This window comes from Oncorhynchus tshawytscha, linkage group LG19 (genome assembly GCF_018296145.1).
Source record: "Oncorhynchus tshawytscha isolate Ot180627B linkage group LG19, Otsh_v2.0, whole genome shotgun sequence".
Lineage (NCBI taxonomy): Eukaryota > Metazoa > Chordata > Actinopteri > Salmoniformes > Salmonidae > Oncorhynchus > Oncorhynchus tshawytscha.
The window spans coordinates 38,937,992-39,082,170 of record NC_056447.1 but is presented as its reverse complement, the minus strand read 5'-3'; the positions used below and the strand labels follow the sequence as shown (position 1 = coordinate 39,082,170).

At 43.6% G+C, this 144,179-nt stretch overlaps 1 protein-coding gene across 1 annotated transcript; it reads right to left on the bottom strand.

Annotated features, from left to right (window-relative positions):
- Positions 1-41,745: 41,745 nt before the first annotated feature.
- LOC112219000 (neural-cadherin-like) lies at positions 41,746-142,480 on the bottom strand. The gene is made up of 33 exons (XM_042301174.1): positions 142,306-142,480; positions 130,465-130,662; positions 128,989-129,214; positions 128,285-128,489; positions 126,838-126,949; positions 123,372-123,621; positions 118,031-118,173; positions 115,788-115,960; positions 114,525-114,693; positions 113,311-113,481; positions 112,837-113,009; positions 112,373-112,540; positions 111,785-112,034; positions 106,912-107,039; positions 106,399-106,585; positions 94,877-95,020; positions 87,943-88,226; positions 85,955-87,563; positions 85,062-85,155; positions 83,821-84,005; positions 82,231-82,457; positions 81,171-81,448; positions 73,074-73,288; positions 72,242-72,369; positions 71,981-72,108; positions 69,883-70,006; positions 69,151-69,331; positions 66,599-66,765; positions 55,065-55,329; positions 53,642-53,831; positions 52,301-52,551; positions 46,810-46,964; positions 41,746-43,067 (listed from the first exon to the last, which is right to left on the bottom strand). The coding sequence occupies exons 1-33, from the start codon at positions 142,478-142,480 to the stop codon at positions 42,435-42,437; spliced, it is 7,986 nt and encodes a 2,661-aa protein (XP_042157108.1). The 3' UTR covers positions 41,746-42,434.
- Between the last annotated feature and the right edge of the window lie 1,699 nt (positions 142,481-144,179).

The window sequence follows — 144,179 nt, the reverse complement described above, 5'->3', positions numbered from 1 at the left end:
CTATCATATCCCATCCTATCATATCCCATCCTATCCTATCCCATCCTATCATATTCCCCTACTTTACTATCCCATCCTATCATATCCCATCCTATCCTATCCCATCCTATCACATTCCCATCCTATCCTATCCTATCCCATTCCCATCCTATCATACCCCATCCTATCATACCCCATCCTATCATATTCCCATCCTATCCTATCCCATCCTATCCCATCCTATCACATTCCCATCCTATCATATCCCATCCTATCATATCCCATCCTATCATATCCCATCCTATCACATTCCCATCCTATCCTATCCTATCCTATCCCATTCCCATCCTATCATACCCCATCCTATCATACCCCATCCTATCATATTCCCATCCTATCCTATCCCATCCTATCCCATCCTATCACATTCCCATCCTATCATATCCTATCATATCCCATCCTATCCTATCCCACCCTATCCCATCCTATCCCATCCTATCATATCCCATCCTATCCCATCCTATCATATCCCATCCTATCATATCCTATCATATCCCATCCTATCATACCACATCCTATCATATCCCATCCTATCATATTCCCATCCTATCCTATCCCATCCTATCATCCCATCCTATCATATTCCATCCTATCATATTCCCATCCTATCATATCCCATCCTATCCTATCCCATCCTATCATATCCCATCCCATCCTATCCTATCCCATCCTATCCCATCCTATCCCATCCTATCATATCCCATCCTATCCCATCATATCCCATCCTATCATATCCTATCATATCCCATCCTATCATACCACATCCTATCCTATCCCATCCTATCATATTCCCATCCTATCCTATCCCATCCTATCCCACACTATCACATTCCCATCCTATCATATCCCATCCTATCCCATCCTATCATATCCCATCCTATCCCATCCTATCCCATCCCATCCTATCCTATCCCATCCTATCCCATCCTATCCCATCCTATCATATCCCATCCTATCCCATCATATCCCATCCTATCATATCCTATCATATCCCATCCTATCATACCACATCCTATCCTATCCCATCCTATCATATTCCCATCCTATCCTATCCCATCCTATCCCACACTATCACATTCCCATCCTATCATATCCCATCCTATCCTATCCCATCCTATCATATCCCATCCTATCCTATCCCAACCTATCATATTCACATCCTATCATATCCCATCCTATCATATTCCCATCCTATCATATCCCATCCTATCATATTCCCATCCTATCATATTCCATCCTATCATATTCCCATACTTTACTATCCCATATTCATTTATTTTTCAACTGTTTTTGGTCATTTTTCCAGTAGCTACAGTATTCATCAAATGATTCTTCCCTGTCCCGTTTCTTCCCTGTTTTGTTTTTCATAAGGTTGTATAGTTCAGAGACTTCTGCTAATGTCTTCATTAGGAACATTAACATTCACATACTGTGCTGAGTGTGACAGTTAAAAGGTCTCCCTAATATTTCTCAGTGCAGAAAAATCCTCCCTAGACAACAACAGCTAACTGTCTCAATCAATGTCTCTATCAATTCCCAGACAGATTATTAGAGGCATTTGTAATAGGAGAGTAGCTTTTAGATTTAGCCTCAAGTGCGTTGCTACTAGCCTTTGGACTGCTCACATGTTTGGCATGACAATTTCATAAGGAGTTGACAAGAGAGCAGAAACAGACTGGTGCCCAGGCTATCATGCTACTACTGTAATGTTAAATCTACTGAACTGAGTCTCATCATTACTACATGGTGTTAACATGTGGTAGAATAGATGATACCACAGTTCTAATTAGCACGTTTCTGATTGTGGAGGTGGAACTCAGACGATTGATCAAAGTTTTTTCTCTCTCTCGTCGCCAAAGATCCCATTAAATATTCAGGCAGATTATGAATGGTTACATGCCTATCTATTTATATCTCTTATATTGACATAATTACATTTATATGGAGAGTCAAGGTGAAGGATTTAATTTAGGTTCAGGGCACTATTGCTCAGATCCTTTGGGAGGAGACTGATTAAAGGACTAGGATCTATATTAATAGCATTTCAGAAAAATTGTGTGGTGTTGTTTAATGACAACACACTATATAAAACAGGCATCAGTTCAGATATCAGTCTACTGTTAGCCATTGCTGTCAGTTTGGACATTGTGAGACGTCAGGTTTCTCTCTTCTTCTTCCTGTCTGAGACAGGTGGGGAACATAAAAGAGAACATGTTTATGATGGACAGGCAGATTTTAAAATAAAAGAATCATAGTGTCGGGTGGGAGAGAGGGAGTGGAGTCAGGACATCTGTGATGTGACGAGACAGGAACATTCTTTTTCCACGTGTCGAGATGTCGGGTTGAGGCCGGGGAATCAGAGCTGAGACAACAGACAGCATCATCACTCCTCCAGAGAGAGGGTGATGGATCCAGAAGACAGGGAAGCAGAGAACGAGAGAGGGTGACAGAGGGGTAGGGAGGCCATTACAGTTACCATTTCAATCAATGACTGATTTCTATGACTTCTGTCTTTTAAAAGCTGTGATGTTTGAAGGTGTAAAAAGTGTACTTTCTTCCCACTCACAATCACATATGGTATGGATATGGTTAAAGTTTGCATGATAAAATACATCAGCTGTTATTTGACATTGAATAGGTCTACATGGCATCCACAGCATACTGAGTAGGCTACATCTACATCATTATTTAACTAGGCAAGTCAGTTAAGAACAAATTCTTATTTTTATCAATGACGGCCTACCCCGGCCAAATCCTCCCATAATCCGTACGACGCTGGGCCAATTGTGGGCCACCCTATGGGACTCCCGATCACGGCCAGTTGTGATACAGCCCGGGATCGAACCAGGATCTGTAGTGATACCTCTAGCACTGAGATGCAGTGCCTTAGACCGCTGCGCCAATCAGGAACTCCTTGACAAGTACAGTACCTTGACAAGTTGAGTTTTTCAGAGTTTTAGGCAAAAGCATGCTGGTTGAACAATCTTGGAAATAATCTCATAAATTCACACCCTCCAAAAAGTATTTAATACCCCTTCGTATTTCTTATCATATTCACCAATTACCCTTTGATCTTCCTGGGCTTAGAAAGGTGTGAAGATAGAAAGGAAAGATAGTTTAAGAGAGGGATTTGTTGTCAAAAATATCTCATCAGCCAGAAATCTGAGGGCAAAGCTGCCTGTTAATACATACAGATCATGGAGGCCAATTGTACCAACCTCATCTTTCATACTGACTCCATTTTCTGGGATTGGAAAGTTTTCCCCTTGACTTTGCCATGTGTCATAAACCACTCTGTATGTGGCCCGTATCGTATATCACCTGTCATTATCAGTAGGGCTGGAAATTGCCAGGGACCTCACGATACAATATTGTCACGATACTTAGGTACTGTTACGATGTGTATTGCAATTATCACGTATGTACTGCGATTCAATACTGTCATTTTATTGCGATTCGATGTTCCAAACATATTTCTCACCATACTGTATGTCTGCTTCAGAGGGTCAAGAGAGAGCCATGATAAAACGAGTTTTGATCAGTCATGGAAATAAAAGTGCTGAAAAGCAACTGGCTCCCTATTTAAAAAGAAGATGGGAAACAATCTTTGAGGGAGAAATACTGGAGTTTAGTACAAAAATAATACTGCGATATTGTCAAAATGATGCAATATATCGTTGAAAATAATATCCCGATACGTAACTGTATCGATTTTTTTTCTCCCATCACTTATTATCAGTGAGTGAACATAATTCAGATTTCCATCTTAACACGCTGATGACATGCAGTCACTCCATATGCCAAGTGGTCTCCTTGGACTTCAGTGCCACACAGGCTGGAAACACTGGCTGAGGTCCTCTTCATCTAGTCAGACAGAAACAGAGAAGGCTGTGTTTATGTTACATTGCCCAAAGGCTATAGTAATACTGAAATAAAACCTGATGCTCACATGATGTTTTTCACTGGATATTTTTGCAGTGCACATAGAGGACTGCATTCTATTAGTCCCCGGATTCAATTGTATTGGATTCTTTGTTCATATCATGAGATTAATGACACTGTCACCCACTTTTGAGGCGTCCTTAACTAAGATTCAGTGGTGTAATGTCCATTCCATCTTGGTTCCATTTTCCTCTTCAGAGACATACCAATCAGCATTAGGCCATTTTGAATCACTCTTCTCTTCTTGTACCTGAGGAGCATGCAGCATTTCTACCAAACAGATGGGAAAGCATCACAGCATCACAGATCTTAATTTGAGCCCGTTTGCTACAGCAGGAAAACTATGCAGCAACAGGAAATGTGAATTATTATATGGATTATAATTAATGGACATTTATGTGAGGGTTGACATATTTTTCTTAAGGTAAGATCATGTCTGAAATTTCAAAGGGGAAATTACAAACTTCAGAAGCCTTTTAAACCTCTAATAACAACTAAGTTATCCTGCAACAGGGTGATCAAATTAAGATCCTATATCTGTACACACAGCAGACATACTTTCCTCTTTCTGAATTCAGGGCCTGAATCTTTGTCTGACACCTTACTCATTGTGAATTCATGTGCAGTAGTTAGTTTCCCTTTCAAAACAGATGCCACCAGAACATCTTGCTAAGTAACATACCATGTTTTTGAGCTCTTTGATCTGTCCTATTTTGTCTCTCTCTGTACTGTAACTCTAGATACATTTCCACCTAGTCCGACGTCATTCAGAATGAAGTGATATCTCATCTCATTGAGGTGTTTTGACTCTGACCTCATCTCAGCCCCCAATAACTTAAATCACCATTTAAATTATTCACACAATAACGACCTGGCCGGGAGCCCTACATTATGAAGCGTTAGTGCTGAGAAATGGGTTTGGGTGAGTTGAGGGATGACTCTTATCTTTCCCTGTCAGCAGAGACATTATTCATGGTGAATGTTCCTTCTGATCTGTGTTCAGGGGCTTCCATTGACGCTTTACATAGCAGATCAATCATAGATCACAGTGGGATGGAGCTGGCTGGGCTGGTTCAGCTACACACGACTCTCTAGGGGTGGTAGAGGTGTGCGATGTCACTCTGTGACACTGAGGTCCTGCTATAGTACATTCAGATGGCGACACTTGATCTGACTTGAGCTCTCTGTCATGCATGCATATGGTCTAGTAGACACACAAACATACTGTATACAGTGCCTTGCGAAAGTATTCGGCCCCCTTGAACTTTGCGACCTTTTGCCACATTTCAGGCTTCAAACATAAAGATATAAAACTGTATTTTTTTGAAGAATCAACAACAAGTGGGACACAATCATGAAGTGGAAGGACATTTATTGGATATTTCAAACTTTTTAACAAATCAAAAACTGAAAAATTGGGCGTGCAAAATTATTCAGCCCCTTTACTTTCAGTGCAGCAAACTCTCTCCAGAAGTTCAGTGAGGATCTCTGAATGATCCAATGTTGACCTAAATGACTAATGATGATAAATACAATCCACCTGTGTGTAATCAAGTCTCCGTATAAATGCACCTGCACTGTGATAGTCTCAGAGGTCCGTTAAAAGCGCAGAGAGCATCATGAAGAACAAGGAACACACCAGGCAGGTCCGAGATACTGTTGTGAAGAAGTTTAAAGCCGGGTTTGGATACAAAAAGATTTCCCAAGCTTTAAACATCCCAAGGAGCACTGTGCAAGCGATAATATTGAAATGGAAGGAGTATCAGACCACTGCAAATCTACCAAGACCTGGCCGTCCCTCTAAACTTTCAGCTCATGCAAGGAGAAGACTGATCAGTGATGCAGCCAAGAGGCCCATGATCACTCTGGATGAACTGCAGAGATCTACAGCTGAGGTGGGAGACTCTGTTCATAGGACAACAATCAGTCGTATATTGCACAAATCTGGCCTTTATGGAAGAGTGGCAAGAAGAAAGCCATTTCTTAAAGATATCCATAAAAAGTGTTGTTTAAAGTTTGCCACAAGCCACCTGGGAGACACACCAAACATGTGGAAGAAGGTGCTCTGGTCAGATGAAACCAAAATTGAACTTTTTGGCAACAATGCAAAACGTTATGTTTGGTGTAAACGCATCACAGCTCATCACCCTGAACACACCATCCCCACTGTCAAACATGGTGGTGGCAGCATCATGGTTTGGGCCTGCTTTTCTTCAGCAGGGACAGGGAAGATGGTTAAAATTGATGGGAAGATGGATGGAGCCAAATACAGGACCATTCTGGAAGAAAACCTGATGGAGTCTGCAAAAGACCTGAGACTGGGACGGAGATTTGTCTTCCAACAAGACAATGATCCAAAAGATAAAGCAAAATCTACAATGGAGTGGTTCAAAAATAAACATATCCAGGTGTTAGAATGGCCAAGTCAAAGTCCAGACCTGAATCCAATCGAGAATCTGTGGAAAGAACTGAAAACTGCTGTTCACAAATGCTCTCCATCCAACCTCACTGAGCTCGAGCTGTTTTGCAAGGAGGAATGGGAAAAAATGTCAGTCTCTCGATGTGCAAAACTGATAGAGACATACCCCAAGCGACTTACAGCTGTAATCGCAGCAAAAGGTGGTGCTACAAAGTATTAACTTAAGGGGGCTGAATAATTTTGCACGTCCAATTTTTCAGTTTTTGATTTGTTAAAAAAGTTTGAAATATCCAATAAATGTCGTTCCACTTCATGATTGTGTCCCACTTGTTGTTGATTCTTCACAAAAAAATACAGTTTTATATCTTTATGTTTGAAGCCTGAAATGTGGCAAAAGGTCGCAAAGTTCAAGGGGGCCGAATACTTTCGCAAGGCACTGTATGTACACGCACCATATACACATGCATATACACCAGAGAGGGCTGGTGGGAGGAACTATAGGAGGAAGGGCTCATTGAAAATGCCTGGAATGGAATTGATGGTACGGAGTCAAACGTGGTTTCCATATGTTTGTTGTGTTTAATACCGTTCCATTAATTACATTACAATGAGCACATCCTTCTATAGGTCCTCCCACCAGCCTCTTCTGATGTACACATGGACGCGCATGCACGCGCTCACACACACACGCTGACACACACACATTTACATCTCAATCTCATTTCTTGGCTCAGACAAGAACAAAACAAAGTAGATTACTGGATCAGGGGGGAAAAAAAACGTTTTTAGCTGAGGCAAAAGCGAAGAAGGACATCAATTGTTTCCTCTGTCATTTCTTTTTTCTCTCTCCAAAAGCCAAACTCAATTTATGTCAACCAAGGTTAAAATGGAATGGAATTAAAGTCGTAAACTGACTGCTGTCAGAGCTAAAGCCCTGCTAACAATTTAGTGCCAAACTGGTGTTGTTCAATATCATTTCATATTATTTCATGTCACGGCGCGGTGACAGCTACACATCAGCCCAGTCACAGCTGGTTTGCCCCGAAGAACTCCTAGTTGTCTGGTGCAATCGAAGCTGACTTCAGTTTGCTCTGATCTCAAATGGGAAATCTATCTGAACTACTCTGCAGGGAGCCCTGGCCTGGCTTTTTGTGTAACGAATGCACTCCCTCGGTCCCTCCAGGTCGATCAGGTAATGAGAAGAGATATTTGGGGGATGGAGGGACTAAAGCTGTAATGGGGCTGCCATGTCTTCACTGGCTCCATTGTAACTACTGGAGACAGCCTTAATGGACTAGTGACCTAAACAGGGACTGCAATAACGCCAAGCACTGTAATATAACTGTCTCAGAATGGAACTTAAAGCTTAGTCAAATGAAACGTCTAAGTCATGGTTTTTGACTATCATCTAAAATGTAGTCATATATGATTTGTATACTGTGTATGTGTTGACATAGCATTTCCCCAGAATCACTATCTCTGCTATCAGAATGTTGACTCAACTGGGCGGCTACAGAAAACCCTCACATTCAAATATCTCCTTTTCCTCTGCCTCAGTCCCCCCCCCCAGCTTCGCTAGGTGAAGAGGAGGAGTAGAAATTCATGTTAGTGGGTGTAGCCTACAGTTATATGTATTTGATGGTGCTTGGCGACACCACTTAGCACACAACAAGGGTGAGGAACATGACAACAACATCACTGTGTGATGAGTGTAGGTATAAAGGCTGTCCTCACACAGCTGAGTGGCAATTTGAATCATCCTCACCATACACACATGCAGATTTCACTTCACATTTTCCATCCTAATGTCACTTTAAAGCAACAGAGGAGGTTCAACGAGACAGAGAGATCTGTGTGTAAAGATGGGCTCATTTTGTCAGTCAGTATAATTAGGATACAACATCAAGATGGTCTCTGTTGTTTTTACTTTAGTGAGTGTAGTCAGTGAGTTGCAATGGTTGAGAAACACACACTTCAGACTTTAACTGAGAAGCAGCGATCACAATAGAGTGACACATAGTAGAGGCAAGATGGCTTCATCGCTGGCACCCAGCCACTCTAACAGGAAGATAACACAGAAAGCATTACTTTGTAGAGAACTCTCTCTCCTTTTAACTCCCTCTCTCTCTTTCTCCCCCACTCTCTTCTCTCTCTTTATCGCAGCAAATATAACTGGTTGACAACTCATTTGTCTCTGGCCATTCCACAGCACTATGCTTTCATTATTTGGCTTCTCATTAGGGTAATGTGATTTTACACAGTGAAAGTGGAGGTGCTCACACTCTGGGGCAGTGGGGATCCGTGAACTCTGGGTCGGCCTGACCAGCTCAGACAGCAGCAGAGTCTGCCAGCCTGAGAGGCCTGATTGCTGGCTTAAACGGCTACAAGTGAATGGTGAATACTGGCATCATTCTGCAAATCACTGCAAACAACAATAAAATACAACCGATCCCCCATACATGTATGCATCACGTCCTATGTTTAATGGCCCACTACAAAAGTTGTATACTGTAGCTCTAAACAAACATGCCTGGTATGAGTGGCCTAGCCTGGTTCCACATCTGTTAATACTGTCTTGCCAACATGAATGACACTAGGAGTTAGCAAGACACCACAAACAGATCTGGGCCCAGACTATGACTGTGGCTGAACTTTCCCCAACAACATCCAGTCAAAAGTATTGTGCTTTCAGTGTGGTCTGATACACTGATGCAAACCATCAGTGGTCCAATCCTCTGCATCGCCATCATTTCGTATTGCCTGGCTAAGAAATGGCTTGTGTCAGGAACAGTGTCAGTCTTTTCCTTCCCCATTCGAGTTTGTCTTGGGATACAGGGAGGGATTTGCATTCACAGTGGCTCTGCTAGGTTGACTTTCAAGATTTTTCTCCTTAGTGCTCTTTGTCAAAATATCAAACCCCAGACCTTACAGACCTTGTCACCTCCTAGACACACACACATGGCTCTCCTTATAGAAGTCGGCTCCTCTCCTTGTTCGACGTCACCGGCTTTCTAGCCATCGCCGCTCCATTTTCTCATTGTTCCATTTCTTTTGTCTTGTTCCCTGCACACCTGGTTTACATTTCCTAATCACACTGTATGTATTTATTCCTCTGTCCCCCCCCATGTCTTTGTGTGAAATTGTTTTATTACGTGTTTAGTGTGATGCGCCAAACTGGTGTTTCCCCCCGGGTATCATTTTTTGACCCGTTGTATGTATTTTGTCATACATTTGTATATTTGTGAGTGTTTTCGCGCTGATTGGCTTTTACCTGTGGCTGGAGGATTTTTGACGCAGTTGTGTCTGTCTTTTGTGCTTTTCCCAAATAAAAGTGCGCCTGATCACAACTCACTGCTCTCCTGCACCTGACTTCGTACCAGTAGCGCACAAGCCTGACAGAATTTCACACCACCCATGGAGTCTGCAGGAGCAGGTACCCCGGTTAGAGGAGTAGAGGAGGGCATCCGGGAAGATTCGGCAATGCTGCAACATCTCGGTTACACGATGGATCACATAGTCCAGACCGTTGGGAGAGACGGGAAGTCTCTCCAGCGCCTCAACCAGCGCAACCGGGGTTACCTCTACCCATCCCTCCTGGATCCAGTCCCAGTGGTATGCGCCTCTCCCTTCCCAGGGAGTATGATGGGACGGCAGCATGGTGCCAGGGGTTCCTATTACAACTGGACCTATACCTGGCCACCGTTCACCCAGCTCCCTCGGGAAGGGAGAGAGTGTGTCCGCCCTCGTCTCATGCCTCTCGGGGAGAGCTCTGGAGTGGGCAAACGCCATGTGGGGAGAAGAAGATGCGGCGTTGAACCACTTCGAGGAGTTCACCCTCCACTTCCGGGCCGTCTTCGACCATCCGCCCGAGGCAAGAGCGGCTCTTCCACTTGAGGCAGGGGACGAGGTTAGACCTTTCCTGATACACGCTCTGGATAGTCGACCATTAGGGTCCGGGCTAATAAGGGAAGTCACCATCTCCCTGGTCATGGTGACGCAGGGGGGTCATGAGGAGAGAATTAGTCTCTTCCTCATTGACTCTCCTGCGTTTCTCGTGACTCTCCTTCCCTGCTTAGCTCATCATGACCCCACCATTTCATGGCAACAGAGGGCTCTCACAGGGTGGTCGCGAGAGTGCTCGGAGAGGTGTGTAGGGGTTTCCGTTGGTGCTACCACTGTGGAAAGTCCAGACCAGGTCTCCACTGTACGCATCCCCCCAGAATATGCCGATTTCGCTCTCGCCTTCTGTAAGAAGAATGATAAATTATTATCAATTATCACCCGATCGACAGGGGGATTGTGTGATAAATCTCCTGGTAGACGCTACACTTTCCAGGAGTCACGTGTATCCCCTGTCGCAAGCGGAGACGGCGGCTATGGAGACATATGTCTCTGAATCCCTGCATCAGGGGTACATTCGGTCCTCCACTTCACCCGCCTCCTCAAGTTTATTTTTTGTGAAGAAGAAGGATGGAGTTCTGCGCCCGTGCATTGACTCTCGAGGTCTGAACCAGATCACGGTGAGGTACAGTTACCCGCTACCTCTTATCGCCATGGTGATTGAGTCAATGCACGGGGCGCGCTTCTTCACTGAATTGGATCTCAGGAGCGCGTACAACCTGGTGCGTATCCGGGAGGGAGACGAGTGGAAGACTGCGTTTAGTACCACCTCAGGGCATTATGAATACCTCGTCATGCCGTTCGGGTTGATGAATTCACCATCAGTCTCCCAATCCTTTGTAGACGAGATTTTCAGGGACCTGCACGAGCAGGGTGTAGTGGTGTATATCGATGACATTCTGATATACTCCGCTACACGCGCCGAGCATGTGTCATTGGTGCGCAGGGTACTTGGACGACTGTTGGAGCATGACCTGTACGTCAAGGCTGAGTAATGCCTGTTCTTTCAGCAGGCCGTCTCCTTCCTAGAGTATCGCATTTCCATATCAGGGGTGGAGATGGTCAGTGACTGCATTTCAGCCGTACGTAATTGGCCGACTCCCACCACGGTAAAGGAGGTGAAGCGGTTTTTAGGGTTTGCCAATTACTACCTGAGATTTATCCGGGGTTTTGGCCAGGTGGCTGCTCCCATTACCTCACTGCTGAAGGGGGGGTCCTGTACGTCTGCAGTGGTTGGTTGAGGCGAACTGTGCTTTTGGGCACCTAAGAGTTCTGTTTACCTCGGCTCCCGTGTTGGCCCATCCGGATCCCTCTTTGGCGTTCATAGTGGAACTATGACGTGGGGGACCGGGAGCTGTTGGCTGTGGTTAAAGCTTTGAAGGCGTGGAGACATTGGCTTGAGCGGGCTAAACACACTTTCCTCATCTGGACTGACCACCGCAACCTGGAGTACATCCGGGCAGCGAGGAGAATGAATCCTCGCCAGGCAAGGTGGGCCATGTTCTTTACCCGTTTTGTGTTTACCCTGTCCTACAGACCAGGTTCCCAGAATGTGAAGGCAGACGCACTGTCCCGGCTGTATGACACAGAGGAGCGGCCCATGAATCAGACTCCCATACTCCCGGCCTCCTGCCTGGTAGCACTGGTCGTGTGGAAGCTGGACGCGGACATTGAGAAGGCTTTGCATACGGAGCCTGCTCCCCTCCAGTGTCCCGTCGGGCGTCTGTACGTTCCGTCTGCTGTCCGTGACCAGTTGATCTATTGGGCCCACACGTCATCCTCCTCTGGTCATCCGGGGATCGGTCGGACGGGGCGCTGTCTGACTGGGAAGTACTGGTGGCCCACTTTGGCTAAGGGAGTTAGGTTTTATGTTTCCTCCTGCTCAGTGTGCGTCCAGTGCAAGGCTCCTAGGCACCTGCCCAGAGGTAAGTTACAACCCTTACCTGTTCCATAACGGCCGTGGTCGCATCTGTCGGTAGATTTCCTGACCGATCCTCCTCCCTCACAGGGGAACACCGTGATCCTGGTCGTTGTGGATCGTTTTTCTAAGTCCTGTCGTCTCCTCTCTTTGCCCGGTCTCCCTACGGCCATAAAGACTGCGGAGGCCTTGTTTACACACGTCTTCTGGCACTACGGGGTGCCTGAGGATATAGTGTCTGATCGGGGTCCCCAATTCACGTCGAGGGTCTGGAAGTCATTCATGGGACGTCTGGGGGTCTCGGTCAGCCTTACCTCAGGTTTTCACCCCGAGAGTAACGGGTAGGTGGAGAGAGGAAACCAGGACGTGGGTAGGTTTCTGAGGTCCTATTGCCAGGTCCGGCCGGGGGAGTGGGCAGCATTCGTGCCCTGAGCAGAGATGGCCCAGAACTCGCTCCGCCACTCCTCCACTAACCTCACCCCCTTCCAGTGTGTATTGGGGGTATCAGCCGGTTCTGGCTCCTTGGCATCAGAGTCGACCGAGGCTCCTGCGGTGGATGACTGGTTCCGGCACGCGGAGGGACCATGGGACGCCGCCCATGTCCACCTCCAGCGCGCTGTGCTGCGCTAGAAAGTGGGTGCAGACCGGCACCGCAGTGAGGCCCTGGTGTTCGCACCGGGGAACCGGGTCTGGCTCTTGACCCAAAACCTGCCCCTCCGCCTGCCCTGCCGGAAGCTGGGCCCGCAGTTTGTGGGGCCATTCAAAGTCCTGAGGAGAGTGAACAAGGTGTGTTACAGGTTACAGCTTCCCCCTGATTACCGTATTAACCCCTCGTTCCATGTGTCTCTCCTCAGGCCGGTGGTGGTTGGTCCGCTCCAGGAATCTGAGGTACGGGAGGTTCCTCTGCCCCCTCAGGACATCGAGGGGGCCCCGGCGTACTCTGTTCATTCCATCCTGGATTCGAGGCGTCGGGCTGGGGGCCTTCAGTACATCGTGGAGTGGGAGGGGTATGGTCCGGAGGAGAGGTGCTGGGTGCTGGTGGCAGATGTGTTGGACCCTGAACTGAGGAGGGCATCCGGGAAGATTCGGCAATGCTGCAACATCTCGGCCGGATCGCCCTGCGCCTCGCCCTCCGGGTCGTCCCCGAGGCCGGTGTCGGCACGCTGCTGGGGCCGCGCGTCAAGGGGGGGGTATTGTCACGACTTCCGCCGAAGTCAGCTCATCTCCTTGTTCGGACGGTGTTCGGCAGTCGACGTCACCGGCTTTCTAGCCATCGCCACTCCATTTTCTCATTATTACATTTGTTTTGTCTTGTTCCCTGCACACCTGGTTTACATTTCCTAATCACACTGCATTTATTTATTCCTCTGTTCCTTCCCATGTCTTTGTGTGAAATTGTTTTGTTACATGTTTAGTGTGATGCGCCAGACTGGTTTTTCCCCCTGGATATCGTATTTTGACCCGTTGTATGAATTTTGTATATTTCTGAGTGTTTTCATTCTGATTGACTTTTGGCTGGAGCATTTGGCTGGAGTATTTTTGACGCAGTTGCGTCTGTCTTTTGTGCTTTACCCTAATAAAAGTGCGCCTGATCACAGCTCACTGCTTTCCTGCACCTGACTTCGTACCAGTAGCGCACAAGCCTGACAAGAACAAATATTACATGATGACTGGCTCCCGTTGAATCCACATTGTGAATCATCGGCCAAGCAGCTAAATTGCACCAGGTCTGCCAAAATACTTCCCAGGACTACGCAGGAGATGTGGAAAATTAAATGTAATTTTGACACAGTGGAAAACTTTCACCTCTCATCGAAGCAGAATAATTTGATGCTACATTCATTCCTGTCGTGATGTATGATGGCTTCAGGCTATACTTAACCTACTTAGTAATGTCATCTACACGAGAATGTGTTTACTTTTGAAAAATAGCAAGAAAACATCAACTCTATCAGAGCCTGACATCAACACATTCTTCCTACCCGAATAAAGTGGCTTTTTATGTTGATTCAGGGAATCAATTTCCCCCCTCATCAGACTTGTTTGCAGTGTATCATGCGGCAACGCTTGAAGTGTGAAAAAAGGATGTAGGCCAGAGGAGAAGAAAGATGCTATTTGGAAATACTGAGGGATGTCTGTTTGACTTTATACTGCTTCGGGTTGAAGATGGAAATGGAATAGCGATTGTTTCAGATGGCATCATGGCAAATTCTCATCCACCAACTTTAGTAAAGCATTATTATGGACCAGTAAAATACCCAGTAAATAAGGTGACAAATCAAAGTGAGAATAAGGGAAAGACAATGGGGGGAGAAAAGCAAGAGAAAGAAAGGGATGAGGTTTAGAGACAAAGAGAAGAGGGTAGCAAAACTGGCTGAGCAATAACTGGCTACTTTAGCAATTAAAATGTGGGGCAAAGACACAGCAGCTTGGTTTGACCGAGAGACTGCACCATTCATCATAGCAGCTGCCATAAAGCAGCACTAGATGGAATCTTTGATTTCAGCTTCACAGGAACATAAATCAAAAATCCAAACCATGGCTTGTCAGGGGCATCGCCAGAATTACCCATTTGAGAGAGAGAGAGAAAAAGGGAAGGGGGAGAGGTGAGGTTGGAGAGGTAGTACATTCTCTCATTGTTTCACACTCTCTTACCCCCCCCCCCCCCCCCAAAACACACAACACACAACCGAATCCTGGGATCATTGATCAAGAGGCTGGCTTCTGTCACTGGCCGGTGGTGTACCTGACCTGCACAGCCCTGCCACGTCCCCCCTCCCTCACACCCTCACTTACAAGGAAGTGAGGTTACGCCACGTGTACAGCCATCAATCTAAATGGGATGACAACGACAGCTAATAAATCATTCATTCATTGTTTAATCTATTGTCTGGATGGGCTAAAGTCAGGGCATGATATGAAGACAGATTTACCCCATGCAGGTGAGGCACAGCGAAGGAGAGGTTTTAATGTTTCTACTCTGCTCGGGTTTCATTATTAATTAGTTATGTCTTCATTATACCTGGGTGCAATTAAAGCCTTTAATGATTGAAATAACACAGGGAGTCCTCGATCAAGAAGTGCCATGCCTTGCCAATTGGTTGAACATTTGATTTTAGTTTGAAACACACAAGGAAAGTAATCTGTAGCCTTGTAGTTTTAGTCCGACCACCACAGAGCAGTTACAGACCGTGTTTTTCCATTCACAACTGCCGGTCCTACTAATTTAGCAGTCATTTATGCATCTGGAATGAAAAGACTCCATGTCATGCACTAGAGAGGTCATGTTGCAGAAAAGTTTTGGTTTTTCAAACGAAACCATGAATATTCAGCTTCTGAGCTTCAACCTTAATGAACGTTACATAGGCTAGCAGGCCTGATTTCCATTAATTACAGCAGGTCTAGCTCTAAAGGTGAAGCATAATGGAAGAGGTAACAACCCTGACATAACCCTATTACAGGGACAGTATTCTTCCCCCGTGTCAAATCAATGAAAAGCTAGTGACCTGAAACAGCTCAGGACAGGTTAATGGGGTCACAGTGGGATGTGCATATCATTACCACAGCTAGCTTACCACAGCCAGCCAGAGGGGAGGTCAGGAAAGGGAAGTTCTGATGTTCATGGAACAACAACCACAGCCTTGAACAGAGGCCAAAATGAACCAAATTAATATCAAATGAATGAAAAAGGAAATCAGTTGGAAATCTCATGTAATATTCAGCGTTGAAAAGAGGCCAAGATTAACCAAATAATATCTAATAAAAGAGTGAGGAAGTTGTCTGTTCAACTCTTGTAATGTTCAACCTTGAAAAGGAGAAGAAAATCACCTTCACAAATCATTTTGGGCACCATTGTTTTTTTAAAGAAAATGGTCTGTGTACTCCATATTTAGGCTATAGAACATGTGGTAGAAAAACACTATGGAGGTTCGTACACAACAACATCATCTATATTGTAGAGATCAGAAATCTCAGCTATGTTACGACTGATCTTTAAGAGTTTTCATCTCTGAGGTCAATAGAATGAGTTTGGGCTCCAACAAGACCGGTTACAGGGCAACCCAACCTGTTGTTTGTGTGGTAAGGCAGTGTGTGGCACTCCTGTCTGTGCCCACGTGCAGAGTGTGGCATTAGTCAGTGGGTGTAAGGCCCTGACAGCGAGACGGGGTGAAGGAGATGAATGGGAGGCAGGTTCACTTTATTACTGTCACTCTGCTCGCTCTCTCTCTCTCTCTCTCTCTCTCTCTCTCTCTCTCTCTCTCTCAATTCCAGGCTGTATCATAACAGGCCGTGATTGGGAGTCCCATAAGGCGGCGCACAACTGGCCCAGTGTTGGCCGGGGTAGGCCGTAATTGTAAATAAGAATTTGTTCTTAAATTACTTGCCTAGTTAAATAAAGGTTAAATAAAAAACTAAATAAAACATTTTTCAAGACCGGTCCAAAGTAATCCCATCCTCTTGTACAGATTCAGCTGGCAGTTAGACTGGACCAGACCCGAGAGCCTTCTCTAACAGCATAACAGCTATCCGGCTCTCTCTCCCCCTCTCCATGTCCCAATAGTGATCAACTACTCCGAAGCTCCCCTCTCCCATGGGTCCGGGTCAGACAGTTGTGCTGTGTTGATGTTTTTGTCATATGTTATATATAGAGCTAGCTAGCTCTCTGGGGTACTTGGGTACCACTACCTGGATACCAAAGGATACCAGGCGGGCTCCCAGGGCCCTGAAGCAGGCTGAGCCCATCTCCCATAGGCTGGCCGTGCTGCCGCTCCCCGGATCCTTGCGCCTAATGGGTCGGCTGGGATTTGGGGAGGGGGAGAGGGCAGACAGAGACAGATGGCTGCTGACAAACAGCCACTGACAGCCAGTGAGTACAGGGCAGCCTAGCAGAAAGGTCAGAGCAGGGAAGGATAAAGGACCGCTTGACTTTCAAAGTTTCATCCTTTATGGGGGGAGAAATGCTTGCACAGGATAGACTGGTTACTCTTGTGGTATAGTGAACATACAAATATCTTGTTAGAATTGTGTTTTTTATCCACCTAAAATGCCTCTGTTAGAAACATAAGCATAATATAAAAGATGTTGGAAAAAAAATTCAACAACATAACACATTTTTATGGATTGCGTTAACAGTTTCGATCATCAAAACATTTTACAAATCACAAAGATGGAATTGATGAAATGGGACAGGAAATCTAGATGATTACTTATTACATTCTTTACCTTCACAAAGACAAACAGTTCCCACCAAATGAATGTGCCCACCCCTTGGTGGCCAGTTTCACAGTGTAGGTGCTGTGCTTATTGACTCCAGTGGATAAGAGGAGGGCAGCAGTCTGAAGCAGCGCTGATCTAGTCAGATGTCACCAGCCCACAGCAAAGCCACACTAATGGAACCTCAGGGACATTGTCTTTGGCCTCTCACTAGGAGGAGGATCTCCATGAGCATACTGCTGCTCCATGTGGAAGTTAGGGGAGATGCATGTCACAGGTGTGAACTATTTGAATGCAATCTATATTAATAACTCCTATTGGTTAAGTGATAGTTCATATGATTTGAACTGCATGTATTTAAACCCCGTATTTATTTTTTTCCAGGCGGCTGCCCACCGGAAGTGATGCAATCCGGAGGCATGGTGGAGCCTTGTGTCAGAGAGCTTATAGCTGAAGTGTTTGGTGAGGGAGCACCTGGATAATGGAGTTTTTTCTGTAGTGACTAAGTCTGAGATAATGGATGCCTGCATGCTGGACCGCATCGGTTCCTGTGCCCTTTTTTTGCCAACATGGTCTTTAGTGTAAAAAGAAAGATAAATGACATTGATGGTCAACTATATTTTCATAGTAACTTTCCCTGGTTTTATGTAAGATGGCACAGTGTGTGTGTGTGACAAGGTGGAAAGTGACAGGTTCTATGTCTGAGTTGAGCAGGCAGACTGGAGCAGAGGTAGACAAAGGGACAGTTTTCAACATTTATTTTCTATTATTGGTTTTCTATTATTCCGTTTAAACACACGACAGATTTTAATTTCCGTTCAATTGCTTGGTTTCCAAGTTACCAATTGGTTCACATTGGAAGAAGTTAAGCTACACTAAAGTTACCCTTAAGAAAGACATAGTTCACCTAAATAAAGTTACTTTGAAAAAGTAGTTCGCTTCATCCATACTACTTTGTGAAAAATTATCATATGTAAATCTGAAATGTCATGAACTCACTTTGGGGTCATAATGTTAACAGAATGACTAGTGGAGCTACATGTACTGTACTTCACTACTCCCCAACACTGCATAAAATACAAAGCTGCATCTTCACTCACTCCACCATCATACCACTTTGCATTCTGTCTGTCTATTCATATTCATTTCTGATCAGTGATGGTGGCTTATTTCACTATAGTGGAATGGTAGCTTCAAGCAACTGTGTTTGTTTCAGACAATTTCTTAGGCCAAAAAGCTATGCAGCTTTTACAGGCAATGTTCCCGCGGAGACTGCATTCACGGTAAATGCTGCATATGTTGTCTCAATTTGAAATTACCTTTAAATGTCAAGCACGCTACAGTGCCAATCTTCCACGGTCCGGATTGAATCTAGGCCTTAGTTCTTTTTAAAAAACACTCTTGTTTGATATACTTAGTAGGAAAATTACATACACCTTAGCCAAATACATTTAAACTCAGTTTTTCCACAATTCCTGACATTTAATCCTAGTAAAAATTCCCTGTCTTAGGTCAGTTAGGATCACCACTTTATTTTAAGAATGTGAAATGTCAGAATAATAGTAGAGAGAAGGATTTATTTCAGCTTTTATTTATTTCATCACATTCCCAGTGGGTCAGAAGTTTACATACACTCAATTAGTATTTGGTAGCATTGCCTTTAAATTGTTTAACTTTGGTGAAATGTTTCGGATAGCCTTTCACAAGCTTCCAACAATACATTGGGCGAATTTTGGCACATTCCTCCTGACAGAGCTGGTGTAACTGAGTCAGTTTAGTAGGCTTCCTTGCTTGCACACGCTTTTTCAGTTCTGCCCACAAATGTTCTATGGGATTGAGGTCAGGGCTTTGTGATGGCCACTCCAATAACTTGACTTTGTTGTCCTTAAGACATTTTGCCACAACTTTGGGAGTATGCTTGGGTTCATTGTCCATTTGGAAGACCCATTTGGTTTGGAAGACTCATTTATGACTAAGCTTTAATTTCCTGACTGATGTCTTGAAATGTTACTTCAATATATCCACATCATTTTCCGTCCTCATGATGCAATCTATTTTGTCAAGTGCACCAGCCCTCCTGCAGCAAAACACCCCCACAATATGATGCTGCCACTCTCGGCCCTTCACGGTTGGGATGGTGTTCTTCGGCTTGCTAGCCTCCCCCTTTTCCCTCCAAACATAATGATGGTCATTATGGCCAAACAGTTATATTTTTGTTTCATCAGACCAGAGGACATTTCTCCAAAAAGTACGATCTTTGTGCGTTGTGAAGTTGCAAACCGTAGTTTGGCTTTTTTATGGAGGTTTTGGAGCAGTGGCTTCTTCCTTGCTGAGCTGCCTTTCAGGTTATGTCGATAGAAGACTCGTTTTACTGTGGATATAGATACTTTTGTACCTGTTTCCTCCAGCATCTTCACAAGGACCTTTGCTGTTGTTCTGGGATTGATTTGCACTTGTTGCAGCAAAGTACGTTCTCAAGGAAATCTCAAGGAAACTGAACACGTCTCCTTCCTGAGCAGTATGAAGGCTGCACGGTCCAATGGTGTTTATACTTGCGTACTATTGTTTGTACAGATGAACGTGGTACCTTCAGGCGTTTGGAATTGCTCCCAAGGATGAACCAGACTTGTGGAGGTCTACAATGTTTTTTCTGAGGTCTTGGCTGATTTCATTTGATTTTCCCATGATGTCAAGCAAAGAGGTACTGAGTTTGAAGGTAGGCCCTGAAATATATCCACAGGTACACCTCCAATTGACTCAAATTATGTCAATTAGCCTATCAGAAGCTTATTTTTTACACACTGTTTAAAGGCACAGTCAATTTAGTGTATGTAAACTTCTGACCCACTGGAATTGTGATACAGTGAAATAATCTGTCTGTAAACAGTTGTTGAAAAAATTACTTGTGTCATGCACAAAGTAGATGTCCTAACCGACTTGCCAAAACCATAGTTTGTTAACAAGACATTTGTGGAGTGGTTGAAAAACGAGTTTTAATGACTCCAACCTAAGTGTATGTAAACTTCCGACTGTAGCTCTACATTAATATGGTACTGGTACTCCCTGTATATAGCTCTACATTGATCTGGTACTGGTACTCCCTGTATATAGCTCCACATTGATCTGGTAATGGTACTCCCTGTATATAGCTCCACATTGATCTGGTACTGGTACTCCCTGTATATAGCTCCACATTGATCTGGTACTTGTACTCCCTGTATATAGCTCCACATTGATCTGGTACTGGTACTCCCTGTATATAGCTCCACATTGATCTGGTACTGGTACTCCCTGTATATAGCTCCACATTGATCTGGTACTGGTACTCCCTGTATATAGCTCCACATTGATCTGGTTCTGGTACACCCTGTATATAGCTCCACATTGATCTGGTACTGGTACTCCCTGTATATAGCTCCACATTAATCTGGTACTGGTACTCTCTGTATATAGCTCCACATTGATCTGGTACTTGTAGTCCCTGTATATAGCTCCACATTTATCTGGTACTGGTACTCCCTGTATATATCTCCACATTGATCTGGTACTTGTAGTCCCTGTATATAGCTCCACATTGATCTGGTACTCCCTGTATATAGCTCCAGATTGATCTGGTACTGGTATTCCCTGTATATAGCGCTACATTGATCTGGTACTGCTACTCCCTGTATATAGCTCCACATTGATCTGGTACTGGTACTCCCTGTATATAGCTCCACATTGATCTGGTACTGGTACTCCCTGTATATAGCTCCACATTGATCTGGTACTGGTACTCCCTGTATATAGCTCCACATTGATCTGGTACTGGTACTCCCTGTATATAGCTCCACATTGATCTGGTACTGGTACTCCCTGTATATAGCTCCACATTGATCTGGTACTGGTACTCCCTGTATATAGCGCTACATTGATCTGGTACTGGTACTCCCTGTATATAGCTCCACATTGATCTGGTACTTGTACTCCCTTATTATAGCGCTGCATTGATCTGGTACTGGTACTCCCTGTATATAGCTCTACATTGATCTGGTACTGGTACTCTCTGTATACAGTCGTGGCCAAAAGTTTTGAGAATGACACAAATATTAATTTCAACAAAGTTTGCTGCTTCAGTGTCTTTAGATATTGTTGTCAGATGTTACTATGGAATACTGAAGTATAATTACAAACATTTCATAAGTGTCAAAGGCTTTTATTAACAATTGCATGAAGTTGATGCAAAGGGTCAATATTTGCAGTGTTGACCCTTCTTTTTCAAGACCTCTGGAATCCGCCCTGGCATGCTGTCAATTAACTTCCACATCCTGACTGATGGTATCCCATTCTTGCATAATCAATGCTTGGAGTTTGTCAGAATTTGTGTGTTTTTGTTTGTCCACCCGCCTCTTGAGGATTGACCACAAGTTCTCAATGGGATTAAGGTCTGGGAAGTTTCCTTGCCATTTCCTTGCCATGGACCCAAAATATTGATGTTTTGTTCCCCGAGCCACTTAGTTATCACTTTTGCCTTGCTCCATCATGCTGGAAAAGGCATTGTTGGTTACCAAACTGTTCCTTGATGGTTGGGAGAAGTTGCTTTCACATGATGTGTTGGTACCATTCTTTATTCAATTGCTGTGTTCTTAGGCAAAATTGTGAGTGAGCCCACTCCCTTGGCTGAGAAGCAACCCCACACATGAATGGTCTCAGGATGCTTTACTGTTGGCATGACACAGGACTGATGGTAGCACTCACCTTGTCTTCTCCGGACAAGCTTTTTTCCGAATGCCCCAAACAATCGTAAAGGGGATTCATCAGAAAAAATGACTTTACCCCAGTCCTCAGCAGTCCAATCCCTGTACCTTTTGCAGAATATCAGTCTGTCCCTGATGTTTTTCCTGGAGAGAAGTGGCTTCTTTGCTGCCCTTCTTGACACCAGTTGTATTCGGCGCATGATACAAATATAAATGTATTTGTTTTGATTTCCTTAAACATCCTGTGTTTCTGTGATTTTTTTTTCCAGGTACTGCAGGAATGTCTACCAATGGCATGCTCATCTTTTGTGATACATTTCACACGTTTCTCAAAACATTTATAAAGCATTTATAAAGTATAAATTGCGCTCACAAATGGTTTATAAATGTGGGAGTATCAATCAAATTTCAATACAACGATTTATAAAGCCCTTTTACATCAGCAGAGACCCAGCCTAAAACCACAAACAGCAAGCAATACAGATGTACTGTAGAAGCATAGTGGCTAGGAAAAACTCCCTAGAAAGGCATAGAACCTAAGGAAGAAACCTAAAGAGGAAGCAGGGTGCCGGGTGGAGATTATAAGAGTGCATGGCCATTAAGGCCAGATTGTTCTTCAAGATGTTCAAACGTTCATAGATGACCAGAGTAATAATGAATAAACAGACTAAACACACAATTTATAAATGGCTTATAAATGGTTTATTACAGGTCCTTCAAATAAAGAGCTACCGATAGTAACCAATCCTACTACTACTCCAGTAACCAATCAATCACACCAAGGAGAGTAGGAATCTGAACCAGGCAGATGGCATATATTGGCACACTAAAACTATTGCAGATCTATGCTTCTACAGTACAGCCTAAATCATTGAATCATTAAATATTCAATCCCCTATCTCCCATTAGACAATATCTCACTTCCCACCTGGGTCTAAGACTACAAGTCCAGAATAAAACCAGGTGATTATTTTGCGGTGATAAGCGGCTAGGCAGCAGCCAGTAGCACCTCCCCCTGGAGGTGTAATTTGCCTGCAATAGGTTCTGAGTGCAGCCGTGGCTCATTAGTGCCAGTGGGGGAATAATCACACAGTGACTGATGGCCACATGCCACAGCCTCACACTGCTGATGACTTTACAGTCTAATCCTGATGGGTTTCTTCATCTGGGTCTCAGAGTAGGATAGTTGACCTAGGATCAGTTTAGCTTTTAGATCATAATTAATACGATTATATATATATATATATATATATATATATATATATATATATATATATATATATATAGAGAGAGAGAGAGAGAGAGAGAGAGAGAGAGAGAGAGAGAGAGAGAGAGAGAGAGAGAGAGAGAGAGAGGCGTTTGAGTTTATGATGGATCAAGACTACAGCTTTGGATGCAGAGAAGTCCTTGTGCACAAGAATACATTTCGGGCACTAACTTTAATTTTATTTAAGAGTATTATGGATAGGCTAGCCCGGCTGTAGATAAGATGGCTGCTACTGACAAAGGCTGCTGAGCCTGAGGGGGAACATGAAACGTTTTATCATATTGATCAACTAAGAGCTGAGAATATTCCAGTGTGTGAAGGGATTATTGGGTAATAATTGTATAACACTGCCTCTCATTGGCTTAGACAGGGGTTCTGGGTAGATTGTAGGTGGTGACTGATGATCAGATTGAGACCCAGACAGTCTGAAACTCAGACTCAGACATTTAAAAGGTACATGCCACCTGCACTAGAAGTCATTGAAAATGTCTTCTTGGGTCAGTTAAAGTGAGAAATTAAATAATTTTGTCTGCTACTGAAGGGGGATAACTTTCTCCAAGATTACTAAAAATAAATTGAATAGCTAAGAGCATTAAAAGCAGGCTCCTGCTATACCCAGCTGCCAATAGTGAATAAATGATTGGGTCGCTGCATCCAGACAGCAAAATCAATGCAGCGTACCAGAGGACTTCTTGTGTTAGTTGTGCTGCTGTGTTCGTGTCGACATGGGAAGTGGTTTCGCTCAGAGCATCATTAGACTATACCTCTTACCACTATAGGCCTAGCTGTGGACCAATCCTCCACCTCCTGCTTCTTTGGGATTTGGTGGAAAGTAAGAGAATAGGTATACTAGATAATACCTATAATACTAGATAGTATAAGAATAATTGAGCCAGTTATAAGCCTCTCGTCAAATACACTACTTTGTCATGTGAACTTGCTTCACTGAACAGCTCCTCATACTTCTGCCTTGTCCCCTGTCCCCTTATCCCTCTCACTTGTCCCCTCTCTGCTATCCTGTCCCTGAGACTCTGGGGTACAAGAGAGGTAGGATAGAGAAGTGGAAGGAGAGAGCTCTGCTCAGCCGGAGTGACCGGGTGAAAAGGCAGTGCAGATGTAATTTGTCCTCAATGGCTGTTTGGGAAGAGTAATTGTGGTGACATTGGCTGGTCGATAGTATGGATGTTTTGTTTGGAGTGCCCTGTGTGTGTGGTGCTAGGGGAGGCCAGGAAATATAAGACGGCTGCTCAAACACAATAAAAATGGATTGTGGGTGTGGTGGTTGTTTGCTGGGCTGGTATCTGTCGTTTGGCTGTGTGTGGATGTTATACTGTAGTCGGGTTGTTTCACAATCACAAATACATACAGTCCTGTGACAGTTGGGGGTGAGTAGCCCTGGGGTAGACCACTGGAAGAAGCCTGCTATGGTGTCCCAGTCAGCCCTGACTAGATGAGGCAAAGGTGTGAGTGCTGTGTTCTGCTGTGTGCTGTATGCTCACCCACCATGAGGGAAGTAATGAGGGAGAAGGAAAGGGTTATAACACAGTGGACAGACATAGCCTACACTCCCTGTTACACATACAGATGTTACACATACAGATGTTACACATACACGCCCACACACATGCACACACCCATACAAACACACACACAAACGCACGTTCACACACATTGACTTACACACAGATGCGCACACACATGGATGCACTCACGTACAAACACACACACACACACACACACACACACACACACACACACACACACACACACACACACACACACACACACACACACACACACACACACACACACACACACACACACACACACACAGATTAACATACTCATACAAATATTGTATCTTTGGTCAATAAAAGTCTCAGTGTCTGGTCTCAGTGGCACAGTGCTACTTCATGTACGGATGGGATATGGGCATAAGGGCAATCCCCCTGTCTTCTCTCTCTCTATCTCTCCCCCACTCCCTCTCTTTCTCTCTCCCTCCTTCCCTCCCTCTTTCTCAGTCCAGTGTGTGGAGTAAAGCCTCTAAACCGAGTTGACTGGCCCTGCCTCCACACTGTCCTCCCTGCAGTCTGGGGGTGTCACCACACAGCCTCTTCTCAGCTTTCATCTTGGCAGCTGTTCACCACCGCCTGGATAATGAACAATGTGTGGCCCGTCTTCTTGGGACACCTCCCACTGCGCCCAGGCAACCTCACCCTCTTTGCCTCGACCTGCGCCAGAACGCCCAGTCAGTGTCACCGCTGTGGCACAGCTGTCATCTCTCGTCAGGTCCCATTTCACTCTAAAGCAGCCACTCGATGAGAACAAACAGGAACGCTGGGGAACGTTCATTGAGTCAAAAGAGGCTGAGGAGGCCCCGTTGTGACACGGCGTCCGCTACCCTGACTTAAGGGAGCGCGACACCTGACAGGGAAAAAGGTCACATGGCTCATCAGCGAGCGGAGAGGAGGTTGGACAGCGAGTGGCGCTTCAAACGGGATGGCAGGGTCACAAACGAGATGCATCCTGAGAGCGCTGATGGACACATGGCTGGAGCATGGCCTTCTGGGAGCGGTGGGTAGGACAGGAGTCCTGCTGGGAAGTGTCCCTTCTGGTTTCAGAGCCAGGGTGATGAACCGACCTCCGAACTGGACTGAGACAATGAGGATCACGCTAAGTATGATCATCACAATAGAGTGTACTAAGAAGACTTCTGAAATCAAGACAGTTAGTTGAAGATGCACGTCCCCTTTGAAGTTATACAGTTGAAGTCAGAAGTTTACATACACTTAGGTTGAAGTCATTCCACAAATGTCTTGTTAACAAACCACTCCACAAATGTCTTGTAAACAAACTATGGTTTTGGCAACTTTTTCTACTTTGTGCATGACACAAGTCATTTTTCCAACAACTGTTTATAGACAGATTATTTCATTTATAATTCACTGTATCACAATTCCAGTGGGTCAGAAGTTTACATACACTAAATTGACTGTGCCTTTAGTGTGTAAAAAATAAGCTTCTGATAGGCTAATTGTCATCATTTGAGTCAATTGGAGGTGTACCTGTGGATATATTTCAGGGCCTACCTTCAAACTCAGTACCTCTTTGCTTGACATCATGAGAAAATCAAATGAAATCAGCCAAGATTGTTGACCTCCACAAGTCTGGTTCATCCTTGGGAGCAATTTCCAAACGCCTGAAGGTACCACGTTCATCTGTACAAACAATAGTACACAAGTATAAACACCATGGGACCACGCAGCCATCATACCGCTCAGAAAGGAGACGAGTTCTGTCTCCTATAGATGAACGTACTTTGGTACGAAAAGTGCAAATCAATCCCAGAACAACCTTGTGAAGATGCTGGAGGAAACAGGTACAAAAGTATCTATACCCACAGTACAACGAGTCCTATATCGACATAACCTGAAAGGCCACTCAGCAAGGAAGAAGCCACAGCTCCAAAACCGCCATAAAAAAGCCAGACTACGGTTTGCAACTGCACATGGGGACAAAGATCGTACTTTTTGGAGAAATGTCCACAGGTCTGATGAAACAAAAATAGAACTGTTTGGCCTTAAGGACCATCGTTATGTTTGGAGGAAAAAGGGGGAGGCTTGCAAGCCGAAGAACACCATCCCAACCGTGAAGCACGGGGGTGGCAGCATCATGTTGTGGGGGTGCTTTGCTGCAGGAGGGACTGGTGCACTTCACAAAATAGATGGCATCATGAGACAGGAAAATGATGTGTATATATGTCTCAAGACATCAGTCAGGAAGTTAAAGCTTGGTCGCAAATGGGTCTTCCAAATGGACAATGACCCCAAGCATACTTCCAAAGTTGTGGCAAAATGGTTAAGTACAACAAAGTCAAGGTATTGGAGTGGCCATCACAAAGCCATGACCTCAATCCCATAGAAAACTTGTGGGCAGAACTGAAAAAGCGTGTGCAAGCAAGGAGGCCTACTAACCTGACTCATTGGCTTAGACAGGGGTTCTGGGTAGATTGTAGGTGGTGACTGATGATCCTGATGATCCTGACTACTAACCTGACTCAATGGGCCAAAATTCACCCAACTTATTGTGGGAAGCTTGTGGAAGGCTACCCGAAATGTTTGACCCAAGTTAAACAATTAAAGGCAATGCTACCAAGTACTAATTGAGTGTATGTAAACTTCTGACCCACTGGGAATGTGATGAAAAAAAGAAATGCTGAAATAAATCACTCTCTACTATTATTCTGACATTTCAAATTCTTAAAATAAAGTGGTGATCCTAACTGACCTAAGACAGGGAATTTTTACTATGATTAAATGTCAGGAATTGTGAAAAACTGAGTTTAAATGTATTTGATCTATGTGGAGCTATATACAGGGAGTACCAGTACCAGATCAATGTGGAGCTATATACAGGGAGTACCAGTACCAGGTCAATGTGGAGCTATATACAGGGAGTACCAGTACCAGATCAATGTGGAGCTATATACAGGGAGTACCAGTACCAGATCAATGTGGAGCTATATACAGGGAATACCAGTACCAGATCAATGTGGAGCTATATACAGGGAGTACCAGTACCAGATCAATGTGGAGCTATATACAGGGAGTACCAGTACCAGATCAATGTGGAGCTATATACAGGGAGTACCAGTACCAGGTCAATGTGGAGCTATATACAGGGAGTACCAGTACCAGGTCAATGTGGAGCTATATACAGGGAGTACCAGTACCAGGTCAATGTGGAGCTATATACAGGAGTACCAGTACCAGGTCAATGTGGAGCTATATGCAGAGAGTACCAGTACCAGGTCAATGTGGAGCTATATACAGGGAGTACCAGTACCAGGTCAATGTGGAGCTATATACAGGGAGTACCAGTACCATATCAATGTGGAGCTATATACAGGGAGTACCAGTACCAGATCAATGTAGAACTATATACAGGGAGTACCAGTACCAGATCAATGTGGAGCTATATACAGGGAGTACCAGTACCAGATCAATGTAGAACTATATACAGGGAGTACCAGTACCAGATCAACATAGAACTATATACAGGGAGTACCAGTACCAGGTCAATATTGAGCTATATACAGGGAGTACCAGTACCAGGTCAATGTGGAGCTATATACAGGGAGTACCAGTACCAGGTCAATGTAGAGCTATATACAGGGAGTACCAGTACCAGATCAATGTGCAGTGGTACAAGTTATTTGAGGTAGATATGTACATGAAGGCAGGGTTAAGTGACTAGGCATCAGGATAGTAAAATAGAAAATTATGAGTGTAAAAGTGTGCGTGTGTGTGTAATGTGTATGTATGTGTGTTTGTGTCGTGTTTCTACTGTATGTGTGTGTGTGTGTGTGTGTGTGTGTGCGCGTATGTAGTGTATGTGAATGTGTGGGGGTTTTGTGTGGGAGTGTCAATGTATTGTGTGTGAGTAAGTGTGTATATGGTGTGTATGCACTGAGTATACCAAACATTAGGAACACCTTCCTAATATTGAGTTGGTGATGAGCTTGGAGGGGACTATGGCGTTGAATAACATCCTTCTAACATAATGTAGTTATTTCCCCATTTGTCTAGGTGGAAGAGGGCAGTGTGAATTGCAATTGAGAGCGTCATCTGTGGATCTGTTGGGGCGGTATGCGAATTGGAGTCTGTCTAGGGTGTCTGGGATTATGGTGTTGATGTGTGTCATAACCAGCCTTTCAAAGCACTTCATAATTACAGATGTAAGTGCTACAGGGCGATAGTCATTTATGCAGGCTACCTTGGAACCCTTGAGAACAGAGACAATGGTGCTCAGCTTGAAACATGTTGGAATTAAAGACTGGGACAAGGACAGATGTCTGTGAAGACACTTGCAGCTGGTTTGCGCATGCTTTGAGAACGTGCCCTGGTATTCCGTCTGGCCCGACAGCCTTCGTGATTGTTAATGTGTTTAAGCGTTTTACTCACATCGGCCATGGAGAGCGAGATCACACAGTCATCCAGAAAAACAGGGGCTTTCACGCAAGGCACAGTGTTATATTCCTGAAAGTGAGCATAAAAGCATTTAGCTCATTTGGGAGTTCTGCATCACTGGGCCACTAAGGCTGGGTTTCCCTTTGTAATCTGTTATCGTCTGCAAGCCCTGCCACATACGACGAGCGTCGGAGCCAGTGTAATAGGATTCCACCTTCCTCCTATATTTTCCTTTTGCATGTTTGATGTCTCTTCGGAGGTCGTAGTGGTCTTTCTTGTACTGTGTGTCCCTTTCCTTGTAAGCGGTAGCTCTTCTTATAGTCACTGTGGGGATGACATCGTCAATGTACTTATTGATAAAGCCTGTAACTTTATGAATGAATCCCAGAACAATCCCAGTCTGTACTAGCAAAACAGTCTTGTAGCCTCGTCTGCTTCATCCGACCACTTCCATACTGAGCGCATCACTGGTGCTTCCTGCCTGAGCTTTTTTTGTAAATAGGAAGCATGAGAATGGAGTCATGGTCAGGTGTGCCGAAGGGAGGACAAGGGAGGCCTTTTATGCCTTTATGTGGATAGAATAAAAGTGGTCTAGAGTTTTTGCGCCCCTAGTGGTGCAGTGGACGTGTTGGTAGAAGTGAGGTAGAATGGCAAAGTATAAAAAATTAAATAAATAAATAAACTTTTTATAAGGCATTTATAAGGCAATTAGAAACCGTTTGCTCACCATTTATGAATTATTACTTATACATATATTATATATATATAAGTAATAATTCATAAATGGTGAGCAAACGGTTTCTAATTGCCTTATAAATGCCTTATAAAAAGTTTATTATGAACCCTTAAAATAACGTGTTAGCAAACTCTCTACATCCAATGCTTGGGTTATAGCAGACAACTATGTCAGCACTTTCCATAATGACACAGAAACCCAGAGAGGGAAGTACAGGGGAGAATTAGATCCTTTGATTTAGTGTGTGTGTGTGTGTGTGCGTACGTTTGTGCCCTCATGCATGCGTGTGTGTATGTATGTGTGCGTGTCTGCGTCATGCACACTAATCACCTTAATTATAACCTCTAATTACCTGTAAACAACTAATGAATTCTTCAGGAATCCCATCATGTTGTGTGCAGTGTGCACTCACAGCATCATTTGTTTTGCATCCCTGACGTTAATTTGCTCATAAACAAATACAATTAGCATAAAATGTTTGATTACAGGCTCGTATATCTGGGTGATATTCTAATGATGTTACAGCACTGATGAACTTCCCACAGGGGGGAAAATAGAAAACATTTACCCAACATTTGTCTCAAATGTTTTGACAAATGTAGGTGTGTGTGTGTGTGTGTGTGTGTGTGTGTGTGTGTGTGTGTGTGTGTGTGTGTGTGTGTGTGTGTGTGTGGTTATTTTCTAAATGTAATCCGTTAAAGTTACTAGTTATCTGTCCAACATTTTAATTGGTAACATAACTTTTGGATTACTTTTCCTTTAAGAGACATTAGAAGAAGACAAAAAGGATCCATCAAACACATTTTTTTGTGTCATCATAGTGGTCTCTGACTTGTGGTCTCTGAATTGTGGTCTCTGACTTGTGGTCTCTGACTTGTGGTCTCTGACTTGTGATCTCTGACTTGTGGTCTCTGACTTGTGGTCTCTGAATTGTGGTCTCTGACTTGTGGTCTCTGACTTGTGGTCTCTGACTTGTGGTCTCTGAATTGTGGTCTCTGAATTGGAGTCAGATTTGCTCCTGTGGAACAAATTTAAACTTGCGCCTTTTTTTCAATTACGAATGTAATATCATTGAGACAACAGAAAGTACAACATAATGTATTTTTTTGCACACATTCTTTCTAAATAATCATATAGTTTTTCAAAAGTATCTGTAATCTGATTAGAATATTTTTTGCTGGTAACGTAACTGATTACAGTTCAAGTTTTTTTGCAATCAGATGACATGTAATCAGTTACTCCCAACCCTCTGTGTGTGTGTCCATGTTTATATAATTGTTAACTTTGTAAAAGCTACACCCAAGGTCATGCTGTAAAGCAGGACAACAGACTTGTTCTTGAGTGGATTTATGATGAATGTGTACTTTCCACAACAACAAAAGCATAATGACCTCATTCCATAATGAATATATTCATCATTAAAAATCTGTGCCCTGCAGCAAAGTATTTTTTTGGTTTTGCATATTCTGTTGTCATGGTCCATCTCTCTGGTACCTCACAAACCTCTCTAGTTAGAGCTGAGCAGACAACAGGCCTCCACAACACCGGCATACATCACTGGGCTTTAACACAGACATTAGCTTACAGGCTGGTGTTCAATCAGTCTTGCGACAGCTGTGTTTATGGAGTGCCTATGTTTACTCTATCATACTGCCTGGTCTGCACTGTAACGTATGTGTCTATTTGTGAAAGTACAGTATCTTCTTCTTTTTATAATGCTACCCTCTTTGGAAATAAAGGTACTACCTAGAAATATGAAGGAGGGATCTTCGGTTACAGATATCTAGATGGTGCAGACAGAGATGGTCGCCTCGCTTCAAGTCCTTAGGAAACTATGCAGTAATTCGTTTTTTATGTATTATTTCTTACATTGTTAGCCCAGAAAATCTTAAGTGTTACGTCGTCTTACCAACATTACGACCAGGAATACGTCTTTCTCGAAGCAGATCCTTTGTTCGGACCTCCACCCTGGACATGGGATCTAATCCCAGAGGCCGCCCCAAAACAACGTGGTCACCGCAGGAGAGGCCGACCCAAAGCAATGTCGTCGCGTGGTAGAGGCGGACAGGACTCCTGACTTAGAATGCTTGCACACCATCCACCGCTTCTGAGCATATTACTCGCCAATGTCCAGTCTCTAGACCACAAGGTGGATGAAAGTAGGGCACGAGTTGCCTTCCAGAGACACATCAGAGATTGTAACATTCTCTGTTTCACGGAAACATGGCTCACTCGGGACATGTTGTCAGAGTCGGTACAGCCACCGGGTTTCTTTATGCTTTGCGCCCACAGAAACAAACATCTCTCTGGTACGAAGAAGGGCGGGGGTGTATGCCTCATGATTAAGGACTCATGTTGTAATCAAAGCAACATACAGGAACTCAAGTCCTTTTGTTCACCCCCCCCCCTGCCCCCAAGCAGATACCTCGACGGCCCTGAAAGAACTTCACTGGACTATGTAAACTGGAAACCATATATCCTGAGGCTGCATTTATTGTAGCTGGGGATTTTAACAAAGCTAATTTGAGAACAAGGCCACCTAAATTCTACCAGGACATTGATTGTAGTACCCGCTCGAGCAAAACACTGGACCACTGCTACTCTTACTTCCGCAATGCATACAAGGCCCTCCCCCGCCCTCCATTTGGCAAATCTGACCATGGCTCTATCTTTTTGCACCCTCCTATAGGCATAAACGTAAACATTAAGCGACCATGCTTAGGTCTATCCAATGCTGATCTGACCAATCAGATATCGGATTCCACGTTTCAAGATTGCTTCGATCACATGGACTGGGATATGCTCCGGGTAGCCTCAGACAATAACATTGACGTATATCCTGACTCATGAGTGTGTTTATTAGGAAGTGCATTGGAGATGTTGTACCCACAGTGACAGCATTTGCGTGGATAACCAGAATCTGTGGATTGATGACAGCATTTGCGCTGAACTTGAAGCGCGAACAATAGCATTTAATCATGGCAAGGCGACTGGAAACATGACTGAATACAAGCAGTGTAGTTATTCCCTCCGGAAGGCAATCAAACAAGCAAAGCATCAGTATAGAGACAAAGTAGAGTCGCAATTCAATGGCTCAAACACAAGACGTATGTGGCAGGGTCTACAGACAATCACAGATTACAATAAGAAAACCAGCCCCGTTGCGGACTTTGACGTCTTGCTCCCAGACAAATTAAACAACTTCTTTGCTCACTTTGAGGACAATACAGTGGCACCGACACGGCCCGCTACCAAAGATTGTGGGCTCTCCTTCTCTGTGGCCGACTTGGGTAAAACATTTAAACGTGTTAACCCTTGCAAGGCTGTCCTCAGAGCATGCTCAGACCAGCTGGCTGGTGTGTTCACGGACATATTCAATCAATCCCTATCCCAGTCTGCTGTCCCCACATGCTTCAAGATGGCCACCCTTGTTCCTGTTCCCAAGAAAGCTAAGGTAACTGAACTAAATGACTACCGCCCAGTAGCACTAACTTCTATTTTTATTTTTTTTATTTTACCTTTACCTTTATCTCCGCCTGCAGGGAGGAGGTGAGGGCCCTTAGAGTGTGGTGTCAGGAAAATAACCTCTCACTCAACGTCAACAAAACAAAGGAGATGATTGTGGACTTCGGGAAACAGCAGAGGCAGCACCCCCCCCTATCCACCTCGATGGGACAGTAGTGGAGAAGATGGAAAGTTTTAAGTTCCTCGGTGTACAAATCACACCCACACAGACAATGTGTTGAAGAAGGCGCAACAGCCGCAGGAGGCTGAAGAAATTTGACATGTCACTTAAAACCCCCGCAACATTTTACATATGCACAATCGAGAGCATCCTGTCGGGCTGTGACACCGCCTGGTACGGCAACTGCACCACCCTCAACCGCAAGACTCTCCAGAGGGTAGTGCGGTCTGCACAACGTATCACCAGGGTCAAACTACCTGCCCTCCAGGACACTTACAGCACCCGATGTCACAGGAAGGCCAAAAAGATCATCAAGGACAACAACCACCCGATCCACTGCCTGTTCACCCCGCTATCTTCCAAAAGGCGAGGTCAGTACCGGTGATTCAAAGCTGTGACCGAGAGACTGAAAAACAGCTCCTATCTCAAGGCCATCAGACTGTTAAACAGCCATCACTAACATAGAGAGACTGCTTCCAACATACAGACTCAAATCACTGGCCACTTTAATAAATGGATTTAATGAAAATATAACTAGTCACTTTAAATAATGCCACTTTTATAATGTTTACATATCCTACATTACCCAGCTCATATGTATATGCTGTATTCTATACCATCTATTGCATCTTGCCTATGCCACACGTCAATCACGCATCCATATATTTATATGTATGTATTCTTATTCCTTCCCCATACATTGTGTATGAGGTAGTCGTTGTGAATTTGTTAGATTACTTGTTAGATATTACTGCACCGTCAGAACTAGAAGTACAAGCATTTCGCTACACTCGCATTAACATCTGCTAACCATGTGTATGTGACCAATACAATTTGATTTGATTGTTGTTCCTGTAGGTAGACAAAACCTTTCTTGGTTTAGGGTAGAATACTTTCGCCTGCAGTTTGAGCATTTTTACCCAACAAAGAATTCACAAAGAACCTTTTGGTGTTAAGATTCTACTTGGAACCAGAAAGGTTCACCTACAGAGACAGCCAGGGACCTTTTTTATGATTCTAGGTAGCTACTTGTTTTCTAAGAGCATGTAATGTAGCTTTGATTGAACTGAGTTACTTTGGTGAAGATTGGGTTTACAAATCTCCAACCTCACCCACCCTGCTTGTTTGTCCAGCGTGGAGACACACAGTGAAGGGCAGATAATGACCACATGACAAACACAATGGATTGACAGCAGCCAATGACCTATCGCTGTAGATCTGTGTCCTGTATCGATCTGATAGGATATTGTTTTCTCTCCGTGTCCCTTCTTACAACAGTTCATACTGCAGTCTGTGACCCTGCCAGCATTACAATTGACAACACACATCTCCTGTGGAACTCAACATGTCACATGAAGTGATGTGGGTGCAGGGGGGTTGTGTTGGGATAACTAGTCAGACAAATGACCTTAAAAGGTACAGGGATATGTTTGAAACAATACGTGTAACATGTAACATGATGACGGTGACACCCATTTTATCTCATGTTGAAAGAATTTCAATGAACTCCCAATTGGAGTTAAATTACACCTGGATTCCCAGGTGCCAATAGGGCAGTTTAAAACAGTGTTAAATGAGTTCACTGAAGTGTGCAATTGTTTCAATTGATTATTATAACTTGTTGTAATAACCTCATTTAGAACAGTTTTTTTAAACATTTTTTATTTTTGTTGTTGTGTTGATGGAGTTTTTGTCCTCAGGGCACCATTGAAAATGAGAGAATGGTCTCATTTGGGCTCCCCTGAATAAATACAAGTAAATACAGTAAATAATGTGGACAATTTAAAATGAGTTTTTGCATTAATGTGGCCCCCTGTCGTCAGATGAGGTGGGCTGACAGACAGACATACTCGGACAGCCTGTTAGTGGGAGATTCCTTCCGCATGTCTGTCTGTCTGTCTGTCTAACACTTGACGCTGCTGACCCGTCCTCCACAGCCCCCTGCCCACCGGTCATACCATCCCTGTCTGCAGCCGGCTGTTTCTGACAGGTGAGAAAACGCCTGGGACACGGAAGGGCCAGCACACAGCACACAGACATTCAGTGAGATTCATAAAGCATCCACATAGAGACATTGCTTAAAAATGCACAATTAATAATATTTTTTCGCAATTTGTAATATCAATGAAATACAAGACTGGAGTTTGCCATAGACATATTATTGGGACGTTAGCTATGCGTGTGTGATTGTGTTATGTCACCATGTAACTCCCTCTTGATGTTGAAACAAAAGAGGCTGCAGGCAGGCTTGTAGTCAGGGCAGGGCTCCCTCAGTAGTAGTCTGGAGAGAGGATGCTGCTGAGACATACGGACCATGTCATTTATCCAAGTCATCTCTTGAAGGAATGAGACACTCACTCTGAGTGAACTGGCATTGATCCCTGTAGGGCCAGAGCCATTGTTTATTCCTGAACGTGGTGTAGCACTGGCTTGTCATGAAGAGAGGAAACAACGTGCAAAACAGTCTGAAGGATGAGGAACAAGGACAGACAAAGGTCAGGAAGCGTGAAGAGAGATTAAGTAGAAGGGGCTTTCTACCTCTATTTTTAGGAACAGAATTAGGATTGTGATGTTTCATTCTATTTCATTAGATATGAATGAATAACACTCTCTCTAATGCTCACGCACACACACACACACTCCTTCCTGTTTTGTTTTTTACAAAATGAATCATTTGCACCACAAGTTAGACTCTACCAACTAAGAATAGGTGAGATCAGTACTACCGTGGTCTTTAGATTTCTCTCTCGCTCCCTTAGTCTTCTTCCAAAGAAGCTGTAATATTTGGCCTGACTTTGTTAAAAGCACATTTGCTCAGTCAGCATTGTTTGTCTGCAGTAATTCATCACGGGGGCTTTGAGCTGTTGATGGGCACAGCATCCGTTAGCATGACCCTGTCAATGATTCACTCACTAAGCCCATCTGTCAGGCCCAACTGCTTGTCCTCTCCTCTCTTCCTCTCCTTTCCTCCCTCCTATTCTTCCATGACGGTTGGCTGTGCTGCGAATCCACAAAATGGTAAGTTTACATGAGACAACAGAATGTCTCACATTCGACGCCAATGTGTTCTTATGAAACTTGACAACAGCGTCTCTCACATTCTCACAGACAGACAGAGACATGGAACTTAGACTGCACCACTTTCATAGTAATGAAGGAATCTGGAGGAATCAAGAAGCATTGGAAAAGGAGACAATGCTAAACTCTTGAGAATGGTGGGGAAATGCAGAGGTGGTTTACAACAGAGGTGAATGCTAACTCATGGATTATTCACGGCTAGGAGATATAATCAATACAACCTTTCTTCTAGAATCAATCAGGTTTGTGTCATTAGACAATCCCAATAACTCCAACGGTAGACAGCACATTTCTACAGACAACATTTCTACAACATTCCGACATCGTTGGTACAACATTGCAGAGCAGAGTGAATGTTAGAGCTGAACCACACAGGTAAGGTATTGAAGATTAAAGAAAATTGAGGACATTGAGGTGAGCACAGACCAGTGGTGTGACACTCCTCAGATGTGGATTAGACTGCCATCTGTAGATGTAGTCCAGAATTACACACAGGTACAGTATAGAAAGGAAGAATTACAATCTCTATAGATTACCTCTGTCTGTCCTCTTATACATTCCATACAAAGAAAACACCCTCAATTATTATGTATCATTATATGTTACCCAGCATTCACAAATTCTATTTTGTAAGATGATAACTTGTTGATAATGGGCTTGTCCTATGGGAACAAAGGGATGTCAGTAAGGTGCTGGGATAGTTGTGTAGCACAATATCTCCAGCTGTGTTGACATCAGAGTGCTTTCACTCACCCTCCCGTCTCTTGCCTGTGACCCCCTCACATCCCACCTGACTGCTCATGTTCTGTCTGTCCGCTGTGATGTCACTGTGTTGTTGTGTCACTGTGTCGATCTGTCAGAAGACATGTCCCGCATTTTCAGCCGGGATCGTGGGCAGGAGGACGAGTCCATTTGTTAGTGGGGCTGACACGCATCCCACTTTTTGGCACGACTGACAGAGGGGTCCTCCATAATGTCTCATCCCTGGATCCATAGCCTGGGGATATAGTATGTAAACATTTGCAGGCACAACATGCAAGCGCACACACACACACACACACACACACACACACACACACACACACACACACACACACACACACACACACACACACACACACACACACACACACACACACACACACACACACACACACACACACACACACACACACACACACACACACACACACACACACACACACACACACGCAGTGTGATGACACAGGGGTGAGTAGGGGGCACACCGTCTGTGGGCGTGACGATTTGACTGGCTGGGGCTAGGACTCTGGCTCTGTCAATGCTCATTCCCACAATCTCCAGCTTTCACATCAAGCAGCCGCCCCCATACCCTACCTCCCCACTTCCCCTCTCACACATCTTTCTCTTCTCCCTATCCATTCTTCACTGAGATCTCATTAGCTTGGTAGTTTCGCTGCATCGCTTGAGAGACCAAGATTTTGCCCCTTTCTGATGGATCAACTGAACTGTTTTAAGAGACATCCTGGCATGCATCTGGAGGCCTACATTATGGAACACCACCAATTGGTGTTGACATAAACATTTTGAATGAAACCATTTGGATCTGATAAGATGGCTTTACATTTAAAAAATATGCTTTTGTGTAGCCATTTCTTTCTGTACATGCATCATTTAAACATTTCAGGAAACATGTGTTTTGTTCCTGTTCCAGGCTCTTTCCTGACCCAGCTGTCTAGTTTATGGACTCGCACTGCCCTGTAGTGTTCAATTGGAGAACTACATTTATGGAAGAAAAAAATCATGAGGAAATGCAATTCTAGGAAGTCACCACTAGATGGGGATGTGGTACTAGGTATATTCAAGACTGAGATCAAGACAGAAGACTGCTTGGTACAGAAATACAGGTTCCAATGTGTCGGAGAAGCAAAGCTTATGTTACAAACATCTAATTACGTTTTGGGAGGAAGGCCAAAAAATTGGGAGAAAAACCAAAAGTAGGTCCAAAAGGCTCCTTAATAGCTTCTACCCCCAAACCATAAGACTGCTGAATAATTAATCCAATGGCCACCCGGACTATTTGCATTGACACCCTCCACACACTTTGTTTTTACTCTGCTGATACTCGGTTTATTATCTATGCATAGTCACTTTACCCCTACCTACATGTGCAAATGACCTCGACTAACCTCCACCCCCGCACATTGACTCGGTACCATAAAGCCTCTTTATTTTCATTTTATTGTTTCATTTTAAATATTTTTTTACTTTAGTTTATTTAGTAAATCTTTTCTTAAAACTGTATTGTTTGTTAAGGGCTTGTAAGTAAGCATTTCACGGGAAGGCCACTGTGTTGTGTCGCTGTGTCGATCTGTCAGAAGACATGTCCCGCATTTGCAGCCGGGATCGTGGGCAGGAGGACAAGTCCGTTTGTTAGTGGAGCTGACACGCATCCCACTTTTGGCACGACTGACAGAGGGGTCCTCCATAATGTCTCATCCCTGGATCCATAGCCTGGGGATATACAGAGGGGCAAAAAAGTATTTAGTCAGCCACCAATTGTGCAAGTTCAACCACTTAAAAAGTTGAGAGATGACTGTAATTTTCATCATAGGTACTCTTCAACTATGAAAGACAAAATGAGAAAAAAAATCCAGAATATCACATTGTAGGACTTTTAATGAATTTATTTGCAAATTATGGTGGAAAATAAGTATTTGGTCACCTACAAACAAGCAAGATTTCTGGCTCTCACAGACCTGTAACTTCTTCTTTAAGAGACTCCTCTGTCCTCCACTCGTTACCTGTATTAATGGCACCTGTTTGAACTTGTTATCAATATAAAAGATTCCTGTCCACAACCTCAAACATCCACACTCCAAACTCCGCTATGACCAAGACCAAAGAGCTGTCAAAGGACACCAGAAACAAAATTGTAGACCTGCACCAGGCTGGGAAGACTGAATCTGCAATAGGTAAGCAGCTTGGTTTGAAGAAATCAACTGTGGGAGCAATTATTAGGAAATGGAAGACATACAAGACCACTGATAATCTCCCTCGATCTGGGGCTCCACGCAAGATCTCACCCCGTGGGGTCAAAATGATCACAAGAACGGTAAGCAAAAATCCCAGAACCACACGGGGGGACCTAGTGAATGACCTGCAGAGAGCTGGGACCAAAGTAACAAAGCCTACCATCAGTAAGACACTATGCCGCCAGGGACTCAAATCCTGCAGTGCCAGACATGTCCCCCTGCTTAAGCCAGTACATGTCCAGGTCCGTCTGAAGTTTGCTAGAGAGCATTTGGATGATCCAGAAGAAGATTGGGAGAATGTCATATGGTCAGATGAAACCAAAATATAAACTCAACTGGTAAAAACTCAACTCGTCATGTTTGGAGGACAAAGACTGCTGCGTTGCATCCAAAGAACACCATACCTACTGTGAAGCATGGGGGTGGAAACATCATGCTTTGGAGCATGTATCGTGAGATTCTGAGTGAAAACCTCCTTCCATCAGCAAGGGCATTGAAGATGAAACGTGGCTGGGTCTTTCAGCATGACAATGATCCCAAACACACCTCCCGGGCAACGAAGGAGTGGCTTCGTAAGAAGCATTTCAAGGTCCTGGGGTGGCCTAGCCAGTCTCCAGATCTCAACCCCATAGAAAATCTTTGGAGGGAGTTGAAAGTCCATGTTGCCCAGCAACAGCCCCAAAACATCACTGCTCTAGAGGAGCTCTGCATGGAGGAATGGGCCAAAATACCAGCAACAGTGGGTGAAAACCTTGTGAAGACTTACGGAAAACGTTTGACCTCTGTCATTACCAACAAAGGGTATATAACAAAGTTTTGAGAAATACTTTTGTTATTGACCAAATACTTATTTTCCACCATAATTTGCAAATTAATTAATAAAAAATCCTACAATGTGATTTTCTGGATTTTTTTCCCTCATTTTGTCTGTCATAGTTGAAGTGTACCTATGATGAACATTACAGGCCTCTCTCATCTTTTTAAGTGGGAGAACTTGCACAATTGGTGACTGACTATATACTTTTTTGCCCCACTGTATGTAAACATTTGCTGGCACAAACATGCAAGCGCACACACAAACAGACACAAACAGAAACACACACACACACCTGTTGTATTCGGGGCATGTGAAAAATACAAATTGATTTGATTTAATGTTTGAACTTGAAAATGCTATTTATATTTGTTTGGCTCCAAGACTTATGGGTCTATACATGTTTCAACACAAAGCCAGTATGTGTGACATCACTGACATGGATAAGCACGTGTTACATGTCTAGACGGCACATGTAAGGGCTTGGTACCTTCTAGTAATTATATTTCTATAAAAGCAGCACTGCTTCCTTTCCCTATGAAAGCTCCAATTTCACTGCCATTTAACTGAAGTCACCCATTGCAATTAAGTATTGAAGAGGTCAGTCTGCGGGAGCTACATACTCTTTAAGTACACATCAGAGAACTCCAAAAGGGTCAGCAAGGTGTGGGTACAGGATATGAATGATTCATTCTGGAGCAGGAATGAACTGATCATCATCATTACCACCCTCATCATCATCATATTTAAATGTACTGTAGCCTGTTGCTAACTGCTAGAGTCACACGTTGGACATTTGAGTCATTTTAAAACCTTTGGAGCAACGTTGTGTGGTGGATGTGTGTTTTCTTGTTTCTTACATTGTCCATCTTGAGTTGGATGCTATGCTACCTTTTTGTAGCATTTTTTTTACAACTTTTTCAACTGAATTTCAGAGTTCTAACCAGGTCAACAGCACCTGTGTGCACATGATTGATGAGGAGCTTGAGAGACAATACTCAGTGGAGTGAAGTAGTCATAGTCAGGATATTGGTACATACTGGTCCTGGTTCTCAACCCACACACTTTCCAGTCTAGACAAGTGGGTTTTAATTGCATATAATATTTAGGCGCTATTATGAATCAGTAAATAAAAGGTAGTGCAGTGATATACTGTTGCTGAGGAATAGAGGCATGCATTTACCAAACATAGCTTTTGATAATGAAAATTGGTTGGTAAAAAATGCATCACAAAAATGAACCTCAAAGATAGCAATGGCTTCTTATCACAGACATACATTTCTAAATGTTTTTCTGATTTCTTTATCAAAGATTCCTTTATTTAAAAGGCGTTAAATCAAAACAAAACAAACAAAATATTTTTTTCTCACAGAAATTATATTACGATAATTATCAACAACAAAAAAGGAACCCTATTTAAAATCTAGATTCATTTAGCCTTCTTTTACATATATTTTTGTGGGGTATAGACAGGGCATTGCCAAGAAAATGGTGCTGCTTTTCCAGATTGGTTGTAAAATCTGTCACATCAAAGATGCATCACATTTTTGCCACAATCCACCCATAGAATACTTTACAAATGGATTACAAATCAGAAATGTACATTTCTTAACTATTTGTTCTCATTTGTTTTGTTTTTCCCCAACACCATCTTTGGATCAATCAATTTAAAAATTGCACAACTCCAGTCTCATGCTCTTTTCTCACAATTGGGCTGCCCCCTGGTCTCCCTCTCCTTCACTTTGTCCTTCTGTCCCTCTGTGCTCTTGGTGGCAGCAGTCTACAGCAGCGTCCACTCTGAGCTCACTGACTACAGCTCGCAGGGCTTTGAGCCTGTCCAGCAGTGGGCTCTGGGCTCTCTGACGCTCCAGGCTCTCCTGACTCCCCTGACCCCTAACCTCTGACCCCTGACCTCCAGCATTGAGGGAGCTAAGTGAGCGCACGACTAGACCACCATGCTGCCCCCTATTGGACAGGCGACGCTGTGAGGTCATGAAGCCAGGGTTGTCCCCCAGGGGATGGTCCGTGTCCCTTATGATCTCACACAGGTAGCGGGCCAGATCCTGACTGGAGAAGGACAGGGACTTATGGGATTGCCGCATGGTGAGGGGAGAGGGGAGGGTAGCAGACCCGGACGGAGGGTGGGCCAGACGCAGGGCGATCACCGTGCTGCCGATTCTGGGTTCGTTTGATCCTTTTGGTTTGGTCCCATTCTTGGTGTCCGGTGGCTTGGTCGTCTGAGGGTAGGAGATTATGCATTGTGGGTAGCTGTATCTCAGTGACTGGGCTGGGCTGGGCTGCAGAGACCTCTGTAACTCCACCATGTTGAAGACATTCTGGAGGGAGGGAGAGAGAAACACAGAGACGCACAGAGAGAGAGAGAGAGAGAGAGAGAGAGAGAGAGAGAGAGAGAGAGCAAACACCAAATTGAGACTCTGCACGCAGAATTCTGCAAAAATATCCTCCATGTACAACGTAGAACACCAAATAATGCATGCAGAGCAGAATTAGGCCGATACCCACTAATTATCAAAATACAGAAAAGTGCCGTTAAATTCTATAACAACCTAAAAGGAAGTGATTCCCAAACCTTCCATAACAAAGCCATCACCTACAGAGAGATGAACCTGGAGAAGAGTCCCCCAAGCAAGCTGGTCCTGGGGCTCTGTTCACAAACACAAACACAAACACACCCTACAGAGCCCCAGGACTGCAGCACAATTAGACCCAACCAAATCATGAGAAAACAAAAAGATAATTACTTGAAACATTGGAAAGAATTAACAAAAAAACCAGAGCAAACTAGAATGCTATTTGGCCCTAAACAGAGAGTACACAGCGGCAGAATACCTGACCACTGTGACTGACCCAAAATTAAGGAAAGCTTTGACTATGTACAGACTCAGTGAGCATAGCCTTGCTATTGAGAAAGGCCGCCGTAGGCAGACATGGCTCTCAAGAGAAGACAGGCTATGTGCTCACTGCCCACAAAATGAGGTGGAAACTGAGCTGCACTTCCTAACCTCCTGCCCAATGTATGACCATATTAGAGAGATATATTTCCCTCAGATTACACAGATCCACAAAGAATTCGAAAACAAATCCAATTTTGATAAACTCCCATATCTACTGGGTGAAATTCCACAGTGTGCCATCACAGCAGCAAGATTTATGACCTGTTGCCACAAGAAAAGGGCAACCAGTGAAGAACAAACACCATTGTAAATACAACCCATATTTATGCTTATTTATTTTATATTGTGTCCTTTAACCATTTGTACATTGTTAAAACACTGTATATATACAACATGACATTTGCAATGTCTTTATTGTTTTGAAACGTCTGTATGTGTAATGTTTACTGTTAATTTGAATTGTTTATTTCACTTTTGTATATTATCTACCTCACTTGCTTTGGCAATGTTAACACGTTTCCCATGCCAATAAAGCCCTTGAATTTAATTGAATTGAGAGAGAGAGAGAGAGAGAGAGACAGACAGACACACAGAGAGAGAGATACAGAGATAGACAGGGAGAGAGATACAGAGACAGACAGGGAGAGAGATACACAGACAGACAGGGAGAGAGATACAGAGACAGACAGGGAGAGAGATACAGAGACAGACAGAGAGAGAGATACAGAGACAGACAGAGAGAGAGATACAGAGACAGACAGGGAGAGAGAGACAGAGAGAGACAGAGAGAGAGATACAGAGACAGACAGAGAGAGATACAGAGACAGACAGAGAGAGAGAGAGAGAGAGACAGAGACAGACAGGGAGAGAGAGAGAGAGAGATACAGAGACAGACAGGGAGAGAGAGAGAGAGAGATACAGAGACAGACAGGGAGAGAGAGAGAGATACAGAGACAGACAGGGAGAGAGATACAGAGACAGACAGGGAGAGAGAGAGAGATACAGAGAGAGAGAGAGAGAGAGAGATAGATGCAGAGACAGACACAGAGACAGAGCCCTTGAATTGAATTGAATTGAATTGAGATACAGAGATAGATAGAGATACAGAGAAAGAGAGAGAGAGAGAGAGAGATACAGAGAGAGATACAGAGACAGAGAGACCAAGAGATACAGAGACACAGAGAGAGACAGAGAGATACAGAGACAGACAGAGAGATACAGAGACAGACAGAGAGAGAGAGACACAGAGACACACACAAAGACAGAGAGATACAGAGACAGACAGAGAGAGAGACAGAGAGATACAGAGACACACACAGAGAGAGAGAGAGACACAGAGATACAGAGACACACACAGAGAGAGAGAGAGACACAGAGACACACACAGAGACAGAGAGACACAGAGACACACACAGAGAGAGAGACACAGAGACACACAGAGAGAGAGAGAGAGAGAGAGATACAGAGACACACACAGAGAGAGAGAGAGAGATACAGAGACACACAGAGAGAGAGAGAGATACAGAGACAGAGAGAGAGAGAGATACAGAGACACACAGAGAGAGAGAGAGAGAGATACAGAGAGAGACACAGAGAGAGAGAGCGATACAGAGACAGAGAGAGAGAGAGAGATACAGAGACACAGAGAGAGTGATACAGAGACACAGAGAGAGAGAGAGATACAGAGACACAGAGAGAGAAAGAGAGAGAGAGATACAGAGACACAGAGAGAGAGAGCGATACAGAGACACAGAGAGAGAGAGAGAGAGAGAGAGAGAGGGGGAGAGAGAGGGGGAGATAAGAGAGAGAGGGATAGAGACGGATAGAGCGAGAGGGAGAAAGAGAGAGGGAGAGAGACAGAAACACAGAGAGAGAGAGAGGGAGGGAGAGAGAGAGGGAGATTAAGAAGAAGATGAGATAGTTGATTAGAGATGAGCTGTTTATAAAGACCAATAGACTAATAGAAAACACTCAACAGCAGGACATGAATTTATAATCATATTTGTCTATGAAAAATGCCAGTCTGCGATGCTTTTTATTTCTACCTAAGAAAAAGACATGCGGCCCAAGTGCCAACGTTGGCAGCAACAGCCCCATTAATTGGCCAAACTTGTAATTAATTGTCTGATTAATGTGGGTAAAAGTACTATTACCAGTGCAATTAAACAAATACAGGCATTAAGGACTAATGGCATCTACCATAGAGATAAATACAAGAACTCATCTTTGCTGCGTCTGTCACAGCATGGGAAGTGCCATTGAGGTTCTCTCTATTTTGAAGTAGCCCCATTTTATTCTTCACGATTGGCTGATCCCTTCTGATGAACCAGTTGGACAGGACTCCAACAGCGTCACCAGGAGGGATCAGCCAGTGAAGTTGGAAGTCCGACCCAGTTGACTAGATTAAAATAGTGGGAGCCCTCAAACGCGCTGCACATGCTAATACAGTCTTTTGGCCGCTATCATTCTCTAAAGAATCTACTCACATCATTTCTCCTAATTGACTCTCCTAGGATCATTAGTTTGGTGTTCATTTCCAAGCATCTTCCAACCCCAGTCCTCCCGTAGCGGTGTTACCAAACTAACACTCACTGTGTAAACTGAGAATATCTTCCCATTCTTCCTTGGTTTATATTGTTTGTGTTTATCTATGATTTGTATCGTTTCTCCTGTGTGAGTTGTTGTACAGGTGTGTGTCGGATGCATAGCTGTAGCTGTGATATTAATTGCCCCTAAGGGAATCAACAAAATTGGATTCTACTCTACTGTATTGTAGTGGTCTTATGAACCATACTAATGACTCATACGACCACTACATTGACTTATAAGATATTGGTAGTTGTGCTGTGTTGAAGGATAGACGTTTCCTCTACTGTCCGTGTCCTGTCTAAATAGCAGTAGCTGTATGGTACCTGGTCCTGCTTTACTTCCTCTGTCTGAATACCAGTGTCTCCTTGAATTCCCAATCATCTTCTAGCTCCTACACACTATAGGCACTCCTGTATATCTGGATAGGTGTAAGCTTCACCCAGCCTATCAGAAGGTATGGGGAAGCAATTATCAAACTGTTTAAACCGATCCCATCCTTTTTGTTCTACACAAGTGTCTATGGGGGCAACCAGGGATGCTGGCTTGATTTGGGATTCAGTGTCTCTATCTGTACCTGGTCCTGCTCCCCTCCGCCCTCCTCATCATAGTTGAGCACGTTCTCTCGGATGTCCTCCCATTCTCCGTGGTGTGCTGATACGTGGTAGACGCTCTCCTTCAGGCCCTTGTGTCTCCTCCAGCAGGAGTAGAGGAACAGGCCCAGCATCAGCACTGGGAGGGGGGGGGGTCGCAAGTTAGGACAGGGACAGGTGTAGTCATCTTCACACAATGTTCTATCAATTAAAAACACTAGAAATAAATCAGTGTCCCAGACAGTCAGCAACAATTTGTAATAAAGAAGTTAAAATGGACTGTGAAGATGAATGGGGGAGATGGGAATGGGTGTGGTACCCGATAAGCACATTTTGTGCCTCAGTTCTTAGGGTACAACATGTCAGATAGATGAGCCAACAACACAACATTGACACTTTACACCCAGATATGAGATACACAATAACTCTCTATACCAGCCTTTCTTTGTAAAAAAGCAACATTGGGAATGGTCAGGGTTTGTTGTCTTTCCATCACATTGCTAATCTGCATTTATCCAATCCTGTAAAGCAAAGTAGTAGAGATGCATTCTTCTGTTGTGTTTTCTATCCTAAAGATGCATCCTAAAGATGACGCCCCTTAAAACACTCAACCCTGTTCACAGAACCTGCACTCCCTGGAACGTTGTGAGAGCGTTGTAGGAATGCTGCTGAAGCACTGACTTCAATCACACCTATTGTGTGTTGAAAAATACAGTATGTTGCACTGACCTTTAAAGTGAATTCATCTCAACCAATATTTCTTCTCCTGTCTGCCATCCCTCTTTGTCTCCCGCTTCGTTTCTCATTTCTTTATCTCTCTCATTCTCACACTCATTCTTGTTTGACTATCTGTGTTTCTTTCCGCTCTCCTTGTCTCCGTACACGGCTTTAATCTCTCACACTAAAAGGTGATGCACCAGAACTGGCATCTTTTCTATTGTGCGTTGCTTGTGCAGTAGGTTTGGAAGCATCCGTTCATCAATTTAATAATTGAGGATTCTTTGATAAAGTGCATTGCGGTAATCACATTAGACTGAAGTAATGGTTTACTGAACCCATATCACACTCATCAAGGTCACTCAACTGAATATGTTTTCAAATCCACCATTTAAAAAACAAAAACAAATGTTGATTAGAAAAAGGCTCACTGTAAAAAAGGTAAAGGTCCAGCTAACCTTCCCCAGACCTGCTCTATGTGCTGGAGGTATATGTACTGTAGAGTTCTATTGATCAGCTAACCTTGCTCCATCCCGTCCACTGTGCTGTACAGATCCAGAGAAACACGCTGAGGAATCCAGATGAGCTACGATCGCAGCAGTACTCAGACCACAGTATTACCAGCAGTACTCAGACCTCCCCCTCAGCCACAGTATTACCAGCAGTACTCAAACCTCCCCTCAACCACAGTATTACCAGCAGTACTCAGACCTCCCCCTCAACCACAGTATTACCAGCAGTACTCAGACCTCCCCCTCAACCACAGTATTACCAGCAGTACTCAGACCTCCTCAACCACAGTATTACGAGCAGTACTCAGACCTCCTCATCAACCACAATATTCAGACCTCCCCTCAGCCACAGTATTACCAGCAGTACTCAGACCTCCCCCTCAACCACAGTATTACCAGCAGTACTCAGACCTCCCCTCAACCACAGTATTACCAGCAGTACTCAGACCTCCCCCTCAACCACAGTATTACCAGCAGTACTCAGACCTCCCCTCAACCACAGTATTACCAGCAGTACTCAGACCTCCCCCTCAACCACAGTATTACCAGCAGTACTCAGACCTCCCCTCAACCACAGTATTACCAGCAGTACTCAGACCTCCCCCTCAACCACAGTATTACCAGCAGTACTCAGACCTCCCCTCAACCACAGTATTACCAGCAGTACTCAGACCTCCCCCTCAACCACAGTATTACCAGCAGTACTCAGACCTCCCCTCAACCACAGTATTACCAGCAGTACTCAGACCTCCCCCTCAACCACAGTATTCAGACCTCCCCCTCAGACCACAGTATTACCAGCGGTACTCAGACCTCCCCTCAACCACAGTATTACCAGCAGTACTCAGACCTCCCCCTCAACCACAGTATTCAGACCTCCCCCTCAGACCACAGTATTACCAGCAGTACTCAGACCTCCCCTCAACCACAGTATTACCAGCGGTACTCAGACCTCCCCTCAACCACAGTATTACCAGCGGTACTCAGACCTCCCCTCAACCACAGTATTACCAGCTCCACACTTCTATGTGCCAATCAGTCAACACACCCATCAGTGGGGCTTTACTACACACACAGAGAAATGGATGCACACACACGTGCATACGCACACATACAGACTCCGATGAAAACACACAGAGATGTGCAGTGGTCGTGTTGTGATATCTTCAAATATATCAATATAACTCAGGCTGGAGACCTTACACAGCTCCTATCCATCAATCCACATGCTGCTGCTTTGAGGTTATCCACCAGCCATGGTGGTCTTGGGATGTTGGGTTGAATGTTTATAGTAACATGAAGGTTATGACATGGATAAATCAGAATGATGTACACATGAAACATTTATGCATGTTAATGCATGTGTCAGAAACTCAATGATATACAACATAGAAAATGGAGAGAAAATATACATTGCAAGGAGAAAAGAAGGACATAAATTGGAGACAGATGAGAGAATAGAAATGGTGTGAGAAGGCTTTATTAGGGAAAGTATGTTCTAATCCAAAAATACATTATTTACACTATTTACATCCATTCCCATTCTATATGGAAAAAGGCAATTCAATATGTTCTTCTTCGTTGAATATCAAATCCAACAACACAACAGTAAAAATGTAAATGTGATGGACAATAAAGCTTTTACATTTTGAATTTCAAACCCATTTAACAGGCTTAATGAAGCATACTTATATTGCCCAAATGTGCTCGTCTCTGGTTCTGTCTGTAGCAAAAGTTGAACTCGGCAATCAGCCAGTCTGATGGGTTATGTCAATCTGAATTATGGATGATCACTTTTAATGGAGTTTGAGGCAGAGGAGCATAGACAGAGAGTTCCAGTTTAATTTAGCAGCGTGACTTCACCCCGCCTTAGTGTGTGTTGTGTGTAATGTCTGTGCGGCTTCTCCCGGTGTCGCAGTCTGTCTGGGCCTATGAGGCGTGTTTGTCACTTGCAGGCACACGAACACATGCGCACACAAACACACGCGTATGCATGCACACAGACACAACTCTGTCAACTCCACCAAGCCTTGTCTTCTCTCAGTTATAATGTAAAGGGAGGAGGATGAGGTGGTCGCCATGACAACCAACTTTAACAGTTCATGAAAGGACCTTCAACCGTGTTATCCTGTTAAAGACGACCCCAGTCTAAGAACTGTAGCCTGAGTCTTGTAAGAGACAGACAAGTGTTGCTAGCTACTGTACTGTATTTCCTGTTACAGAGACGGTTGGAGAAAAGTTCATATGAACTCTTGGCGACCTCTCATTTGATATATATTGAAGAAATAGACTAATTCATCTGGAGATCAAAGGTTTGAGTGCAGCTTATAAATGCCAGGAACTAAAGTAACTGTAGCAACTAGGTACCTTACATGACAGCACCAGGCAGTTTCATTTACACATTCAACACATGAATGTTCATAAATGATGCCAAGGCCTCAGTTTGTTATCTTTGTATTCATTATATCAAACACTGAAGTATCGTTTTATCGGTTTCTCTCAGGGAGCCAGTGTGTCAAAATAACTGATGTTGCAATTCACCAGCCAAATGCCCCAGGAAGGTGTTGGGTTGTTGAGTCAGTTATAGCGCTAGTAGAGACAGTGTATTGAATTGTCAGACCATTTTATAACCCTGTTGGTGACAGAGAGCCTCATAAACTGTATAGTAGTAGCTCCATGGAGAGATAGCCCTCTGTACTGGACACAAAACACAGCTTACTACGTGTCAGAAACAAACGGGTAGTTCCATGAAATGAGTGTCTTTTGCATCCCTTTTATATATTAAACAGAAATTGTGCACAAATATTGAATTTTAAAGCCTGTTATATTAAATGAAATGCCCTTTAATGGAGACAACATAAATAATTTAATCAATCAGATTTTTTAATATGAGTAAAGGCTTGCTAAAATTCCCTTCATCAACCCTGTTTCACCATCATTGTAAAGCCCTAGTTATTTTGTTGCTGTGACAAAGTAATTTACCAAGATTATTATTTATTTCATGTGATTAGTGATTCATCTCTCCCTCGTTTTTGGGTCGGCCATGTTATGCGAACTGATTTTTTTTTTTATATATATAGTAAAACTATTCCTTTTTAAATATTTATTTCAAAAGAAACATTGAACATCTAATAATCAAACCATAGTATAAAAGCGGGTGAACTGGTTCTACACATTTTTGGTGGAAAACTGAGCTGGTCAGGCATAACACCTCAACCCTGTTACCCATGTATACAGACTAGAAATGTTTTAATAACAATGTATTTTTTGTGACGTTTGTATTCAATTGCCACTCCGTTGCACACAAGTTTCCATTCCGCCTGTCACAAGGGGATTTATGGTTGATTTACAAAGCAATCGTCAACACTGTTTCTTTATTTGGTGCTCTTGAGATTGGGAAAACATGTTTTTTTTTATGAAGAAAGAACTGCTCTTTGTAGCAGAATGTTGAAATTGGGTGAAATCAGAGTTTTTGTTTGACCAAGTTACCCTTCTCAAAAGGCACTGAATTGGTGGAATGAGCCAGACATGGACACATTTAGGTTAAAGGAAGAATGGAGAACAAAGTCATTGACAAAGAAATACGGAGGGAGAGATAAAAACAGACATAACAGAACTGGAATGACAAACAGACGAGATAAAACAAGTCGGACAGATAAAAAGGTAAGACAAAGGAGGATGACAAATAAAAGTCTGAACTTACATCACAAACATCAGGACAAAATAGATGTGAGGAGGGGATGACTGAAGGGCCCCCCAAACCTTTTGACCTGTGACCCAGTGAAAGCTTTCAGAGTTTTTTCTTGTGGCTCACAGTCGACAAAAATCAATGTTTCTAGCCAGGACCTTTGCAGCCACACTGACTGAGCCCACTCACAGACCCTGAGGCCCAAACTAACAAAACACTTGGGGCTCAATACCATCGAACCCACATTCCAGTGCAGTATCTCGTTTTCCCAAGGCAAAAATCAATCACAGATGATTTGGGTACTGCAAGAATCTATTACCAGGTAGACATGTCTCACAGGTTGAAGCATTCAGTTCTCAGATCTAGAAATCTGTGTACCCAGTTTATAAATATAGACACTGCATAAACGTTAATATGGTGTATTCCATTGAATTCCAACCTTGGGAACAACCAAAACCAGATTAAATCAGATTGAACTAGATGAAACCAGACGAGAGAGTGAGGATGAAAGATGGTATGGTCACCACAGGTAGTAGATGACATAGTCCATATAGCTACCTAGGAAGGCCAGGACACAGATACTGATGGCAAACGCAGAGCTGAGGCTCAGCGTGTTGCTGTCGTCGTTGTGGTACAGTGCCAGAGAGACCTCACAGTGGAGCCCGCGATAGCCCTCCGAGCAGTGACACGAGTACTTGGAGGGAGAGTGGGCCACACAGGTGCCATGGCGACAGGGCCTGCTGGCGCACAGCGTGTAGACGCAGACCTTGCCCGAGGCATTCTTCTTCATCATGTGACCAGGGGGGCACCTGTGGAGATGCAAATGATGAAGAGGTTGTGGTGACTGAATAGGCTATCATTGGATTGAAAAAAATAATAATAATAAGGGAATAGCCAACCTGGCACTGTGAAAATCTATAGGTACACCCTTAGAAAAAAAAGTGCTATGTGCTATGTAGAACCTAAAAGGATTCTTCAGCTGTCCCCATAGGATAAACATTTGAAGAACACTTTTTGGTTCCAGTTAGAACCATTTTGGGTTCTATGTAGAATCCTTTCCACAGAGGGTTCTACATGGAACCAAAAAATGTGGGGACAGCTAAATTACCCTTTTTTCTAAGAGTGTATTGTTTCTGATAGCTATATCTGATACAATGTTGTCGTTTCAGAAATACAGTTGAAGTCGGAAGTTTCCATACACTTAGGTCATTAAGCAAAGCACTCTCAGTAACAGTAGCCTTGTTGTTCCATGTCCTCATTTCTGTCAGTATATTTCCGCCGCTCCTGAAGATAGTCTCTCCAAGCTTAGTACCCTGTGTGGACATCCCATAGTGATGAAAGGCTTTTGGAGTAGTTTTACACGCTCTGATCCCAGTCAGTACGACAGGAAACACTGGAGTCCTGGGGTGTTTAAAGACACTGCTGCCGAAACACTCCCTGTCACTATGATTAGAACAGGGCTTTATTCAACTCAGGTTGACACACGGCTAGGATTCTCAAAAGAGCTAGAGAGACAGAGAGAAAGAGAAGAGAGAAAGACAAAAGAAGGTTGTCCCTGTCTGACCTGGCCAAGGTTGTAATGTTCAGGACAGGTCAAAACAGGCCATGCTATAGACTACTAAGCCTTGTCCAGTTGTTAAGCTGCTACATACCTAGTCCAGGTACAACTGACGTGTCTTTGTCTGGGGGGATGTTTTCTGCTTGAAGAGAAGTTAGTGTCTCTTTGTTATACTGGGACAGTGAATGGCCAGTGTGGCATACTTCAAGGAGTTGTGGTCTATAACCAATGACCAGGCCCCAGAGTTCTTCCTGAGCATGTGACCTCACCTGGAAAATTGCTGGCCCTCAGTTATAGCCCAGAGTTTTTCCTTACATGATTTCCTGCTGCCATTTATGTACCTGCACTCGTGTTTCCTCCAGAGGTCCATGCAGATGAAGGGGGGAGAGCACTGGTGTTTCCTGCAGGCATCGGAGGGGCAGCCTGGGGAGACCCCTTGAGAAGTGACCACCTGGAGCCCCTCAGACCCCACAGAGGGCTGCTTGGCAATGGGCATGGGCCGCCCATTCAGCCTTAGGTCTCGCAGACATCCTGGAGGAAAAACACAGAGAGGGAAAGAGAGATTAGACAGCAATATAAGTGACATTCATACACACCAGGCCTAAGGCAAAAAGCATTTAAGTAAGTTTCATGAAGGGACAGAGACACATGAACACACAGGAATAGAAGAACACCCCCCCCCACCACACACACACACACACAGCCCAGGGCTTAGCTGTCAGTGCGAGCCCTCTGTTTTGAAGGATATTTACTCCGTTAGTTTGGCTGGCCAGCCTCTGGGAGGGAGAGGCGAAACACATTTATACAGAGGGGGTGGGGGTTTCTTTCATGGAGCAGGGACAAAAATGTGCAGTATTATAGCTAATCTCATGCTGTTTTAGAGGTCAGGGATTCTTGAACGATGGGACAATCTCAACTTTTCAAATATTTAACTTAATTTTAATAAAATGTGTAATATATACAGTACCTGTCAAAAGTTTAGACACCAACTCATTCCAAGGTTTTTCTTTTTACTATTTTCTACATTGTAGAATAACAGTGAGGACATCAGAACTATGAAATAACACATATGGAATCATGTAGTAACCAAAAAAAGTGTTGAACAAATCTAAATATATTTTACATTTCAGATTCTTCAAAGTAGCCACCCTTTGCCTTGATGACAGCTTGCACACTCTTGGCAAATCTCGGACACATCTTTTAGGAATCACAGTTTTGACAGAAATATTCTTTAAAGCAACAGAGGGCCATTGCAAGAAATTACATAAGATTTATTTTTCAGTTAATATAAAAAAAATTGAAGAGTTTGAAAATGTGATCCTTTGCTCTATGCGTGGAAAGGGCCGATATAAAAATGTATAATACATGTATAATATTCCACTAAATGTACATGTTAAGCTCAAATAATGCTACACAATACAACTATACAAATAAAGTTTCCCTTCTGGACAAGGATTGTCCCGACTTTCAAGAATCTGAGCTAATTTCCTTTTATTCTACACATTTTGTCCATGAGGCTGAGAGAGAATTTAGCAGTTTTAAAGCTAATTTGTGTAATTTTTGAACATTTATTATGACATGAAATAAAAGGAGGGCCCCTGAGCCCCCAAAGTTTGTGGGCCCCCAGCCTTGTGGGGGTTGGATGGGTGTGTGTTACGCTATTGGAAGTTAGGTGGATAGTACAGTATTAGAGGGCTGTACCAGGGGGCAGTACCAGGGGACAGTACTAATGGTCAGTACCAGATGGCAGTACCAGTACCATACCTAGGAAGCTGCGGTTGTGTCCTGAGGGGAAGGAGTTTCCCAGCATCACCACTGATTGGTCGATGACTATCTCCTGACTCCGCCCAGGAGCGGCCGTAACCTCCCGCCTTCCACCGCCACCGTCCAATTGAAGGGTGAACTCTTTGCCATGACGATCAAGCTCCACCTCATGCCATTCTCCATTGTCAAGGCGATGGAAGGGCAGCGTGAGGTTGTAGGGTCTGTCACCCAGGTTGTAAAAGACAGCCAGTAGCCCCTGAAACATCTGAAATATGCAGAATATATCAATCAAATTAAATAATCCAAAATGGCTATAAAAATCACAGAGTTCGCCTTTAAAACTTGCAGTTCAAAAATGGCAATGTACAATTAAGAAGGCAATTTTCTATTTTCAATTCAATTAAACCCATTGTATTTGATCATGCTTTACAAAACTGCCACGGACATCAATTAATTTAGTCCAGAGGGAGAATATCACAGACAACAATTATCCACAGCAGCTAAGGCTGAGCAAACACACTGCGCTGGAAATAGGGCTGAGGGGGGCTGCTGGCTGCTACAACTGCAGTTTGTACATGTCCACCCCCTAATTGGAAACTGTGGAGCAGAGATATATTAAAACACAGTATTGAATTATGCAGCAATATAGCACAGCTTGTTTTAACTATTGCTCCCTCAGCATTGTCATCAGATCATAATGCCAACATTCTATTCCCCCCCCGGACCCCTATGGACCCCCCCGGGCAGCCTAAGCAAACAAAAGACAATGAACTCAATGGATCCAACTTTGAACAGAATCCGACCATGCAAACATTTCACTGCAAAGGAAAACCTGACAATATTTTATAGAGTAAACCTTTCTATTTGACTTATAAAACACCGGCTAGGAAAATAAATAAAAAGCCTCTTAATAAGCGATGAGGGTTATAAGCATTGATTTACACCTTTACACTAACACTCAACAAAATAAAGCAACCCTGTGGGTTTTAAAAACACGTTGAAGGATGCCATTATGTAAAGATAAAGACACATCAACAGGAAGTAGAAAATGTTTCAGAGACCTAAAACTCGACAGTCCCCGGTAACCTTGTTAATGTCTAGTTATTCATTCAGCATGAGCATCATCCTCCATTTCCACCCCTTCTTACCCATCAGAGCAAGCAGGCTGAGATTCTGAGAGACAGCCATGTAAATTGGTCTTGTTGTCAGGATCCACACTCAAGTGTCTATCAGAGAGCTCTGATGCTTTCCTAAACAAATGCTTCAGACAGAGTATGCTGCTTTTGCCAGAAAACTAGCATTTTTAAACAGTTCGCCGACTCAACGCCGACTCAAAGATAAATACATTTTTGTCAAAATGTTATTATTGATATAGCCTTCTTCTGTTCAATGATCTCTACCTATATAGTACTCTAAATACCCAAATTCATGTTGTTAAGTTCAAAAGAATACAAGACAAAAATTGCTGACTCCATTCAAACCAATTAGGGTTTGGAACTTTAAAGCCAATTATCTCAGAATCATTATTTTGCAGACAGAACCTTATAGTCCCAAGTTTTTGATATATGGGGCTGGTAGGCAGAGAAGGGTAGAGGGGGGTTGCTGCTACACTGACTCAGATATTCCAAGAGGAGCAATAGCAGTGCTACAGCAGTGAGACTGCATGTTGGTGCTCTCTCTGACACCAACAAGCTGTTGGAGAGATATGTTTGTCACGAGGAAGCAATAGTAGGATAGAGCAGTGGAAACAGCTGACCTGTTTGGGTAGGTGTTCTTGCGTGACAGACGCTAGCCGAGCAGTCTCCTGCCAGGTGTTGTGGACACACTGTCACTCAGAGGCCAAAAGCTCCTACAACCATTGAACCCCAACATCCTATCTCCACAGAAATGGCATTCACACTCAGAAAATGTTCTATTTTCCTGGCAAAGCCAGACAGAGAAGAGCTTTAGGAAGTAGCAGACACTAATTGAAAATGCCACTTCATGTTTTCAAGTTCAAACAGTACACAATTCGAGCAATCCACTGAAAATTCGAGCAATCCACTGAAAAAGCTCTCAATAATAGCTTGAAGGAGAAAAGACAGAATTGGCTCTTTCCACTGAAGACAGCTCTTACGTCCAACTAATAACAGCTACCCACTTTCCTATACCCTAATACTGAAGGAGAGATGTGCTTATCACGAGACAGTAGACACTAGACACTGAAATAACCCTGAAAACTGTTCTGTAATGTTCCATAGGCACATCTCAAAACAACCCTAAGGCAATATAAGTATACTCCGAACATACATATAGTACCCACCCTGTCTTCCAAGCCTGCTATTACTCACTCCACTGTTAAGAAGTCAAGCCTACGGTTGAAAGCCTACGGTTAAATTGGATGGAGTCTATCACAGTGCCATCCGTTTTGTCACCAACGCCCCATATACTACCCACCACTGCGAACTGTATACTCTCGTTGGCTGGCCCTCGCTTCATACCCGACGCCAAACCCACTGCCTCCAGGTCATCTATAAGTCTCTGCTAGGTAAACCTTATCTTAGCTCACTGGTCACCATTGCAGCACCCGTAGCACGCACTCCAGCAGGTATATCTCACTGGTCACCCCCAAAGCCAATTCCTCCTTTGGCTGCCTTTCCTTTCAGTTCTCTGCTGTCAATGACTGGAACACATTACAAAAATCACTGAAGCTGGAGACTCATATCTCCCTTAAAGCATCAGCAGTCAGAGCAGCTTACAGATCATTGCACCTGTACGTAGCTCATCTGTAAATAGCCCACCCAACTACCTCGTCCCCATGTTCTTATATACTCCACCAGATCCTTGCCGTAAGCTCTGGACCTTGGCACCGGATCACCGCTGCTTCCGAGTGGCTTTAGTGGCTAACGCCCCTGCCCCGAAGCTAGCACCAGTTTAGCCGTGAGCCAGGCTTATCTCCCGGCTAGCAAACTAAATTACTACAACTACAATACCTCTTTCGCCATCTGGCTTGGAACCTTTGTCGACACGGCGCCCCGCCGCACCACCACGACTGGTCTGCCGACGAATACTCCATCCGCTGTGCCTTCTACCGGCCTCCTGTCGGACGTCGGAGCAGACGCTTCTACTAGCCCCGGGCTACTAGCTTTAAACTCGGTGTTGCCCGCGTGCTAGCGTAGTAGCGAGTACTTCCGCGGCTTCCCTGTTCCATCTATTGCTCCATTCTGTTTATTTTTTGTTTATCTGTCGGCCCCAGCCACGAACTCAGGCTCTGTGTGTAGTTAACCAACCCTCTCTGCCCAGTCATCGCCATTTTACCTGTTGTTGTTGTTTTAGCTGATCAGCTGTTGTCTCACCCGTTGTCTAGCTAGCTCTCCCAATCAACACCTGCGACTACTTTAGGCCTAGCTGTATGTCTCTCTCAAATGTCAATATGCCTTGTATATTGTTGTTTAGGTTAGTTATCATTGCTTTAGTTTACAATGGAGCCCCTAGTTCCACTCATCATACCTCTGATACCTCCTTTGTCCCTCCTCCCACACATGCGGTGACCTCACCCATTATAACCAGCATGTCCAGAGATACAACCTTTCATCATCACTCAGTGCCTGGGCTTACCTCTGCTGTACCCGCACCCCACCATACCCCTGTCTGCACATTATGCCCTGAATCTATTCTACCACACCCAGAAATCTGCTCCTTTCATTCTTTGTCCCCAACGCTGTAGGCGACCAGTTTTGATAGCCTTCAGCCGTACCCTCATCCTACTCCTCCTCTGTTCCTCGGGTGATGTGAAAGTAAACCCAGGCCCTGCGTGTCCCCAGGCACCCTCATTTGTTGACTTCTGTGATCAAAAAAGCCTTGTTTTCATTCATGTCAACATCAGAAGCCTCCTCCCTAAGTTTGTTTTACTCACTGTTTTAGCACATTCCGCCAACCCTGATGTCCTTGCCGTGTCTGAATCCTGGCTTAGGAAGGCCACAAAATATTCTGAGATTTCCATACCCAACTACAATATTTTCCGTCAAGATAGAACTGCCAAAGGGGGAGGAGTTGCAATCTATTGCAGAGATAGCCTGCAAAGTGCTGTCATACTTTCCAGGTCTATACCCAAACAGTTCGACCTTCTAATCTTGAAAATTAATCTCTCCAGAAATAAGTCTCTCACTGTTGCCACCTGCTATTGACCCCCCTCTGCTCCCAGCTGTGCCCTAGATACCATTTGTGAATTGATTGCCCCCCATCTAGCCTCAGAGTTCGTTCTGTTAGGTGACCTAAACTGGGATATGCTTAACACCCCGGCAGTCCTACAATCTAAGCTAGATGCCCTCAATCTCACACAAATCATCAAGGAACCCACCAGGTACAACCCTAAATCCGTAAAAATGGGCACCCTCATAGACATTATCCTGACCAACTTGCCCTCCAAATACAGATTTCAGCGATAACTGACTCATTGCCTGTATCCGCTATGGGTCTGTGGTGAAACGACCACCCCTCATCACTGTCAAACGCTCCCTAAAACACTTCTGCGAGCAGGCCTTTCTAATCGACATGGCCCGGGTATCCTGGAAGGATATTGACCTCATCCCGTCAGTCGAGGATGCCTGGTCATTCTTTAAAAGTAATTTCCTCACCATCTTGCATAAGCATGCCTCGTTCCAAAAAAATGCAAAAAAATGCAGAAGAACACTAAAATACAAACTACAACACAGAAACTGGGGAACGTAACAGAACAAGAGCACCTCCTCCCAGCTGCCCACTGCACTGAAGCTAGGTAACACGGTCACCACCGATAAATCCACTCCAGACCTGACTGCCTTGACCAGCACAAAAACATCCTGTGGCGGACTGCAATAGCATCGAATAGTCCCCGCAATATGCAACTGTTCAGGGAAGTCAGGAACCAATACATACAGTCAGTCAGGAAAGCAAAGGCTAGCTTTTTCAAGCAGAAATTGTCATCCTGTAGCTCTAACTCCAAAAAGTTTTGGGACACTGTAAAGTCCATGGAGAATGTTACGCACACCTCTATGAAGAGGGAATGTAACACCCTGCTACAACTCAACTCTCCGTGAAGTGAAAGAGGTATGGACTGTAGGTGCGAGTAAGGATGACAAAAGGCAGAGAATTTACCGTTTACTCTGAATTTATTCCGTCACACGGTAATATGGGGAAACGGGGATGGATGGAACCAAAGCAAAGAAAGTACATCTCAAAGCCCCCTCTACTACCTTACCTTCCTACCCACTACTTACCTAATTTAGCACCACCTGGTGGCCTAACCAAAATACAGTGGGTGGTCCGCCCAGGTCTTACCTAGTGTGCCTAGACAGTGAATATCCAAGGGTATATGTATGCCCGCGGGCCTCTTGCCTAAGCACAGCTTCCCCTTCCCCCTGGGAACAAATGAAACACAATACAAACTTCACAACAAAAACTGAGAAAAAACTAACTCAGGACATTAAAGAAACTCTGACAAGCAGGAAACACAGCATATACCAAAGCTGATCCCAACAACAAATAACATAGCACATAATAACTCTGTTAGCAACAGCCAACATGATATAACCCTCAGCCATAAACCTCCTCTCTCAGCAATCATCTTTCAGCAATGACCTCCCAGCAATGATCTTTTTCCTGGACAGATCACTGGCTTTTATATAGCTTCAGAAGGAGTCTAATCGGATACAGCTGTATCTTGACGAGGGGGCGGGGTCAGCTCCAATCATCAATGGGGCTGACCAATCAGCTGCTTGGGGAGAATTCAGGAAGCCATCTCCTGAAACACACACTAAAATACAAACTACAACACAGAAACTGGGGAACGTAACAGAGAACAAGAGCACCTCCTCCCAGCTGTCCACTGCACTGAGGCTAGGTAACACGGTCACCACCGATAAATCCATGATAATCGGAAATTTCAATAAGCATTTCTTAACCTCTCTGCGCACGGAACCCGCTAGCGGGCTGAAATTCCACAACATACGATCATATGATCGCTACATAAATAGTCATATTAAACATTCATGAAAATACAAGTTTCTCACATGTCTCGAAAGCCTAGAATCTTGCTAATCCAACTGCGTTGTCAGATTCAAAAAAGGATTTACTGCGAAAGAATACGATGCAGTTATCTGAGCATAGAGCCCCATAAAAAACAACTATTTCAACCAGCACAGGCGCAACAAAATCACAAACTGCAATAAAATAAATAGTTTACCTTTGATGATCTTCACCTGTTTGCAATTCCAATGCTCATTGTTACACAATGAATGATCTTTTGTTGTTTTTATAGCCTAACACGAAACATTTTGTGAACCGCTTGTGTAGTGAATTCCGTCTCATTCCATTTGACAACGACACATTCCAGGTAAATCACCCACACAGAACATGACTTTTCCAGTCATGTTTGGTTTCACTGCAATCAACTGGTTTGTTTGTAACACAATCAAACCTGATGGGCCATTTCGTGGGACGTATTGCCTGAAAGAAACCGATTTGAAGTAATGACATCATTGTGCACCAATGATTTGCCCGCTGTTTCGTTGATTGACTGTCTTTTAATCCAATGACCACTGATCGTCTTGAAATCTAGCTGGGTAGATAGCCAATGAGCTGAGCTAAACGGTAATACGCCATGTTTATGTGTTGCAAGACCAACCCATGTAGTAAGCTCTAGCGTAAAGAGAGTCATGCGCTATTGATTTTTCATACAGGAAGGAGAACACACAAATTACGCATTGCATTGTTTGGTGAACGCGCAGATTCAGCTGTTTATATAGCAATCATTATGACGACTAAGTCAAGTCTAGATATACAGATGTACACACAACTTTAGAATAAATTGATTGGGAAGGTGAGACAGAGATTGTTGTAGGACACTTCATTTAGCGATTGTGGAGGAATATTTTTTGAATGGGAGAGGACATCGTTTTGGACTGGTAAGTTTTTATCATGCTAATGCCCTTGTTTGAAATTAATAATATAAAATATTATTTGTGATTTTTTATTTATTTTAGAAGCAATATATAAACATTTAATGCCATGAAATGTGAGATGCGTGTGTCTGCCGCCCCACCCCAACCCACATGAAATAGCCTATTTGAGGCTGTTGAGGAGAGGGCAGGACCACATCAATGGCCAAAGTGAAATGGAGACAGTAGATACAGCTGGTCTGTTGTAATATAATAAAGACAGTAGATCTAGCTGGTCTGTCATAATATAATAGAGACAGTAGATCTAGCTGAAATGTCATAATATAAAAGAGACAGTAGATCTAGCTGAAATGTCATAATATAAAAGAGACAGTAGATCTAGCAGGTAATAATAATATATTCAACCTTCAACTCTCTATATATCTGTTTATTATACCTGTTGATACAGGGCTCATATGTGAAACTATTTTAACTGAACATTTTCTTTCACAGTGACACTGTGACACTGACTCCGAGTCTTATCCGGTGTCCTGTGTGAATTTAAGTATGCTCTCTCTCTAATTCTCTTTCTCTCTCTCGGAGGACCTGAGCCCTAGGACCATGCGTCAGGACTACCTGGCATGATGACTCCTTGCTGTCCCCAGTCCACCTGGCCTTGCCTCTGTTCCAGTTTCAACTGTTCTGCCTGCGGCTATGGAACCCTAAACTGTTCATTTTTACTCAAGGTGCTGTCCTGTTGCACCCTCTACAACCACTGTGATCTCCACAGCCAGAAGAGGACTGGCCACCCCTCATAACCTGGTTCCGCTCTAGGTTTCTTCCTAGGTTTTTGCCTCTCTAGGGACTTTCTCCTAACCACCGTGCTTCTACACCTGCATTGCTTGCTGTTTGGGGTTTTAGGCTGGGGCTATATAAATAGATTTGATTTGATAGAGGACTGAGGGTCTTCCAAATATTGCAAGTGTGTAAATAGTTACCCATGTTATTTTGTAAATGTATATATATCTTTTTTTTTTCTTCATATTTTTTAATCAATAATTATTTTTTTCCCCATTTATTTATTTTTTCATTTATTTTTCTCAAATATTTTTTGGGGCGGGGTGTGTTAGAATACCATTTTGGTATTTTGTATATAGTTATTTGTTTCAAAATGTATACCTTCACCAATTTGGCCACTTGGGTACATTTGGGCGACTTGTGTGGGACACCTGGGTGACTTCATGATAAATGTCATGTAGCACACTCATTTTGGAAGTTATCATTCTGAAACTTTGCACAAGTACTGTTGCCCGCTTATATTTTTCACTGAAATTGTCCCCTTCATCCTATCTGAATGCTTGTTTTATCTTGTTCATTTTAAAGATACAAAAATAAAAATAAAGAATGTATGTTTTTTTTCATTGTTTTATCTAAACCAGATCTATTGTGTGTTATTCTCCTACATTCAATTCACATTTACACAAACTTCAGCGTGTTTTCTTTCAAATGGTACCAAGAATATGCATATCCTTGGTTCTGTGCCTGAGCTACAGGCTGTTAGATTTGGGTATGTCTTCAGGCGGAAATTGCACAAAGTAGGGGGGGAGCTGTCCCACCTGGCCAATTGCCAGGGAAAATGCAGAGCGCCAAATAAAAATAGAATACTATAAAATTCAAACTTTCATTAAATCGCACATGTAAGATACCAAATTAAAGCTACACTCGTTGTGAATCCAGCCAACATGTCAGATTTCAAAAAAGGCTTCTCGGCGAAAGCATAAGAAGCTATTATCTGATGATAGCACAACAGTAAACCACACAAAACGTAGAAATAAAATATAAATCATGCTTTAACTTTGACAAGCTTCTTTTGATGGCTCTCCAATATGTCCCATAAACATCACAAATAGTCCTTTTGTTCGATTAATTCCGTTCATATATATCCAAAATGTCCATTTATTTGGCACGTTTGATCCAGAAAAAAAACAGCTTCCAATTTGCGCAACGTCACTACGAAATATCTCAAAAGTTACCTGTAAACTTTGCCAAAACATTTCAAACTACTTTTGTAATACAACTTTAGGTATTTTTAAACGTTAATAATCGATCAAATTGAAGACGGGTCTATCTGTTTTCAATACAGGAGGATCACAAACTAACGCTACTTTTCTAGTCTTGCGCAACTCTCAAACAGTACACATAACGTTACCCTGATCCAAGATGGCCGTACTTCTTCATTACACAAAGGAATAACCCTAACCAATTTCCAAAGACTTGTGACATCCAGTGGAAGCGGTAGGAACTGCAAACAAGTGCCTTAGAAATCTCATTTCCCAATGAAACTCTTTGAATAGACCGTGACCTCAAAATAAAAATAATTCTGAATGGTTAGTCCTCATGGTTTTGCCTGCAAAAAAAGTCCTGTTATACTCACAGACATGATTCAAACAGTTTTAGAAACTTCAGAGTGTTTTCTCTAATAATATGCATATCTTATATTCTTGGCATGAGTAGCAGGAAGTTGAAATTGGGCACACTATTTATCCAAAAGTGAAAATGCTGCCCCTATCACAAAGAGGTTAATAAACAGATCACTGACCATTTTAAATCCCACCGTACCTTCTCCGCTGTGCAATCCGGTTTCCGAGCCGGTCACGGGTTCACCTCAGCCACGCTCAAGGTACTAAACGATATAACCGCCATCGATAAAAGACAGTACTGTGCAGCCGTCTTCATCGACCATTGACCTGGCCAAGGCTTTCGACACTGTCAACCATATTCTTATCGGCAGACTCAATAGCCTTGGTTTTTCTAATGACTGCTTCACCAACTACTTTGTAGACAGAGTTCAGTGTGTCAAATCGGAGGGCATGTTGTCCGGACCTCTGGCAGTCTCTATGGGGGTACCACAGAGTTCAATTCTCGGGCCGACTCTTTTCTCTGTTTTTATCAATGATGTCGCTCTTGCTGCGGGCGATTCCCTGATCCACCTCTAGGCAGACGACACCATTCTGTAGACTTCTGGCCCTTCCTTGGACACTGTGCTAACTAACCTCCAAACGAGCTTCAATGCCATACAACACTCCTTCCGTGGCCTCCAACTGCTCTTAAAACGCTCGTAAAACCAAATGCATGCTTTTCAACTGTTCACTACCCGCACCCGCCCACCCAACTAGCATCACCACCCTGGACGGTTCCGACCTAGAATATGTGGACAACTATAAATACCTAGGTGTCTGGTTAGACTGTAAACTCTCCTTCCAGACTCATATTAAACATCTCCAATGCAAAATCAATTCTAGAATCGGCTTTCTATTTCGCAACAAAGCCTTCTTCACTCACGCCGTCAAACTTACCCTAGTAAAACTGACTATCCTACCGATCCTCGACTTCGGTGATGTAATCTATAAAATAGCTTCCAATACTCTACTCAGCAAACTGGATGCAGTCTACCACAGTGCCATCCGTTTTGTTGCCAAATCACCTTATACCACCCACCATTGCGACCTGTATGCTCTAGTCGGCTGGCCCTCGCTACATATTCATCGCCATATTCAGGTTATCTATAAGTCTATGCTAGGTAAAGCTCTGCCTTATCTCAGTTCACTGGTCATGATAACACCCACCCGTAGCACACGTTCCAGCAGGTATATCTCACTGATCATCACCAAAGCCAACACCTCATTTGGCCGCCTTTCCTTCCAGTTCTCTGCTGCCAGTGACTGGAACGAATTGCAAAAATCGCTGAAGAGACTTATTTCCCTCACCAACTTTAAACATCAGCTATCTGAGTAGCTTACCGATTGCTGAAGCTATACATAGTCCATCTGTAAATTGCCCACCCAATCTACCTACCTCATCCCCATACTGTTTTTATTTTATTTACTTTTCTGCACACCAGTATCTCTACTTGCACATCATCATATGCTCATTTATCACTCCAGTGTTAATCTGCTAAATTGTAATTATTCACTCCTATGGCCTATTTATTGCCTACCTCCTCATACCTTTTGCAAACACAGTATATAGACTTTATTTTTTCTACTGTGTTATTGGCTTGTTTATTGTTTACTCCATGTGTAACTCTGTGTTGTTGTCTGTGTCACACTGCTTTGCTTTATCTTGGCCAGATCGCAGTTGTAAATGAGAACTTGTTTTCAACTAGCTTACCTGGTTAAATAAAGGTTAAATTTTAAAAAATTAAAACACCATGCATACCCCACAAAACATGCCACCAATGGTCTCTTCACATTCCCCAAGTCAAGAACAGACTATGGAAGTGTCACAGTACTACATAGAGCAATGACTACATGGATCTCTATTCCACATCAAGTAATTCAGGCAAGCAGTAGAATCAGATTTTTTTTTAAACAAATAAAGTTTCACCTGATGGAACAGCAGGGACTGTGAAGAGACACAGACAGGCACATGATAAGACACGCACTCTACACACACGTGCATATGGGTGTTGTATTGTAAATATGTTGTGGTGGAGTGGTGGCCTGAGGGAACACACTGAATGTGTTGGGTAAGGTGTTATGAAATATAACGTCATGTAGTATTTTAAACTGTCTTATGTTGCTGGACCCTTGGCAGCAGCTAATGTGGATCCATAAGAAATACAAATACAAGACTCACCTCCAGACGTAAGTATTCATTCTGCTCCTGCGAGAGGAGGCTGAGGAGGACACCGCTGGGGGTGTGGGTTCGCACCTGGAGCTGAAAGCTGGAGTGACGAGCGGGGAGTGACCAGCCCACCTGATATTGGACATGGCTCCTCCCATTGAAGGAAAACTCTGGAACTTCTGTCAGTTGAAGAGAGAAAAACATAAGAGTTGAATAGAGATACCATGAGGGATTCAAATACAACATACAATTAATTAATTATAGTGTACCCACTATTGTATGCACTCAGGAGACAATACGAGACAATTCACATGTGAAAGGAGCCAGATACAGTCATCTTACGTGTGAGTCATGCATGTAAAGCCTTCAGACAATTTTACATTCCAAAAGATAGGATAATATAAAAATAGTTACATCTTGAAGCTAACAAGAGCTCTAAACCTTCAGAGCTACAGTTGAAGTCGGAAGTTACACATACACCTTAGGCAAATACCATTAACCTCAGTGATTCACAATTCCTGACATTTAATCCTAGTCAAAATTCCCTGTCTTAGGTCAGTTAGGATCGCCACTTTATTTTAAGAATGTGAAATGTTAGAATAATAGTAGAGAGAATGATTTATTTCAGCTTTTATTTCTTTCATCACATTCCCAGTGGGAAGTTTACATACAGAAGTTTACATACACTCAATCAGCATTTGGTAGCATTGCCTTTAAATTGTTTAACTTGGGTCGTACGTTTCGGGTAGCCTTCCTCAAGCTTCCCACAATAAGTTTGGTGAATTTTGGCCCATTCCTCCTCATAGAGCTGGTGTAACTGAGTCAGGTTTGTAGGCCTCATTGCTCGCACACGCTTTTTCAGTTCTGCCCACAAATGTTCTATAGGATTGAGGTCAGGGCTTTGTGATGGCCACTCCAATACCTTGACTTTGCTGTCCTTAAGCCATTTTGCCTCAACATTGGAAGTATGCTTGGGATCATTGTCCATTTGGAAGATCCATTTGCGACCAAGCTTTAACTGATGTCTTGAGATGTTGCTTCAATATATCCACATCATTTTCTTTCCTCATGATGCCATCTATTTTGTGAAGTGCACCAGTCCCTCCTGCAGCAAAGCACCCCCACAACATGATGCTGCCACCCCTGTGCTTTACGGTTGGGATGGTGTTCTTCGGCTTGCAACCCTCCCCCTTTTTCCTCCAAAGATAACAATGGTCATTATGGCCAAACAGTTCTACTTTTGTTTCATCAGACCAGAGGACATTTCTCCCTAAAGTACAATCTTTGTCCCCATGTGCAGTTGTAAACTGTAGTCTGGCTTTTTTATGGCGGTTTTGGAGCAGTGGCTTCTTCCTTGCCTAGTGGCCTTTCAGTTTATGTCGACATAGGACTCGTTTTACTGCGGATATAGATACTTTTGTACACGTTTCCCTCCAGCATCTTCACAATGTCCTTTGCTGTCGTTCTGTGATTTATTTGCACCAAAGTACGTTCATCTCTAGGATAAAGAATGCATCTCCTTCCTGAGCGGTATGATAGCAGCGTGGTCCCATGGTGTTTATACTCGTTCATCTGTACGTGGTACCTTCAGGCATTTGGAAATTGCTCCCAAGTTTGAACCAGACTTGTGGAGGTCTACAATTTGTTTTCTGAGGGCTTGGCTGATTTTTTTTGATTTTCCCATGATGTCAAGCAAAGAGGCACTGAGTTTGAAGATAGGCCTTCCACAGGTACACCTCCAATTGACTCAAATGATGTCAATTAAGGGCCTCCAAGGTGGCGCAGTGGTCTAGGGCACTGCATCGCAGCACTAGCTGTGCCACCAGAGACTCTTGGTTCGGCTCTGTCGCAGCCGGCCGCGACCGGGAGGTCCGTGGGGCGACGCACAATTGTCCTAGCGTTGTCCGGGTTAGGGAGGGTTTGGCCGGTAGGGATATCCTTGTCTCATCACGCACCAGTGACTCCTGTGGTGGGCCGGGCGCAGTGCGCGCTAAGCAAGGTCGCCAGGTGCACAGTGTTTCCTCCGACACATTGGTGAGGCTGGCTTCCGGGTTGGATGCGCGCTGTGTTAAGAAGCATTGCGGCTTGGTTGGGTTGTGTTTCGGAGGACGCATGTCTTTCGACCTTCGTCTCTCCCGAGCCCGTACGGGAGTTGTAGCGATAAGACAAAATAGTAACTACTAATAATTGGATACTACGAAATTGGGGAGAAAAAGGGGTACATTTAAAAAAAAAAAAAATTATATATATATATATATATATTTTTTTTTCATCTGGAATTTTCAAAGCTGTTTAAAGGCACAGTCAACTTAGTGTATGTAAACCTCTGACCCACTGGAATTGTGATAGATTATTTCACTTATAATTCACTATCTGTAAACAATTGTTAGAAAAATGACTTGTGTCATGCACACAGTAGACTTAAGTGTATGTAAACATCCGACTTCAACTGTATGTCGTTTAGATCATATTAGGACTCTGCTATGCAATGCAGTCCACTCCACCTCATGATACCCAGAAACAACACCTGTTATAATCTGACTGTTAATTCTCTAAAGACATACCATCTTCACAGTGGATCCCTGTGTACCCGGGCCCACACTGGCAGCTGAAGGAGTCCCACTTCCCATTACAGTGCCCCCTGGCGCCACAGACTGGTACACCCATGTTCATACAGTTCCCATCAGTCAGAGAGCAGCCTGGGGCAGTGCTGGAGGATGCCGAGGGAGAGCCAAGGTCATAGAGCTGGAGCAGAGGGAAGAGAGAGGGGGGGGGGGCAATGAGGGAAGGCGAGAGAGATATGTGGAGGGAGAGAGAGGAAGAGAGAGGAAGAGAAAAAAGATACAAATTGAGGGCGAGAGAGAGAAAAGAATAAGGGAGAGAGAGATGGCATGATATTTTAGGTGTATCTTCAGTAATGCACAATACATCCTTTTCTGAAGCCTAAAGTAGAGAGGTGCAAAGATCATGGGCATAAATGAGAGAAAGAACTTGAAGGAGAATACATTGCACCAGTACATGTAACCTGTCTGACAGCACTGATATAGTCTGACTAAAGTGGAATGTGATGACAGAGACATCAGCATTCAGAAGATACTCCCAGTTTAGCCTTGAGCTCACATTTACATTCCTCTTGAACTCCCGTTTTTAAAAACATCTTCCAGCGAGTCAACCAAACAGACCAAGGTGTGAGAAAATAAATAAAACTGGAATGTTTAGAGCCAAGATGGAGTTAGAGAGGTAGACTATTTTCTTGTTAGGGTGTTAGGGCAGAGCTGTAGACTTTTGTGTCTTACCTTACTGTCCACAACCAGGTTGCGCAGACAACCATTGAAGTGCTTTTGCTGTAGCTGGGGATACTCATATGACATGTTCTCGTTGACCCCACCTAGCTGCAACACCTGACTCACATTCAGGTACCTGTGGAGGAAAACATTTCACTGTCAATGTCTGACCATTCCATCCGTCCATCCAGCTATCTATCCTTCAAGTTTACGTTTGTTTATTCGCAATATACATATGATATACACTCACCTGCGTATTTATTTGGACAGTGAAGCTCAAATGGTTTTTTTGGGCTCTATACTCAGCATTTTGGATTTTGAGATCAAATGTTTCATATGAGGCGAAAGTACAGAATGTCACTTTTTGTTTGAGGGTATTTTCATACATATCGGTTTTACCGTTTAGAAATGAATGCACTTTATGTTCTTGTCCCCATATTTGAAGGTGCCATAAGTATTCGGGCAAATGAACTTACAGTACCAGTCAAAGGTTTGGACACACCTACTCATCAAGACATCAAAACTATGAAATAACACACATGGAATCATGTAATAACCCAAAAAGTGTTAAACAAATCAAAATATATTTTATATTTGAGATTCTTCAAAGTAGCCACCCTTTGCCTTGACAGCTTTGCACACTCTTGGCATTCTCTCAACCAGCTTCATGAGGTAGTCACCTGGAATGCATTTTAATTAACAGGTGTGCCTTGTTAAAAGTTCATTTGTGGAATTTCTTTCCTTCTTAATGCGCTTGAGCCAATCAGTTGTGTTGTGACAATGTAGGGGCGGTATACAGAAGATAGCCCTATTTGGTAAAACACCAAGTCCATATTATGGCAAGAACAGCTCAAATAAGCAAAGAGAAACGACAGTCCATCATTACTTTAAGACATGAAGGTCGGTCAATCCAGAAAATGTCAATAACTTTGAAACTTTCTTCAAGTGCAGTCGCAAAAACCATCAAGCCCCGTGATGAAACTGGCTCTCATGAGGACCGCCACAGGAAAGGAAGACGCAGAGTTACCTCTGCTGCAGAGGATAAGTGCATTAGAGTTAACTGCATCTCAGATTGCAGCCCAAATAAATGCTTCACAGAATTCAAGTAACAGAAACATCTCAACATCAACTGTTCAGAGGAGACTGCGTGAATCAGGCCTTTATGGTTGAATTGCTGAAAAGAAACCACGACTAAAGGACACCAATAATAAGAAGAGACTTGCTTGGGATAAGAAACACGAGCAATGAACATTAGACTGGTGGAAAAATGTCATTTGGTCTGATGAGTCCAAATTTGAGATTTTTGGTTCCAACCGCTGTGTCTTTGTGATGAATGGATGATCTCTGAATGTGTGGTTCCCACTGTGAAGCATGGAGGAGGAGGTGTGATGGTGTGGGGTGCTTTGCTGGTGACACCGTCTGTGATTTATTTTGAGTTCAAGGCACATTTAACCAGCATGGAAACCGCTGCATTCTGCAGTGATACACCATCCCATCTGGTTTGCGCTTAGTAGGACTATAGTTTGTTGGTCAACAGGACAATGACCCAACACACCTCCAGGCTGTGTAAGGGCTAATTGACCAAGAAGGAGAGTGATGGAGAGCTGCATCAGATGACCTGGCCTCCACAATCACACATCCTCAACCCAATTGAGATTGTTTGGGTGAGTTGGACAGCAGAGTGAAAGAAAAGCAGCCAACAAGTGCTCAGCATGGGGAAACTCATTCAAGGCCGTCGGAAAAGCATTTCAGGTGAAGCTGGTTGAGAGAATGATTCCATCAAGCTGGTGACTACATACTTGTTGGATGCATTTACAGTTTATTTTGGTTTGTTTTAGATTATGTTGCGCCCAATATAAATGAATTGTAAATATTGTAATGTGTCATTTTGAAATCACTTTTACTGTATATAAGAATATAATATGTTTCTGAACACTTCTACATGAATGTGGATGCTACCGTGATCACAGATAATCATGGATGGATAGAGGTTATTCGTTTTTGTTATGCTTTTCAGAGGAATCATTGTGTCCATCCACAATGCCTTGGCTGGCTAGCAGGTGTGATTGGTGCGACATCCCAAGGGGCGGGGTTCTGTGGAGGACATTACCTGTCCCTATTAGGCGTGACTCCTCTGACCTCACAGGAGGAGCGGTCCTCAGTCATGGCCCAGCTGTCCACACCCTCAGTTTCCATAACGATAGCACTGGAGCAGCGGTCCAAGGTGAAATGCACATCCTGAAAACAGGAGCAAGGTTAAGAACATGTGTCTGTGTGTGTGTTTCTGTGTCTGCGCGTACTCACACAACACACAACACACACACAAACATGAAAGAATGTGTTGAATACAGTCATCTAATAGTCCATTTACTTTACTGTTGCTTCTAACATCCAGTCGGTGCCAGCGTTTGTCAGACACAACCATGTTGCCCTGCAACTGCAGGACCAGGGTCCCAGACCCGTGGTTGATCTTCAGACTGGGTGTTCCACCAATCAGCTCTGAAGGGAAAAGAGAGGTCATCAATATCAGCATCATCAACATGCAATTCCACCTACAGACTTAAAGGGTCAAAGTTCAACAGTGGTGTAGGATGCTCTTCTGATACTCTTAGAGGGATGTTGTTCCGTGTCAAATAGTAAATACATACAAATGTACATACATTCAATGAAACTGTATATATACAGTTCATTCCAAAGGTATGGACCATTATTTTTGTCTACAATGATGAAAAAGTCAATCAATAAACAAGGCTACATTGTTTTAGTTTGAGTGGCTTGACTCTGTATGGGCTGTATGACTAAGCAACCCAATAAATGCAAATCATGCTGAATATCTCCCACACATCCAGTTTGTTATTCAATTCATGCACCTTGGTTGGACTTGGAAGCAGCGACAGTATACATTTGCCATTGTGCAACAGAGGTGGTTTGTTAAACCATACTAGCCTGATGAATAACCTTGCTTATATCCCCCCGAAAAAACAAGTAAGCTAATGCCCATCGCTTAGCTCAGCGGGCTAACGTGTCATATTGAGGCACGCAGACGACCCAAGTTCAAATCCCAAGATGATGAGTAACCTTGCCTGAGACCTAAAATCCAGAGTTACAGTAGCTTCCAGTTAATGCCTAGGCTTTAGCTCAAAGGGCTTTTGTGATCTTCATGACCCGTGTTCAAATCCTGGGTGGGTAACACATTACCCTACCTATAGCCATGTAGTCTTCTGGGTCTCCAGGCTGCAGGGTGGCCAGGGGCCCGCTGTAGAGTAGCAGGCCATCCTCAGCCTCTGTGATGAACTCCAGGGAAAGATGGCTATCAAAGCACGGCCTTATGGGAGGAAACCAGGCATAGCCGTTGCCAAGGAAACGTCGCCTTGTCTGCTGGCATTCAGGACCCTCATGCTGCGGTGGGCACTGGCACCTGTGGTGGCATGAAACAAAAGCAGCCCAGAGAACATTAACAGTGATTTTTTCCCTATTGAAACATTATGATGGGTCTGTCTCTACTGTCATATATCTCTGTGTAAAGTGCTGTGGGATGTGACTATGTTTATAAATGACAACAGACAGGAGAATAGGACTAATAAAACACACCACATACAGTAGCTGCTAGTGCATTAGGCATGAAACACATCAAGTACATATGAAAATACTGCATTTAATACATTAGATATCCTTATCACATTGTTCAGCCTGTGAGCCTCAACACAGGCTTTGTTGCTGAAAAATCCCTTACAACCGCTCAGCAGCACATCCGATCGTTTTGTTCGAACATGATTAATACTTATCTAGGTACCCTACAGTATCACTGATTCTCAATATCTCCTTGTTTCCGACCCATTACTCTGCTGTGCAGATTCCCTGGCATGGTGAAGTGTATGTGTGTGTTAAGCTAGCAGTGGTCCATAGAAGAGCTCGAGTCTGTAATCAAGGCAAAGGAAGGGAAAGGAGAAGTAATTGCCGATAAATCAGCTAGAGTGCTTCTTCATGCTATTCCTCCACTTCTTCATGTTATTCCTCCACTTCTTCATGTTATTCCTCCACTTCTTCATGTTATTCCTCCACTTCTTCATGTTATTCCTCCACTTCTTCATGCTATTCCTCCACTTCTTCATGCTATTCCTCCACTTCTTCATGCTATTCCTCCACTTCTTCATGCTATTCCTCCACTTCTTCATGCTATTCCTCCACTTCTTCATGTTATTCCTCCACTTCTTCATGTTATTCCTCCACTTCTTCATGTTATTCCTCCACTTCTTCATGCTATTCCTCCACTTCTTCATGCTATTCCTCCACTTCTTCATGCTATTCCTCCACTTCATGTTATTCCTCCACTTCTTCATGCTATTCCTCCACTTCTTCATGCTATTCCTCCACTTCTTCATGCTATTCCTCCACTTCTTCATGCTATTCCTCCACTTCTTTATGCTATTCCTCCACTTCTTCATGCTATTCCTCCACTTCTTCATGTTATTCCTCCACTTCTTCATGCTATTCCTTCACTTCTTCATGCTATTCCTCCACTTCTTCATGTTATTCCTCCACTTCTTCATGCTATTCCTCCACTTCTTCATGCTATTCCTCCACTTCTTCATGCTATTCCTCCACTTCATGTTATTCCTCCACTTCTTCATGCTATTCCTCCACTTCATGTTATTCCTCCACTTCTTCATGCTATTCCTCCACTTCATGCTATTCCTCCACTTCATGCTATTCCTCCACTTCTTCCTATTCCTCCACTTCTTCATGCTATTCCTCCACTTCTTCATGCTATTCCTCCGCTTTTTCATGCTATTCCTCCACTTCTTCATGGTATTCCTCCCAACTAGCTCTAGAATTAGACGTTCATACATTTTCTCTCAAACATCAAATTTCGAAGTTGTTGCAAGCTTTAAATTTCGAAGTGTTTAATGTTTAGCTCCAAATGCTTAAGTGAACCAACTATATTAATTTGGGGACAAGTCGAAAAACATTAAACATTTATGGTAATTTAGCTAGCTAGCTAGCTATCGCTAGCTAATTTGTCTTGGGATCTAAACATTGGGTTCTTATTTTACCTGAAATTAAGGTAAGGTCCTGTACTCCGACAATTAATCCACGGATAAAAGGGTGCACCAAATTAGTTTCTAGTAATCTCCCCTCCTTCAGGCTTCTTCTTCTACTTTGGACTTTATATGGTGGTTGGCAACCAACTTTAAGGTGCATTACCACTACCAACTGGCCTGGAGTGTGGACCTAAGTTCCTCTTTAAATCACCAATGTGGGTATGTGCTCCTAAAAACCAATGGGGAGATGGCAAGTGGGTATATGCTCCTAAAAACCAATGAGGAGATGGGAGAGGCGGGACTTGCAGTGTTCAAGCGTCACAAATAGAACCAAGTTCTATTTTAGCGCCTGGCTACACAAACACTCATTGACGCACTCGAACAGCGTTGGTGCAATGATTGAATAACATTTACCAGTCAAAGGTTTGGACACACCTACTCTTTCAAGTGTTTTTCTTTATTTTTACTATTTACCACATTGTAGAATAATAGTGAAGACATCAAAACTATGAAACCAGCATGGCTACCACAGCATTCTGCAGCTATATGCCATCCCATCTGGTTTGTGCTTATTAGGACTATAATTTGTTTTTCAACAGGACAATGACCCAACACATCCAGGCTGTGTAAAGGCTATTTAACCAAGAAGGAGAGTGATGGAGTGCTGCATCAGATGACCTGGCCTCCACAATCACCCGACCTCAACCCAATTGAGATGATTTGGGATGAGTTGGACCGCCTGTCACACCCAGATCTGTTTCACCTGTCTTTGTACTTGTCTCCACACCCCTCCAGGTGTCGCCAATCTTCTTCATTATCCCCAGTGTATTTATACCTGTGTTTGTCTGTTGCCAGTTCTTGTCTTGTCAGGTCTTACCAGAGTGTTTTCCTGTCTCCCTACTTTCTCAAGTTCTGTTTCCGCGTTTCACCGGTTCTGACCATTCTGCCTGCCCTGACCCCGAGCCTGCCTGCCGTTCTGTACCTGCCTGACTTTGACCCGTTTCCGGAACTCTGCCTGTCCTGACCTTGAGCCTGCCTGCTGTTCTGTACCTTATTGACTCTGCCCTGGATTACAGACCTCTGCCTTTGACCTGTTTTTTTGCCAATAAACATCCGTGACTAGCTGCCTGCATCTGGGTCTTATCCTGAGTTCTGATACCGCCGAGTGAAGGAAAAGCAGCCAACAATAGCTCAGTATATGTGAGAACTCCTTCAAGATCGTTGGAAAAGCATTCCAGGTGAAGCTGGTTGAGAGAATGCCAAGAGTGTGCAAAGCTGTCATCAAGGCAAAGGGGGGCTACTTTGAAAAATCTAAAATATATTTTGATTTGTTTAACAATTATTTGGTTACTACATGATTCCATATGTGTTATTTCATAGTTTTGATGTTTTCAGTATTATTCTACATGTAGAAAATAGTAAACATAAAGAAAAATCCTTGAATGAGTAGGTATGTCCAAACTTTTGACTGGTATATATGTTATGGGATGTATAGACATTATGGACAGTGTGTTATGGGATGTATAGACATGATGGACAGTGTGTTATGGGATGTATAGACATTATGGACAGTGTGTAATGGGATGTATAGACATTATGGACAGTATGTGATGGGATGTATAGATATTATGTACAGTATGTGATGGGATGTATATACATTATGTACAGTATGTGATGGGATGTATAGACATTATGGACAATGTGTGATGGGATGTATAGACATTATGGACAGTATGTGGATAGAATATTTAGTGTATCTGTAGAATACATAAGATAGAATAGTGTATATATACAGCAATAGTTGAATAGGATGGCATTGACTAGAATAAGGGATACAGTATGAAATTAGTAAAACAATATGTAAACATTATTAACATTATTAAAGACCAGTGTTCCATTATTAAAGTTACCAGTGATTCCAAGTCTATGTACACAGGCCAGCGGGGTGGTAGCGGGCTGGTAGCGGGCTAGTGACAGTGACTAGGTTCAGGACAGGGTACTGGGTGGAGGCCGGCTAGTGATGGCTATTTAACAGTCTGATGGCCTTGAGATAGAAGCTGTTTTTCAGTCTCTGGAAGGACGTCGAATACTGACTTGTATCACGGGTGAAATGGCTGATTCCTCCACTTCTTCATGCTATTCCTCCACTTCTTCATGCTATTCCTCCAATTCTTCATGCTATTCCTCCACTTCTTCATGCTATTCCTCCACTTCTTCATGCTATTCCTCCACTTCTTCATGTTATTCCTCCACTTCTTCATGCTATTCCTCCACTTCTTCATGCTATTCCTCCACTTCTTCATGCTATTCCTCCACTTCTTCATGCTATTCCTCCACTTCTTCATGCTATTCCTCCACTTCTTAATGCTATTCCTCCACTTCTTCATGCTATTCCTCCACTTCTTCATGCTATTCCTCCATTTCTTCATGCTATTCCTCCACTTCTTCATGCTATTCCTCCACTTCTTCATGCTATTCCTCCATTTCTTCATGCTATTCCTCCATTTCTTCATGCTATTCCTCCACTTCTTCATGTTATTCCGCCACTTCTTCATGTTATTCTGCCACTTCTTCATGTTATTCCTCCACTTCTTCATGTTATTCCTCCACTTCTTCATGCTTTTCCTCCACTTCTTCATGTTATTCCTCCACTGCTTCATGCTGTTCCTCCACTTCTTCATGCTATTCCTCCACTTCTTCACGTTATTCCGCCACTTCTTTATTGTATGCCTCCTCTAGTGAATCTGCATACCTACTAGCCGTAAATTATTGATGATGCTGCCACCACCATGTTTGACAGTGGGGATGGTGTTTTCAGGGTGATGCGCATTGTTGCTTTTACGCCAAACATAACGTTTTGCATTGTTGCCAAAAAGTTACATTTTGGTTTCATCTGACCAGAGCACCTTCTTCCACATGTTTGGTGTGTCTCCCAGGTGGCTTGTGGCAAACTAGTTAAGGCTAGGGCTGAATACTGCCCCCTTTGGAGGAAGTGCGTGCCCATAGTAAACTGAAAATATTTTTTCCCAAAATTGCTAATATATGCATATAATAATTATTATTGAATAGAAAACACTCTAAAGTTTCTAAAACCGTTTAAATTATATCTGTATGTAAAGCAGAACTCCCAGGGCAGCCTTTCTTCCAAACACCCTCTTGGCAACAGAAAAGTTGGGACAACTTTGACGTCATCGCCCCCACCCTTCCCAACCAGCTACGGATCCAGGAACAGTTTCTATGTGTTCAGCGCGATGTCTGCTTTCAAATGATGCGTTCTTTGTGAGAATCTCGCGGCCCTCGTCCTTTGGCGGGCTAAAACATTCGGGTCACGCGAAAATACATGCACTCTATTGCGCGCGTCGGTCTCTTTTTCCATGAAACACCAATTGACGTCGGTTTGTCTGTTCGCGCTGATCTTTGTTTTACATGATTAAAACATCCTAAAGCTCGATTCTGCACTTAGTTTGACCAGTTTAGTCGACATATAATATGTAATTTTGAAGTTTTGATGCGCAAGAGTGCGGGACCAGAAGTCATTTTGGGTGCATTTCAGCTGAAGCTGTTGGCATATGCTAATACAGAGACACACAACTTGAAACCAAACGATGTATTGGGTAAGTATAACTCCTTCCACGTCTTCTCATCGAAGAACATCAAAGGTAAGGGAATATTTATGTGGTTAATTTTGGGTTTCTGTGCTCTCCAAACGTAGAGGAGACATACTGCTAATATCTGAGCGCCGCCTCATATTATAGCCTAGTGAACAAATTCTGTAACGTTAAAAATAAATGTAACACAGCGGTTGCATTAAGAAGAAGTGTATCTTTGTAACTATATGTAGAACATGTATATTTAGTCATGTGTATTGCTTGTTATCTGACGTTATCTGTCGGAGCTATCATCATTTTTCCGGACATTTGAGTAGCATTTTGTGAACATGCCGTCATTGTAAACAGAGATTTATGGATATAAATAGCATATTATTGAAAAAAAAAAAATGTACTGTGTAACATGTCCTATTACTGTCATCTGATGAAGATTTTCAAAAGGTTAGTGAATGATTTATTTTTTAATCCTGCTTTTATAATTTTATATTTTCTGGGACAAAATGGCCGCCTCTTGTCTTTTGTTTCGGTGGTGGTCTAATATAAATGTGTGGTGTGTTTTCGCCGTAAAACATTTTAGAAATCTGACTTGCTGGGTAGATGAACAAGGTGTTTATCTTTCATTTGAGCTATTGGACTTGTATAGGTGTGGAGGTTAAATATTTCTAAGAATATTTTTTCGCATTTTGCGTTATGGTAATGAGCTGAGCCTGTAGTCACGATACCGGATCCGGGATGTGTAGATCAAGAGGTTACGACACTTTTTATGGATATCTTTAAGAAATGGCTTTCTTCTTGCCACTCTTCCATAAAGGCCAGATTTGTACAATATACGACTGATTGTTGTCCTATGGACAGAGTCTCCCACCTCAGCTGTAGATCTCTGCAGTTCATCCAGAGTGATCATGGGCCTCTTGGCTGCATCTCTGATCAGTCTTCTCCTTGTATGAGCTGAAAGTTTAGAGGGACGGCCAGGTCTTGGTAGATTTGCAGTGGTCTGATACTCCTTCCATTTCAATATTATCGCTTACACAGTGCTCCTTGTGATGTTTAAAGCTTGGGAAATCTTTTTGTATCCAAATCCGGCTTTAAACTTCTTCACAACAGTATCTCGGACCTGCCTGGTGTGTTCCTTGTTCTTCATGATGCTCTCTGCGCTTTTAACGGACCTCTGAGACTATCACAGTGCAGGTGCATTTATACGGAGACTTGATTACACACAGGTGGATTGTATTTATCATCATTAGTCATTTAGGTCAACATTGGATCATTCAGAGATCCTCACTGAACTTCTGGAGAGAGTTTGCTGCACTGAAAGTAAAGGGGCTGAATAATTTTGCACGCCCAATTTTTCAGTTTTTGATTTGTTAAAAAAGTTTGAAATATCCAATAAATGTCCTTCCACTTCATGATTGTGTCCCACTTGTTGTTGATTCTTCACAAAAAAATACAGTTTTATATCTTTATGTTTGAAGCCTGAAATGTGGCAAAAGGTCGCAAAGTTCAAGGGGGCCGAATACTTTCGCAAGGCACTGTATGTACACACACATACATACATGGAGAAAGCATGCACACATGTTTGTGCCTACACATACATACACGTACACACGTACACACACACATACATATACACACACACATAACAGACCTTCCCAATGTGACTCCAGAGAGCAATGCCAATCCAGACTCCAGAGCACAGGGCATGTTTCTTCCTCTGACTGACACGATCTGATAAGGCCAATGTCTCAGACTGGCTATTAAGCTCTCTCGACATGGGATTGGCCTAAAATTTGATTTTTCTCACACATTCTGAATACACATTGGGTTATATAGCAGCATCTATATTCTGACAAGGGCTCTCTCACAAGACTGCAGACTGCAGCATGCTTTTGACTAGTGCCATAGGGCTCTGGGACACACCCCATGAGTGTGATCGTCATGTTCTAAGGTCTTAAGGCAGACGTCTGTTTGCTTTATTTAACTTTACATGCTCATGTAAATGGTATTAAGTGGGATTCTGAAAAGGTGTCAGCACTTGGGAGAGGGGTGTGTAGTGCTTGTTGTAATCTCACTGGCCCACATTTCTTAAATCCTACCAATTCTCATCATCAAATTAGCTCCATGCTATTTCCTCTGTGATACACCCACTTGGGGCCTTGTACTTTTTTTAAATGGATTTCTGGCTGCTTTATATGCTTAGCATTCAAGGCTCTAGTATATAATTATGAGGCAATTTATCATCAAACTATAGATTTTTTTACCCTGAATGTATTGTCATTCTTCTTCTCTAATTTATTCAGATTGGTGTTATTTCTGATTATGGTATAATTTTCTCCACATCACCATCTGTGTCTAGATTTCCTCCTGACTATTTCTATCACCTTCTCTTAATTATCTCTCAATTGTCTCTGATGGAAGGATCTTTATCTTGTGTAATAAATTAATTACAATAAAGACAGGATACGATCGTGTTCGGTAGAGTTAAAGTGGAAGAAAAAGGTCCGAAATAGAGTGAAAAAATGAGGAACTATCTGCACGTGTCCAATAAGACACTCTTATTTGTGTTTTCTGCTGCGATGTGCCCTAATGAACAAAACCCAGTTCACATAGTCCTCAGGTGATGGTATTGCTTTGGTCCCTGCTCTCTGCTCACCTGTACCCACTGAGGGTATCCATGCAGGTGCCTCCATTGAAGCAGGGGTTTGTGAGGTAGGAGGAACAAGCTTGATGGACCCGGTCCCTGGCAGAGCAGCCACACCGGGCAGAGGACATCATCGTCACAGACACCAGTGCTATGTTCCCGGCATCGACCAGGGTGGGTGTGTCACTGACGCTGAGCTGTGTGGAGCAGCCGCCACCCGGCCTGCAGTCTGTGTACACACACTCATCCACCTCTACTTGGGACACGTTCACCCGCAGTAGAGACTGCAGCTGAGGAGAGGGACAGAGAGAGGGGTTGGTGGGAAGAAAAAGAGGGGGATAGAGAGAGATGGAGAGAAAGAGAGAGAGGGAAGGAGAGAGAGGGGGAGAGAAAGAGAAAGGGAGAGAGAGTTGGAGAGAGCGAGAGAGAGGGGGGAGAGGGAGAGAGAGATGGAAAGAGAGAGAGAGCGGGAGAGTGAAATAGGGAGAGAGAGGGGAGAGATAGATAGATAGATAGATAGATAGATAGATAGATAGATAGATAGATAGATAGATAGATAGATAGATAGATAGATAGATAGATAGATAGATAGATAGATAGATAGATAGATAGATAGATAGATAGATAGATAGATAGATAGATAGATAGATAGATAGATAGATAGATAGATAGAAGAGGGTAAGGGAGGACAGAGAGAGATGAGCCTGGCTGATACTCCTCACGCATACAAATATTTACTTATAAAGAAACGAGTACATCTCCAAAATGGCAGATTTATTTTCAATAAATGAATGAGAAATGAGATAAACAGAGAAAGGAGGGTCGGCGAGAGAGTGAAAGAGGGATGGAGAGATATAGGGAATGAGGTGAGGGAGAGAGAGAATGAGTAAGGAAGCAGTTATGAACACAGAACAGGGAGAGTTGGTGCGAACAACATTATTGAAAAAAATATGAATGCACATTGCACCTCTTAGCTGATAAAGAAACAATATCGACAACACCAAGCTCTGCACCCAGAGATGTATGAGCTAAGATCCCTATCTTCAAGATGGGAAAACATCGAGGCGTGTACCTTCTTTCTATGCGCCGCCAGGTATCCGTGTAGTTTCTCTGGACGCAGGTAGCCATCGCTGTGCACAGAGAAGCGCACGTCCAGCGTCTTCGGTCTAACGTCTGTCAGGCTGAAGACGTTGATTGTGCCGGATCTGATGGACAGGTGTTCAGACAGGAAGCTCCTGAACATATCCTGTCGACTCCTCTCGTCCACCCGGGACTCAATAAACTCTCTGGCAGTGATGCCTGCAGAAGGGGGAAATACACACACATATGCACACACACACACAGGCACACACACAAAGACAGAAACACACCTCAGGCATTAGAACCTCAAGAACATTCACTATTTACTGACAGGAGGAGTTGATCAAAGTGAACTCAGTCTTGGTTCAATTAGCAAATAGAATTGATCTATACTGGCCTCACATTGATTCACTCACCCATGTAGTGAAACTATTTAACTTACCGTTCTTTAATTATTTCCACTGAGACCGATTCTTGGCTCCAGTATAAAACATTGACGGCCTCACTGTCAAATAGATTTAGAGGTTGAAGCATTAGCAATGCAATGCGTCTCTTCTAATAATATCGGAGAGGATGGAAAAAGTCCTCTTTAATCTCTACAAAGTGAAATTGATGCCCTGGCATGCCTAATAGCCTTGCAGTCTATTCATAAAATGGATTTTCAAATGTCAAGGACTAACCTGGCAGTTTTGAAATTGACCTTTACATTTGGGGTTTGCCCAGAGAGAGCCAAAAGACCAAGACATTAAACTTCATATGTTTGTGAAAACGTCACCTGAGGTGTGATACACACTGCTGCTTGAAGTGATAGCGACTATAGGTTATCCTAATAGATTTGCTTTAAAGTACATACCTCACAGCTTGTAAAGGTGAAAAGGTGAGATCCCCCAATTCTACATAAATCGCTTGGATCTTTTGTTAAAGATTAACATAAATCCAATCCATTGAATTTACTGACTCACAGCTTAGCCTCAGATTTAAAAGTACCAGTTCTAGATCCAGAGATACTCTCTATGTTAAGGTGTATACTGTAAGTCTACAGGGTTCTGTATGTTTTTTAATTCATTCATTTAAAAAAATAATTTACTCATTCTTCTTTCTTCTATTTTAATCCAGAGAGCAGCAGCTGATTACCATGAATTAATATCACAACCTGTAATATGTCTCGGAAGCTACATTGTCTATCTCTCCAACAACAGAACGAAGTAAAATAAAAAGCCTGACGTTTGGTGTGGGCGGAAAGATGAGCGATAGAGTGCAAGAGAAAGGAAAACAAATGGAAAAAGTTATTCATGTTGACAGTTTCAGACTCATCATCTCATATAGAGCATCCCTGCTGTGGAGTAACAGCAGCTGAAGAAGCATGACTCTAGTTGCTGAACGATGTGTTGAAAGGGTTCTACATAGAACCCAAAAGGGTTCCACCTGGAACCAAAAAGGGTTTTTACTAGGAACCTTATTGGGACAATGAAGAACCCTTTTAGGTTCTAGACAGCACCTTTTTTTCTAAGAGTGTAATCACGAATCATGACATAAACTGTAGAATAGATAAGTACGATGTTGTCATGCTGCAGTAGCTTACCGGTCAGACGCAGGGAGGCTGACGAGTGGATGGCCATGTCCTCTAGCTCCCGGACGTGAACTGTGACCCCAGACACCACGTCTGGCCACACCCCGTCCGACACTCCCACTCTGAGATAGTAGCTCCCTGCTAGGGTGTTCTGTCTGATGGCCAGGTGGCCTGAACTCCTGTTTAGAGTGAAATACCTGTAGTGGAGGACATAAATGTGTTGGAAAAGACTGGGTAGTATTCATTAAGGGCATGCGATGGAAAATATTTTAAAATACAACGGAAAATGGAAATAAATGTTTCTTATTGGACATGGACAAGCAATTTAAGTGTTTATTCCATGTTTTATTCCATTTTGTGCCTACAACCCTGGACTACCAAAGGAAATTAACGGAAATAACAACTGTTTTGTTTCTGCTGGGAGGTAAATGCTATTTTGTTTACATCTCCACCAAAGGAGCTCGGTAGTCATAGAAACAGGTCAGGATTGGCATATGAATAAAACAGGAATGTGTCAAATATGCAATTGGGATTTTCTTCTGTTCCCTGACTGTGTTAGATGCAAAATTGCAAACAATCTTGGTGTAAATATTCTTGATCCTTGTTCCCCAGCGAGTCCACCAGTTGACATGATACAAATGCATCCACTGATTGCTCTGATTACATTAACATTTGACATTTTTGTCATTTAGCAAATGCTCTTATCCAGAGCGACTTACAGGAGCAATTAGGGTTAAGTGCATGTTGAACAAGAGGCACTTGTTGGCCAAGTAGGAAATGTGGTAATATCCTCCATCCTTTCCATTTCTTTGACTTTCTTTGACTGTTACTGTTTATTGTCTCTCCTGCTGCCTAGTCACTTTATCCCTATTTATATGTATATATCTATCTAAATTACCTCGTACCCCTGCACATCAACTCAGTACTGGTACCCTGTGTATATAGCCAAGATTACACATTGTGTATTTATTCCTCATGCTATTATCTTTCTATATTTCTATTATTTATTTATTTTTCTCTCTGCATCGTTGGGAAGGGTTCATAAGTAAGCATTTCACTGTTAGTCTACACCTGTGCTTTACCAAGCATCTGACAAATCACATTTCATTTTATTTGACTCTGAGACTTTGAGTGAAAGTAGCTGAAGGTCATATTTATAGGGATACATATTTGCATCTGTCATATGTTAACTGCTTAACTGATTAACTGTCCTGTTATGACTCACGCTGGTTACAGACAAACATAACACCTACCTCATTCCTCCTGCGTCTAAGGTGTAGGTCTTGTTGTCCCAATCATCTTGATCAGGGGCATAGACCTTGCCCAGCGAAGTAGTCTGCATCCTTCCTGTCCAGCGCACACAAAGACTTTGAATTTGTCTGAAAACAACGGTTTCCAAACCGAAAGTGATAGAGGCCCCAGGCCGCTAATCTTCAGCCTTTTTCTTATCTGCTGTTCTGTGATTCTGCTGTTTCTGTTCTTCCTATTCTGTTCATGAGTGTGAAGTCCCACTGTCTGGGTTGAATAGGCTTCCAGTACTTGAGATGCGAGGAGCGCTGAGAGCTTAAGGAAGTCAGGGCTATCTCTCTATGGACTATGTTATTATCGAGCCCCAGTGCCAGCGTACTGCAGCTGAGTAAACAACCAGGGCCTGTATGAGTCAAGCTGCTGCAGTGTCTCATAAAATTACTGAAAACTAAAAAATCCAGGTCTATGATCAGAACTTTAATGGGCCTAACAATCACCCCTGAGGAACACCACAGATCTTATAATGGTCAAGTTAACATCAGGGCCAGATACAATTAGCAGAGTGGAGAGAGTGTGTGGGGGTCGAATGCTCTTAAGCCCGATAGGAATGATTTGCAATCAAGAATCATGAAATGCTGCAACAAAATGCTAATATTTGCCCCGGGTGTATCAATTACTAATTCAGACAATACAGAATAGGTACACAGAAAGACAGAAAGAGCACCGCCATGCTGTGCTAACTTGGGGAAAGGCCTGGGTCCATATTCACAAAGAATCTTAGTGTTGCCTTTTAAATCATGAAGAATAAAAGGGGGGACTTGATCCTAGATCAGCACACCTACTCTTAGAGGCTTCGTGAATACGAATGTCTAAAAGTTGATGGAAAGTTGGGACTCACCCCTCCGGCTGTGAAAGTAAATCTCCTTCTCTCCCTCCTGGTGGGCGTTGTCATTCTGGTCGCCCACGGTGATGGTGAGCGTGTTGGTGACCGTCATTGGCGGACGGCCGCTGTCCGTCATGACCACGGGCAGGAGGAACTCCCTCTGGCGCTCACGGTCGAAGCGGCGCAGCGCTGTGAGCGTTGCCGTGCCATTGCCATGGTCCTGCAGGTGGAAGTCGGGGGCGTAAAGACGGGGAAGGGCGAGGGAGAAGGGAGGCCCATTCTCTGGGGAGTCCCTGTCGATAACGTGGAGCAGCGTGGAGGTCTGGTTGAGCCACACCAGCTGTGGAGCAGGGCTGTTCTCCCAGAGGACAGGGGTGTAGGCCACCTCCAGCTCTGGCCCATTGTCATTAACATCAAGCAGGCTCAGCTGGACCGTGGCGCTCCCCGTCAACGCCAGACTCCCACGGTCTGTCGCCATGACAACCAGCTGGTACTCGGGCATTGTCTCTCTGTCCAGCGGGCGGGTCACGGTCACAATGCCGTCTCGGTCCACTATAAAATTACCGTACGGGTCTGACTCCGGGGAGATGCTGTAGACTATTTCCCCATTCAGGTCAGAGTCTGAGTCATTGGCCACCACCTGGGTGATGCTGGTTCCCACGGCAACATCCTCCACTAGAGGAGCGAGGGGGTAGAAGGTGGTGGTGAACTCAGGGATGTGGTCGTTCTCATCCAGCACCTGGATGATGCAGTGGATGAGGCTGGAGAAGTCAGAGTCCTCCACCTGGATGGTGAGGTTGAAGCGCTGCTCTCCGGGCCTCTCATAGTCCAGCCCCTTCCTCAGCTTCAGACTCCCAGACTGCTCTGCTCTGTGGCTCACCATGTAGAACCTCTCCCACTGGTCCCCCGCCACCACACTGAAGCCCAGCAGGCCGTGAGGGCCAGAGTCTGGGTCCACAGCTTCCAGCTCCAGCACGGTTGAGTCTGGAGGGCTGCTCTCAGACACACGAGCCCCACACCACTCATCTTTGAACCGAGGGGTATGGTCGTTCAGGTCCATGATGATGATAGTGGCGGTAGCTGTACCCACCATGTCCCCTCCATCCCTGGCTTCGACCACCAGCTGGTGCCGCTCTGCCACCTCCCTGTCCAGCCCGCCGGTCACCACGGAGATGGTGCCCGTACTAGTGTCGATTGTAAATAGTTCCTCAGAATCCGCGTCACGGGCGTTCTTGATGATACGATAGGTGAGGATGGCGTTCTGACCCACTGCCGTGTCGTCAAGGTCTGCCGCCGTCATCTCCATGACAAAACTTCCTGGGGGTGAGTTCTCGGCTACGTTGCCGTGGCAGCCATCGGGTGCGCAGGTGAAAGCGGGCTCGTTGTCATTGATGTCCCACACGTTGATGATGACGTCAGTGAAGCCGGTGAGCCCCTCCCCTTTCTCGTCCGTGGCCAGGACCACGAAACGCCACACAGCCCGCTCCTCGCGGTCCAGCGTCTTCTGGGCGTACATCTCCCCCGTGTTCTCATTAATCATAAACTGAGAGTCCGCCCCCTGACCATGGAGAGAGTAGCGGACGGCGTCCTGGTCTGCATCCTTGTCTGGGTCCGTGGCCGTCACCTGGTGAGACACCCAACTCATCAGCAATCAACATCTAAGTGTGTGTGTGTGTGTGTGTGTGTGTGTGTGTGTGTGTGTGTGTGTGTGTGTGTGTGTGTGTGTGTGTGTGTGTGTGTGTGTGTGTGTGTGTGTGTGTGTATGTGCGTGCGTGTGTGTGCATGCATCCGTGTACCTGTCTTTCTAAGCAAGCATCCCATCAATCTATCTTTACATCCATTGTTTATGTAATGGATAGCAGACTTGTCATGTACATGCATGACATACAGAAGTAAGTATTTGATATTTATGCTTGATAAAGACTATCCTGGCTATCCTGCCTCAGTACCTGACCGCTCAAACAGAAACAGACTGGCACCCAGGTTAGAGAAAGAACACACACCTGGAGCACAAAGACCGGTGAGCCATCTAGCTCCTCTGTCACTGAGCCATAGTACTCATTCATGGAGAAGACGGGCGCCTCGTCATTCTTGTTGACCACGTTGACCACCACGGCGGCGTAGTCCTCCCACTTCCCGTCCGATGCCAGCACCAGCAGCTTGTACCTCTTCTGCTGCTCGTAGTCCAGAGGCTGGGCGACAAAGATGGTTCCCACCTCAGGCTCCATGTCAAACACCCCCCCTGTGTTGCCCGAAGTTATCTGGTAGCGCAACTTGGCATTGGCACCTGGGGAGGGACCAGGGAATTTAAGAGGGGATTCTGGGGGATGGAGTTTTAGATGCTGTACTTAGAATTTGGGCAAGTCTGAAATGGCGCCCTATTCCTTACTTAGTACAATACTTGTTTGCCCCATAATCTCTGTCCAAAAGCAGTGCTTCATACAAGGAACATGGTGCTCTTTCATATGCAGCCTCAGTACATACAGTTGAAGTCAGAAGTTCACATACACTTGGAGTCATTAAAACTCGTTTTTCAACCACACCACAGATTTCTTGTTCACAAACTATAGTTTTGGCAAGTCGGTTAGGACATCTACAGTGGGGCAAAAAAGTATGTAGTCAGACACCAATTGTGCAAGTTCTCCCACTTAAAAAGATGAGAGAGGCCTGTAATTTTCATCATAGGTACACTTCAACTATGACAGACAGAATGAGAAAAAAAAAAAAAATCCAGAAAATCACATTGTAGGATTTTTTATGAATTTATTTGAAAATTATGGTGGAAAATAAGTATTTGGTCACCTACAAACAAGCAAGATTTCTGGCTCTCACAGACCTGTAACTTCTTCTTTAAGAGGCTTCTCTGTCCTCCACTCGTTTACCTGTATTAATAGCACCTGTTTGAACTTGTTATCAGTATAAAAGACACCTGTCCACAACCTCAAACAGTCACACTCCAAACTTCACTATGGCCAAGACCAAAGAGCTGTCAAAGGACACCAGAAGCAAAATTGTAGACCTGCACCAGGCTGGGAAGACTGAATCTGCAATAGGTAAGCAGCTTGGTTTGAAGAAATCAACTGTGGGAGCAATTACTAGGAAATGGAAGACATACAAGACCACTGATAATCTCCCTCGATCTGGTGCTCCACGCAAGATCTCACCCTGTGGGGTCAAAATGATCACAAGAACGGTGAGCAAAAATCCCAGAACCACACGGGGGGACCTAGTGAATGACCTGCAGAGAGCTGGGACCAAAGTAACAAAGCCTACCATCAGTAACACACTACGCCGCCAGGGACTCAAATCCTGCAGTGCCAGACGTGTCCCCCTGCTTAAGCCAGTACATGTCCAGGCCCGTCTGAAGTTTGCTAGAGAGCATTTGGATGATCCAGAAGAAGATTGGGAGAATGTCATATGGTCAGATGAAAACTCAACTGGTAAAAACTCAACTCGTCGTGTTTGGAGGACAAAGAATGCTGAGTTGCTTCCAAAGAACACCATACCTACTGTGAAGCATGGGGGTGGAAACATCATGCTTTGGGGCTGTTTTTCTGCAAAGGGACCAGGACGACTGATCCGTGTAAAGGAAAGAATGAATGGGGCCATGTCATCATGAGATTTTGAGTGAAAACCTCCTTTCATCAGCAAGGGCATTGAAGATGAAACGTGGCTGGGTCTTTCAGCATGACAATGATCCCAAACACACCGCCCGGGCAACGAAGGAGTGGGTTCGTAAGAAGCATTTCAAGGTCCTGGAGTGGCCTAGCCAGTCTCCAGATCTCAACCCCATAGAAAATCTTTGGAGGGAGTTGAAAGTCCGTGTTGCCCAGCAACAGCCCCAAAACATCACTGCTCTAGAGGAGATCTGCATGGAGGAATGGGCCACCGTTATGTTTGGAGGAAAAAGGGGGAGGTTTGCAAGCCGAAGAACACCATCCCAACCGTGAAGCATGGGGGTGGCAGCATCATGTTGTGGGGGTGCTTTGCTGCAAGAGGGACTGGTGCACTTCACAAAATAGATGGAATCATGATGATGGAAAAATATGTGGATATATTGAAGCAACATCTCAAGACATCAGTCGGGAAGTTAAAGCTTGGTCGCAAATGGGTCTTCCAAATGGACAATGACCCAAAGCATACTTCCAAAGTTGTGGCATAAAGGTTTAAGGACAATAAAGTCAAGGTATTGGAGTGGCCATCACAAAGCCCTGACCTCAATCCTATAGAACATTTGTGGGCAGAACTGAAAAAGTGTTTGAGAGCAAGAAGGCCTATCAACCTGACTCAGTTCCACCAGCTCTGTCAGGAGGAATGGGCCAAAATTCACCCAACTTATTGTGGGAAGCTTATGGAAGGCTACCCGAAACGTTTGACCCAAGTTAAACAATTTAAAGGCAATGCTACCTTGAGTGTATGTAAACTTCTGACCCACTGGGAATGTGATGAAAGAAATAAAAGCTGAAATAAATGAACATCTATGAACATTTGAACATCTTGGCCATGTTCTGTTATAATCTCCACCCGGCACAGACAAAAGAGGACTGGCCACCCCTCATAGCCTGGTTCCTCTCTAGGTTTCTTCCTAGGTGCTGGCCTTTCTAGGGAGTTTTTCCTAGCCACTGTGCTTCTACACCTGCATTGCTTGCTGTTTGAGGTTTTAGGCTGTGTTTCTGTACAGCACTTTGAGATATCAGCTAAGAAGGGCATTATAAATAAATTTGATTTAAAGTTCCTTGGCGTCCACATCACCACCATTCTACCTTTCTACCTACCTAAATCATGCTCTCTACTATTATTCTGGCATTTCACATTCTTAAAATAAAGTGGTGATCCTAACTGACTTAAAAGACAGGGAATTTTTACTAGGATTAAATGTCAGGAATTGTGAAAAACTGAGTATAAATGTATTTGGCTAAGGTGTTTGTAAACTTTCAACTTCAACTGTATGTACAGTACCAGTCAAAAGTTTGGACACACCTACTCAAGGGGTTTTCTTAATTTTTTTACTATTTTCAACATTGTAGAATAATAGTGAAGACATCAACACTATGACATAGCACATATGGAATCATTTAGTAAGCAAAGAAATATATATTTTAGATTCTTCAAAGTAGCCACCCTTTGCCTTGATGACAGCCTTGCGCACTCTCGGCATTTTCTTAACTAGCTTCACCTGGAATGCTTTTCCAGCTGTCTTGAAGGAGTTCCCACATATGCTGAGCACATGTTGGGTGCTTTTCCTTCACTCTGCTGTCCAACTCATCCCAAACCATCTGAAATGATTTGAGGTTAGGTGATTTTGGGGGCCAGGTCATCTGATGCAGCTCTCCATCACTCTTCTTCTTGGTCAAATAGCCATTACACAGTTTAGAGGTGTGTTGGGTCATTGTCCTGTTGAAAAACAAATGATAGTCCTACTAAGAGCAACCCAGATGGAATGGTGTATCACTGCAGAATGCTGTGGTAGCCATGCTGGTTAAGTGTGCCTTGAATTCTAAATAAATCACTGACAGAGTCACCAGCAAAGCACCCCCACACCATCTCACCGCCTCCTCCATGCTTCACGGTGGAAACCACACATGCGGAGATCATCCATTCACCTACTCTGCATCTCACAAAAACACAGCGGTTGGAACCAAAAATCTCAAAATTGGACTCATCAGACCAAAGGACAGATTTCCACCAGTCTAATGTCCATTGCTCATGTTTCTTATACCAAGCAAGTCTCTTCTTCTTATTGGTGTCCTTTAATAGTGGTTTCTTTGCAGCAATTTGATCATGATCCTGATTCACGCAGCCTCTGAACAGTTGGTGTTGAGATGCTGCTGTTACTTGAACTCAGTGAAGCATTTATTTGGGCTACAATTTCTGAGGCTGGTAATTAATTTATCCTCTGCAGCAGAGATAACTCTGGGTCTTCATTTCCTGTGGTGGTCCTAATGAGAGCCAGTGTTATTTCATAGTGTTGATGTCTTCACTGTTATTCTACAATGTAGAAAATAGTTTTAAAAAATAAAGAAAAACCCTGGTTGTGTCTAAACTTTTTACTGGTACTGTATATCCATTGATTCTTGAAGAATATAACTTATACATGCCTCATGAGCTTAGCTTCAACTGTCACAATCCATGCAAACCCAAAATTTAATCTTGTTTTACTCCAATGTTTGTAATCATTGTAAATGTAAACAAACACTTTATAGCTTCATAACATGGTTAAAACAATAATTTTCATATCATGGATGGTCAGTCCTTGCATCCATACTGTAGCTCTGTCTACTAATCTGAGAATGGTTATATTTCTCCAGTCCCACCCCTCAGATTTTAACAATAACAGTGGCGGGGTGCCCATTTTGTTATTGTTACATTTGTAGATTTGCCCTTTAAACAGCTGCATATTATCAAGATATCAAAGTGTCATGAACAAAACGTAAACAATTGACCTATAGCAAATGCAGCATATGACAATATTTCCCAAACAGCATGCCCAACGAAAGAAAGGCACCCTTTGTGAAAAATTCCTGTTTTTTTTATTAGTTTTCTTAAATATTTTTCAGATTTGCACTCTCAAAATCACACTTTCTAAAGAATTATTATTATTTTTTAAATTGTAATTTGATGTTCTAAGTTCACAACAATGCTTAAACCACGTCATGGAACCATTTGGAGGTCTGGGAAAATTGAGTATTTTTGTAATAATAATGTATTCTTTTTTGTTTTTTCTCAATCAGATTTGTTGGACCTGGCTCCCCAGTGGGTGGGTCTGTGTCCACCCAGGCCCACCTATGCCTACTCCCCTGATGCAAACAGGGCATGATGAGTGAATTGTGCATCACAAAAATCCTACAGCACCAACCAAGACTTATGATCATACTTTTTCAATTCCTGGTTTACATACCCATTGTTGCCTTAGTTAGCATTTACTGGTAGATGTCATGAGTTGAAACATCTTTCCTACCTACCCTGCAGGCTACCGATGTCATTCTTCTGTGAGCTGCTCCATGTCAAAACCAGTTGAGAGCTGTGTGCTCTTGCTGCCTTCAGATGATAGTCAGTTGAAACTAGACTGTGTGCGGTGTGCATGTGAATATATTTCACATGGTTTGCAATTGTGTAGGCTGCTTTGTGCATGATTTCTATGTTGTACTACATAATTGATAAGTCATAAACCTCCACTACACTACTTTGATAACCAATTAGTGGGGATTGAGTGACTACAAGCAATGCCCGTAAAAAAATAGGGTATAGGGTTTATACCTGCGTATAGCCTCCACTATGCCACTAGCACTGTGTTTTATAAAAAGTGCACTTTTTGAAATGAGTGCGCTTGTATTACAATTGCTGTCCTTTCAGCATCACGAACCTGTCACACACTGAAGGCCTAGGTCCAATAGGTTTGCCACTGAAGGCCTAGGTCCAATAGGTTTGCCACTGAAGTCCTAGGTCCAATAGGTTCGCCACTGAAGGCCTAGGTCCAATAGGTTTGCCACTGCGTAAACATGTCTATACTAGATATAAAGACTGCAGGTATTAATGTTTCAAGAAAGAATTGAATATATTTGGCCTGGCAAAGCGGTTTTATGCGCTTACTGAATGGAAGTTGATAATTACACGTTTTTTACTCTGCTGGTCTCGGGTGGTCTCTGGAAGAAATGACAAGTCCTCACTGTCCGAGACCGAGTCAAGACCAAGTACAAATGTATCTGACACAAGACCAAGACACTCAAAATGTGGTCTTGAGACCAGACTCGAGACAGGTTGAGTACTACAGTATAGCACTTTTCATGTAGCCTACTTTTGGCCAGCTAACCACCGATCAAGCAACATTATGGACTAAACGTTCAAATCCTGTTGCTGACAGATTATTTTGCTGGAACAATATAGGTCAAATTAAGATCCTACATCTGTCTGTCACTATGAGGGTTGAGAAATCAATGAGGAAGTAGATCTCCAGTGTGTGTCCATGGAGACCGTCCTGTGGGCTAATTTAGCCAGATAAAATAGTCCTATGGATATTTCATGACTCCCCTTTAAACCAGTCTGTTGTGTTAAAGGAGCTACAAACCCAATGAAAATACTAGTCTAATCTCTGCTATTAACATAAATCAGCAGACAAAGTGCTCCCTCAGGGCTTTCCTATAAGCTTCTACTGCAGTTGAGCCCATGTGTGGATAAAAAAAAGACAGATTGGGTTTAGGCTCCTTTAAATGCTGGGGGCTGGTGTTGTCTGGTTGTTCATCTTGGCTTGGTTGCAGCTAGTGCTAAATAGGCTACCCTATAAACTAAGCAGCACCAACCCCCGCTTGCGATAAATACTTGATTAACAACCCAAAACATAGCTGGTATTACACAGAGTGTTGCCGCTGTACAGGGGATAAACTGGTTTATCACACCAAATCCCACCCACCTACTGTACTGTGCAGGAGAAGTGTGTCTGTCTTTTTAGAACATATGTAGTGTTGCATTACTTGACTATTAAATGGCTGCGTCTTAATGTAGCATGGTGCTCAGCTTATCTCGTCTCAGCATGATTCCAGCAGAGCTACATCCAGATGGGGAGATGGCACTTGTGGTGTGTCATTTTGGAACATTTTAACCCTTCACTGCCCACATTGTCTCTAAAACTAGACAAGTCTAGGTTTGGGAAAAATGTAATTCTGTGATTAACAGTTACCTCTGCCCAAAGTCTAATGTCTTACCAATGACAGTTTTGGCCCTGCACAGAATGTGAAAAATGTACTTTTCCCTCAAGTTTCTCATGAAATGTTATACCTGTGCCAGGTTACCTGCCTCACTGGCTTAACATGCACTCCTGAGAAAAAATAAATGTTACACATTCACTAATTTCACTGCCATTAGTGCAAAAGTGCCATCACTGGTGGAAATTCTTGGGCTTCGCTGCTCTCTCGCATTTCTTCCTCATCCTTCCTTCCATACCTTCATCTTCGTCATTAGCACTGACAGTGACAACAGCCAGGCCGACATCTGCATCCTCGTCAACCCCAACTTCATAGAGGCGCTGAGCAAAGACGGGTTTGTTATCGTTCACGTCGCTGATGAAAACCCGCACATATGCTGTGTCTGCAAGAAGAATGACAAGCAAGAGAGAGATTAAACACCATACAGCTACAACTCGCTCTGTCATCCTCCTCTCTCTCATCTCATCCTTACACTTCTCTTTCCATCTCTTCCAATCCCTCTTTTCATCAGAGGATGTTGTCAGTCAGTGTGAGCCAATGACACTCTTGTGGGGAGCGAAGCACTTAACCTAATGTAATGTGCCTCACTTGACATGCAAATCAGAAATAATGTTATTGTCAACAAGGTGTTCGGGATTACAGAAATGATTCAACCAGGGAAGATGGTTCACTGTGTTAGCCAGGTAACATTTTGGCAGCAAAAAACTTCCTCGGGAACAGACTTTTCTGAAATAAAAAAAAGTTGAAGAACCTATCCACTTCTCTTCTGGGATGGCAAGTGTTTACATCTCTGTCTGTCTGGTTCCCTTTTCACACCATTCCTTGTTTTTAACTCGTACATAGATATATTTAGCTAAATACATTTTGTGACGTGTTTGGCAGATGTGATAGGCTCAGTAGGTAGGAACATGGCCATGTACTGCTATTTTTCTGTCTGCATTCCCCTGCACTCTCTCTCTCCCTCCCTCCTTCCGGGGGTAAACCCGACAGACAGGTAGTATTTACTAAGGAGATGAGCCCTTCTGCTGGTGCAGATATGTGGTAGAAGACAGCACTAACACAGCGCTAAAGTTCATTTGGAAATGCTAAGCAGCCCCCTCACATCCCCTAAAGAGAAGGCTTTGCTGTTCACCCTTACCCCTAATACCTTCTCCGCAAACATTTGTTAAAAACCCCTCACCCATAACGCAAACCTTCTTATAACATTACCTGCGATACCAAAACAGAATGCATTCTGTCATCATGTAGGACCAAGCCAAACAGAAATTCTGATTTCTGAACAGTCAATTGAGAAATTCAAAAATATTTTGTAAAACGATGTACCACAACGCTCACAGCGTTTTTTTCTATAGGGAAGAGACAAGAGGCTGTCTGATTACGCTTGTTCTCGCAGGAGGCAAATGAATAGAATGCACTAGGCAATTCTTGTCTATGTAAAACAATGTGCATAGTGCATGAATTCATTTTTAGTTTTGATTGATTGACGTTTTTTCCAGATGAGGGATGAGAAGAGAATCCTCCAGCCCATTGGGTATCTCACTATACCCCCATGTGCCATGTCTTGAAATATGCAGAGAGACAGATTAAAAGTATGTTACATTGTAATACTTCTGATAGCCAATTTTCTGGCTCTGCCCAAAACTTCTGGACCTTATTGCATTCCCAGAAAGCATAGATTATTAAGTCATATATTCATTTTACACATAAGACATGGCTCTGCCGTTGTGCTGCAGAATTTGTGGATTTTGTCTCTTGTGTACTAAATTCAATATATTAGTTTACTCTGGATTAAGTGTACATTTTAGTTAACTGTAATTTCATTAGGTATGCTTCAACTTTCCCTCCATCTTGTTCAAATTGGTCTGCCATGTAGTACACTTCTGTCTATAGCTAACATGAGCTGCTCAGTATGTGTGGGTAATCCTTTCTACCGTTGCATTTATGAAAGGTATCACTAACAACAGCAAATGTGTTGCTAAGGCGCTCCACCTTCTGGAGGATCAAGTTTTGAAATCAAATCAAATCAAATCAAATCAAATTTTATTTGTCACATACACATGGTTAGCAGATGTTAATGCGAGTGTAGCGAAATGCTTGTGCTTCTAGTTCCGACAATGCAGTAATAACCAACAAGTAATCTAACTAACAATTCCAAAACTACTGTCTTATACACAGTGTAAGGGGATAAAGAATATGTACATAAGGATATATATGAATGAGTGATGGTACAGAGCAGCATAGGCAAGATACAGTAGATGATATCGAGTACAGTATATACATATGAGATAAGTATGTAAACAAAGTGGCATAGTTAAAGTGGCTAGTGATACATGTATTACATAAGGATGCAGTCGATGATATAGAGTACAGTATATACGTATGCATATGAGATGAATAATGTAGGGTAAGTAACATTATATAAGGTAGCATTGTTTAAAGTGGCTAGTGATATATTTACATCATTTCCCATCAATTCCCATTATTAAAGTGGCTGGAGTTGAGTCAGTGTCATTGTCAGTGTGTTGGCAGCAGCCACTCAATGTTAGTGGTGGCTGTTTAACAGTCTGATGGCCTTGAGATAGAAGCTGTTTTTCAGTCTCTCGGTCCCAGCTTTGATGCACCTGTACTGACCTCGCCTTCTGGATGATAGCGGGGTGAACAGGCAGTGGCTCGGGTGGTTGATGTCCTTGATGATCTTTATGGCCTTCCTGTAACATCGGGTGGTGTAGGTGTCCTGGAGGGCAGGTAGTTTGCCCCCGGTGATGCGTTGTGCAGACCTCACTACCCTCTGGAGAGCCTTACGGTTGAGGGCAGAGCAGTTGCCGTACCAGGCGGTGATACAGCCCGCCAGGATGCTCTCGATTGTGCATCTGTAGAAGTTTGTGAGTGCTTTTGGTGACAAGCCGAATTTCTTCAGCCTCCTGAGGTTGAAGAGGCGCTGCTGCGCCTTCTTCACGATGCTGTCTGTGTGAGTGGACCAATTCAGTTTGTCTGTGATGTGTATGCCGAGGAACTTAAAAGTTGCTACCCTCTCCACTACTGTTCCATCGATGTGGATAGGGGGGTGTTCCCTCTGCTGTTTCCTGAAGTCCACAATCATCTCCTTAGTTTTGTTGACATTGAGTGTGAGGTTATTTTCCTGACACCACACTCCGAGGGCCCTCACCTCCTCCCTGTAGGCCGTCTCGTCGTTGTTGGTAATCAAGCCTACCACTGTTGTGTCGTCCGCAAACTTGATGATTGAGTTGGAGGCGTGCGTGGCCACGCAGTCGTGGGTGAACAGGGAGTACAGGAGAGGGCTCAGAACGCACCCTTGTGGGGCCCCAGTGTTGAGGATCAGCGGGGAGGAGATGTTGTTGCCTACCCTCACCACCTGGGGGCGGCCCGTCAGGAAGTCCAGTACCCAGTTGCACAGGGCGGGGACGAGACCCAGGGTCTCGAGCTTGATGACGAGCTTGGAGGGTACTATGGTGTTGAATGCCGAGCTGTAGTCGATGAACAGCATTCTCACATAGGTATTCCTCTTGTCCAGATGGTTAAGGGCAGTGTGCAGTGTGGTTGAGATTGCATCGTCTGTGGACCTATTTGGGCGGTAAGCAAATTGGAGTGGGTCTAGGGTGTCAGGTAGGGTGGAGGTGATATGGTCCTTGACTAGTCTCTCAAAGCACTTCATGATGACGGATGTGAGTGCTACGGGGCGGTAGTCGTTTAGCTCAGTTACCTTAGCTTTCTTGGGAACAGGAACAATGGTGGCCCTCTTGAAGCATGTGGGAACAGCAGACTGGTATAGGGATTGATTGAATATGTCCGTAAACACACCGGCCAGCTGGTCTGCGCATGCTCTGAGGGCGCGGCTGGGGATGCCGTCTGGGCCTGCAGCCTTGCGAGGGTTAACACGTTTAAATGTCTTACTCACCTCGGCTGCAGTGAAGGAGAGACCGCATGTTTTCGTTGCAGGCCGTGTCAGTGGCACTGTATTGTCCTCAAAGCGGGCAAAAAAGTTATTTAGTCTGCCTGGGAGCAAGACATCCTGGTCCGTGACTGGGCTGGATTTCTTCTTGTAGGCCGTGATTGACTGTAGACCCTGCCACATGCCTCTTGTGTCTGAGCCGTTGAATTGAGATTCTACTTTGTCTCTGTACTGACGCTTAGCTTGTTTGATAGCCTTGCGGAGGGAATAGCTGCACTGTTTGTATTCGGTCATGTTACCAGACACCTTGCCCTGATTAAAAGCAGTGGTTCGCGCTTTCAGTTTCACACGAATGCTGCCATCAATCCACGGTTTCTGGTTAGGGAATGTTTTAATCATTGCTATGGGAACAACATCTTCAACGCACGTTCTAATGAACTCGCACACCGAATCAGCGTATTCGTCAATGTTGTTATCTGACGCAATACGAAACATCTCCCAATCCACGTGATGGAAGCAGTCTTGGAGTGTGGAGTCAGCTTGGTCAGTGGATTACCCAGTGGAAGCAAAGTATGATCGCTAAGGAGATGTAGAAAATTCATGCATATGATTGCAAATGCGTATGGAGTCGAAAAGAGAACACAGAAGGCTGTGTTGAATTAAACACCTGTCTATGGATTACAACATTAAACTAAGGGCAACCATGGCATCTGTGACAGGGAGGGATAAGCGTTCAAAACGTGTATACGGTAAGAGAGTCTAGCTAGATATTATATTATGCATTTCTAATTTTGTCAGAAAGTCAATTTCATTGCAAGTTAAAGCGTACTGTTAAGTAGCTAGCTAACCTTAGCTGGCTGGCTCGCTAGCTAACGTTATGTGTATGATCTGTGTAGTAATATTATTCGTATCTCAGAGCCATTTGCATTGCTAGTTATAGCCTAATGTTAGCTAGCTAGCTAACATTGAACCTAGTAGTTGGTTAGCTTTAGCTACTGTATGTGTACATTCATGCAGGGTAGTAACGTTATGAGTTGGGATTATGGTTAATTGTTTAGCTAGTTACATGTCTAAACAAAAGACTCCACTATGCAAGTAACCATTTCACGGTACTGTTTACACCTTCTGTATCCTTCTGTATCCTGTGCATGTAACAAATAAACTTAGATTTTATTTGATATAGTTTGTGTTTATCAGAGATGTGACGAACAACATGACCTGCACCAATGTCAAATTAGGATATAACGTTAGGCCAATGACACAGTGTCCAAGTTCTAAAATTCTCAGGTAGAACACCCTGCTTTTGTATCACAGCCGGCCATGACTGGGAGACCCATGAGGCGACGCACAATTGGGCCAGCGTCATCCACGATAGGCAAGGGTTTGGCCGGACGGGATCTCCTTGTCCCAACGCGCTCTAGCGACTCCTTGTGGTGGTCCGGGCGCCTGCAAGCTGACTTCCGTCACCAATTATACGGTGTGTCCTCCAACACATTGGTGTGGCTGGGTTCCGGGTTAAGCGAGCAGAGTGTCAAGAAGCAGTGTGGCTTGACAGGGTCGTGTTTCGGAGGACGCATGGCTCTCAACCTTCACCTCTCCCGAGTCCATATGGGAGTTGCAGCGATAGGACAAAACTGTAACTACCAATTGGATATCATGAAATTGGGGAGAAAAAGGGGGAAAAGTACAAAATAAAATAATATACACTACCTTTCAAAAGTTTGGGATCATTTAGAAATGTCCCTGTTTTTGAAAGAAAAGCATTTTTTTGTCCATTAAAATAACATCAAATCGATTAGAAAGACAGTGTAGACATTGTTAATGTTGTAAATGACTATTGTAGCTGGAAACGGCTTTTATGGAATATCTACGTAGGCGTACAGAGGCCCATTATCAGCAACCAACACTCCTGTGTTCCAATGGCACGTTGTGTTAGTAAATCCATGTTTATCATTGTAAAAGGTTCTTTGATCATTAGAAAACCCTTTTGCAATTATGTTAGCACAGCTGAAAACTGTTGTGCTGATTAATGAAGCAATAAAACTGGCCTTCTTTAGACTAGTTGAGTATCTGGAGCATCAGCATTAGTGGGTTCAATTACAGGCTCAAAATGTCCAGAAACAAAGAACTTTCTTCTGAAACTCGTCAGTCTATTCTTGTTCTGACAAATGAAGGCTATATATCATGATTATTAGAAAGCAAATTACAGACTCCTCTTTAAATACGCGTATTCCTCCAAAGCTCAGTTGTCCTGAGTCTGCACAACTCTGCCAGGACTTAGGATCAAGGGAGACACTCAAGTGTATTAGTACTATATCTCTTGACACAATGAAGATTTAGAGGCCATGATTATTTTCATCAATCTGCATACTGTACCATATTCCCAATAAACTACTGAAAGAGCTGCTTCCTGTGCTTGGCCCTCCTATGTTGAAAATAATAAACGGCTCTCTATCCACCGGATGTGTACCAAACTCACTAAAAGTGGCAGTAATAAAGCCTCTCTTGAAAAAGCCAAACATTGACTCAGAATATATAAAAAACTATCGGCCTATATCGAATCTCTCATTCCTCTGAAAAAAAAAAGCTGTTGCACGGCAAATCACTGCCTTCCTGAAGACAGACAATGTATACAAAATGCTTCAGTATGGTTTTAGACCCCATCATAGCACTGAGACTGCACTTGTGAAGGTGGTAAATGACCTTTTAATGGCGTCAGACCGAGGCTCTGCATCTGTCCTCGTGCTCCTAGACCTTAGTGCTGCTTTTGATGGCATCGATCACCACATTCTTTTGGAGAGATTGGAAACCCAAATTGGTCTACACGGACACATTCTGGCCTGGTTTAGATCTTCTCTGTCGGAAATATATCAGTTTGTCTCTGTGGATGGTTTGCCCTCTGACAAATCAACTGTAACTTTCAGTGTTCCTCAAGGTCCCATTTTAGGACCACTATTGTTTTCATTATATATTTTACCTCTTGGTGATGTCATTCTGAAACATAATGTTAACTTTCACTGCTATGCGGATGACACACAGCTGTACATTTCGATGAAACATGGTGAAGCCCCAAAATTCCCCTCGCTGGAAGCCTGTGTTTCAGACATAAGGAAGTGGATGGCTGCAAATATTCTACTTTTAAACGAGGAAAAAAACAGAGATACTTGCTATAGGTCCCAAGAAACAAAGAGATCTTCTGTTGAATCTGACAATTAATATTGATGGTTGTACAGTCGTCTCAAATAAAACTGTGAAGGACCTCAGCGTTAGTCTGGACCCTGATCTCTCTTTTGACAAACATATAAATACTATTTCAAGAACAGCTTTTTTCCATCTACGTAACATTGCAAAAATCAGACAATTCTGTCCAAATATTATGCAGAAAAATGATTCCATGCTTCTATCACTTCTAGGATAGACAACTGCAATGCTCTACTTCCCGGCTAAACGGATAAAGCACTAAATAAACTTCAGTTTGTGCTAAACACGGCTGCTAGAATCTTGATGAGAACCTAAGAACTTGATCATATTACTCCAGTTCTAGCCTCTCTAAACTGGCTTCCTGTTAAGGCAAGGGCTGATTTCAAGGTTTCACTGCTAACCTACAAAGCATTACATGGGCTTGCTCCTACCTATCTTTCCGATTTGGTCCTGCCGTACATACCTACACATACGCTACGGTCACAAGACGCAGGCCTCCTAACTGTCCCTAGAATTTCTAAGCAAACCGCCAGAGGCAAGGCTTTCTCCTAAAGAGCTCCATTTTTACGGAATGGTCTGCCTACCCATGTGAGAGACGCAGACTCGGTCTCAACCTTTAAGTCTTTATTGAAGACTCATCTCTTCAGTAGGTCCTTTGGAGTGTATTCTGTCCCAGGAGTGTGAAGGTGAACGGAAATGCACTGGAGCAACGAACCGCCCTTGCTGTCTCTGCCTGGCCGATTCCCCTCTCTCCACTGGGATTCTCTGCCTCTAACCCTATTACAGGGGGTGAGTCACTGTCTTACTGGTGCTCTTCCATGCCGTCCTTAGGAGGGGTGCGTCACTTGAGTGGGTTGAGTCACTGACGTGATCTTCCTGTCTGGGTTGTCCCCCCTTTGGTTGTGCAATGGCGGAGATCTTTGTGGGCTATACTCGGCCTTGTCTCAGGATGGTAAGTTGGTGGTTGAAGATATCTTCTAGTGGTGTGGGGGCTGTGCTTTGGCAAAGTGGGTGGGGTTATATCCTGCCTGTTTGGCTCTGTCCGGGGGTATCGTCGGATGGGCCACAGTGTTTCCCGACCCCTCCTGTCTCAGCCTCCAGTATTTATGCTGCAGTAGTTTATGTGTCAGGGGCTAGGGTCAGTCTGTTATATCTGGAGTATTTCACCTGTCTTATCCGGTGTCCTGTGTGAATTTAAGTATGCTCTCTCTAATTCTCTCTCTCTCTCTCTTTCTTTCTTTCTTTCTTTCTTTCTCTCTCTCTCAGAGGACCTGAGCACTAGGACCATGCCTCAGGACTACCTGGCCTGATGACTCCTTGCTGTCCCCAGTCCACCTGGCCGTGCTGCTGCTCCAGTTTCAACTGTTCTGCCAGCGGCTATGGAACCCTGACATGCTCACCGGATGTGCTACCTGTCCCAGACCTGCTGTTTTCAACTCTCTGGAGACAGCAGGAGCAGTAGAGATACTCTGAATGATTGGCTATGAAAAGCCAACTGACATTTACTCCTGAGGTGCTGGCCTGTTGCACCCCCGACAACCACTGTGATTATTATTATTTGACCCTGCTGGTCATCTATGAACATTTGAACATCTTGGCCATGTTCTGTTATAATCTCCATCCGGCACAGCCAGAAAAGGACTGGCCACCCCTCATAGCCTGGTTCCTCTCTAGGTTTCTTCCTAGGTTTTGGCCTTTCTATGGAGTTTTTCCTTGCCACCGTGCTTCTACACCTGCATTGCTTGCTGTTTGGGGTTTTAGGCTGTGTTTCTGTACAGCACTTTGAGATATCAGCTGATGTAAGAGGGGCTTTGTAAATAAATTTGATTTGATTTGATACTCCTCCCTTCACAGTACAGAGCAAACTGGCTCTAACCGGAATAAAAAGAGGAGTGGGAGGACCCGGTGCACAACTGAGCAAGAGCACAAGTACATATTATATATACAGTGGGGCAAAAAAGTATTTAGTCAGCCACCAATTGTGCAAGTTCTCCCAATGAAAAAGATGAGAGAGGCCTGTAATTTTCATCATAGGTACACTTCAACTATGACAGACAAAATGAGGATTTTTTTTCTCCAGAAAATCACATTGTAGGATTTTTAATGAATTTATTTGCAAATTATGGTGGAAAATAAGTATTTGGTCAATAACAAAAGTTTATCTCAATACTTTGTTATATACCCTTTGTTGGCAATGACAGAGGTCAAACGTTTTCTGTAAGTCTTCACAAGGTTTTCACACACTGATGCTGGTATTTTGGCCCATTCCTCCATGCAGATCTCCTCTATAGCAGTGATGTTTTGGGGCTGTTGCTGGGCAACACGGACTTTCAACTCCCTCCAAAGATTTTCTATGGGGTTGAGATCTGGAGACTGGCTAGGCCACTCCAGGACCTTGAAATGCTTCTTACGAAGCCGCTCCTTCATTGCCCGGGTGGTGTGTTTGGGATCACTGTCATGCTGAAAGACCAAGCCACGTTTCATCTTCAATGCCCTTGCTGATGGAAGGAGGTTTTCACTCAAAATCTCACGATACATGGCCCCATTCATTGTTTTCTTTACACGGATCAGTCGTCCTGGTCCCTTTGCAGAAAAACAGCTCCAAAGCATGATGTTTCCACCCCCATACTTCACAGTAGGCATGGTGTTCTTTGGAAGCAACTCAGCATTCTTTGTCCTCCAAACACGATGAGTTGAGTTTTTACCAAAAAGTTATATTTTGGTTTCATCTGACCATATGACATTCTCCCAATCTTCTTCTGGTTCATCTAAATGCTTTCTAGCAAACTTTAGACGGGCCTGGACATGTACTGGCTTAAGCAGGGGGACACATCTGGCACTGCAGGATTTGAGTCCCTGGCGGCGTAGTGTGTTACTGATGGTAGGCTTTGTTACTTTGGTCCCAGCTCTCTGCAGGTCATTCACTAGGTCCTCCCGTGTGGTTCTGGGATTTTTGCTCACCATTCTTGTGATCATTTTGACCCCACGGGGTGAGATCTTGCGTGGAGCCGCAGATCGAGGGAGATTATCAGTGGTCTTGTATGTCTTCCATTTCCTAATAATTGCTCCCACAGTTGATTTCTTCAAACCAAGCTTCTTACCTATTGCAGATTCAGTCTTCACAGCCTGGTGCAGGTCTACAATTTTGTTTCTGGTGTCCTTTGACAGCTCTTTGGTCTTGGCCATAGTGGAGTTTGGAGTGTGACTGTTTGAGGTTGTGGTTAGGTGTCTTTTATACTGATAACAAGTTCAAACAGGTGCCATTAATACAGGTAATGAGTGGAGGACAGAGGAGACTCTTAAAGAAGAAGTTAGAGGTCTGTGAGAGCCAGAAATCTTGCTTGTTTGTAGTTGACCAAATACTTATTTTCCACCATAATTTGCAAATAAATTCATTAAAAATCCTACAATGTGATTTTCTGGATTTTTTAAAATCATTTTGTCTGTCATGGTTGAAGTGTACCTATGATGAACATTTCAGGCCTCTCTCATCTTTTTAAGTGGGAGAACTTGCACAATTGGTGGCTGACTAAATACTTTTTTTGCCCCAATGTATATAATATAATATATAATGCCCTGCTTTAATTTCATCACACTCACAACCATAAGCTATTTTCTGTAATTATCTCGCCATTAACTTGTAAATATTGATCTTGTTGTGAGTTTATTTCCCTGTAATAATGAATAAAAATTTGCTGAAGTTAAGATTTTGTCAGCTATAAGATATGACCATTATTTGAACTTCACATTAACTAACTAGCTAACAAGCTAGAAACGAACCAAAACATTGTTTAGAAAGTTTATTTTAGTTGCCTGATTTGCTAGATTGACATACAGTATACTAAATTAATTTTTAAATGGATGGGTATATTGGTGTTAAAATACACCAGTTATTTTTGTGTTTATACTTTTTCATAACGACAATGAGAAGTTTAATGTTGGACGACAATAAAATGTTCATAATGTCACTGCGACAACTTTATACAGACATGTCGATAGACGTAGTATAAACCAGCCTTTAGTCTAGAAATCTTTGGTTGTTTTGTACACTAGAGTACTCACTCTGTTTAGCACATGGCCTCACATGTGAATCATTAAAAAGATGGGTGGGGCTAAGGCTTAAGATGGTGGGAATGATGCTGAATGGGTGTAGACAAAAAAAGAGCTCTCTAGTAGGTACACCAAAACATTCAAGGGCCATTTCCTCAAAAGTGGGGTTACAAGATTATCAACTTTCAAAGCAGAATTACTTTTCCATTGTTCTGCAAGTGTACTGTATGATATACCATTTTCTAGCTCTGAGTCTCTACTTTTATCCAACATAAAAAACACAATTTCATATTTTGCTACGTAAGACCGATCCGAGCAGGTCGGTCACATACTGTATACCAAACTGGAAAAAAACTGACTGAAACCGGGAGGGAGTAAGTGAACTTAGAAACTCATTTTTGTTACCCATTGCAAACCTTTTTGCTACGTTGTGCCCTAATAAATACAACCCAGCCCTCACCAGAAAAGAATGCCTTGGTCCTCCTTTCTTTTTGATGACAAATTTACCCCTTTTACCAAAGAGCACCTTCTATATACCAAAATGTACTATTGTGTACCTTAGTAGCGCTTCCCTTCCTCCTCTTACTACCAGCCCTCACCAGAGTTGGGCTGTTTGTTCCTCCCAGGCCGTGCTGACTCCATGCCGTCTTCAGACTGAACCTCCAGTAGGTAGGATCCCTGCGCCTCGCGGTCAAACACAGCCTCTGTATAAATGGAGCCCAGCTCTGGATCTACACGAAATAGACGGTGGTCCCCACTACTGTCACTCAAGAGGGAGTAAGTGATCTATAGGGCCACGACAGAGTACAATTAATGATGGTTCCCATATTAAGAAGTGAACACATTACAGAAATGTGATGAGTTCCTGATATGGATGACTTATAGCATCATTCTATCACATCCTTGTGGTCAACGACTGTTCATAGAAACTAGAGTCACTGCAACATAATCCTTATATAAGTTCTCCTTCACAGTCGTATGGTCAAAGCCACACAGGCAGAATAACACACAGTCCCAACCACTTGACCACCACAGCTATGTGATATTAAGTTATGGATGGGTCAATGGATGTTGTGTTGTGCTGTGTTAGATGTTGCAGATGTGCCACTCACCTGTCCATTGGAAGCCAGGTCCTTGTCTTGAGCAGACACCTGGAGGACCATGGTCCCCACCTTGGCTCCCTCCGTCACTGAAGCCTCATAGATGGAGGAGGTGAAGAATGGAACATTGTCGTTCACATCTAAGAGACAAGATTGAAAACATAATTATTTGAAGATTCAATTCAGAAACTATATCCAGGACTCAAAATGAAACATTTTCATTGGTAGCACTGGTGCTCCCAACTGAAATAAGTTAGGAGCACCACGGAATTTAGGAGACCCAGAAAATAAGATTGTTTTACTTGATAGAGATACAGTCTATATTGGCCCTATATGAATTCTAGCTAATTTTTTATTTATTTATTTATTTTACCTTTATTTAACCAGGTAGGCAAGTTGAGAACAAGTTCTCATTTACAATTGCGACCTGGCCAAGATAAAGCAAAGCAGTTCGACAGATACAACGACACAGAGTTACACATGGAGTAAAACAAACATACAGTCAATAATACAGTATAAACAAGTCTATATACAATGTGAGCAAATGAGGTGAGAAGGGAGGTAAAGGCAAAAAAGGCCATGGTGGCAAAGTAAATACAATATAGCAAGTAAAACACTGGAATGGTAGTTTTGCAATGGAAGAATGTGCAAAGTAGAAATAAAAATAATGGGGTGCAAAGGAGCAAAATAAATAAATTAATTAAATACAGTTGGGAAAGAGGTAGTTGTTTGGGCTAAATTATAGGTGGGCTATGTACAGGTGCAGTAATCTGTGAGCTGCTCTGACAGTTGGTGCTTAAAGCTAGTGAGGGAGATAAGTGTTTCCAGTTTCAGAGATTTTTGTAGTTCGTTCCAGTCATTGGCAGCAGAGAACTGGAAGGAGAGGCAGCTAAAGAAATAATTGGTTTTGGGGGTGACTAGAGAGATATACCTGCTGGAGCGTGTGCTACAGGTGGGAGATGCTATGGTGACCAGCGAGCTGAGATAAGGGGGGACTTTACCTAGCAGGGTCTTGTAGATGACATGGAGCCAGTGGGTTTGGTGACGAGTATGAAGCGAGGGCCAGCCAACGAGGGCGTACAGGTCGCAATGGTGGGTAGTATATGGGGCTTTGGTGACAAAACGGATTGCACTGTGATAGACTGCATCCAATTTGTTGAGTAGGGTATTGGAGGCTATTTTGTAAATGACATCGCCAAAGTCGAGGATTGGTAGGATGGTCAGTTTTACAAGGGTATGTTTGGCAGCATGAGTGAAGGATGCTTTGTTGCGAAATAGGAAGCCAATTCTAGATTTAACTTTGGATTGGAGATGTTTGATATGGGTCTGGAAGGAGAGTTTACAGTCTAACCAGACACCTAAGTATTTGTAGTTGTCCACGTATTCTAAGTCAGAGCCGTCCAGAGTAGTGATGTTGGACAGGCGGGTAGGTGCAGGTAGCGATCGGTTGAAGAGCATGCATTTAGTTTTACTTGTATTTAAGAGCAATTGGAGGCCACGGAAGGAGAGTTGTATGGCATTGAAGCTTGCCTGGAGGGTTGTTAACACAGTGTCCAAAGAAGGGCCGGAAGTATACAGAATGGTGTCGTCTGCGTAGAGGTGGATCAGAGACTCACCAGCAGCAAGATCGACCTCATTGATGTATACAGAGAAGAGAGTCGGTCCAAGAATTGAACCCTGTGGCACCCCCATAGAGACTGCCAGAGGTCCGGACAGCAGACCCTCCGATTTGACACACTGAACTCTATCAGAGAAGTAGTTGGTGAACCAGGCGAGGCAATCATTTGAGAAACCAAGGCTGTCGAGTCTGCCGATGAGGATGTGGTGATTGACAGAGTCGAAAGCCTTGGCCAGATCAATGAATACGGCTGCACAGTAATGTTTCTTATCGATGGCGGTTAAGATATCGTTTAGGACCTTGAGCGTGGCTGAGGTGCACCCATGACCAGCTCTGAAACCAGATTGCATAGCAGAGAAGGTATGGTGAGATTCGAAATGGTCGGTAATCTGTTTGTTGACTTGGCTTTTGAAGACCTTAGAAAGGCATGGTAGGATAGATATAGGTCTGTAGCAGTTTGGGTCAAGAGTGTCCCCCCCTTTGAAGAGGGGGATGACCGCAGCTGCTTTCCAATCTTTGGGAATCTCAGACGACACGAAAGAGAGGTTGAACAGGCTAGTAATAGGGGTGGCAACAATTTCGGCAGATAATTTTAGAAAGAAAGGGTCCAGATTGTCTAGCCCGGCTGATTTGTAGGGGTCCAGATTTTGCAGCTCTTTCAGAACATCAGCTGAATGGATTTGGGAGAAGGAGAAATGGGGAAGGCTTGGGCGAGTTGCTGTTGGGGGTGCAGTGCTGTTGACCGGGGTAGGAGTAGCCAGGTGGAAAGCATGGCCAGCCGTAGAAAAATGCTTATTGAAATTCTCAATTATGGTGGATTTATCAGTGGTGACAGTGTTTCCTATCTTCAGTGCAGTGGGCAGCTAGGAGGAGGTGTTCTTATTCTCCATGGACTTTACAGTGTCCCAGAACTTTTTGAGTTAGTGTTGCAGGAAGCAAATTTCTGCTTGAAAAAGCTAGCCTTGGCTTTTCTAACTGCCTGTGTATAATGGTTTCTAGCTTCCCTGAACAGCTGCATATCACGGGGGCTGTTCGATGCTAATGCAAAACGCCATAGGATGTTTTTGTGTTGGTTAAGGGCAGTCAGGTCTGGGGAGAACCAAGGGCTATATCTGTTCCTGGTTCTACATTTCTTGAATGGGGCATGTTTATTTAAGATGGTTAGGAAGGCATTTTAAAAAAATATCCAGGCATCCTCTACTGACGGGATGAGATCAATATCCTTCCAGGATACCCCGGCCAGGTCGATTAGAAAGGCATGTAATCACATGTTGTGCCCTAGAACCTAATATGTAACACTGTAAATACATTCAATTATTATAATAGCTAAAATATTGATACTGTACTGTACCTGTCATTGAACTTACAAAGTCATTTGTGGAATATCAGGTTTCTACATTGTGTAAAAGCACTATTTTCCTACTGAGACGCATTACATTGATAATTGTACATTGTCTCTTTAAAAATGTCAGGTTGGTTTTGACTACATGCAAGATATCTGTCATTCATTCATTGCTATGATCATTGGTCTCCTGAAGAAGAAGCCATCCCTTTTCCTTTCTTTCTGTGCCCCCAAATGTTTGGATATACTGGTAAAGTTACCAGGGCCCGGTTTCCCAATAGCAATGGAATTTAGGCTTTTGAGTGTTTTAACAATGCAAATTTCCTATAAATGCTGAAGCTGTAACATGCGTTTCCCAAAACATGTGCCAATACTGAAAGGATCAAAAGAAAGGCAGCGCTGATCTCTGATCAGCTTTCTCCATTCAAATCTTACCTGAACATAATAATTATTTCACAACACTGATGACGGATCAGCTCATAGAGAGGCTGCAAATATTGAGGTGGCTTATTCTAATGCTTACCCAATAATAATGCACTTAATCACAGACTCATTTGGCACATCATTGCGCACATGTTGTTACACATCATGAAATATATTGATGCAACAATTACAGAGAGTGTAGCCTACAAATATAACTCAATTGACTGAACATTACATTTCGATATGACTTACAGTGTCTTCAGAAATAATGTATACCACTTGACATATTGCACATTTTGTTGTGTTACAGCCTGAATTCAAAATGGATTAAAAAATAATACTTCTCACCCATCTACACAAAATACCCCATAATCACAAAATGAAAACATGTTTTTAGAAATGTTTGCACATTTATTGAAAATTAAATACAGAAATATCTCATTAATATAAGTAACCACAGAGTCAATCCATGTTAGAATCATATTTGGCAGTGATTATAGCTGAGTCTTTCTTGGTAAGTCTCTAAGAGCTTTGCACAATTTGTACAATTTTTGGCCAATATCATTTTCAAAATTCTTCAAACTGTCAAATTGCTTGTTGATCATTGCTAGACAACCATTTTCAAGTCTTGCCATAGATTTTCAAGCAGATTTAGGCCAAAACTATAACTCGGAACTATAACTTGGAACATTCACTGTCTTCTTGGTAAGCAACCCCAGTGTAGATTTTGCCTTGTGTTTTAGGTTATTGTCCTGCTGAAAGGTGAATTCATCTCCCAGTGTCTGGTGGAAAGCAGACAGAACTAGGTTTTCTTATAGAATTTGTCTGTACTTAGCTCCATTCCATTTATTTTTTATCCCCAAAACTCCCCCGTCCATAACAATTCCAAGCGTGCCCATAACATGATGCAGCCACCACTACACTTGAAAATATGAAGAGTTGTACTCAGTAACGTGTTGTATTGTATTTGCACAAACATAACACGTTGTATTCAGGACAAACAGTTCATTGCTTTGCCATGTTTTGCAATATTACTTCAGTGCCTTGTTGCAAACAGGATGCATCTTTTGGAATATTAGTATTCTGTACAAGCTTCTTTCTATGTATGCTGTCAATAAGGTTAGTATTGTGGAGTAAATACAATGTTGTTGATCCATCCTCACTTTTCTACTATCACAGCCATTAAACTCTGTTCAGTATTTAAGCTTTTCACTGACTTTGTGCTAATGGATGTATACAATTACAGATTTCAAAGAATAATGTTATATAATTATAGCTGAGAAAAAATAATGTATGAGTCATGGATCAATGTCAACAGAAGACAATAATGAATGCTTACAATTCACCCAGGGGCTGCTTTAACTTCCTCTGAAGTGACATTTTCACTTAGTCTCCCAGTGACATCAATTCATGACTCAGTAAAAAAAAATTGACGTTAAGTGGAAGTTAGGATTTGCCCCCTAGTGATGAGGCATTTGCAGGGTGTCTGAGTTGAGACCTACCTGTGACATTGACATAGACGGTGGTGAATGCAGCCAGTGGTACCGCTGCTAAGTTCTGAGCCCGCACCCTCAGGGAGAAACTGGGCGTGGTCTCGTAGTCCAGCGGCTCCGAAACCAGGATGGAGGCTGAGCCATCCTCGCGATTGGGCGACAGGTAGAAGCGCACGGGCATGTTAGTCTCCGGGACCACACCCTCCTCCAGGTTATAGGTCACCCTGGGGTCGCCTAGCAACGAGGTTGCTTTGATCGTCTGACAAAAACAAAACGCAAACAATATTTTTTGGGGGGTAAATATGACAAAAACATTCAATGTTATACAATCTTATACACTCCGGTATAATATTGAGGTAATTTGTTTGTGGAGCAACAATTAGCGCTCATTGTCAAGTCAATTAGTGCTTACTGATTAAATCAGAGTGTGCAACCGAAAATGTAATCAACTAAAAAAAGTAATGAACATTTCTGCAAAAAATGTACTAACGTGTATGCAGCCAGCAAACCAAATAGCTAAAAAAAGGTACCCCCATTTGCCATAATGAGATTGGTTTCCCATGCCACCCAGGCTGGTACCCGGACTGTTCCACGCACCACAATGGGAGTATCCCTGGCAGTGTTCTCTGGGATGACCACGCTGTAGCTGTCCTTTTCCCACTGCGGGGGCTGGTTCTTCACATTGGTAATGGTCACAGACATCTCTACAAATGTGCTGCGGTTCCCCCCGTCTGTGGCCATAATCTCCCGGGTAATGTAGGACCTCTGAAGTCAAAACAATAGCAAGGAAATATGATTATGTCTGAAATACGGTTCATTTAGATCATTAAGCCTGACATGGTCCAGTGAGTTTATGGCACTGTATTTTATACTGCTATATAGCTGTATCACCTGCACTGATCAATTTTACCGTGCTTGAGCAAGATGCTGGTTGACCGGCTGAATGACTGACCTGTGATATGGGCTGGTTGACTGATATGTGATAAAGGCTTGTTGACTGATGGTAGACTGACCTGTGATATGGGCTGGTTGACTGAATGGTTGACGTCTGATTGACTGACCTGTGATATGGGCTGGTTGACGTACACCCAGCCGGTAACAGGGTTGACCCTCAGGTACTCAGGCTGCTCCTGGGATATGGAGTAGGTGACGGCAGCGTTGGTACCAAAGTCGTCGTCATGTGCCGCCACACGCAGGAAACTGGTGCCGATCATTGTGTCCTCTCTCAGAAAATCTATGAGAGACAGTAACAGACAAAATAATATGCTCAACACTCTGGAGCAAGGTCACGGTCGGTCACAGGCTGAATGTTTACATCTTTATTTATGGCAATACAGTTAAAGACATAATGGCAACATTATGATGAAAAGGAAAAAGGAAAAAAGGAACTATGCATAACGTACATAAACCCTTTTCGAATAGCTTTGGTTAATAGTCTATATCATTCAAATGAATGATTAGTCTGCCATCAACCATACGTATTATTAATATTATAATAATATCATGTATTATCATATGTATACTACGACACTCACACTCGTAGCGGAGGTTCTCAAACTTGGGGCTGTTGTCATTCTGGTCCAGGATGATGACGTTGAGCTGACAGATCCCTATAAGGGGCTCCTCAGCCCAGTCTGTAGCCGTCACCGTGATGGAGTACTCTCTCTGACGCTCCCGGTCGAACCGCCGCGCTGTCACGATCACACCTGAGGTCAGAGGCCAAAGGTCATGACTAGACCCCTTGAGTTTTCCTGTGGTAACTATGTGGCCATGAAAAACTCAAGGTCGTAGAGTGGCTTGTTAATATAATAGCTCTATTTGTCATGACATTACTGATTAACATATGGTTATACTTATCCTGAAACCATTTATAATTAATACAGTATATTGTTATACTACAAAACATGGTTATAGGACATAAATAAATGTTAAGTATGAGGTGTTACACTTCATTTCAATGGGGCTCTTTGGATTACTGTACAGGTATAAGAGGTCATTTATCGGATGCTAGCATTATTTTTTTTTAATGAAGAGTGTGAAGACTGCATGGGAATTGTAGATTCTGATACATTTTTACCAGTTCTTTTTCAGGTCAGTTTCAGCTGTCATGTTGTAATCCCAATACGTATGCTCACATCCTGCTTGACTATGACTACGGCTATGTCTATGGGGCGGTGACTATGGGTCTATGGGGCTGTGACTATGGGTCTATGGCTATCTCAACAAATACCACCACGGCGGCCTCCTGGGTGGCGCAGTGGTTAAGGGCTGTGCCACCAGAAACTCCGGGTTCGCGCCCAGGCTCTGTCACAACCGGCCGCGACCGGGAGGTCCGTGGGGAGACGCACAATTGGCCTAGCGTCGTCCGGGTTAGGGAGGGTTTGGCCGGTAGGGATATCCTTGTCTCATCGCACACCAGTGACTCCTGTGGCGGGCCGGGCGCAGTCCATGCTAAACAAGGTCGCCAGGTGCACGGTGTTTCCTCCGACACATTGGTGCGGCTGGCTTCCGGGTTGGATGCGCGCTGTGTTAAGAAGCAGTGCGGCTTGGTTGGGTTGTGTATCGAAGGACGCATGACTTTCGACCTTCGTCTCTCCCAAGCCCGAACGGGAGTTGTAGTGATGAGACAAGATAGTAGCTACTAACAATTGGATACCACGAAATTGGGGAGAAAAGGGGGTAAAAAATTTTTTTTTTAAAGTACCACCACGGCTAACTGGACTGTGGGATCCTTGCCGACTGTACCTACCTGTGTCAGGGTGGACTCTGAAGGCAGGTATGGCGCTGTCTCTGTGCATCAGGCCGTACTTGACCTTCCCATTGGCCCCCTCGTCTGCATCCACCGCGTGCACTTGTAATACGAAGGTTCCTGTGGGCTGGTTCTCCAACACGGACGCCTGCTCCCTGTACTGCTGACACTGAGGGAGGAAGGATGTGTGTGTGTGTGTGTGTGTGTGTGTGTGTGTGTGTGTGAGAGAGAGTGTGTGTGTGTGTGTGTGTGAGAGTGAGTGTGTGTGTGTGTGTGTGTGTGTGTGTGTGTGTGTGTGTGTGTGTGTGTGTGTGTGTGTGTGTGTGTGTGTGTGAGAGAGAGAGAGAGAGAGAGAGAGAGAGAGAGAGAGAGAGGGAGAGAGAAAAGGGGAATAATAAGTTAAAACTGATAGTTATAAACTACTCAATGTAGTCTATGTCTACATTTGTACAGTACACGTGATAGGATGGAGAATAGAGCAATGATATTCCTTTGTTTGAAGGTCCACCACCGCATCAAACCTCAGCTAAACATTGCAACGCCCACCCTGTCTTTCCCTGGTATCCTGTTTACTTTATCCCTCGATGAGTCTGCCCCAGAGAGACCTCTGTTTAATTAACACACATACAAGTCAAATACTCTCTCAGAGTACCGTTATTGGACCAATAGTTACATTGCCTAAAGAAAAGCACAGACACCCCACAGAGAGAGAGAGAGAGAGAGAGAGAGAGAGAGAGAGAGAGAGAGAGAGAGAGAGAGAGAGGAGCCAATATGCCAAACAGTAAACTATACATATTAGCAATATCAATGCCAAAGTATTAAAATATGAATCATAACCTAGGCTCTGGGTATTCAGGCATAAATGTATATTTAGAAATATCAACTCGATACCTTCCAGCCATCCGCTGGACCGCATAACTTCATGGACTTTATGAACACGTCGCAGACCTAATTAAGGAGGAAGTTCATTTGACTCGTATAGTATATCATGATGATACAGTACTTTTTTCATCAATGAATTCAAATCCCTGTGGACTACCTAAAGATAGCATGGGTGGACGGCTGGACACACTAATCAGAGCTCTGGGGGAAACATAAGGAGATACTGTAGGGAGACGGGGGAAGTGAGAGAGAGTGAAAGAGAGACGGTCAGACAGACAGACAGACTAAGACATCGAAGGCTCCCTAGAAGACAATTATTTTACTACTGCTGTTGTGTTACTGTGTATATAAAGGATTCATCCACAAGGCTTTTTTTGTCACCTTCTCAAAGACGGGTTTGTTGTTGTTGACATCATCAACGCCCACTATGACCCAGGCGATGGCAGAGAGTGGGTGTGGCCCCCCGGAGGCGTTGTCGTCTGTAGCTGTTACATTGAGGACGTACTCCAGGCCCTGGAGCTTGGGAGCGGGGGTGAAGCGCAGACGGATCAACCCTAAAAAGACGAGCGACCAGAGTACCATTACAACCTTAGCAAAGGACCCCCCCCCACCTACTGTTGGGGGTATTAAAAAGTGACTTTTTAGTTTTGCTGCAGCCAGGTACATTGTAAATGTGACTTACTATCTCACAGAGTGATGCCAAACAACACCCTCTAACCAAAAGTCATGTATTGAAATACATCTCTTAAATATACCCCTGATGGTGCAGTTACATCCATTTTTAACCACATGTTTTTCTATTGCATTTCAGAATAGATCAACTTTTGAATGCCCCCAACTGTACTGTCACCCTGCTCAGCTGGGAAAAGGTTCTCATTCCCAAGGCTAGAAACCAGGCAGCACGCATGCACGTTTGGATTATTCTCCCCTTGTCTTGCTTTTGCATAACAGGAAGGATGAAATAACAAATGAGAGGAGAACAGCATCTGAGTCAACTGTTCTCTCTGTCAACACCAACATCAATGGGTGCAAGATGAGCTACTTGTGATCTGGGGAAATCTCATTGAGGTAAAAGAGAGAGCGAGAGGGAGAGAGAGAGAGAGAGAGAGAGGGTGAGAGCAAGGGTGAGAGAGACAGAGACAGAGACAGAGAGAGAGAGAGAGAGAGAGAGAGAGAGCACAGGACATTTTGCTCTTGTTGTGGTATCATTCATCTCCCACTGTTCCTCCTGATTAAAGACAACAAGCATGCACCCAAATGGGACAGGTGTTCTTTCACTCCACTCGTGCCGACTGTAGTCTACTTATTTCTCTCTCGTTGTCTGTGGAGAAAGAGGTCTCTGCTTATACAGACAATGAATGTTAATCGAAAATGTCTAGACACAAAACTATTAATGACATAATATATTTCTCCGGTCTCATGTTGTTTTTCATCCCATACTGTATGTTTCTACCAAAAAGCTGTTATAAATTCAACAACAAAGAAAATGAAATAAATAAGACAAAAAAAGACACATTGATGTTCTGGTCTACCCTATTTAAATAACAGAATGTATCATTTCAATAAGACACAACTGTGGTGGCTCCCTGGCTATCTGTTCTCCTCTTAACCTACAGCTGCCTGCCTTTGGCATAATCTTTAAGATCAATGAGAAAGGGAGGACAGAGGAGAGGAGAAAAGAGGAGTAAACTCCAAGATGGGGGCTGGCAGTGTAGAAGCTGTAGATTGTGAGCTATGATTGAGCAACTCATGTGAAATTGAATTGAAAGGGTTGGTTGACAAATGTCACCCAGTCTGACAAATGTCCTACTGGTTACGGATCAGAGGGTGAATAAAGAATGACAGATTGCACAGCCACAAAATACAGAGTACTCAGCAGAGAACTATTTTCTATATGAGAGAATAAACTACCCTGAACAAAAATATTAACGCAACATCAAATCAAATAAATTGTATTGTCACATGCGCTGGTTGGACGTACTGCCAAATTCTCTAAAATGACATTGGAGGAGGCTTATGGTAGAGAAATTATCATTAAATTATCTGGCAACAGCAGTGTGACAAAACGGCACATTTTAGTGGCCTTTTATTTTCCACAGCACAAGATGCACCTGTGTAATGATGATGCGGTTTAATCAGCTTCTTAATATACCACACCTGTCAGCATGATGGATTATCTTGGCAATGGAGAAATGCTCACTAACAGGGATGTTAACAAATTTGTGCACAACATTTGAAAGAAATTAGCTTTTTGTGCATTTTGAAAATGGGTGTGATCTTTTATTTAGCTCATGAAACATGGGACCAGCACTTTACATATTGTGTTTATATTTATGTTCAGTATATGTTGGTAAATACAGTAATGTAGTTCTTTATATTTATGACTTCAATAACAAACAGACTGCGCTTCTATTGAAATTGCTGCATTTTCATCAACCTTGAGTGTCAAAAGTATTGACACAGCATAAAATAAGTACAAATCATTCCACATACAACATAGGGCTCATTCTGTTAATAAGCAAGGACACGTATGGGCAAGAGTTATACCTGTATATTAGGAGTGCTATGAAAGCCCAATGAGAACATTTAAAATGTAAATTATAAAGTAACAAAGTAAGTGTCACCTTTCTGGCTGTCGATGACAAAGTTGCCCTCCTCGTTGCCAGCTGTAATTGAGTACACTATTCCATCACCATCCGGGTCCTTAGCCAGTACCGTGGCAACGAGAGTGTTGGGGCCTGCATCCTCAGAGACAAAGGTCCGATAGCTGGTGAGGGATAGGAGAAAATCATTATGTGTACAACAACAATACAGACAATAGCAAACAGGCCTGATTGCACACACACATCAGATCAAATCAAATAGGTTTGTCACATGCACCAAATACAACAGGTGTAGACCATACCGTGAAATGCTTACTTACATACCCTTAACCAACAATGCAGTTCAAGAAATAGAGTAATAGAAAATATTTACAAAATAAACTAAAGTAAAAATGTGTACATGTAGGTAGGGGTAAAGTGACTATACGTAGATAGTAAACTGCGAGTAGCAGCAGTATAAAAACAAAGGGCGGGGGGGTCAATGTATATAGTCCAGTTGGCCATGTGATTAATTGTTCAGCAATTTTATGGCTTGGGGGTGGAAGCTGTTAAGGAGCCTTTTGGACCTAGACTCGGTACCGCTTCCCTTGCGGTAGCAGAGAGAACAGTCTATGACAATTATTTGGGCCTCTGACACCGCCTAGTATATACTGTAGGTCCTGGATGTCAGGAAGCTTGGCCCCAGTGATGTACTGGGCTGTACGCACTACCCTCTGTAGCGCCTTACTGTCAGATGCCGAGCAGTTGCCATACCAGGCAGTGATGCAACCGGTAAGGATATTCTCCATGGTGCAGCTGTAGAACTTTTTGAGGATCTGGGGACCCATGTCTTGGTGTGTTTGGACCATGATAGTTTGTTGGTGATGTGGACACCAAGGAACTTGAAACTCTCGACCTGCCTCAATCCAGCCCTGTAGATGTTAATGGCAACCTGTTCGGCCCTCCTTTTCTTGTAGTCCATGATCAGCTCCTTTGTCTTATTCACATTGAGGGAGAGGTTGTTGTCCTGGCCCCACACTGCCAGGTCTCTGACCTCCTCCCTATAGGCTGTCTCATCGTTGCCTACCACTGTTGTGTCATCAGCAAACTTGGGGTGGCAGGGTAGCCTAGTGGTTAGAGCGTTGGACTAGTAACTGGAAGGTTGAAAGTTCAAACCCCCGAGCTGACAAGGGACAAATCTGTCGTTCTGCCCCTGAACAGGCAGTTAACCCACTGTTCCTAGGCCGTCATTGAAAATAAGAATTTGTTCTTAACTGACTTGCCTGGTTAAATAAAGGTTAAAAAATAAAATTAAAATAAAAAACTTAATGATGGTGTTGGAGTCGTGCTTGGCCACGCAGTCGTGTGTGAACAAGGACTACAGGAGGGGACAAAGAATGCACCCTTGAGGGGCCCCTGTGTTGAGGATCTGCGTGGCAGATGTGTTGTTGCCTACCCTTACCACCTGGGGGTGGCCCGTCAGGAAGTCCAGGATCCAGTTACAGACTGAGGTGTTCAGTCCCAGGGTCCTTAGCTTGGTGATGAGCTTTGTGGGCACTATGGTGTTGAACGCTGAGCTGTAGTCAATGAACAGCATTCTCACATAGGTGTTCCTTTTGTCTAGGTGGGAAAGGGCAGTGTGGACTGCGATTGAGATTGAGTCAACTGTCAATCTGTTGGGGCGGTATGCAAATTGGAGTGGGTCTAGGGTTTCCGTGATGATGTGGTTGATATGAGTCATGACCAGTCTTTCAAAGCACTTCATGGCTACCGCCGTGAGTGCTACACGGTGGTAGTCATTTAGGCAGGTTACCTTCGCTTTCTTGGGCACAGGGATAATGGTTGTCTGCTTGAAACATGCACGTATTACAGACTCAGTCAGGGAGAGGTTGAAAATGTCAGTGGAGACACTTGCCAGTTGGTCAGCGCATGTTCTGAGTACATGTCCTGATAATCCGACTGGCCCCACGGTCTTGTGAATGTTGACCTATTCAAAGGTCTTACTCACATCAGCTACGGAGAGTGTGATCACACAGTTGTCCAGAACAGCTGGCGCTCTCATGCATGCTTCAGTGTTGCTTGCCTCGAAGCGCGCATAACAGGCATTTAGCTTGTCTGGTACACTAGGCTCACATCACTGAGCAGCTCACGGCTGGGTTTCCCTTTGTAGTCCGTAATAGTTTGTGAGCCCTGCCACATCCGACGAGTGTCAGAGCCCTTGAGGGCATTGTGGGATTTCTTATAAGCATCCGAATTAGTGTCCCACTCCTCTCCCCTTTAGCTCAGTGTGGATGTTGCCAGCAATCCATGGCTTCTGGTTGGGATATGCACGCACAGTCACTATGGGGACGAAGTCGTCTATGAACTTACTGATGAAGCCAGTGACTCCTCAATGCCATTGTATGAATCCCGGGACATATTTTAGTCTGTGCTAGCAAAATAGTCCTGTAGCATAGCATCCACGTCATCGGACCACTTCCGTATTGAGTGAGTCACGAGTAATTCCTGCTTTAGTTTTTGCTTGTAAGTAGGAATCAGGAGGATAGAATTATGGTCAGATTTGCCAAATGGAGGGCGAGGGAGAGCATTGTATGCATCTCTGTGTGTGGAGTAAAGATGATCGAGAGTTTTTTTCCCCTCTGGTTGCACATGTGACATGCTCATAGAAATGAGGTAAAACGGATTGAAGTTTCCCAGCATTAAAGTCCCCGGCCACTAGGCGCACCTCTTCTGGGTGAGCATTTTCTTGTTTGCTTATGACCTTATACATCTCGTTGAGTGAGGTCTTAGTGCCAGCATCGGTCTGTGGTGGTAAATAGACGGCTACAAATAATATAGATGAAAACACTCTTGGTAGATAGCATGGTCTACAGATTATCATGAGATAGTCTACCTCAGGCGAGCAATACCTCGAGACTTTTTAAATATTAGACATCGCGCATCAGCAGTTAGGCACACCAGACTGATGCACGGGAAACCCTGGCATTTCTATATTATCCATGTCGTCATTCAGCCACAACTCAGTGAAACATAAGATATTACAGTTTTAAATGTCCCGTTGGAGGATAATCTTAAAGATGTCTGTCTGTGTGTGGAGATGCACGCATGCGCACACACACACACACACACACACACACACACACACACACACACACACACACACCGTGTACTGTACAGACTGTATCAAGCACATAGTCAAAGAATCAGCAGAGTTATGAGCCTGGCTTCACCTGCCATTTTGATTTAACCCCTACTATGAGCCGGCCAAAGACAAATTATCATGTTTGCTGGGATGTTGAGCTCATCCCTTTCACAGTGCCAGCCCACTCTGTGACATTTGATCAGTGCCTTTTAAAATGTCAACAGTGATTTGCTTGCTGTGTGGTGTTGGAAACTGGGATAGCCAAGCCAGGAACAAGAGACCAATAGACTGGTGAAGTGGGATGTTTGGGTAGAGAGGCTTGTTCACTTGCTTGGTAGAGGATTGGAGAGAGGGTGGAGAGGGGGTTGCTGGGAAAGCCATGCTTAAGGGGGAGGAGAAAAAACGTAAAAGTTAAATGACACGGGCAGTATTATGTGGAAGAGAGAGAGGTACAGAGGTATAGAAAGAGAGAGAGAGAGGGAGAGAGATGGAGGGAGAGAGAGAGAGATGGAGGGAGAGAGAGATGGAGGGAGAGAGAGAGAGATGGAGGGAGAGAGAGAGAGAGAGAGAGAGAGAGAGAGAGAGAAATAATAGACAGGAGTATAATGTAAGAAGAGGGGCAGAGTTTGAGAGAGTGAGTTTAAGTTGACTCGTCAGCAGAATGCAAACCTGTGTGTGTGTTTGTTTGTGTGTCTCCAATGTGATTGATGGTTTTCAGAAGAACGCTGATGGGTGATTAATCTCCGCCAGCTGTGACAGTCGCCGTGGCAACATGAGTGACCTGTAATCTGTCATCCGGCTCAAAGGGCACTTCACGCGCCTCTAGACGGGACTGCTCAGGCATTTCTCCGCTGAGTATCACTCCTCCTATCCTCAATGTATCTCTTCCTCTTTCTCGCTGATCTAAGGAGACGATACCACACAAAACTTACCCTGTCTGTCGGTTCAGTCTGATACCTAACACTTAGACATGAGAGGGCATCTTAGATGTGCTGGCGCTCTAGCGAAGTTCTCTGGCACATGACTGACAGTACAAGACCTGAGTCACTCAGAAGAGTTAATGCAGCCAGCAGATATGAAAATCGTCAAAAACTGTCACCCTCCTCCCTGTCAGCTTTCCAAAAACACCTTCACCCACTTTACACATGGTTCGCTCATTTTGATTCTAAGATACCTGTATGGTATTACCTCTCAATTGGGTAGGATGTAATCTGTGTGTCACACCCTGACCATAGTTTGCTTTGTATGTTTCTATGTTTTGTTTGGTCAGGGTGTGATCTGAGTGGGCATTCTATGTTGGATGTCTTGTTTGTCTGTTTCTGTGTTTGGGCCTGATATGGTTCTCAATCAGAGGCAGGTGTTAGTCATTGTCTCTGATTGGGAGCCATATTTAGGTAGCCTGTTTTGTGTTGGGTTTTGTGGGTGGTTGTCTCCTGTGTCAGTGTTTGTACCACACGGGACTGTTTCGGGTTTTCACGTTTCTTGGTTTGTAGTTTATTCATGTATAGTTTCATTATTAAAGAACCATGAATTATAACCACGCTGCATTTTGTTCCTCCTCTCCTTCACAGGAAGAATCCCGTTACACTGTGTGATGTTTGTTAGGTATAATTATGTGCAGTACATTGGGGCGGCAGGTAACCTAGTGGTTAGAGCATTTTGGCCAGTAACCGAAAGGTTGCTGGATCGAATCCCCAAGCTGACAAGGTAAAAATATGTCATTCAGCCCCTGAACAAGGCAGTTAACCCACTGTTCCCCGATAGGCTGTCATTGTAAATTAGAATCTGTTCTTAACTGACTTGCCTAGTCAAATAAAGGTGAAACATAAAATATTAGTAACAAGTGCATCAATTGATCTTTTAAATATGTCACTACTACTATATTATAGAAGAACTCTTCACCATACAGCTAAAATGGGAGGATGGGAGAGGGATTATCCTGCTAAACTGGACTACTGATGGAGCGGGGGGGGTTAGTTCAATACTGATGGAGGAGGAGGGGTTGTAGTTCAATCCTGATGGAAGAGGAGGGGTTTGTAGTTCAACCCTGATGGAGGAGGAGGGGGTTGTAGTTCAATTGTTATTGTTCTGTATTTTGTTGTGCTTTATGGAGGGTAGCTAATGCTTTTGAAACAGATGATGGGGATCCTAATGAAATCTTAAAGTACAGTATGGTCTACTGATGTAGGGGGAAGAGGTTATGGGGTTTGTAGTGTACAGTAGACCTGCATATTCACTCACACAGTCTGGGAGAACTCTGGGGCCTGGTCGTTGATGTTGGCCATGCGGATGCGGATGGTGGCGGTGCCCGAGTGAGGCTCCTCCCCGTTATCCACAGCCATCACCACAAACTCATACAGGTGGTTGGGCCTCTCGTAGTCCAGACGGCCCGCAGGGAAGATGGTTCCGTGGGGAGAAATGCTGAAGTCTGGGCTTAGAGTGTAATAGGTGAGCTCCGCATTCAACCCAGAGTCACAGTCACTGGCTAACACTGCGGCAGAGGTACAGGAGGGTTGTATTTATTAGGCACCAAATCGGAGAAAAGGTACTGAAAACAAGAGGGGACTAGCTGAACATTTCCAATAAGAAACACACATTTCGGTTTCCGTTGCAATATGTTTTTCTATGGTGTGCCCAAATGAACACGACCCTGGTCTCTAAGGTCACAGTCTGGAACAGAAATCTGATGAATCTGTTGGCATATGTCGGCAGAGCTGCACGCTAGCATCTATTTATTACTGTAACAACAGAATAATTTCAGAATAATTAATTGTAAGGTCTACAACAGGCGTTTAGGTCACCAGGCTGCTCGTTATGGCGTACACCTGTCACCATTGTTACGCACATCTGCGCATAATGACACTCACCTGGACTCCATCACCTCCCTGATTACCTTCCTTATATATGTCACTCCCTTTGGTTCCTTCCCCAGGCATTATTGTTTCTGTTCCTGTGTCATGTCTGTGCGTTGGTAGCGTTTCTTGTTTTGTTTCATGTTGCATTTATTTATTAAAACACTCACTCCCTGAACTTGCTTCTCGAGTCCCAGCGCACACGTTATAGAAATGCTTACCAACAATGCAGGTTTAAGAAAAAAATAAGCCCTTAAACCAACAATGCAGGTTTAAGAAAAAAATAAGTGATAAGAAAGTATTTACAAGTTAAATTGAAGTAAACAATAAATAAATTTAAAAATTTAAAAATAATTTAAAAAGGAGGGGAAAAAAATCTGAAAAATTACTAATAATTAAAGAGCAACAATAAAATAACAGTAGCTAGGCTATATACAGGGGGTACTGGTACAGAGTCAATGTGCGGCAGCACAGGTTAGTCGAGGTAATTAGGGTAATATGTACATGTAGGTAGAGTAAAAGTGACTATGCATAGATAATAAACAGAGTAGCAGCAGTGTAAAAATAGTCTGGGTAGCCTTTTGGTTAGCTGTTCAGAAATCTTATGGCTTGGGGGTTGAAGCTGTTTAGAAGCCTCTTGGACCGAGACTTGGCGCTTCGGTACCGCTTGCCGTGCAGTAGCAGAGTATGACTAGGGTGGCTGGAGTCTTTGGATATTTTTAAGGCCTTCCTCTAACACCGCCTGGTATAGAGGTCCTGGATGGCAGGAAGCTTGGCCCCAGTGACGTACTGGGCCGTACGTACTACCCTCTGTAGTGCCTTGCGGTCGGAAGCCGAGCAGTTGCCATAGCAGGCGGTGATGCAACCAGTCAGGATGCTCTCAATTGTGCAGCTGTGTAACTTTTTGAGGATCTGAGGACCCATGCCAAATCGTTTCAGTCTCCTGAGGGGGAAAAGGAATTGTGGTGCCCTCATCACAAGTGTCTTGGTGTGTTTGGACCATGAAAGTTTGACAGTGATGTGGACACCAACGAACTTGAAGCTCTCAACCTGCTCCACTACAGTCCCGTCGATGAGAGTGGGGGCGTGCTCGGCCCTCCTTTTCCTGTAGTTCACGATCAGCTCCTTTGTCTTGATCACGTTGAGGGAGAGGTTGTTATCCTGGCACCACACTGCCAGGTCTCCAACCTCCTCTCTATAGGCTGTCTCATCGTTGTCGGTGATCAGGCCTACCACTGTTGTGTCATCGGCAAACTTGATGGTGGTGTTGGAGTCGTGCTTGGCTGAGCATGCACCCCAGAGGGGCCCCCGTGTTGAGTATCAGCATGGCAGATGTGATGTTACCTACCCTTACCACCTGGGAGAGGCTCATCAGGAGGTCCAGGATCCAGTTGCAGAGGGAGGTGTTTCTCCCAGGGTCCTTAGCTTAGTGATTTGCTTTGTGGGCACTAGCATTCTCACATATGTGTTCCTTTTGTCCAGGTGGGAAAGGGCAACAGAGATTGCGTCAGCTGTGGATCTGTTGGGGCGGTATGCAAATTGGAGATAATGGTGTTGATGTGAGCCATGACCAGACTTTCAAAGCACTTACCTTGGTGTTCTTGGGCACAGGGGCTATGGTGGTCTGCTTGAAACATGTTGGTATTACAGTCTCGGTCAGGGACACGTTGAAAATGTGAAAAAAGTGAAAAGTGAAAACACTTGCCGTCGACGTCATAGATGCACTTACTGATGAAGCAAGGGACTGATGTGGTGTACTCCTCAATGCCATCGGAAGAATCCCGGAACATATTCCAGTCTGTGCTAGCAAAACAGCACTGTACCTTAGCATCTGCATTATCTGACCACTTCCGTATTGAGCAAGTTACTGGTACGTCCTGCTTTCATTTTTGCTTGTAAGCAGGAATCAGGAGGATAGAATTATGGTCAGATTTGCAAAATGGAGGGTGAGCTTTGTACGCGTCTCTGTGTGTGAAGTAAAGCTGGTCTAGAGGTTTTTTTCCTCTGGTTGCACATGTAACATGCTGGTAGAAATTAGGTAAACAGATTTCAGTTTCCTTGCATTAAAGTCCCCAGCCACTAGGAGCGCCACCTCTGGATAGGCATTTTCTTGTTTGCTTAAGGTCTTATACAGCTCGTTGAGTACAGTCTTAGTGCCAGCATCAGTTTGTGGTGGGAAATAGACAGCTACGAAAAATATAGATGAAAACTCTCTCTGTAAATAGTGTGGTCAACAGCTTATCATGAGATACTCTACGTCAGGCGAGCAAAAATTGGAGACTTCATTAATAGTAGATTTCGCGCACCAGCTGTTACTGACAAATAGACACAGACCTTTACTGTAAATTAAACTTGTTAAAGAAAAAATCTTTGTCCAGTACGAGGTGAGTAATCGCTGTTCTGATATCCAGAAGGTATTTTCAGTCATAAGAGGCGGTGGCAGAAACATTATGTACAAAATAATTTACCAATAATGCAAAAAACACACACAATAACATAATTGGTTAGGAGTCCTTAAAACGGCAGCCATCCCTTCCGGCGCCATTGTATACTTTTGAGGACCTTTTGGGGAGCAACCATTGATTCCTATTCAAAATCCTATTTTCTCTAACCTTAAACCTAACTCTAACCCTTACCCTAACTCCAAACTACTAACCCTAACCCTAATTGTAACCCTAACCCTAAACTAACCACTAAGCCCAAAATGTCCTTTTTAGGACCGGCCAAATGTCCTCACTTGTCTGAATTCTCCTTTACTATTCTTTACTATTCTTGTGAGGACTTCTGGTATAGTAAAACACACACACACAGCACACAACACACACTAGGAAGACAGAGCTGCATTCTTATCTTACCTTGGAGGAGAGAGGTTGCTGTGGTGACTGTCTCAGAGACTCCATCAACACTGTAAATGGACTGGAGAAATTCTGGGACACAGTCGTTCTCATCCGTTATCACCACCTGGACCTGCTCAGGGGAAACGACAGAGAGAAGAGGGGGATGAGGAGGAAAATAATATGGGGAAAGTTGGAAGGGAGGGAGCCAAGAGGGAGAGGAGATGGGGAAATGAGAGAGAGACAAGAGGGGGACAGGTGACAGAGAAGAGAGGGAAATAAATGGAAAATTAGCAAGTCTCTCATAACCCATAGTTCTACATCTAGCACACAGAAGTGGGACATTTTAACTATATAAAATCCTGCGGGTATAATGCTTTACAACTATTTATAAGCGCGTATTATATGTCTTATAACAAAGCTTATAATAGGTTATGTTTTTATGTATCAACATCTCAACTGACTCAAAATAACTGCTATTTCGTCAAGATCATTATGAGATGAAAATGTGTCATTATAACGGGGTTATTGATGCTCATGACGTCTTACAATGCATTATGACCACATCGGTAAATTTTTCTCCTCCCAGTATGACATTTCAGTAAACAATAAGTCAATTGTGACATTTCAATTATGACATTTCAGTAAACAATAAGTCAATTGTTACTGAAATATCATACTGGGAGGAGAAAAACTACATTGCACTTTAGTTTCTAAAAGTTGCCACCTCAACATTTCCTTTATCTTCCAGCTCATGAACTCTGCTTCTAAAATGGAAATGTTCCCGACCTGTCTTTTTGGCAGAACTATCTCTCTCTCTCTCTCTCTCTCTCTCTCTCTCTCTCTCTCTCTCTCTCTCTCTCTCTCTCTCTCTCTCTCTCTCTCTCTCTCTCTCTCTCTCTCTCTCTCTCTCTGTCACTGTCAGAGTGTAAAGCGTGAAGTGACAGCTGAGTAATAGCACTGAAAATAGCTGGAAAGGTTTCCTATAAGCCAACACTCTACGTCCAACAGACCAAGTCAGATATAAAGTTCTGTTTTCTATCTGAAATGGGGAGTGTGGAATAAATGTCTGACATGATAATTGGATGACAAAATCATTTACTAAATAATTGAGAAGGTTTGAATAAATTCTGGTAAGCAAACTGACTTCCAGGCTGAATTCTATAGGGAGATGGCTGTCTGGTTGAGTCAACTTCATGGTTGCTATAGATTTGCTCGACACCTCGTGACAGTCTTTACTGTACATAGAACACTTACACTGAGACATAGATAAGTGTGACAAATTTGAAGATTTAGGTGTCCAGACCATCCCTAGTTTCACAATGCCTTCCTTCCAAGTCCCGTTCTTCACTGGATCGAATGTGAGGAAGTCTGGAAATCGAGGCTAAATGCACACACATACACACATACACATACATCCCTCCTTTAACCCCACACACACCAATTGTACACACACTCCATCACTAACTTCGATGGCGCTGCTGAGGCCCCCTGGACCCTCACTGGCCCTGACCATGAGGAGGTATCGTCTCTGGTCATTCTCATAGTCCAGCGTGCGGGTCAGGCTGATCTCCCCCGTCTCCTGCTGCATGCTGAACAGGCTGCTGGGGTTGATCAGCAGGCTGTAGCTGATTGGCTGCTTCTGGAAGGAGATGGCCAACACCACCAGGAAGCTTAGAGGAAACAGAAATATGTCATTAACAGTATACTAATAGTATAGTGCTACAGTTCTGGACCAAAATAAGTGAAGTTGTGCCTGTTGTGGGACCAAGGATGTTCCCAATGTTGCTGTTTTCACTGATGTCGCAATGTGTGATATTCTAATTAAATTCCTAATCCCCATACAGAGTTGAATTGCAATGTCTGTGGACACGTGTGCGTGTGTGCGTGTGTGTGTGTGTGTGTGTGTGTGTGTGTGTGTGTGTGTGTGTGTGTGTGTGTGTGTGTGTGTGTGTGTGTGTGTGTGTGTGTGTGTGTGTGTGTGTGTGTACACCTGCGTTAACATGTTGAGTGTGTATGCATCTAGCCTGGCCTCAGATCTGTTTGTGCTCTTGCCAACTCCATTGCTGTCATTGTCAAGCCATGTTTGTGTGATAGCACAAACAGACTGGCACTCAGGCTAGTGTATATCTATGTCATATGTGTATAAACCTTTACACTCCCAGTACTCACGACTGTCCCTCTGGGGTGTTCTCTGGTATGGAGATAACGTAGGACGTGTTGGTGAACTGTGGTGCTCTGGGTCCTGCTATGACCGACACCATGGCCGGAGCACTGCGGCTTCCCAGCCTGTCAAAGGCCACCACACTCAGCAGATACACCCTGTCTCTCTGCAGGGGGAGACCCGTGGTCAGGACGTGACCACTCTTCTTGTCCACTGCAAAGCAGCCATCACCACCTGTTAGGTACATCAATCAGGCAATACATATATTAATGAATCAATCAGTCAGATTTATTTGTAAAGCCCTTGTGTGTTGTGGCATTGATGTGAAAGGCATATTTCACCTGACTTGACTTGACTAGACGAATAGACTGAGGGTAATATTTCCATATTAATGTATTCATATACAGTAGCAACATCCTAATCCTAGTCTTGCTGTAAATCCATGAACGGACAGTACATTAGAGTAACATACAGTAAGGCTATCAACAATCAGACTGTATAGAACGAGGTCAAATGTAAGCCAGTAGACTTTGCTGCTGTGCAAGATCAGGGCTGTCATCCTCTTTAGATGAAGAGTTAAACCTACGGAATGTTTGGAGGATTAAGTCATATAAATCATTGTTAAATCTGATTTAAAAATTCTAAGCGGGTGGTTGCTGGTTTCCATTTAGATTGTACCACTTGGGGCTCATCTGATGTCAGTGCTTAGTTACAATTCATCTTCAACATCTGTTTGAGTAGAATGAGGAAAGAGAAGTGGGTCAATCCACTCAAAAAGTGGTACTGGTGGGTTTGACTGGTCATTTGGTGAGGGTTTTATCTGCATCAGTGGTAGTGCACTGAGTTCATGCAGGTCAGAGAAGAGTGGCAGATGGATAAACCCACCCCCCACTCCAGAACCCCCTCCGCAGCCCGCAGGGGCGCCACAGATGCAGATCTCTTGACTGGACCCAGTGGTGTAGTGCTATTTTAGTAGCCACAAGAGCACATTTTCCTTTTTATTAGTCTACTGTATGATATCATTTTAGAATATACATATACTATAATGCATAATGCAAATGTAATGACGGCCTATACACATAGTGGCTCAAATAACTTGGCCTACCTTATTATAAATTAGGCTTTCATCACTGTCAATCATGAAAGAAAAATGTTCACGTTTTACAGGTGAAACGTCCATGAGCCATCTGCATGCCAACCATTTGATCCCAATCACTTTCATGGGATTATGCATTTTGATTTTATTCTTCTTGAATGATGTAAATTGCATATTTTGTTTCAATCAAAGCATATTTAGCCTAGTTGCGTGGCTGTTGAGTTCTGGTCTCATGAGGAGAAAAATGTAACAAATAGCCTAATTACGTGGTGTTTTTGGTCTAACAGTAGAGCCTATCGTTATACTATGCTATTATATTTGGTTTGTTATGTACAATACTAATGGGCTTGGCCCACCGTGTGTGTGTGTCTATGTGTGCTTTCCGTACCATCGGCCAGAAAGTAATCCACCTCGCCATTGCTGCCCTCATCCCCGTCGCGGGCATGGAGCAGGTAAACCAGCACCCCAGGGGGGGCCTCGGAGGACACCACGGCCAGGTAGGGGTATGGCTCCATAGCCCACTCGGGGACATTGTCGTTGACATCTGTCACCATCAGCTTCACCTTGGTCAGGTACCAGTCAGGCCCTTGAGGACAGGAAAGGAGAGAGATATTGAGTCAACTGAAGAGACTAGACCATATAAATAGAATCCTGTACTTCCTGCTTTACTGCCTTTTTATGGGTACACTCAATACCCAAGCTAGTCCACCCATCAAAGAAAATTGATGGGGATTTCCATTCTAATCATTCTGTTTCTATGAGCTACACATAGTAAACTGCTCATCAAAATGAGTGCAGTCTAGGGCTACATAACAACAGTATCACCGATATAGTTCTCTGATTGATTCTTGCGCTACATGACAAAAGGCCTTTCTGGGAGTGCAGGATGGATGTCACAATGTCACAAGGGTGAGGAGATGGTTCTTCACTTCAGGACATCTGCCTGCCCAGCAGACTTCTTGAAACCCTGACTCCCCTGGGAGATTGGCCCAGCCACAAGTTGATCTGCCCTGACCCAGCAAAGCCTATGTGATCCCCCAGGAGCTTGGCGATAATGCCTTATGTCCACAGACTCTTTGTCACCTGAACACTGCTACTGCCATGCTCCTTCCACCCTGGAATGAATAAGAAGATTCCTGCAATCCAATTATCAATCTGCAGGGAGGAACCAGGAGTGTGAAAAAAGAGAGAGAGAGAGAGAGAGAGAGAGAGAGAGTGAATGCAAGGTCTGAGATGTGGATATGGTCCACAGAGCTCAGTTCACTTCTGAAGTGAGCTGGAAAGGGCTGAAGAGGATACTCTATTGTTCAGAGCTGAAACTGAAGGACTAGACAGAAAAGCACATTCAAACAATGGGTATGCTAAACATATAATCAAGAATGTTATGGCATTGTCAGGAAATTAAACAGTTTGAATGCTAAGCATGTTTTACAGATATTGAGAGATTAAGACTAGGACATAGACATATTGACTCATCAAATGCCATCAATTAAATCCACCTTTATGGGACGATCACACTCTCCTCAGTTGTTCTTTGTTTCACCTTAGCAAGGTTAGGTAGCTAGATTCCCACGCACGTTATCCCGGGGTCAAAGGTAACAGAGGATTTGTCTTAAACCTCCTCTGTCTGACTACAGGCTATAAACGTGTCTCCTGATCTTCAACAATCTAAACAACTGTTGCAGGAAGTAGCTACTGACTTTCACCTTTACTGGTTTCCATGACAGCTGTTGTTTACCAAGGAGAAAGAGCTGTATGTCTGCTCTAACCCGACTCTGACCCTCCGTCACTCACAGTCTATTACTTGGTCTATGATGTGCTATACTGTATTAAACTGTATACTGTATGAATTTGTAGGATCTGTAGTTTAATTGTTAGAGCACTACAAAAATCTGGATAAAAAAGGGGCTTAGTTGGTGGGCGTGGTGGGGGGGTGGAAGCGGGCGTGGCAAGTCAAATCTAATTTTATTTGTCACGTGCCAATATGACTGGTGTAGACTTTACTGTGAAATGCTTGCTCACGAGCCCTTCCCAACGATGCAGAGTTTAAACAATGCAGGCTCCCGAGTGGCGCAGAGGCGTCACTACAGTTCCTGGTTCGAATCCAGGCTGTATCACGACTGGCCATGAGTACCATAGGGCGGCGCACAATGGGCCCAGCATCGTCCGGGTTTGGCCCGGGGTAGGCCGTTAGTGTAAATAAGAATTTGTTCTTAACTGACTTGCCTAGTTAAATGAAGGTAAAATAAAAATATGACGCGGACGGCTCACGTCTTGCCAGTGTAAAGAAATGTTAGCATTTTTAATCAAATTTCCTGCAGTTGTACAAATTTCTACATGAAGCTGAGAGACATTTTAGGAGTTTTAAAGCTAATTTACTGCAATTCTACAAATTATGTCATGTTGCCACGTTTTAAAGAACATGTCCTGCGATTCTACATTACATCCGCTGCTGTCACGCCCTGGTCGAAGTATTTTGTGTTTATCTTTATTTATTTGGTCAGGCCAGGGTGTGGCATGGGTTTTTGTATGTGGTGTGTATATATGGGGGATTGTAGCTAGTGGGGTGTTCTAGATAAGTCTATGGCTGTCTGAAGTGGTTCTCAATCAGAGGCAGGTGTTTATCGTTGTCTCTGATTGGGAACCATATTTAGGCAGCCATATTCTTTGAGTTTGGTGTGGGTGATTGTCCTTAGTGTCTTTGTTCCTGTCGCTGTGTTAGTTGACACAAGTATAGGCTGTTTCGGTTTTCGTTTTGTGTGTATTCGTGTTACGTTTGTTTGATTAAACATGGATCGCAATCTACACGCTGTATTTTGGTCCGACTCTCCTTCACCACAAGAGAACCGTTACAGCTGCCATGGAGCTGAGAGGACATTTTGCAATTTTAAAGCTACGTTCTTGCAATTTTATGCATTTTGCAATAGCTAATGCTATGTTCTATCTACACTGCCAAATTCGTTGTTTTGGGAATTTTCAATTCTCCCTGAATCTCTAGCTTTTATTTTGGTGATGGCTAGTATTATATTATTTTTTATAATATTATAAAGATATATATATAGAGGTCCATTTTCTTTTCTACGTTCTTTTATTTTCACTGTTTGTACTTAGGCGACCCAGAAAAACACTCAGACGGCCCACCCAAGGATTTCAGTGGCAGAAAAATCCCTGTTAGAGGGATAATAACTAAAAGGCAGAGGCTAGAGGAGATAATTAATCTAGTTTTGCTACCGGCGCTTTGAAGTCTGTTTGTGGAGAAAAGTTCTTGCGGATCAAGGCGATAGCTCATTTGGATAAATAGAACAGTATCATGGGGCAGAGAAACTCATCAATGTTCAGATAGTATCTGTGGAAATGTCGACAGAGGCAGTTTACGCCAGCTAAAGAGCTGTAAAAAAAGAAATCCAGAATCCATTTATGCTGAGCAATGATCACAGATATGCATTTTTTTCAGATCTGGAAGGTCTAAGAGGCACTCTATCAAGGACAAATCACTTTACATTTGGTTAAATATCGTTATGTTGTGACAAGCGGGGGGAGAAAGTGCAGTGCTTTTGCAAGTTTCTGCCTTTCCCAGCCATGTCTCTTATAGCTAATGGTGGTGATGATTTTACAAGGCTGGCTTAATAAGCTTGTTATGGAGCGTCTAATCAGTGCCAAGCCACATAATTACAGACCATCCGGACTAGAATGATAATGAAGATTGTGTCAAAGCCGACGTGTGTGTGTGTGTGTGTGTGTGTGTGTGTGTGTGTGTGTGTGTGTGTGTGTGTGTGTGTGTGTGTGCGCGTGTGCATGAGGCTCCTATGATCTATGGAGCCACAAAAAGAGCAGTGATAAAAACACTCAGGCTGGAACTCGCCTCACAGCATCTCACCTGATTGAGACCAAGTGCTATAATCAAATGAATGTAAGACGAATCAGATTTAAGTCTCCTCTGAATTTACAAAGCCCATACAAAGTATTAACTGTAGGTCAATCGGATGAATAAGGTCTACTGTTCAGTATCTAACGAAAAATAGCATCTGCTAAATGGCTGTAATGAAATGTAACGTGATAAATTGGATAGCAGGTATAACACATTGGGAGTGTCACAGTGTGCTGTTCCCTCTACTGTCTCCCTGCAGGGATGTTGTGTTGTTGCTGCCTGCTGGTAATCCTCTCCTTGGGCAGTAGCTATATAAAGCTGCTAAGTGGCTTGCTGGTATAAAAAAGTTTTCTCAAGTGCTCCTCTCATAGACTGCCCACGGTACAAGGAGGGATATGTGTGTGTGTGTGTGTGTGTGTGTGTGTGTGTGTGTGTGTGTGTGTGTGTGTGTGTGTGTGTGTGTGTGTGTGTGTGTTCATATGTGGAGTGCAATGCATGGCAGAGAAGCCTAAGAGAACAGAGTAGTATAAGAGGACAGTACAAAGGAAACTGAGCAGCCTAAGTAGTCTATGGCACTACACGAACAGCTAAACAAAACACTACATGTGAACACACACAAGTGAACATGATCTGTGTATAGTACACAATACAGGACAGCACTCGAACACAGCACAGGAGAGAATTGTATTGCGATATACCATCTAATTACTGTAATTTCAAAGGCTCCACATAATATGGACCCCACACTGATTTGCCTACTGCTTCTTCTTCGAGCCCGTTGCAGGAAAATAAAACATGCAACAAATATATCAATTGGGTACCAAATTAATAGAAATTGCATCTGCAAACATAAATACCCGATGGTGCATCAGAGACCTTTTAGGCGTGCTTTTTAGCAGTCTGTGGGTATAAAGTGAATTTCAGCGCAGCAGGGAAGAATTAAGACATATTAACCAAACGTTTGCCGTGTTAAAGGGGCCCTATTGTAAATCCCCCCACTGTGAGCCTAAAGCACTGTGATTCTGGACCAGTCAGCATAGGATCAACACACTGAAAGCTCAGAGGACAGAAATCTATTAAGATCCGTCCTCTGCACTCTGTACTGTAGTGGCTTAAGGCTTCCAAGGTTCGGACACACACAGAGCTCCACAGGCACAGGCACACTCACTAACTGTAATCGTGTGCACGCATGCACACACACAATCTAACACACCATTTAAATGCAATGCATTGCTGACTAGGTGACACAGAAGTGAATCTAAATGGCTTCACACATATGGAATATATATATACAATATCCTCTATAACAGAATCTAATGTAAAGTCAAATATTCTTTAGCCTTATCCTGCTTTCCTTGTGGGGCTCTCCTTATTGTCTTCTGTTGTGTGCTGCGAGGAGAAAGGACACTAGCAGTGAGGAGATAGTTGTACACTTCAGGCTCTTTCGTCCCTCCAGCTGTTATCACCACACTGGGCCTGAAGTGGATTGGGAACAGGGGGAGTTCATAGAAACACTATACAACTCTAAGAAAAGACTCTGTAAAAGCCACTTCACAACAGAGAGCCAAAAGAGGGTTGTGGCTAAAAGGAGACTCATCTCTCTTCCAGGAAAAGTGTGGACATTCCCAGGTCGGGAGCATCCCCCTCCGTCTCTTGCTCTGTCCCTCGCTCCATCCTCTCTCTCTCTCTCTCTCTCTCCCTCTTCATATTTCCAGATATCTATCCCCCTCTGTAACCAGAACCGGGGGTGTTGTTCATAAAGCAGAATTATTTTGTCCATTCACCTCTATCTGTGGCTATCTGTTTATGTTCGAGGCTTCAGAAAGCTCACACTCTATGCTGTGCTGCTGTGGTGGAGGGAGGGGTCATGTTTGTGTTATGATGGTGATGGTAGCTATAGGAGCGTAATGATAAGTATGGGGCCAATTTGGAGGATCCACTCTCAGTGGTGTTCTCAGGTCTAGAATGGGATCGTAATGGAGAATAATGGGGCTGCTCTAAAAGCAGACGTGGCCTCTTTGGAACTCTCTCACCCTCCGACCGACTCCAACACTAAGTCACTGAGAGGCCTCTAACAAATCGACACAACACAACACAACGGGTGTTAGCTTGCCTGCTGCCTCTACCAAACCAAGACAACAGGTGTTAGCTAGCATACTGCTTCTACCTAACGAACATAATGGGTCGTTAGCTAGCATACTGCCTCTACCAAACCAAGACAACAGGTGTTAGCTAGCATACTGCCTCTACCAAACCAAGACAACAGGTGTTAGCCAGCATGCTGCCTCTACCAAACCAAGACAACAGGTGTTAGCTAGCATGCTGCCTCTACCAAACCAAGACAACAGGTGTTAGCCAGCATGCTGCCTCTACCAAACCAAGACAACAGGTGTTAGCCAGCATACTGCCTCTATCAAACCAAGACATCAGGTGTTAGCCAACATGCTGCCTCTACCAAACCAAGACAACAGGTGTTAGCTAGCATGCTGCCTCTACCAAACCAAGACAACAGGTGTTAGCTAGCATGCTGCCTCTACCAAACCAAGACAACAGGTGTTAGCTAGCATACTGCCTCTATTTTGACTCATCACATATGCTGCTGCTACTATTTATAATCTATCCTGTTTCCTAGGCACTTTACCCCTACCAATATGAACATATCTACCTCAATAACCACATCCCCCGCACATCAACTCGGTACTGGTACCCCGTGTATATAGCCAAGTTATCGTTATTCATTGTGTATTTATTCCTGTGTTATCTTTTTATGATATTTATATGTTTCTCTCTGCATTGTTGGGAAGGGCCCGTAAGTAAGCATTTCACTGTTAGTCTACACCTGTAGTTTACGAAGCATGTGGCAAATCAAATTTGATTTGATTTGCAAATCAAATTTGATTTGATTTGACACAAACACTCTCTACACCTCTCCCCTACACACACACACACACACACACACACACATTAAGACAGCAGCGTGTTTAGAAGCGTTGTTAATGGGAACAGGAGTGAGGATAAACCCCTCATTTTCTGAATGTAATCCAGTGAACAGCCTGTGCTGTATACCATCATCTCCCCACACACATCCTAATCTGCATTAGTAGGAAGCCAGCGTGATTAAACCAGATCAATGCTCATCACACAGCGGGAGAGTAGAGGAGGAGGTATCAACACCCAACGTTTAACACCCCTGATCACTAACTTGGATGATTATATTAGTGTGACAGAAGTGACATATTAAAAACAGAAATCTATGATGATCTCTTATTTACATGGTAAATAGGACTATTAAGGGGACTTAATTCCCCAAATCTTTGATTATCCTATATCTCATAGTACAATATTAATGCATTATCAGGGGTGTTTCATGTTTTACAATTTAAATGCATGACTTTCTGGTATTAAATGTTTAATATCAACGCGATAAAAGTATGACTTAATTATGACAAATGTATGATTATTTTATTAAGTACCATACAATTCTTAGGGACTAAATTAAGGATTTGACAGGTGCAGTGAATGTTATGCACCCAAGAGATCCATCATAAGCAACTTAACACACATTCATGCAATTAATGATTAAAATTGAATGATTAAAATGCTATCGCTCTGGCCTCCTGGGGCACAAAGAGCACAAGTAATTAGACGCCACGCATCTTGTGCAATAGTCACGATGTGAAACAATTTGAACCTCTCGAAAGCGTTGACACAGAAAAAAACTTGATGTAAATGATTTCTCATGGTTTCTATCCTGAGCGTCTCTGTAGTGTATTATGTGTTGAGCTTCAGACCAGGAACTCTAAGTACAGTACTGTATTGCAGAAGCCTAAGATGGAAGTTACACTCAGATCTGGATCATTATGCTTGGTGTGTGTGTGTGTGTGTGTGTGTGTGTGTGTGTGTGTGTGTGTGTGTGTGTGTGTGTGTGTGTGTGTGTGTGTGTGTGTGTGTGTGTGTGTGTGTGTGTGTGTGTGTCTGTGTCTGTGTGTCTGTGTGTGTGTGTGTGTGTGTGTGTGTGTGCGTGTCCACTGGAAGCACTACTAATGACTCCACCACCATCACTGCTGTCCCATCCTCCTCCTCAGACCATCATAAGACTGTGGAGACCATATGTTCTTATTAGTCCACAGCATGATGCCGGACCCCCACACTGACGATATGGAGAGGAGGACCACATTCATTTGTTCCATAGAGAACAACATGTCGAACCACACGACGAGAACAATGCACAGACATACTGTCAAACTTGGATTAAAGCACACACAGGGGGTAGCCCGACCACAGACGCGGAAGCCATAAAAAAATGCATAGGATACAGTATATGTTCCAACTGTAATGGGAATACAACAAATGGAATGCTAAGCAGCAGCAGACACCGAGTTGTTCACACATCAGCCTGGGTTGTGGGTAGGCTACATCACCATGGGCTCTCCCCTTCTCCAACAAGCTGGCCAATGCTGTGCATACTGATGACTCATGTCAGCCTTGCTTTGTTTTGATCACGAGCCAGTTTCAAATTTCTTCCTTCAATCTTCAATCAAACTGCCATTTCATCTTTTGACAGAAGTCCCTTACAACATGTTACGCCATTACGGCAATTACATGTATTTCTCTTACAGAAATTCCTATCGAAATACTGTACCAAGCAACTCTGCCAGACATGTAATTTTTCTGCAGCAAAATCTCTTTGTCCACAAAACAAAAATTTTCAGAGCTGTCTATATACCCTGTATTTTGGTTTTAATTAACAGCTCTTCTCGTGGGCTGAAAGTGAGCCGCAACCATTGTTTTACTCAGTTAATTGGACCCCAGGGGGAAAAAGGTAAAGAAACTCAACACAATATAGATAAATAAACACAGACCAGACAATTCCTTTGGTAGGTCTGAGTGCCAACACCAATTTTCTGTGCTCAGTCTGGTCTTGGCTCGTCTGGTCTGAAACGCCTGGCTCTGATTCATTAAATGGTCTCAGAAAGTTACATCTGTGGTCCGACCAATCACCGTCCTAAATCTTTACCAGTTTGCAAACTATTAGTAGCAGTCTATGGCAGGCCTTCTCTGACACATAAATTGTGTTTAAAGCAATGTTTTGTGACTGGAACATAACAGAAGCCTGCTTGCTTAATCAATAGCGGCAAATCGATTCTGGCCCAGAGGGGAAATGCCAAAAGCGAGGATGTGGAGCTGAGGCAAAAAAACCCTCAGTAAACAAAGATGTTTCTGGATTGACAGACAGGGGTTGTGGCCCTTCAAAATCTTTAACCGGAATAGTTCAAGGTATAGACCCGGCCGACGAGATTTACGCAACAACTAAGCGCATTGAAGCGCGAGGCTAAACCTTTCTGCTTTATGGTCCCGTAGCTACCACGTTGTAGCAGGGTGAAGCAAACCCGTGTGCACATGCCCAGACACTCTGTGTGACTGTCTTCGAACACATCGCAATATCTACAGAGCTGCTCGTGGCAACATTATAACGTTGAGTCTACCTTAACATAACAACTATGTTTAGGTGTCAACTGCATTCCAAAAGAACAGAAGGCCAGCTAGAATGTTAGACAAATAAAACAACAGACAGGATCTCCTCACACAGACACCCCCACCCGCCCTTCTGGATCTGTACTGCTGCACCATCGATAAAACCTGTCATTTGTGTAACACCACCTCAGCTGGTGGTGACTGGGGTTACTGTAAGGACCACTGTAGTCATTTATCACTCAGCATGGTGCATGGGCACGTAGCATGGAATCTGTGCCTTAGGAATACTCCTCCAAGAAGGAGGAGGAGGAGGAGGAGGAGAGAGGCATTTGCCCCTGACTGTCACTATTCTCTTCCTCCCTGGCTGCCATGTCTTGGGCCTGACAATTTCTGTAATAATGGACATAAATAATGCAACCTCTCGGTCTAATAAACCCTCTGCCCTGGACCCATCCTCATGGAACTAGGCTACACCTCTCCTTTCTCCTGGCCATCAGATGAGCAGTGGAGCAGCTGTGGTGCTGTACATTGGAGGAGACAGCATTGCAGGGAAGCATGTTCCTCTGACACGGCCAGACAGACAAATGTGCGCCCCAAATGGCATCCTATTCCCTATACTGTGCACTACTTTGGACCAAGGCCAATAGAGGTCTATGTAAGGAATAGAGTGCCACTTGGGGCAAAGACAATATCCAAGCAGAACATAGAGCAGAAATAGATTGGGTGGAAACTAACATGCAACTGCTTGTAAATGTATTGACAATGTACTTCAAGCAGAAATTAGCTATGTCCCACCACAGGGAGGTAAACATACACACAAACACACACACACACACACACACACACACACACACACACACACACACACACACACACACACACACACATGGGAGTGCGCATGCACACAAATCCGCAAGCACGCATGCATGGACGCACACACACACACACACATCTTGAGTTTCTTTACAAATGTAATAAATGCAGATGGTATGGCATTGTGAAATAGTTTTCTGTATTACATATACAGCCCCAGAGTCACACATTACACAGGAATTAAGATCAGGTCTCATCCCAATTAATTTCATATCACATTATGAACATGCAAATGTATTTGCAACTAGACAAGAGGCTGATTAGAATTAGAGAGCTGAAGTTCTCTGACAAAGCAGGCTGAGCTTAGGTGCTATATGGATAATGGAGAGCTGATATAGAATCAGATCCCAGTAAAGAACAAGAACACTGTTAAAGCTCCCAATTCACTGCTTTATTGACAACGTTTCCATCCAAAATGGATCTTCGTCAGGTAATCTTATTCATTTTGATCTTGAAGGAAAAACTGATCTTAATTCAGCACTCCTACAGTTAGAAGATATAATACATACGCCTCTTTGTGATTACCACAAGCTGAGACACGGCTCCACTCCAAACCACCACCCTGCCAACAGGGGAATCAGTCCAATCTCATCCCCTCTCTTCCACCTCACCAAGGACTATCCCGTTTGCTCAATACTTCTCCAGTCTCCTGCCCCTTCCAATACCATTAACTGATTCAAGCACAGGGGCAGGAAAAAGTCACAGTCGAAGAGAAACAGCTTATACTTTACATTCTGTTCCAACAAAACTAAGCTATTAAGCTGATGGCCTTTGTGGAAACTAAATCTTTACACAGGACTAATGTAGAGTTCTCTCTACCTCTCTCCAACATGACACCTTACTAGTGTCTATCATGATGACCTAATTCACTGGCTTCTCCTTCTGTCTCCCCATGCTGATTCCCCAGCTACTGGTGTAGAGGTGACAGAGAGAGACTACACATACACTCTTAGAAAAAGGGGTTCAAAAAGTGTTCCTCGGATGTCCTAATAGGAGAACCCTTTTTGGTTCCATGTAGGACCCTCTGTGGAAATGGTTCTACATGTAACCAAAAAGGGTTCTACCTAGAACCAAAAGAGTTCTACCTGGAATCAAAAAGGGTTCTTCAAAGAGTTCCCCAATGAGGACAGCCTGGGGGTGTAGACAAGTGGCCACTGGGCCACATGCACACAGCTTTAGTGACACAAGTCATACTAATATCCTTGTGGACCCACATTCTATAGCTACCTGCTTCACCACACAGCCAAAGGGAAAAATGGAACATAAGCAAACCACATACAGTATAGCATACTAATAAGTGAAAGATTGTTGGTGCAAAACAGACTCAAAATAAAAATCCAGCAGAATATGTGTTTAAACACAAAAAGGGTGATGTGTGATGGGTAGTCTGCTTTTTCAAGGATGAAAATAAAAATAAAAGACCAGCCCTCAAGGAAGCAGACAGCATTGGGGTCACACTGGATCTCCACTCCAAAATGGTTCATGTTGGAAACAACTTCACAGCCGAGTCTACAGTAGAGTCTATGGTAGCCATAAATTGACTGGAGTCAATTTAAGAAGAAGAATATTTGGCCCTAATTAAAATAACCATAATTATTTGGCCCTAATTTAAAAAAGTAATAGCTGTTAGAGTTATACATAAACATGAGATACATCATATTATTATATGAGCATGTCATAATTACAAATCATGTTGTTGTTGTTTTTTCCACTGAAGCAGGTAAAGGGATACCTTGTGTACCTGTTGGATGTATTGTAGCTAGCCTGCGCTAATAGCTTTTTCTGACCTGGCTATTTATCCCAATGTACATTATGCTCTTTTGGGGCATTACTAAGGGATAGTGACTGCAGGGGGACTTTTATTTCAGCCACCCAGATGGTCGTAAAATACTGCGCTATTAAAGTGACATCATGCATGCGTAATAGACGTTTGCCAATTAAATAAGGGCATTACCACTCCGCACATATCGCACTGAAGACAAGCACCCAGTAAAGTGCAGATTTAGTACACACCTTGTTGATCTTGTATTTTGACAGTAAATTCCACGAACGGTTCAGTCTCCCTGTCCAGGCGCCTGGCTACCACGATATGTCCACTCTCCTTGCCCACGTTGATTGGGGTGATATCTGTCTCCGGGTAAACCAGCTCAAATGAGGCTGCCTGAAACCTGGCTGGGCTCAGGTTCATAACGACTGAACCGATACTTACATCTTCGGATACATTGAGGAAGACCGTGCTACCAGAGTCCAACAATGCCCTCTGCATCCGCCCTGCCCTGCCCAGGCGGCCTAACTCCCCTGTCTGGCCTGGGCGCAGTGGGCACCACTGTCGTGGGGTAACCGTGACCTCAACCCCCTTACTGATTCTGCTGGGCCAACCGTGGTCTTTTGCAAAAACATAGAACTTGACTGTAGATGGAAGCCCCAGTATGGAGTCCACCAGTAAAACTTCACCCGTTCGTGGTACCACGTAGAATCTGCCGTTTTTGGGAACGGAGAAGTATGTCAACTCTGCGTTCTTTCCACTGTCTGCATCAAGTGCATTTACCGTGTGAACCACAGACCGGAGTGGAGTCGCGTCATTCAAAGTTAATTTCAAGTCTGCATTGCGAAAAGTGGGTTCGTGGTCGTTGGTGTCCAAAACGTCCACTTTCACCGACGCAACCTCAAAGACAACATGGTCCGCTGACACGCATGTTTGGCAACATAAACATATACTCAGTAGGTATTCGGAACGCTCTTCCCTGTCCAAAACCTTGGAAGTTTTAAGTAATATATTTCCCCGTTTGTGGTGGGCAAAGACGTGGAAATCCTCGCTGCCATTTCCATACAGTTTAAAGTGCATTCCCGATTCTGGACACCATTTTTGTGGGTTGATGCGTTTAACAGGAATGCTTAGTCCGTTCACTTTTGATGCCGTCGGCGAGTTCTCAAATGCATGCCCATAAAATAAAGGCAGTCGATCATCCGATTTATATCCAAAAACAAACGTCAGGCAATAAGACAGTAAAATTACCCAAATCATGGTAGTAACAAGTTTTAGCCTACCACCAAGTGGTTCAGGAGTTTCAATTGTGACAGCAAATCATTGAAAGGCAAAATAAAAATGTCCCCGTCTGGTAAAATCTAAAAGCTGTCACATATTTCTACGATGTCTCCTCCATGAATTGATCTTTGTCTACTGAACTTTCACCTTAGTATCCGGTGAGATCTGTCGACTGTCTGTCGCTGGTTCAATTCAGCACTACGTGCAGTCCACCGCTGCAGGCAGTTACTGGCTGCTCGCTACCAGCAGCTTTCAGCCCTGGCGTGCTGGACAGCGCCAAGCGCGGGGGCGTGGCGCACGGGGACAGAATCCTCGCACCCCATGTGACCGCCTGGAGGATGCTTAGATCAAGTCTGTTGGGATCAAGTCCGTTCCAATGCGGTCAAGATGTCTGCGACAATAAACAAACCACAAGTACAACCATGAACCATTGAGCGCTCTCAGTTATTGATCTCCACTCTTCAGTCCGAAGCCTTAGTGGGAGTTGAGCAGTGAAGCAGCTCTCTCCTAGCACAAACCTAGCACAAAGTCCATTTCAACTCAGAGATTAAATTTGATGTGGAAAGCTAGGAATATGACAAATGGTAGAGACAATATGAATACACAGCATAATAGCAAATGGGGAATCAAGGTTAGGCTGCTGTAAATGGGCCCTCGAACAACAACAAAAACATGCGTTGTGAGATGCAGGTCGCTGGTTTGAATCCCAAGCCGGCTAGGTGGAAGAAATCTGCCATTCTCCACTTGAGCAAGGCAGTTAACCCTGAAACAACAACTCCCCAGGCGCCATGACATGGATGTAGATTAAGGCAGCCCCCTTCACCTCTCTAATTCAGAGGGG

What these genes read in the sequence shown, in the direction of transcription:
- LOC112219000 (XM_042301174.1), bottom strand. Translation starts at nt 142,480, where the DNA reads ATGAACCTGAGCCCAGCCAGGTTTCAGGCAGCCTCATTTGAGCTGGTT. An exon ending in TCAACCAGCCCATATCACAG is followed by an intron (nt 112,541 to 112,836) that starts GTCAGTCAATCA and finishes TTTTGACTTCAG; the next exon opens with AGGTCCTACATTACCCGGGA. An exon ending in TTAGACGCAGGAGGAATGAG is followed by an intron (nt 84,006 to 85,061) that starts GTAGGTGTTATG and finishes CCTCCACTACAG; the next exon opens with GTATTTCACTCTAAACAGGA.